Source organism: Sus scrofa, chromosome X (assembly GCF_000003025.6).
Source record: "Sus scrofa isolate TJ Tabasco breed Duroc chromosome X, Sscrofa11.1, whole genome shotgun sequence".
NCBI classification, from domain to species: Eukaryota; Metazoa; Chordata; class Mammalia; order Artiodactyla; family Suidae; genus Sus; species Sus scrofa.
Window position 1 is genome coordinate 112668188 of NC_010461.5, and position 144179 is coordinate 112812366.

At 39.1% G+C, this 144179-nt stretch overlaps 1 long non-coding RNA gene across 1 annotated transcript; it reads left to right on the plus strand.

Annotated features, from left to right (window-relative positions):
* LOC102158351 lies at nt 42732-79406 on the plus strand. The gene is made up of 4 exons (XR_297882.2): nt 42732-42900; nt 54410-54543; nt 66761-66884; nt 77355-79406. It is a non-coding gene; the product is annotated as an uncharacterized LOC102158351 (long non-coding RNA).

The window sequence follows — 144179 nt, forward strand, 5'->3', positions numbered from 1 at the left end:
CCTAGCCTGAGAACTTCCACGTGTCATGGGTACGGCCCTAAAAGGACACACACAAACACACACAAAACCAAACCAAAACAATGTTCTGTCAATTTCTGCTATAGCAAAGTGACCCAGTCGATATACATAGAATCTTTTTCTCACTTTATCCTCCATCATGTTCCATCTCAAGTGACTAAATAGAGTTCCCTGAGCTCTCCAGCAGGATCTTATTGCTTATCCCGTCAGTCTAAAAGCACAGACTAGCTTTACAGAGTAGATGCTCAATACAGGTGGAATTGACTTGAACTCAGTTTCTAAAGCCCAAGATATTGAGTGACTGACTCCCATTCCAGATCGACAGGGCTGCACCAAACTTCTACATAATTGTTCAGGGGGCCGAGGTTGGTTCGCTAGGGCCTGTGAATAGGTTTGGGTGAGTGGAGGGGAACTGCCATGAGTTTTCTAAGTCTTAGGAATGATACAGGAGGGGAACTAAATGTGCACTCTGCCCACCACCTACCTCCTCTAATCTATTCAGTGATACATTTAGTTTATGAAAATCCGCGGTATTTTCTTAAAAGCAGGGGAGGCAAAGGGGAGCTGCATAACTTATACTTTGCCGGTCTCATCGGTGCCTTAACATAGCTCCTGGTTGGGCGGTGAGGGAGAACTGGATACTCTCGCTGGGAGTCGGGACACTTGCCAGTGGTTGCAAAGAGCTCAGCAGCTTTGCCTATATACTTAGGTCTGGGCTGGCCAGTCTAGCATGTGGATCAGATCAGAAACTAGTAAATGCCATTTTGTTTTGACACTGAATTGAAATGAGGGGAAAGAAGGTGCCTGTTTCATGAGATTCAAAGGAAAGGAATTCATTGGAAAAGTTCAAGTTTGATGTACCGCTAACCGAAGACTATGTGACTGATCCAGGCTGGGTTTAAAAACATGTAAAATTGTTTAAAACTAGAACTGTCCCAACAATCCTAGAATTAGAATTGTCCCAAATCTGGCAGAGGTTTAGTTGTGTAGAATTGGAAAGGGACAGAAAACGTACAGGAACCTAATACTAAAAGTACTTCAGTTTCACATGTAGACAGAGTTGTTTTTACACATGGGTACAAATCCACACTGTAGCATGGATTTCTTTATCAAAAAGACTATTTTTGCCCATAATTATAATGCAGTCGCCAATTATGGAGCCTGATTTATTTGCCAAGCTTTTGCTGAGCACTTTGCATGCATTGTCTCATTTAATTCTCACACCACCACTATGAAGTAAGCAATACCGTGTCCTTTAATTCATATGGAACCTGAGGCTCAGTGTGGTTAAGTCAATTGCCCAAGGTCACACAGCTAGTAAGTGGCAGAGCCAGAATGCTGAAGGGAATTCCTGACCTGTGGAGTGATTATTATTATTATTATTATTTTTGCTTTTTAGGCTGCACCCAAAGCATATGAAAGTTCCCAGGGTAGGGGTCAAATCGGAGCTGCAGCGGCCGGCCTACACCACAGCCACGGCAACACCAGATCCGAGCAGCATCTGTGACCTACACCGCAGCTCATAGCAACGCCGGATCCTTGACCCGCTGAAAGAGGCCAGGGATCAAACCTGCGTCCTCCAGGATACTAGTCAGATTCGTTTCCGCTGCACCACAATGGGAACTCCGTAGAAGGATTTTCATAAGGCTACAGCCACCAACTCTGAGGACAAAGACCTGAAGAGTTTCTAAAATGAAGCCCTCTAGAGGCATATACCCCAAGGGCTCCTCTGTAAGTGTGTATGTGCGTGTGTGTATATTTTAAATTCTTCAGCAGAGAAAGTGGGTAATTTTCATTGTGCTTCTTAAATAATGATTGCCTAATTGCTTTTAACACTCACAGCCACTTAGTAGTTAAGTGATGTTTGTTAGGAAATTCTCTTGGCAGTCCCTTTTTGAGAAAGATGATCAAAAGCACATCAAGAATGCCAGTTAATGCCATCATTATTTACTTAGTATAAATTTACAATAACAGGAAAATATGTTCATGGAAATAAAATATCATCTAAAGAATTGAAAGAATTGAAAACGATTCCCATCTTTGTGGTTTGGCCTTACCTTCCTTTAAAAAACAAACAAACCTGTTTATCACTTTGTCGTAGGAAACAATGACTGTGTTGATAAAAAAAAAAGGTAAACTTAGGTAGGAATAATAAATAACTATCATCTTGGATGAAAAGCCTTTGTAAGAAGGTTTTTTTTTTTTTTTTTGAATCCCTTAAATATTCTTTTGAAGAAAGGCATGTGGTTGAAGGGTTAATTGATAAATCAGACACCACGGAACTCCGCCTGTGTCTTGTACCCACTGCCAAAATAACATGAAAACTGTTCGTTAAAGCTGCTCCCAAATTAGGTCAACTCGGTTGCTCCTACTTGCTCCTTTATATACCCCTTGCTCCCACTGATTCAGTTGCTCTGCACTTAGACCCTATGCTTTCCTAACTTGCTGTCTCTGCTCACGCTGGTCCCGCTTCCTAAAAGGGGTCCTTCTCCCTCTGTCCTCATATATCCAAATTCCCACCCATTCTTCCAGGCTCAGTCAGGGGCTGGCTCCTCTAGGAAGGCTTCTCTGATCTCTTCAGAGAAACAGTGTCTCTCTGCTGTCTCTCTAGCCCCACCTGGATTACCTAGCCATCTCAAAGAATTCTGCTTTTATCTTTCTCAAGGCTCACCTTACTTTTCACCTTGAAAGTTAGTTTTTCATGTATTTGTTTTATAGCTTCTATTAGTTTCTACATTTCCTGGAGAGGAAGCAGAATACATTTTCACTCAGTCTTGGGTGATCCTCAAATACCAAACACAGTGCTTTGACTATAAAAGTCACTCAGAAACCTCCATTCAGATTTGCGTGCCTCCATGCGCCAGACTGGTTTGCGGCATGAGCGAAATAGTTCCTGCCCTGAAAGTATTCATGACAGACAGACATGCTCACGGAGAGTTTTAATACGACCTGGCAAATAATAAGATACTGTCATCCAGAGGGAAGTACAGGAGCCCAGAGCTGGAACCTGGCCAGGGAGAAGGTCTAGTCTAGAAGATAAGAGGCTTTGGTCAGAAAGTGGGATATCCAAGTTTGTGACTTAAGGTGAAGCTGTTCTAGAAGACGGCAATACTCGGCATGTGCTGTGAGCACTCAGTAAGGCGATGAATGTGAGTCTAGGATGTGGGGCGGCTTTTCCATTTGGCCAATGGTGCCACGAACTGGGGTAGAGAGGATGCCGGTGAGCCAGATGCCAGAGTCCTCAGTGAATGAAGGGGAATATTCAGGAGAAGGGTAAATAGGCACCCCAGGGATGGGGTGAACCTTATAGGTGGAGGAGGTGCTTCATGAGACTGGAGCGATGGCCTGGAAAGGCGCTACGGAGCAGGAGGGGGTTGATCCTTGGCTCTCTCGCACCCTCTCCTCTCTAGAAGTTGGGATTTTCAGAGATTAAGCAGCTTTAGTTGGTGAGAGTAGCATGTGAGGTTCACTGTCTTTGTAGAGAGCCAAGTCTTTGTCAGGGCGGGAAGTAGAAGGAGTTCTGTGAAAACACTGAGGGTGTATAGGTGCTTAGTTAGACGGTGAATAAATATAAAGCTGATAAAATGGGAGTGCTGGGGGGGGGTCCTCAATGATATAGCCCAGTCCACCTTTATCCTTTTATAGTTGAAGGCTCTGAGGCACAAGGAAAAGAAGTAACTTTTCTCCTTGGGCTTCTATAACTATATTTCCTCTATTTTTCCAGCAGTCATTTTGATACATAGATCAATGTTTCTCAGAGTATTCTTGAAGCACATGAATGGTCTACAAATGTGTTTCTAATATGATCAACCTATGAAAGCATACGGTAAGAATATCCAGAATAGTGCCCTAACGAACTTCAACGCTTAATCGCCAAGTAGAGGAGGGTAAACCTGCAAAGGAGACCCACGAAGTGGCCAAATAAAACCAAGAGACTGGAGTTCCGCTGTGGCTCAGCGGTAATGAACCTGACTAGTATTCATGAGGAGTTCCCAGCTCAGGGGAAACGAATTCGACTAGGAACCATGAGGTTGCAGGTTTGATCCCTGGCCTCTCTCAGTGGGTTAAAGATCCCCGGCGTTGCCTTGAGCTGTGATGTAGGTTGCAGATTCAGCTCGGATCCTGCGTTGCTGTGGCTCTGGCGTAGGCTGGCAGCTGCAGCACCAATGGGACCCCTAGTCTGGGAACTTCCATATGCTATAGATGCGGCCCTAAAAAAAAAGAAAACAAAAATTATTTCAAGGTTCATCCATGTTGTGAAATGTATCAGTACTTCATTCCTTCTAGGGCTGAATAATATTCATTTGTACGGCTATATTGCATTTTATCCATTCATTAGTTGATGGATATTTGAGTTGTTTCCACTTTTTGGCTTTCATGAATGATGCTCCTCTGAACATTTGTATACTAGTTTTTGTGTGAGTTTATGTTTTCATTTTCTCTTGGGAATGAGATTGCTAGGTCAGATGGTAATTTAATGTTTAACTTTTTGAGAAACTGCCAGGCTCTTTTTCTAAACTTGCTGCATCATTTTATATTCCCAAGAGCAGTATACAGTTTCAATTTCTCCACATCCTCACTAAACACTTGTTATCTGACTTTTTTTAAATTGAACTACCGATGATGTACTATATTATAGAAGTCACAGGTATATAATACAGTGATTGCATAGGTTATACTCCATTTATAGTTATTATAAAATATTGTTTATATTCCTTATATTGTACAATATGTCCTTGTAGCTTATTTTATACATAATAGTTTGTACATCTTAATCTCCTCCCCCTCTATTACCCCTCCCTCTTTCCCTCTCCCCACTGGTAACCATTAGTTTGTTCTCTATATCTGTGAGTCTGCTTCTTTTTTGTTATATTCACTAGTTTGCTTTATTTTTTAGATTCCACATGTAAGTGATATCATACAGTATTTGTCTCTCTCTGTCTGACTTGTTTCACTTAGCATAACATCCTCCAGGTCCATCATGTAGCTGCAAATGGCAAAATTTCATTCTTTTTTATGGCTGGATAATATTCCACTGTGTATATATATCAGATCTTCCTTATCTGTTCATCTGCTGATGGACACTTAGGTTGCTTGTATATCTTGGCAATTGTAAATAATGCTGCTAGGAACATTGGAGTGCATGTATCTTTTTGAATTATTAGTGTTTTCGTTTTTTTTGGATATGTTTCCAGGAGTGGACTTTTTTTTTTTTTTTTTTTTTTTTTTTTTTTTGGTCTTTTTGCCATTTCTTGGGCCGCTCCTGCGGCATATGGAGGTTCCCAGGCTAGGGGTCCAATCGGAGCTGTAGCCACCAGCCTATGCCAGAGCCACAGCAACGCAGGATCTGAGCCGCGTCTGCAACCTACACCACAGCTCACGGCAACGCCAGATCGTTAACCCACTGAGCAAGGGCAGGGACCGAACCCGCAACCTCATGGTTCCTAGTCGGATTCATTAACCACTGTGCCACGAAGGGAACTCCCAGGAGTGGACTTTTTGATGCAAGCCATCTTACTTAGTAGATGCGAAGTGATAGCTCATTGTTTTTGTTTGTTTGTTTTTTATGGCCACACCAGTGGCATATGGAGGTTCCCAGGCTAGGGGTCTAATTGAAGCTATAGCTGCTGGCCTACACCATAGTCACAGCAGCATCAGGTCCGAGCTGAAACTGCGACCTACACCACAGCTCACAGCAATGCCAGATCCTTAACCCACTGAGGGAGGCCAGGGATCGAACCTGCAACTTCATGGTTCCTACTTGGATTCGTTTCTGCTGCACCACGGTGGAGACTCTGATAGCTCATTGGTTTTGATTTGCATTTCCTGAAGGACTAATTATGTATTCATGTGCTTATTGGCCAGTTGAGCATAATTTTTTGAAGAAATATCTATACAGTTCCTGTTCGCGTTTAGAAAATCAGCTCATTTGTCTTTTTATTATTGAGTTGTAAGAGTTCTTTATATATTCTGGATACGTATCTCTTACCAGATGAATGACTTGTGAATATTTTTGTCCCATTTTTGTGGATCATCTTTTCACTTTCTTTATAGGGTCTTTCAAAACATAAATCTTTATAATTTTGATGATGTCCAATTTATCTATTTTTTCTTTAAATGTTTGTGCTTTTAGTGTCATATCTAAGAAATTTTGCCTACCCTACAGTCATGAAGGTTTATATCTGTTTTCTTTGAAGCACTGTATATTTTTAGCTCTTATATTTGGATCTTACATTTAGGCCCATTTTGGGTTAATATTTATATGTGATGTTAAGTAGGAATCCAATTATGCTCTTGCACGTTGATGTCCTGTTGTCCCAGACCCATTTTTCAGAGAGACTATCATTTCCCCATTGAATTATCTTGGCACTCTTGTCAAAAATCAATTGACCCAGAGTCCCCGTTGTGGCTCAGTGGGTTGAGAACCCAACTAGTATCCATGAGGATGCAGGTTCAATCCCTGGGTTAAGTGGGTTAAGGATCTGGCATTGCTACAAGCTGCAGTATGGGTCAGATCCTGCATTGCTGTGGTTACAGCTGCAGCTCTGATTCAACCCCAGCCTGGGAACTTCCATATGCTGCAGGTGCAGTTCTAAAAAGACCAAAAAAGAAAAAGAAAAAGAAAAATTAATTGAGGCAAGTGAGAGAGTCACAGTAGAGACTTACTTGTTTTCCCTTAGCCGCTCTAGGCCATTTTCCAATCCATTCTCCCCATTCTCCACCTGGAAGTTAGAGTGTCTTTTCTGAAGGGTGTATCCAATCCTATGGCTTCCTTCTCAACAATACACTTAAAACCCTTCAGTGGGTGCGTTCTCATTATCTTTAGGATAAAGACCAAAATTCTTAAGATATGATTGAAGACCTTGAATGGCATGCTACTAAGATATAGACATTACTTAAGTAATCATACACCTAAATGTAAAGCTTCAACTGTGACAAATACTACAACAAAGTATGTCGTGAGACTCTATAATGGAAGAATTTGGCTTTGCCAAAGGACTCTTGCATGTGCTATTTCTTTACCTGCAGGGAAGCTGACTGTCTGTCTGTTGGTTTTTCCTGCTATATCCTCAATCAAAACTTATTTTAAACTAGATCAAGACTCTGGGATTCAGTTTGGTACCACTCTTGACGTGTTGCTGTGAGGAAAAGGGGAATAAACACCAGTCAACAATATTATGCAAATATATGCCGCTAAAAGTAAGATCGTCCACATCTAACCAATTGGTGTTAAGCATCTTGGAAAAGGATTACAATTATTACAACCAAAATCACAATAGTAAAACTTTGCCAAAAGAAAAAAATGATTTCATCAAAGTTGTAGGCACTCCGAGTCAAATGTTGAAAACAGACCAGAAAAGTAATTGGATTGGCTCTTGTTTAAGACTAGTATGAGAAGCATCCCTTTCTTCTGGGACTCACTGAACCTTGCACAGTCAAACATCACCAGCATATACACTCCAGACTTTGCTTTTTAATAGTCTTGACACATTTTATAATGTCCAAACTTTAAAGAGCGAAATTTCCTAGATAGTAAGTTTCGGTTGGTTTTAGACTGCTGCTACTTACATGTGCAAGAATTAAAATCATAGTGACCAGCCACATTTTGCCTCTTTGATATAGACATACTTTTGTTGTTTAGATTAAGGGGTACTGTTTGGGGGTTACTTTTGTTTTTGTGGAACTTCTTGGCTCTAATCAATTTCTGGTTAGGTCTTCTGGCTATTGTTACCAGACACCGGAGAACTAGAGGTTCACAGCCATGTTGAACGTGCAGAACACAAGAGAACAGATCGAGCAGGATGGAGTTTTACTATAAAATATTTTAAAATCCTAATACTCTGTTTCTTATTTAGTTGAGCTTTTTCTTACATGTACAATTTCTAATGAGAAAGTGCTAGAAAATATTCTGACAAGAAAAAAAGTTTTACATGATAATTTCTGAGCAGAAATCATTGATTTCAATGATAGTCACTTATTTATTTATTTACTTATTTGTCTTTTCTAGGGCCACACCCATGGCATATGGAGGTTCCCAGGCTAGGGGTCTAATCGGAGCTACAGTTGCCGGCCTACGCCACAGCCACAGCCACAGCAGCTCGGGATCTGAGCCACATCTTCGACCTACACCACAGCTCACAGCAGCGTCAGATTCTTACCCCACTGAGCAAGGCCAGGGATTGAACCCGCAACCTCATAGTTCCTAGTCGGATTCGTTAACCACTGAGCCACGACGGGAACTCCATCAATGATATTCACTTTAATTTTACCATTTTAGACAGAGCAAAGTAAAAAGAGTAGAAAAAAATTTTTGACAACTCAAAATTTGTTGATCATGAAACTGAATTATGAAGCTTTTGAGAAATGAAAAAAAATTTTTTTAATTCCTAAATAACAAACAAACCACAACATCAAATATCTTTGTATTTCAAATTAGAGTACATCTGGAAACTTAACATCTAGGGCACAAATTCTCTTTTTTGTACAGAAGTTATTTACTATATATATTTTTTAAAGCTAGAGAAGTCCTTAGAGGCTTTTTATTAGAAGAACAGGAAATTGAGTTTGGAGACCTTAATAAACAAGTCAAAAGTCAAAAAGCTGGTTATAGGTAGACTCTGGATTTGAACGCATGTCTTTTCACTGTCATTTTTGCCTTTTTCAGATAAGATTCTATAATGAGAAAGAGTAACGGGTATACATTTTTTTCTGATTATAAAAGTGACCATTGTAAAAATATTCCACAACAGCCAAGAGCAGAAAGAGTGAATTCCAACCTTCTAATCCCGTCAAAGCCCAGGTATTTCACATAGATCAAAAGGAAGATAAATCACCTTAGTATAGCTTAGAGCTTAAAGCTGGCAAAAGTCTAATTTCTTGAACTTGTACTTCTTTCCCATTTGATGGGAAAGCATTCATTCAAAGTCTGTCATTACTGCAAACCCAAATTTAGAAAGTTATGGCTGTGATATTGCTATTCTTGAAGGAAGACATCACACAGAGCAGTTTTGCGAAATGTTGTGAAATTGAGTGCTATGGAAACAGGACACCACCCGATTCCCCTTTGGAACACATGAGGTAATCATTTGAATTATACCTTTGCAAAGGCATGTTAGAATGCATTTTTAGATCGCTGTTTGAAACAGTGATTAACATGACCCTTTTGGGGGGTGGCTTGACTGCTTGTCAGCTGCGTGGAAACACAACAAGATCTAAAAGAGGGTTTATTATACAAGTAATACAACCCAAACGGCAAGGTACATGCAGAAAGGAAAAGAGAGATTTTGTTCTGTCCTGGTGCGTTTCAGATATTTATTAATCGAGGTGGCATTTGCGGTGGCAAATCCCATTTCTCCTTTCACACCCCCTCTGGCTGGCATATGATGATAGCATTAGAGCTGATGCCACTTGGCTGATCATGCATTGCTGATCACCATTCAAGGCAACAGGAAGAGACAAAAGAGAAGCCCTAGCTGTCCCCAGAGTACTAATGTGAGGGCGAAATTGCTCATTTGAAACGTTTTAAAATTTCATCCCATTTCTAAACAATAACAAAATGTATTAGTTTCCTTTTATTCTTATATGTTGTGAGATGGGATGCAGTCCATTATTTACGAACCACTTGCAAAGCTGCTCCTCCCATCTCTCCACCCCCCTCCCACCGCTATCTTCCAGTCCCCATCCTAAGTACTATGCTGTCTTATTTAGTAATCTTCCCTTTGTTCTACTCTATGCTTCAAGCTTAAATATGATAGGGTTATATGAGATTGGTCACATTAGTAATATCAGGTGCCAGAAAAAAGAGGAAAGAACTAAAATCCTTATTTATAAATAATATTTGCATTCTATGGGTTTCTCAGGGTTTTACTAAACATTCATTGCTTCATGTTTAGAATTCATTTGACTTCATTTAGAATTCATTGCTTGACATAATAAGGTGCTATATAAAGGAAACGATTAGACATTTTCCCTAATTACCAGTTTCACTTTTTAAAGAGACAGATAAAGTATTTACAGGGAAAGATGTGAGTTTATTGACAGTCAGGTTCTAGACGCACTTCCTCACTGATTGGAGCTGCTGTTTAAGGGTCATAAAAGTACCAGGTCTTAAGAAAGTTCTGAAAAGATCTCTGTTACGAAGAGTCTAGAAGTTCATTAGAAAATCTCTAGGGAGTTCCTGTCGTGGCGCAGTGGTTAACGAATCCGACTAGGAACCATGAGGTTGCGGGTTCGGTCCCTGCCCTTGCTCAGTGGGTTAACGATCCGGCGTTGCCGTGAGCTGTGGTGTGGGTCGCAGACGTGGCTCGGATCCCGCGTTGCTGTGGCTCTGGCGTAGGCTGGCAACTGTAGCTCCGATTAGACCCCTAGCCTGGGAACCTCCATATGCCGCAGGAGCGGCCCAAGAAATGGCAAAAAGACAAATAAAATAAAAATAAAAAAAAAGAAAGAAAAAAAGAAAATCTCTAGTATATAGTACCATCTTGTATAGTCAGCTAGTTTTATGCAACAAATACATTATAGCTTCATTTTTAATATTATTGAATTAAGCCATGAGAAGAAGGAAATTTAAATATAAAAATCAGAACTCAGGAAATACCACCTGCTCTTTTCTTAAAAGCCAGGCATTGTTCTAGGCAATGCAGCAGCAAACAAAATGGGCAAAACCCTCTCTTGTCATGGGGCTTGCATTTTAGTGAAAAAAATGCTCATTGAATGGACTCGATAATATAAATGTAGGTAGGTGACTGATAGTACTACTGATTTAATGATAGTACTACTGATTTAATGATGAGGCTGTCTTCATGTTAGTGAATTGGTTCACAACCCTCTAAAGACATTTGATGCCTCACTCTCACATGGATTTGACAGCTAATATAAATGATTTGGGATAGGAGTTCTCCTGTGGCTCAGCGGGTTAAGGATGTGGTGTCACTGCAGCGGCTTGGGTTGTTGTTGTGGCGAGGGTTCAATCCCTGGCCCGGAAACTTCCACATGCCATGGGCCAAACACCAAAAATAAACATAAGAAGTGATTTGGAATAAGTTTCTAACCAGACCTACATACCACGTTCTATAATTCAGATGAGCAAGATGTGGGAGGAGTCACTCAGCTGCAAATAGTTTATACTGATACCAGTTTATTTCCTTCCTGTAGATTTGGTCCAATGACTGACTGCTCATGAGCAAATGGCATCTGGCTAAAGAACTGGGATTTTCTGGGCACGTTCAAGATCCAATTACACATTTAAAGGTTTTCTCCCAAATCTTTTCGTTTATGTCATCTACAGTCTTGAAAAAGGAATGGTATCTTTTGCAGTAAAAAAAATAGTGTGATATAAAGAAGACAGTCTTAACAATCAGGAGACGGGGGATCTAGTTCTTGTCCTTTTCACAAACTGAGTAACTTCATGGCTATTTCTCCTTCCTGGGCCACAATTTTTCCATCCGTAAAATGAGGAGTTTGGCAGATGATCCCCCATAGCTCTTCCAACTGATGCATTCCATGCTTCTATGACTTAATGAGTTAGGATCATAGAGAAGATCTTTCTTAGACTACAAATACAGAGTTTAATTTCTCCCTTTAAATTATATTCTTTCTTGGAGTCAATTTAAACACTTTCTTTAAAGCTAAAAAGACATTTTAAAGCTAAGCAATCCCGAAGAGCTATTTTATTTGACTCTCCAAGTTCCAAGTAAAATAAAACCATCTTTAACAATATCAAGGGTTTTATGTTTAAAGATGGAGTCCATTTCTGATCCCTGTTCCAATCCCATAAATGCTCACAAACTTTAACATGGAAGATTTCTTTTGAATTTAGGGGAAATAAGTCAGTGATACCGTGTGCCCAGTTAGCCACTTTTCCATATCAAATCATTTTATGAATATTAATCATAATCACATGTTCACAGCACTCTGATCACTTTCATAATACCCATCACCTACTGAGTGACATCAATATCTCTGGCAATGTGCTAAGCTCCTCATATACTTCAAGTCACTATATCTCAAGTTGCTATATTTCATACCTCAAGTTGCTATAACACTGATATTATTGTGCCAATACTTGCAAATGAATAGACAGTAACAAACAAGTGAAGCAATTTGATAAAGGCCGCATACCCAGTAGTGGCAGAGCCTGGATTCAAACCTAGGCCTCTCTGATTGCAAAAGTCTAATGCTTTTACGTATATGCTATACTATCTCCTTTGATCCCCACAACAACTATGTGAGATAGGTAAGGCATTATAAGGCTCACTTTGCAGATGAGAAAATCAAATCTAGGAGTTTGCATGATTTACCTCAAATCACAAAACTAGTAAGTGGGGGAGAAAGGGCCAGAGCCTGATGATAAGTATCCAATCAAGTGTAAGCTTCCATTTTGTTCTTTTATATGAACCAAACATTTGTGAGAACAATTAAAATATTGTGCCTATTCGTAATATCAACCATGAGGGTATTTTGGGTTTTGGAGCAGTGGCTAAAATAAATAGATTTAGGCCATAAACTTAATTTATAGAAGACGTCGTTACAATCATTCTATCAATCAAGATATTTTGAGGGGACATCTAAGTTATGTCAGCATTCTTCTGGGGTCTATGTAGGTACAGAAAAAAGTATAACATGGTGTTTAGCCTCAAGGAGTTCATAATTTAGCTAATATCTTCTGGCTGCTATAACGAACTACTATAGACTGGGTAGCGTAAATGACCAAAATTTATTTCTCACAATTATAGGGGCTGGGAAGTTCAAGATCAAGATGCTGGCAGATTTAGTTTAGTGTCTGGTGAGGGCCCTCTTTCTGGTTTGCAGACAGCTGCCTTCTCCCTGTGTGCTCACAGGGCCTTTATCTGGTGGATATTCCTGGAGAGAGATTTCTTGCTCTCTTCCTCTTCTTGTAGGGTTCAACTGTCGTGGCCTAATCTAAATTGAATTACCTACTAAAGGCCCCACTTCTAAATATCATCAAATTGGGAGCTGGGGCTTAAACATATGAATTTCTGTGGGGGGTGGGGCAGGAATATTTAGCCCATAATATTCAGCCCTTCTTACATGCGAAATACATTCATTTCATCCCAAGGATCCCCAAATCGTAACTCATTCCAGCATCAACATTAATGTCTAAAGGCCAGAGTCTCATCTAAATATCATCTTAGTAAGATTCACCCTGAGACAAAATTCCTCTCCAGCTATGAACTTGTGAAATAGGTTATATGCTTCTAAAATACAGTAATGGGACAGGCATGGAGTAAACATTCACATTCTGAAAAGAAGGAAGCAAGTCCAAAACATAGTTAGACAAATTCCTTGAGATCGTAAGCCTTGAGAATTATCCTCTTTGGTCTAACGTTTGGCCCTCTAAGACCACTGCGGTGGCAATGTTACCATCATGACTCAAGAGGACACTGCCCATACTGAGGGTTCCTGCAGGGGTCTTGCTATTGAGGTACTTGGGAAGGCCTGCCATTCTGGAGAGGTGGCCCCACTCTTTGAAACCTAGGAGGAAGTGGATCTGTTCCTTGGCCCATGGAACAGATGATGGGAGGGGCAGCCCTGATGATCTCTGGATTGCCTTTGGGGTCATTCTTCCTTTCTCATAAAGGGAACTGGGGTCTAGGTGGAGCTGGGACTCTCTTGGATTGTATCCTTCTTTTCCATCCTGACAGCTATGACCGCAGTCCAGAACTGCATCACCTCTCCTGGACTCCTGACAAGTGCTGCCAGCTAGTACAGCCTTCCCTCCAGGCCATTCTCCAGGCCACAGCTGGACTATGCTCCCCAAACACCAATCTCTGATACCTGCTCAAAGACCTGCAGTGGCTGCCCAGGATGAAGTACAAACTCCTGAGTGTGAATTTCTAGACCAGCTCTCACTAATAGGAATATAAAGCAAATTGCATCCGTAACAGTAAATTTTCTAGCTGCCGTATTTTAAACAGTAAAAAGAAACAGATGAAACTAATGTTAATGATGTTATTTTACATTCTTTTTTATGCTCTGTCTTCAAAAATCTAGTATATATTTTGCACTCAGAGAATATCTCAATTAGGATTTTTCTTCGCATTTCAAATGCTCAGTAGCCACATAACGCTGGTGATGACAACATTACACAGTGCAGATATAAACATTCAGATTTTGGCAGCTGTCTCACTAACATCTTTTTTCTGGTCCAGAATCTAATTTTGGAACCCAGATTGCTTTTGCTTGTTGAAGGGAATTAGGATATGCTACCCCATATTATGCTACTTTGACATACGGATTATTTTGAGCTGAAGGCAACTGAGAATCAACAAATGTAGGAAGAGTTTTCTTGCCTCCCTTTATCTGCCTAAAAGCAGGGCATAAATTTCTCTTCATGAAAGTGTCCGCCTCTCCTGTATCAGTAAGAGAAGAACAACTTATCACCAGAGGTAGAAAGTCATCACTGAGATGAACCTGTGTAGACAAAGTATACTTAAATAACCCTTATCCTCCATTCGTACCCCCAGATATTTTCTGGGCACTTCTCCACTATTGTTCCTTGAAGGCCAAACCTGCTTTCTGTTAAATGGCATATAATCCCCAGAGTCTAGCCACTTCCTTGTTTAATTTCTTTTCTGTAAACTCCCTTGCATAGAAAATATTAGTAAAAATTGTATGCATTTTCTCTTGTTAATCTGGCTTTTCTTAGTTTAATTCATAGACAACCTCCCCCCACACCGAGAAGTTAACTTAAGAGGATATAGGAAAACTTTTTCCTCCTTGACATTGTACTATGTCCTTAGCTTCCAATCTGGGACAGATAAATTAACTTTTGAGTTAACTAAGGTAGTGCGACTTGGGGCTTCGAGGTAATTATAGATAACACCCTGGAGTGCAGGTGAGAGAAAAGAATTCACATTAATAACCTATAGAATTTGGTATGGTCTAGATGAATAAAAATTAGTTAACTTTGCTATTAATATCAACTTTTTGAACATCTGTAGTACATTTTAAAATGACTTGTGTATGTACATTAGGATTGAATTCAACATGAATAAATTTAGATTTTTTTTTTACTTGAAACCATCATTTGAAATAGTTGAAATGATGAGATTTATGGTTACATATATCATTTTTCCCTCCTCTGCTCTGCCTCTTTTCTACTTTTTCACTTCTTTTTCTTCTTTATGTTGACCATTTGTCCATTTGTTCAAATTTTATTGAGCACCTACTATTGGCCCATTACTTTGTCCTTTAGAAATAATTACAACAGGGAGTGAAAGATTTTTTTTTTTTCTTTTTAGGGCCGCACCGGCAGCATATAGAAGTTCCTGGCTAGGAGTTGAATCAGAGCTACAGCTGCTGGCCTACACCACAGCCAAAGCAACGCAGGATCCAAGCCACGTTGTGACCTACACCACAGCTCACGGGGCAATGTCGGATGCCTAACCCACTGAGTGAAGCCAGGGATCGAACCCACAACCTCATGGTTACTAGTCAGATTTGTTTCCGCTGTGCCCCAAAGGGAATTCCAAGTGAAAGATCTTAATTCTCCCATTATATGGTTAGGTAAATATTTGCTAGGAAGTTAAAGCAAAGTATATGGATATTTCGTTTGTGCAAACTCATGAAAGATGTTGCTGTTATTTGCTGTATATTGCATTCCAAATATTTATAGAAATACTGTTCAGATTCTTGAATACCCATATCTATTTTCCTGAATTATAGATATCTGCGGGTGTGTTAAACCACCTCAGGCACTGGAATTAATTGAAATGGCAGGTCCTAATTGGCAGGGATGATTTAGTGAAATTTCTTTTCTTCTTTTTTCCAGAGGAAGAAGCTTGACTTTACTCTGAACTTTACCCTTGTCTCTTTGAAAAAAAAAATGTAGTGAGAAAGACTTGGTGTCAGTTAACAAAAAATGACTTAAGATTTGCATACTTTTACCAATGGAATAAATGAACAAAGTTTGCAATTGAAAAGGCAGTTTACACCTTTTGTTGTTTTGGCCTGTAGAAATCCTATTATACTTCAAGCACAGCTCTAAGGAATGTGCAAACAAGTATTAATTAGATCAATGACATGTCTTTGTAGTTTCTTTTATCAGGATATTTAAAACTGAATATTCAAACCTTTATTCATATATCACACTTCTGTCGCACCAATACATTTATACCCTAGTATATTTAATTGCTAGAGGTTGTTTTCCAGGTGAAGGGTCCTAAATGCATTGAAACCTAGGCTAAAGTGGGCAGTGTCCTGCCGAGGAGTTTGGGATTTAAGGGGCCACTTACTTTAAGCCCCTGAGTATTCAAAATTTTTGTCTGTTATCTACTGCAAATGGTGACATGCAAAAGAACTCATGGGAAGATAATCCACAAAAGCAGTTTATTTTAGTTAGAAGAGCGAAGATGCACAACCGAGCTTCGTAAAATGTGATCAGATCATGCAGAAATATAAGTTGAGTTTCCAAAAACATACACAATCTAGATGGGAGGTATTCCACGGCCTCTGCAACATACACATACTTTTTGCCGAACTTCCTAATAGAATCCTCTTTTTGATAGGGAGGGAAAGTATTGCATATATATATATATGTAGATCATTTCAAACTGCATTTTACAGGTGGATCTGAGACAATCAGTCTGGTTTGATCCCAATTTACACAGGTAAGGCTTTTTAGGCACAACTATAGAATATTTTAGTAAGCACTGTGTATATGTGATAAAGCATATACTTCAAGGAAATGCATCTGTATCTATCTATCCATCTATCTAATCTGTTCTTATGTCTCTTGACAACAAATACAAGTTTTCTCTTTTTGAGTAAAAAATTAACTATATAATTATACATAAATTAAAGCAAAGTTGGGTAAATCTCATGTATGCTATTGAATAGACCAAAGTTGGGTATGTCTCATGTTTGATTATATCTTTTGGATTTCAAATTAACATTTTCTTTTCCAATGTAGAAAGCAGAATTCTAAGAATTTTTTTAACGGTCATTTCTATTTTTTGCTTCTGTAAAAATCCAGAGTAATAAATCCTACAGTATCTGTAGCATATTTTCTTGCAAAAAGGAACAGAAAAGTATGATTAGTAAAAGTAAAGCAACAGAGAACATAATGCATCTTTAACAGAATCGAAAGGCAGATCTCATTGGCTAATATTATATGCTTGAATGTCACATTGAAAGGCTTTCTCAAGAGTAAACACCAAAATAAAATACTGTGCTATTTGATGAATAAGTTAAATTGAAAAAAGTTAAGATAAAGCATATAAATACATATATTCAAGTATTGCCTATAGAGTTATTTTAGTTAGAATGATTATGGACATTCAATCTGAAATAATAAAATTACATTGCAACAGAATTACATTGAACCATTTTGTAGTTTTTTACTCTGGGAAAGAAATTGCATTCCCAGCTGTTTCTCAACTCCTGTAATTTAAAGAAGTAAACCTTTTGTTCTTAAAACTTACTTAGTTCCTTCTAATTCTGTTGATGGACATCCATTTCTACTGCCTTATTTTATGTTAATATCTAACAAAGGAATGCTGTTAGCCTCCTGCCAGTAAAGGCCCCACCTCCTTTGTTGGGGGGGGTGGAGAGGAGGGGTATTCTTTTTTAGGCTTTTACTTTACAGAAGACTTTAAACTTCCTCTCTCCACATCTAGTCAAGAAGAGAATTTCTGCTTGAGCTAAAAATTCCTAGGAAAAGGCTATAGCCCCCAAGTGTGGAAGGTGGTTCTTGGCTGTCAATTCCCTTTTGTTATTCGCTCAAATGGAATTATGAAATGTTCATGGCTTTGTAGGGCAGAACGCATTTCTCCTGAGCAAATGCAAATGCATTAGGTGTGCCCAGGTAATTTGAAATGCTCATGCTGGCAGCTTTTCTGCATGAGTAAAGCTGTTTAATTAATGCATTTTCCCCTTCCTTCTGATTAGTTGATTCTGATTTTCTTTGAATAAATTAAACTCTCTGTAATATGCTTCCTATAGCTTCTTGGGCTACCCAAGGCCTGATACCTCCCACCGGGAGGGCAGATGCAAAGAAATGAAATGATTCCTCTGCATATTTCTCACAGAGATTTTTCTCCTATACAAAAGACAGATTTTCCTTGTAATATGGCTTGGATGAGTGATGTGTTCAAAGAGGATCTTAGGGTTTCTGTTGACGTTGCTCATTGATAATAGTCCTTCCAACTTGCATCCCGGAAATGGGTGGTGGTTCCATTTAATTTTGTTTTATTGAGATCTGGGGAGTAAACATTCAGTGAGGTAGGAAAGAAGTGGCCTAAACACTTCCTGTAGGAACAGTGCTCATGTTAACTGTCATTGCGTAGTACTTGTGCCAGCTTCCGCACTTGGAAATTTTTTCTTAAGTGCCACAGGTTTCTATTGGAAATCTTTAATTTGTGGAAATAATTTATTTGCATCAGAAAGGCAGAGTGGCAATAGAAAAAAAGCTGGGCCTGGATTTGGGAAGGACTATCTAAAGCCCTAACTCTGCCACTAACCAGTTTCAGCAAAATCAAGTTCTTGTAGCAGACATAATCTCTTAAGTGGGACTCTCCCAGCTGTTACATCCTCAATATCCTTATAGGAGATATTTATATATCAGGCATCTTACCAAGAGTTAATATAAGGTCCCAAACTATTGTCCCATCTTAGGTTTTTGCTTCTATAACCAAAAGAGAAATCCCTAAAGAGAATGTCCTTGTCCTTCTTGCCCCACTCCGCGTGGACACACTGCAGAGGTAATGCAATCATGCCCTTGAGAAAATTATTATTATTACTTTTTCTTTTTTATGGCCACACCTGAGGCGTATGGTAGTTTCTGGGCAAGGGGTCGAATCAGAGCTGCAGCTGAGGCCTACACCACAGCCACAGCAACACCAGATCCTAACTGCCTCTGTGACCTACACCGAAGCTTGCAGCAACGCGGGATCCTTAACCCACTGAGTGAGGCCAGGGATCAAACCCACATCCTCACAAAGACAATGTCAGGTTCTTAACCCATTGAGCCACAACAGGAACTCCTCGAGAAAATGATTAATGAGCATGCTGACAATAGTCACAAGGTCACTAGTTGTTATTTTGTCATTCTTTTCTCCTAGATACTCGAGGCTTGTTGGCAGTCTTTTAGATCAAATTTTATGTATTTAAGTATTTAACAGACTGTTTGACTAAGCCTCTTGTCAATGAACATTGGAAGTGAATGCCAACATTACTGTTACAATCAGATTTTCATTTTTTTATTAATATCCTTTACCCACTGCCATTGTTCACTTAAGAAATCCAATAACTCTAGCTCAGGGTCAGTTGACACAACTTATTTGCAGATATAGGATGGCTCACTTTAAACTCCAGAAGTGTAGGAGAAGTTCTGTGTGAATAAGAATAGGTCAAGGAGTTCCCACTGTGGCTCAGTGGTAACAAACCCCAACTAGTATCCATAACGATGTGGGTTCGATCCCTGGTCTTGCTCAGTGGGTTAAAGATCCAGTGTTGCTGTGAACTGTGGTGTAGGTTGCAGACAGGTTGCTGTGGCTGTGCTGGAAACTTCCACATGCTGTGGGTGTGGCCCTAAAAAGATTCCCCCCCCCAAAAAAAATAAGTCAAGAAGGGAATAATATTTTTACACTGACCCTTATGATTATGTTACGATCAGTTATGTTATGAATGGTTGTCTCTTGAGGTCTCTTACTGCTCAAAGTGGTTAATGAGCTAAATGTAGTAGTGTTTAAAGTAGCAGTTTAAGTAGTTTGATTAAGTAGACAGCCTACTCCTTAATGTAATATTTTGCAATGTGTATCCAGCTGTTTTCTTCTTAAATTTTTATTTTGAAATAATTCCAAACTTTCAGGAAATTTGCAGGCATAGTACAAAGAGTACCATGTACTTTTCATTTAGATTCCCTAATTACTCAATTAGCTTTATCATTATGTCTTGTATTATTTTTTGCTAAATAGCCTTGAGTAAGCTGCAAATGCAATGCCCAGTGCTCCCAAATTTCAGTGCATATTTCCTAAAAGACAAAGATGCCCTCCTAGTCCTACCATCAAAATCAGGAAATTGACTTTTTTTTTGCTTTTTAGGCCTGCACCCTCAGCATATGAAAGTTCCCAGTCTAGGGCTCCAGTTGGAGCTATAGCTGCTGGCCTACACCACAGCCACAGCAACACAGGATCTGAGCGGCCTCTAAGACCTATACCACTGCTCATGGCAATGCCAGATCTCCAACTCACTGAGTGAGGCCAGGGATAGAACCTGCATCCTCATGTATGCTAGTCAGATTCGTTTCTGCTGTGCCACAATGGGAACTCCCCAACAATGTCCTTTATGGCAATCAGTTAGTCAATCAATAAAATATATTTTCTCTTCTGGTCCAGGATCCCATTTAGGATCACATGTTACATTTAGCTGTCATATGCTAATTTTGCTCAACCTGGAATATTTTCTCAGTTTTTCCTTGTCTTTCATGATCTAGACCTTTTTACAGTACAGTTCAGTTGTTTTGTAGACTGTCCTTCAGTTTGGGTCTGTCCGGTGTTTCCTTATGAGTAGATCTGTTTATGGATTTTTTAGCAAAAACATCACAAAAGTAATGTGTTTTTCTCAGTGCATCATTGAATTGTCCCATTACTAGTGATTTAAATTTAACCATTGTTTAAGGTAGTATCTATCAGATTTCTTCACTAAAAAGTTGTATTTTCCCTTTGTTATAAGTAAATATTTTGTGGGGGGATACTTTGAAACTATGTAACCATACTGTTCCAATGGTCATTTTTTAATCCTACCATTTATTAGTTAGCATTCTACTATAAGGAACAACTTCCCTTTCTTGCCTATTAGTTTATAAAAATATAGTATAAAAATATGAATTTCTATTTTACAAACAGAGTTATGTTACCATCATTACTTATTTTGATGTCCATATCATCTCGGATTTTGTCACTGAGAACCATTTCAGTTTGGTTCCTATGTCATTTTGACATGCCATCATCATTTAGGGACGCTTTCTTACTGTCTGGCACAGCAAGCTATCCCAGACTTGTCTTGTGTTTTCCCCTTTCCCAGGCCTGCAATCAGCTATTTTGTCTCCATTTACTGGGGAATGCTATTTAAATCACCAAGATCTGGGTATGATGTGTGCTCATTGCTGCTGAGATGTTAATGTATCTAGGTTCCCTCAGTGGACAGAGAGTGGACAGTGGAAATTTTGTATATACAATAAGCAGTAGCAGTTTTACCATAAAGCAAATTAGGAATAAGCATCAGGATCCATCATTTGCATAGTCTCTCCCAAGGCGATGTGTTCACGTGGTCTTACGTTTTTGCAAAATTTGAAAACAGTTAAGACAATTGTCTTTCCATTTTGACTCCTCTCCATCATACCTGCCACCTTGTGAAGTGGCATCTGAGTGGCTGCAGGTATTTTGGGGATTGGACTAAGGATAAGTTAAAGTAGAAATACATTTTTTTAAAACCACCTTACTGAGTTCTGATTGACATACAAAAAGCTATCCATATTTAGTGTGTACAACTTGATGAGTTTGGAGATAAGTATACACCCATGCGGTGATGACCATCACCACTATCTGTGCCATAAACATATTCATCACCTCCAAAGTTTCCTCCCTTCTTGTTTACTTGGACGATGATGATAAAAAGACTTAACAGAAGATCTACCTTAGCAAATATACAGTATTTCGGTATATGCTATTTGAAATATATAATATTTCAGTATACAATATAAAATATACAATAAATAAATGAAATATATAATAAATAATAATGAAATATATAATAAATAAATATGATAAAAATGTACACTATTCAATTTAATATATATTATATATAATATATATGCGGTACTATAATAATATATAATATATATGCTGTATGATATATAATACGTAAGCTGTGCAATAGATCTCTAGGACTTATCCTATATGATTGAAACTTTGTGGAAGTGGGGAAACACCTAGTTGTGGCTTAATGGAATACATTTGTGCTGTTTGCAGTCACCTGGGGTTATAATTATGTTATTGCTACCTGTAAGGGATAGGAATGGCTTGCATGACCTGTCTCTGTGCCATCTCACCTGACACCATGGCATGGAAGTACAGGCCCCGAGGTCATATCCTGATATGAACGTGTTTCATGGTGCCCATCACTGGAGGTATGTGATTCATGCAGGAGAAATGAGGTTGAAATCTACAGAAACAGAAGCTAGTCTGTAGAAAATTCTTCCAAATCTTACAAGTCATACATGAGAGAAACTCAATAGAGTTTTCCTTCTATTTTCATTAAAAAACTATGTTTGTATGATATTAATAATAAATATTTTGTTGAAAAAGGTATTTTTCTGAACTATCAGTGATAATAAAAACAAAATTTGATCAATCATGCTAGAAGAAAGATTGAATTATCTTCCCGTTTTTCTCTATGGAAATTTATGTTACAAAATCATTATCATAAGGAAAGATAATCCAAGAATATGCAGTTTTAAAATTAGGAAAACATAAGTATGTCAGGCAGTTAGTTAATGTAAATAGTATGTTATTTTTAGGGATTTTGTAATGTTTGTGTTGTTTCAACTTTTAAGAATTTGTGATTTGTTGTGATGTCTGAATTCTAAGTAAATATTTACTTTATTACCTAATTTTGTGTTTACATTTTTGGTACTAGTTTTCTTAAAGATAGCCAACAAATTGTATACATTTTGAAACTCAGAAGGCCTGGATCATGTCCGACAACATGGCAGGTTGTAGGCACTCGGTAGATATTTGCTGAGTGAGTGCATGAATGAATGAGTGAAGAAAGCATATTTTGATGGAGTGTTCCTGGGCACAGAGAGCATTGGGGGAAGTGCCAATCAATTTGCAGCTGGGTAAGGGTGGTGGCAACTAGAGGCAAAGGGAGTCTCAGACTGAGATCTCTGTGGGTGGGGAGTTGTGCCAAAGTCCAAGTCATTGCCTTCTCCTGATCTTGTTAAGCGACTGGAGTGATTTGGTCTGGGGTAAGTGAAAAGTGGGGGATGATTTGTGGGGAGGAATCGGTACTCTGGACGCATTCTCTTATCCTAGATATTATCTCTACCTTTGGTAATAAGGTTTCTGGAAGCAAAATGTGGGTCTGGCACACAAAGTTTCTTTGTTAATAGAAATATTACCATATGACTCTTTCCGAATAGTAAATTACACTAAAAGGACATCCATTTCTAGTTATTTGCAGTCCTAGGAAGAGAAAAATAAAGGCCCCAAATTTTGTGCTATTCTAAGATCACAGAGACAGGAGAAAAGCTAGTGATAATTTGGAAAATGGGACTCATAAATCCTTATCTTTTTTCATTTGCAATTAAACCACACCTCTTGATAACATTGAGAACAAACAATAATTTGATTTGGGTTTTGATCTTTTCAAAGCCAGTCATGTTTGCCTCTATTTTTTCAGACGGATTGTTTAGAGTATTTAAAGTCCTCAAGGGGAAAATAACAACAAAAAATTCAGCAAAAGCCTTGCATCTTAATTTTCAATCACTTAATTTATTTTTCAAATATCCATAAGTGCAAAGTAGTCCACAAACAATCAGCCCTTATTCAGACATAGTGAAGTCAAATGTTGTTTTTCCTAGAAGGTAAAATGGAAAGTTGCGAAGGATAAGGCATTATGGTTCACTAATTACAATTTCTGCGTAAAATGATTCCATAAAATCATCCCATATGTATTATTTAACACTAGGTTATAAATAACTGTGGCATTTTAAAAATTATAAAAAGGTTTCTTTGAGACAATTGGAATAAATATAATAAGCACAGATATCTCCCTTTTACATTCAAAATACGTGTAAGTGAAAAGATGTTTTAAAAATATCCAGGACAATGTGGATAAAAGAAAACCCATCCATAATCCCTGCAACCTATGACTAATATTTTAATTTTCATCTATTATCTTTGAAGACTTTTTATCCATATGTGTAAGTTTCTACATCATTACAATCACTAGGTAACTATTATTTTATAGTTTGAGCTTTTCTCTTGGTATTCTGTATTAAATATACCTGTTACCATGTTTCTGTAGTTTTCAAAATGATCCTATTAATGGCTGCATTACCTCCCAGTGAGTAAAATGGATCCTACTTTATTAAGTCATTCTCCTATTGTGGTGAGTGGTAGGTAATGTGAGTTCTCAGGATAGTGTGTCCCCTTCTTCTGGGGAAGAAGAGGAGGGTGGGAACAGAAAAATTGAACATAGTGAGAAAATTATTATATTATGACTTGAATTGATTTCTCCCTATTATAAAGGTAATATATGGTAATTATAGAAAAACTAGGAAATCCCAGGGTATATTAATAGGAAAATAAAAATCACCTATAATGTGGCTACTTGGTGGCCATCCTAACTCCAACAGAAAAAATGGCCACGTCTTGATTATTCAGGAGCTGATATATTTTGGACCATCACTTTTCAGGTTTTTTCTGCTTCTCAACAACTATAAGCCACGGGAGGGGAAAAAAACAATCTAAATATATCATTTTTAAGACATATTTCATTTGGACCCCAAACAGTGTCCCCCAGCCTTAGCTCCTGGTATTAGGGATGGGGTTTGAATATTTCCAGAAATTACAACACCCTGAAATGTGAGTATTTGCTAATGATTTGGAGGAATGAAAAAGGAAAATGTAAAATCCTAATAATTCTTGGGGGAGATGGGCATTAATTCCAAAAGAAACTTTTTTTAAAGTCTGAAATGAGTTCCAGTTGTGGCTCAGCAGGTTAAGAACCCGACTAATATCCATGAGGATATTAGGCCAATCCTAATTGATTGATATTAGCTCAATCCCTGGCCTTGCTCTGTGGGTTAAGGATCTGGTGTTGCTATGACCTGTGGTGTAGGTCACAGATGTGGCTCAGATCCCACTTTACTGTGGCTGTGGTGTAAGCCGGCAGCTGTAGCTCTGATTCGACCCCTAGCCTGGGAACTTCCCTATGCTACAGGTGCAGTGCCCACCCCCTCCCACCCAAAAAAGAGAAAACAAGTCTAAAACTACTGGATTTTATAAGTTGGAATAAGAGTACACATGTTCAAAGGGACTTCATTGAAGAGGAAGACCTCTTTTTAGATATATCTACCTTGATGGGGAGCTGTAAATTGAGCAAGTTCTAATATTTCCAACAAACAATCTTGTCTTCAGTAGAGGGATCGTGGCAAACCACAATCTGATCATGAGCTAAAAATCTAGTAAGGTCCTGAAAATGTACAGAGCAAAATCAGACAAATCCTAGAACAAGAAGTGGAGATCTAATGCTTATTTTATTTAGCACGGGGAAGACTTTTACCTTAGAGTAATATCTTACTCTGGATAATGCTCTGTAGGTCAGGAAGCCCCTCCAATCCTGTTATTTGTTTTAATCTGGGCTGCATCCCTATAAATTAAGGACATCTATAACCTGAATTTTACAGACAGGAAACTGAGGCTCAGAAATCCCAAGGTCATGCAGGTAGGAAGAGACAAAGCTGAGACTAGAAGCCAGGTCTTCAAATTCCTAAGCTGTGCCTGATCTTATTTATTTATTTATTTATTTATTTATTTATAGTATAGTTGATTTACAATGTTGTGCCAATTTCTGTAGACTGTGCCTGGTTTATGACATGACTCCATACCATACTAGTTGTGGAAAATATGGAGAGAGGGCAGTAAATTAGGTACAAAGATAAAAATAAAGGCAATGAAACATGGCCAGGAGCATGAGGACTATTTAGCCAAGAGAAGAAAAACTTAGGAAGCAAATTCTTAAGGAGATCTAGCAATGAGAAGTGAACGTTAAGTGAATCTTTTCCATTTTGACTAATGGTATACTCAAAAGCAATAAAACAGAACTGAAAAAAAAAAAAAGAGAAAGCAACATACAATAAATTTGATGTTCGTAAAGTCGTTATGGACAGAGAAGAGTGTTCAACACTGGGTAAGTTACCAAAAGAAATTGGAGACGATTCCCCGGATGCTTTTGAGCCCAGCAGGGTGTGTACAGTTCATGACCACAGTTTTTAGCATCTCTCAAAGAACTGCATCATCTGGGAAGTGTGTCTCTCTCCCACTGAAATTTTACTTCTCTTTCCAACTCTGTGATTATAGTAAAGAGGCTGAAAGTGGCAATGTGCTGCTGCAGTACCCAGCTCAACACTCAAGTCCAAGGTCAGTGTGGAACTGTGGTGTTGCCATGACACCCTTGATGGAGGTGAAGAAGGACCTCCAGGCAGTCCCACAGTGTTTGGCCAGGGAAGGGGAAAATTGACCCCCTCTCCTGTGCTCTCCTCTTACACTTCCCTACATGGGGAACTCGACTTGAAAATGCTGAAAGCCCAGTTCTTTCGTAGTATAACTTCCAAGAGAGGGTTCACCTCACAGTGATGGGAAGTAAGTAGCCCGTTGCCTATGCATTGCCGTAACTGTTGGAGCCAAGTGGAACATTCTTTCTTCCTGCCTCATTATGTAAATCTTAACCTGCAAAGTCGTCATGCATTCTTCTACTGTGAGGCATCAGAAGCTTTGATCAGTTTTCTCAAAGAGGTCTGAGACTCAAAAAATGTACTTTCAAAGGCATTTAAAGGTTTGGGAAAGAAGGAAAAGCAAATAAGAAGTGAGAAGAAAAATAGCAAACACAGGGAAACTACAAAATGGCAGGGGTCTCTGACGTGTGGCAGTCCCCACATCTGCCCTTGCCTGTCTTACAGGGTAACTGGTAGGACTGAGCTCTTCTTAGTTTCACCTGCCTTCCTTTGCTGCCCACATTTCTCTAGGAAGTTTCGCCTGTGCTTTTATTTTTTTTACTTTTTTGAAATGTATTCTATTGATGTATAGTTGATTGCAATGTTGTGTTAGTTTCTGGTATAGGGCAAAGTGTATCAGTTATGCATGTATACAATAGTTTGCATCTGCTAATCCCAAACTCCCAATCCATCCCTCCCCCATCTCTTCTCCCCTTCAGCAACCACAAATCTGTGCTCTAAGTCTGTGGGTCTGTTTCTAACCTGTTACTTTTATTTAATTAATTAATTTATTTGTCTTTTTGCCATTTCTTGGGCAGATCCCGCAGCATATGGAGGTTCCCAGGCTAGGGGTCTAATCCGAGCTGTAGCCTCCGGCCTACGCCAGCGCCACAGCAATGCAGGATCCGAGCTGAGTCTGCGACCTACACCATAGCTCACGGCCATGCTGGATCCTTAACCCACTGAGCAAGGCCAGGGACCAAACCCGCAACCTCACGGTTCCTAGTCAGATTCGTTAACCCCTGAGCCACGATGGGAACTCCTAGCCTGTTACTTTTACTTTTAAATTTCATATTTTTATTCCGATTTTTGCTGGTGGCTCCATGAACTTACTCATTAGGTCCTTAAAATGTTATTTATAATTATGAAGCATTTCAAATATTCAAACTAGATATAATATACCAGACACCTATGCATTCCTCAGGATAAAACAGATGTTAACTTTTCTTTTTTTCGGCTGTGCCTGTGGCATGTGGAAGTTCCCAGACCAGGGACTGAACCTGCACCACAGCAGAGACCCCAGCCACTACAGTGACAAGGCGGGATACTTAACCTGCTGTACCACAAGGGAATTCCCAGAACAGATGCTAACATTTTGACATATCCATTTCTGATCCCTTTTTGTAAAGAAACAGAATGGCACTAATATATATTTCCCATTCTTTCTGTCCCCAGAGGTAACCACCAATCAGGAAATTGGCGAGCATCATTTTCCTGTGTTTCCTGCATGTGCAGGTGTCTCCACAAAACAGCAGAGGTCGGCCAACATTTTCTGCAAAGGACCAAAAGGTAAATACTTTAGGCTTTGCGGGTCTCTGCTCAATATTTTGCCTTCTTTTTTTAAACCACCCTTCAAAACTGTAAAAACCATTCTTGGATCCAGACAAAGAAAGACAGGCTGAGGGCCAGAATTGGCCATTGGGGGGCCATTTTCCCACCCCTGGATATTTTCCCACTCCTGTGTATCTTAACATCTTGTATATAAATAGAATCATGCTGTTTGCGTTATTTCACAACTTGGGTTTTTCATTGAGTATTATGTTTTCGAGATGTATATTAGTTGATATAGGTTGATCTGTTTCTTATATTTTAATGGGCTATATTGTATTCCATTGTATGAATAACTACAGTTTCCTTTTCCATTCCTCACCAAGGAACGGTTAGATTGCCTCCCACCTTCCTTCATTATAATAAGTGCTGCTATTTTATTTTATTGGCATAAAATCCTGCATAGTATCCTGTGGTTAGGAATGAAGGCTTTGGAGTTGGAACGCCTGTGTTCAAATTCCAGCATTATTAGCTAGCTATTATTAGCTAATTCAAGTTACTTAACCTCCCTATGGCTGGCTCAGTTTCCCTTTTATAAAACAGAAATTTAATGGTATTTATCTCCCGGAGTCATACAGGGCATTAAATAATTAGAAAAGTTTTTGGCACAAAATGTTTAGATATTTAAATTTTAGGTATTATTATTTGTAAAATCTCAACTATACCTATGGTTATAACTTCTTCACTGTATTTTTTTAAAATATGTGCCTTCTCACCATTTCTCTTAAACAATTTACCAGAGGTTTGTATGCTATTGTTTATTTCAATAACATCTGTTGCTTATTTTCTCCTCTTATTATTATGTCTCAGGTCTGTGCCTTCCACCCCCTAAGGAACCCAATTTCTAGTCTTTTTTTTTTTTTTCTTGTCTTTTTGTCTTTTTCTAGGGCTGCACCCACGGCATATGGAGGTTCCAAGGCTAGGGGTCGAATCGGAGCTACAGCTGCCGGCCTATACCACAGCCACAGCAACGCCAGATCCAGGCTACATCTGTGACCTACACCACAGCTCACGGCAACGATGGATCTTTAACCCACTGAACGAGGCCAGGGATCGAACCTGCAACCTCATGGTTCCTAGTCGGATTTGTTAACCACTGAGTCATGACGAGAACTCCTCAATTTCTAGTCTTTGATTAATGTTGCTCCTGTCTCGATCTATTTGGTGCAGGGGACTGGCAAGGAGGAAGAGTAGAGGGCAGGTAAGGCCAGTGTCAGTTATGATATGAGAAGCTGAGCCAGTTAGTATCATGACAAGTAGCAGGAGTTCAAAAGTAGACACCAAGAACCTCTCAAGAAAGTTCAGTTACGGAACAGCCAGCTGAACTCTACGGAATGACTTCCCATCAGTGTTTGAAAGATGCCTCAGCCCCCAAATCCCCTCTTCTCTGAATTCGAGTCAACTGACTAAATCCCTTCCATTCTTCCCAGACTAGCTCAAGCCCCACATCCTCCTTGGAACCTTTCTGAATCTTCTAGATCTAAATGGTCTCTAATCTGGATCTCTTAGCAGTTAGAATATCACCCAGAGATTTTGTATCAGAGGCCACTTTCAATATGGTAAGCATAAGGTACTCCATTCAGGGAATTAGGTGCTTAGAAAAACTTTACAAGGGTTGGAGGTGTATGTTCAAGTCTGGGCTTCTCCGAATGACTCCAGCAGTGCAGTTACCCTACCTGAGGAGACACTACTTCTGGCACAGTCAAGCAATGAGATCCTGCTATATATCACAGGGAACTATATCTAGTCACTTGCGATGGAACATGATGGAGGATAATGTGAGAAAAGGAATGTGTGTATGTGTATAACTGGGTCACTTTGCTGTACAGCAGAAACTGACAGAACATTATAAATCAACTAATAATTTTTTTAAGTCAGAAATAAGGGAGGCTGCCACTAAAAGGGCTCAGTTCATTGTCACTGTCCTAGTTGTGATATAGAGAACAGAAAGTCCTTTTTTTTTTTGTCTTTTTAGGGCCACACTTGCCACTGGCCTACACCATAGCCACAGCAACGTCAGATCCGAGCCACGTCTGCAACCGCAGCTCATGGCAACACTGGATCCTTAACCCACTGAGCGAGGCCAGGGATCAAACCCACATACTCATGGATACTAGTCGAGTTCATTACCACTGAGCCACAACGGGAACTCCTGTCTCTTACATTTTGGTTGTTGATTCCTTTAATTGTTGTATACAGTGTGAGGTAGGGGTCCAAGCTGATTCTTTTGTATTCATCATCCAAAGGGGGGAAAAACACATATAGTTCATCACTTAGGTTCTAAGTAGAGTTGTGAAGCATATAAATTGGTTTACCATTTAGTATAATTCCTGAATATGTTTTAAAATAGCAGAGGACCCATGATTTTCTTTGTAGAATTCAAAGCCCCAAATAAATTGTTGCTATTGGGCCCCAGGTTGCTGCTGTGGCTTGGGTTCAGTCCCCAGCCTGAGAACTTTCACATGCTGCAGGTGCAGCCAAAAAAATTTTTTTTAATTAAAAAAACATTGCTGCTATTGGAAGTAACTTGAGAATGTGTGAGTCTTCACCAGCCATTTATTACCATTTTTAATGAACAACCGAGAATTCTGTAATTTTTGTGCAAATTGGAAATGGCTTTGCAAACTTGATGAATCCCATTGTGTGGCTGACTGAGTTCTGTAGCTTGTTTGAAGATGATTTAAACCCTATAATTAAGGGTTTTATTTGCCTTAGGTCATAGGTCACATCCCCTTTATTTACTGCTAACGGTGCTATATGGGGAGTTCCTGGTCAGAAGCACTCTGTGAGTAGAAGACCAAGGATTTCTCTGGAGATAAATAGGGATCATCATTCTTCCAATGGACTTTTCAGGGGTATTTACTACATTTAAGACCCTGTGCTAGATTCTGGGAGATACAAAGACAGTGGAAAATTATTTTTATCTTCAAGGAGCTGGTAGGCTGGTTCAGAATATAAAATGAATTTATAAACTACTATAGCACTAAGGTGAAAGTAGTTAAATGATGCAGGAGAGTTACAAAAAAAATGGAAGCAATCTGCATAAGCTCAGCAGGTCTAGTAGCCTATGTCCATGTTTTTGCTGGAAAATCCAAAATACCTATTTCAGTTATGTGATAGTGCCCTTTTCTCTCTAGAAAGCGTCATGGTTAAGCACAATAAAGTATATGATCACTCATAAAAATAGATAAACAACCAAATGAATTAGACTGCTGAACAACTATTTTATGATTTTCTGGTAAAAGAAATAAAGTAGCAACAAAAGGCAATTGTACCAAAAAAAATTGCATTTCTATACAATAGCAAGGAACAATCCAAAAAGGAAGTTAAGAAAAAATTCCGTTTGTAATAGTATCAAAATGAATAAAGTTCTGAGGAATAAATTTAACCAAAGGAATTCCTGACATGACTCAGTGGTTAATGAACCTGACCAGCATCCATGAGGACGTGGGTTTGATCCCTGGCCTTGAGGATCCGATGTTGCCATGAGCTGTGGTGTAGGTCACAGACGCAGCTCATATCCCTGTGGCTGTGGCTGTGGTGTAGGTGGCAGCTACAGCTCCAATTGGACCCCTAGCCTGGGAACCTCCATATACTGCCAGTGAGGTCCTAAAAAGATAAAAAAAAAAAAAATTAACCAAAGAGAAGACTTTCACACTGAGAACTACAAAATATTGCTGAAAATAACTAAAGAAGACCTAGATAAATGGAAAGATATCTTGTATTCTCAGAAGGGAAGACTTATTATTACCATGACAGTACTATGCAAACTATAGATTGAGTAAAATCCCTACCAAAATTCGGAGTTCCTGTTGTGTTGCAGTAGAAACGAATCTGACTAGGAACCATGAGGTCGCAGGTTGGATCCCTGGCCTTGCTCAGTGGGTTAAGGATCTGGCATTGCCGTGAGCTGTGGTGCAGGTCACAGACGCGGCTCGGATCTGGTGTTGCTGTGGCGGTGGTGTAGGCCGGCAGCTATAGCTCCAATTCCACCCCTAGTTTGGGAACCTCCATATGCTGCAGGTGTGGCCCTAAAAAGCAAAGCAAAACAAACAAACAAACAAACTCTACCAAAATTCCAACAGTTTTTTTTTTTTTCCAGAAATAGAAAAACCCTTGGAGTTTCCGTCACGGCTCAGTGGTCAACGAATCCGATTAGGAACTATGAGGTTATGGGTTGAATCCCTGGCCTCACTCAGTGGGTTAAGGATCTGGCGTTGCCGTGAGCTGTGGCATAGGTCACAGACATGGCTCGGATCTGGTATTGCTGTGGCTCTGGTGTAGGCCAGCAGCTACAGCTCCAATTAGACCCCTAGCCCTGGAACCTCCATATACAGTGGGTGTGGTCCTAAAAAGCCAAAACCAAAACACAACACAACAAAAACAACTTTATTTTGGAATAATTTTAGAATTACAGAAAAGTTGCAAAGATAGTACAGACAGCGGCCCTAGAAAAGACAAAAGGACCAAAAGAAAAAGAAAAAAAAAAAAGAAATAGAAAAATCCATCCTAAAATCATAGGGAATTTCAAGGGACCCTGAATAGCTAGGGTCAAAGTACAAAGTTGGAGGACTAACACTTTTTGATTTAAAAGCTTACTACAAAGCAATACCAAACAAAACAGTGTGAAACTGGCATAAGGACAGCAGGTATATAGACCAAATGGAAAAAAATAGCCCAGATATAAGCCCTTACCTGTAAGATAAGTAGAATTTTGACAGGGGTGCCAAGGCCGTTCAATGGAGAAAGGATTGTTTCTTCAACAAAGGATGCTGGAAATGAATTTGGATGCTTACTTTAGACCATATACAAAAATTAACTCAAAGTGCATCAAAGAGGAGTTCCTGCCATGGAGCAGTGGGTTAAGAATCCAACTGCAGTGGCTCTGGTCTCTGTGGAGGTGCGGATTCAATCCCTGGCCCAATGCAGTGGGTTAAAGGATCTGGCATTGCCACAGCTGCATTGTAGGTTATAGCTGTGGCTTGAATTCAGTCGCTGGCCCAGGAACTTCACAAGTGCAGCCATTACATTTTTAAAAATTTAAAAATAAATAAATATTTTAAAAAGTGTATCAAAGACCTAAGCATACGAGCCAAAACTATAAAAACACTTAGAAAAAATCCTATGGTAATTTTTCATGTACTTGGATTTGATGATGGATTCTTAGTTATGACACCAAAAGTATGAGCAACAGAAGAAAAATTAGGTAAATTGGACTTCAGCAAAATTGAAATCTTTTGTTCATCAAATAACATTATCAGCACAGTGAATAAATAACCCACAAAACAGGAGAAACCATTTGCAAATCACATATCTGATAAGAGAGAGACAAAAAATCAACCAACCAAACAAAAAAAAAAAAAAGGAAAAATTCAAAAATGAGCAAAGGACCCGAGTAAACAGTCTCGTAATGAATATATACAAATGACCAATAAGTACCTGAAAAGATTCTCAACATTATTAGTCAGTAAGGAAGTGTAAATCAAAACTAAAATGAGATACCATTTCACATCCATAAGGATAACTACTATAAAAAATGTAAAATAGCAATTGTTGGTTAGATTATAGAGAAATAAGAGCCCTTGGGCACTGCTGACAGGAATGTAAAATATTGCAGTTACTGTGGAAAACAGTTTGGCGGTTCCTTAAAAAGGTAACCATAGGATTACCACATAATCCAGTAATTCTATTCCTAGGTCAATATCCAAAAGAATTGAAAACAGGTACTCAGACAGATACTTGTACACCAGTGTTCATAGTAGCTCTTATTCACAATAGCCAAAAGGTGGAATCAATCTAGGTCTATTAATAGATGAATGGGTATAGTCTGGCTGATAATATATGTTGAATGGGGCAGGTGTGCTCTTAAATTTGCTCATTGTTTGTTGTCTCTTAGTGAAATTCTGGATTGAGCTCATAGAAGTAGTTTGAGAAGTTCCAACATTAAACTAAAACAATTTTGGATAATTTCTTGCTTTGTGTTTTCTTTCCTTCTTTTCCCCATCATCAGTGTGTAGATAATTAAGAAATTGCTGTGAACGCTGAAATTTTTGTCTGTTCTTCAGTTAATGAGAAATATCTTTCCTAAGCTTGATCTAAATCATTTGTGTTATTTCTTTGTGTGTGTGTGTGTGTGTGTCTTTTTGCCTTTTCAAGCGCTGCTCCCTCGGCATATGGAGATTCCCAGGCTAGGGGTCTAATCGGAGCTGTAGCCACCGGCCTACACCACAGCCACAGCGTCTCGGGATCCGAGCCGCGTCTGCAACCTACACCACAGCTCACGGTAATGCCGGATCCTTAACCCACTGAGCACGGCCAGGGATCGAACTCGCAACCTCATGGTTCCTAGTTGGATTCGTTAACCACTGAGCCACAACAGGAACTCCAAATCATTTGTGTTATTTCTTAAGAGCTCATTTTTTGCTGATTCTTCTGCCGGTCAAGCTTGATGTATTTATAGTTTCAAAATGAGGGGGTATTTTGTTTGAGATATACACTTTCTGGAGGACCTAATGAACTTTATAGACTTATACATAAGGCAATGTATATAATAAAATATATAAATAAAATATAAAATAAGGCAATGTGTCTAATAAAATATGATTACGTATTATATTTATGTTGTATAATTTTATAATATATATTGCTATGCATGAGATAAATAAGGGAATTAAGGATTAACAGAATACATGTGTTTTACAGAAATTAGGCAGAGTAGATGCTGACAGGTAAACTGATTGTCCTGTTTCCAAGCAGGAAAGACAAAAAGGGAAAGAGATTGTATTGTACAGTTATTCTTATCTGAGAAGAGTCCTTTTAGAAATTTATATGTACACTGAGGTTTTTTTCCCTGAGATTATGCCCAAGAGGGACTTGACTTTGTCAGATCTTTCATAAGCCACATTGACTAAGAATCAACAATATCTTCAATGAGAGTTTCATAGGAGGTACAGAAACTCTACTTAAATAAACGGATTGTCTATTGATTATATTGAAGGTATAATGTTAAAATGTAAAACAGTGTAGATATTTCTCTAAGGGATTCAAATTATAAAACAGTGTAGATATTTCTCTAAGGGATTCAAATTATATCTAGATATTTTTCTTTCTATTCATCAAACTTTGTAAGGGCTAGAGATTAATAACAATTATTCTGAGCCAGTTTACTAAAGGTGCTGGGGAGTGGCCAGTTCAGAATTGAGCACCCGCAGTAAGCATGACTTTTGTGTTTGATTAGTTTCAGAGTGACATTCACGACATTCCAAATGTGATGAAGATAAAGCCACTATTCTATTGGGAAAGCTTCATAGCAGGTTTTTGTTCCCACTTGGTAAGAAGATCAACTCATTTCTACAGTGGGATGGGCAGGAGTCTTTACAGGAAAGAGCTTTGGATCTTCTCAAACATTTCATATACTGTTCACTGGTTGAGATCCTGATATCCCGTGTCCAATGGGTGGAAAATCTAGGAAGTTTATTGAGTACTTTTCAATGATACTTTAACAAATGGCTAGAATTTATGGATTATAGCCTATACATCTAGACTTTTCGAAAATGTGCAAAAAATGCATATTTCTTCCAATCTAAAATGTGACCCTGAGAGAGATTATAGGAACTTTTGTGTGAGGTATGTGTGTGTAATAAAATATGATTACATATTATATTTATGTTGTATAATTTTATAATATAAAATGATATACATGATAAATATAAAAATAAAAGTATATTTGATCATTGGGCACATAGATAGATTACTCTAGCTCTTACTCTTTCTACCCCTAAAGATATAAGCCCTTAAAATGTAATATTTAGGTAAATTCTGTGTCTCTGTCTCTCTCTCTTTGTCTCCGTCTCTCTCTCTCCCTTTGTTCTCTTGCTGGCAGGACTCTTAATCTCCTGACTATTGATTATTTTTTTAAACAAATTACTTAATTTCCAACTGCTGGTAAGACAAGTTTTTCCTGCTGGAGTCTTCCATTTGTTATTCTTACTGCAGAACAGTGTCTCCACCCCACCCTCTACTGAGTTAGCTTTAGGACCCAGCTTAGAACGATCCTCATCCAGGAAGTCTTCTCTGAGAGTTTCCCTAAGACTGAGGTTAAATCCCTCTCTTATACATTCCTATGACATACCTTCTTTAAAATGTTTGCTATTGAAATCCAGCAATTCCACTTCTGGGTATATACCCAAAGGAAATGAAAACAGGATTATGAAGAGATATCTGCACTTCCATGTTTATTGTAGCCTTATTCACAGTAGCCAAGGTATGAATAGCATTATTCATAGTGGCAATAACCTAAGTATCCTTTGACGGGTAAGGAGGATGTGATATATACCATAGTATAGTACTGTATATTTAACGGAATACTGTTCAGCCATGGAAAGAAGAAAATCCTGCCATTTACAACAACATGACTGGAAATCATTGGCATTATGCTAAGTGAGATATTTCAGAGAAAGACAAATACTAAATGACATCACTTACCTGTAAAATCTGAAAAAGCTAAACTCATAAAAACAGAGAGTAGAATGGTGGTTATCACGGGCTAGAGAAGGGTGGGGGAATTGGGGGGATGTTGCTTAAGGGTATAAATTTGCCACTAGTAGATGAATAAGTTCTGGAGATCTAATGCACAGAATAGTAATTATAGTCAAAGTTGCTAAGACACTAGATCTTTTTTTTCCCCATGTTTTAGGGCTGCATCCGAAGCATATGGGAATTTCCAGGCTAGGGGTTGAATTGGAGCCGCAGCACACAGAGGGATTCAAGCTGTGTCTGCGCCTTACACCAGAGCTCACAGCAACGCTGGATCCCCAACCCACTGAGTGAGGCCAGGATCGAACCTGAATCCTCATGTATACGAGTCAGATTCGTTTTCACTGTGCCACAACAGGAACTCCAAGACACTAGATCTTAATTGTTCTCACCACAAAAAAGAAATGATAATTATGTGGTGTGATAGAGGTGTTAGCTACCACTATGGCAGTAACCAAATTGCAGTATATAAGGGTATCAAATTAACATGTTATACACCTTAAACTTACACAGTATTATTTGTTAATTATATTTCAATTTAAAAAACTTTCGCTATTGTGAAAAACTTAAAATAGTATAATGATGTCTCATTTGTAAATTTCTTGTAAATTTCTTATTCAAAATTTGTCTTTCAGTAAGACTGTGACTTCCTATGAGATCAGGAACTGAGACTGACTTATTTCTTTCTCTCTCCTTTTTTTTTTTTTTTGTTTTTTAGGGCCGCACCTTCGGCATATGGAGGTTCCCAGGCTAGGAGTCTAATCGGAGCTGTAGCTGCTGGCCTATGCCAGAGCCACAGTAATGCAGGATCCAAGCCATGTCTGCGACCTTCACCACAGCTCTCGTCAATGCCGGATCCTTAACCCACTGAGCGAGGCCAGGGATTGAACCTGCAATCTCATGGTTCCTAGTCAGATTCGTTTTCCACTGTGCCACGATGGGAACTCTAATTTGTTTGTTTGTTTCTTTCTTTTTTCTTTTTTTGTCTTTTTGCTATTTCTTGGGCCGCTCCCGCGGCATATGGAGGTTCCCAGGCTAGGGGTCGAATCGGAGCTGCAGCCACCGGCCTCCGCCAGAGCCACAGCAACGCGGGATCCGAGCTGCGTCTGCAACCTACACCACAGCTCACGGCAACACCGGATCGTTAACCCACTGAGCAAGGCCAGGGACCGAACCTGCAACCTCATTGTTCCTAGTCGGATTCGTTAACCACTGCGCCGACGGGAACTCCTGTTTATTTCTTTATCCTTAGTTCCTAGAACAGTGTTGGATACACAATAGCCACTTAATAAAAATATATTCAGTGAATGGATGTGTCAATCAATTAGTGAGAGTGGTAGGTAACAAGGTTTGTTTTATTTTTTATTGTTAACGTTTGAGTGATATAAGCATCTTTAATCCTTATAAGAAAGAGCAGGAGTTCCCGTCGTGGCTCAGTGGTTAACAAATCCGACTAGGAACCATGAGGTTGCGGGTTTGATCTCTGGCCTCGCTCAGTGGGTTAAGGATCTGGCGTTGCCGTGAGCTGTGGTGTAGATTGCAGACGCGGCTCGGATCTCGAGTTGCTGTGGCTGTGGTGTAGGCCGGTGGCTACAGCTCCGATTAGACCTCTAGCCTGGGAACCTCCATATGCTGCGGGATCTGCCCAAGAAATGGCAAAAAGACAAAAAAAAAAAAAAAGAGCAAATAAGGAGGAAGAGGTGAACACACAACAGATGGTAAAATGGGGTTTCTGAAGAGGTTAGGAGTGGGTCCACAGAGATTAATTCTAGAATTGTGTAGCTAATTTCCCTGGCTGTCTCTGCCCAGATCATAGAGGCATCCAAATTCAGTTAATTCAAAACCTATTCCTCATTTTCCTCTCAAAACCTTTTCTCCATTTTTCTAATAGAAAAGGTTCTATTCTCCTTTCACTTCAGAGAAATCAGGAGATCTTGGTTCTAGTCTTGACTGCTTTCTGGACAAATCTCGTACCTCTTTCAGGCTCAGATTTTCTATCTATCTGTGGAGTCAGTGAGCAAGACTACATGACATCAAAGGTATCTTCCAACTTTTAAGATTGAGTCTAATCCTGAGCTATCTTTGATTCCTCCCTTTTCCTCATTTAATAAAACATCCAACCCACTGGCAGATGCATTCAAATTTTGTTCAGAACCTTGTTATCTGTCTGCTAGGCTAGTTATAGATTCCTGTGCAAAGTACACACTGCTGCAACACTGATTGTCCTAAACACAATTCTAATCCAACCCTATCTCCTAAGTATTTAATCTGTAAAGTCCAAACTGCTTAGCCTAGCATTTGTGATGCTCTAAAATCGCCCCCAGCAACTTCTCCAGACTGATTTCATTTCTATGGACCAGACATCCAGCTGGACTGAATTGCCCATTTTTCCTGTAAAAGGCCAATGCGTTCCATCTCTCCGCCTTTGCTCCATCCAGTTCCTCCTCCTGACGTGAACTTTCTTTCCTCTGTTACTGCATGTGTTAGGCCTATTCATTCTTCAGGATCCAACTCAGGGAGTTCCTGTTGTGGTTCAGGGGATTACAAACCCGAGTAGTATCCATGGCCGTGCTTGGTGGTTAAGGATCCGGCATTGCCATGAGCTGTGGTGTAGGTCACAGACACAGCTCTGATCCTGAGTTGCTGTAGCTGTGGTGTAGGCTGGCAGCTGCAGGACCGATTCAACCCCGAGCCTAGAAACTTCCATATGCTGCAAGTGCAGCCCTAAAAAGCAAAAAAAGATCCAGCTCAAATGATATGTCCTCCATGAAGCCTCCCTTGATTCTTTCTAGCCGAAAGTCATCTCTTCGTTGTCCGAATACTCTGAATGTATTTTATGGTGTGTGTGTGTGTGTGCGTGGTGTGTGTGTGTGTATATAATAAAATTTACATGATGTCTGACTAGACTGTAAGTTTCTTGAGGGACAAAGCCAATGTTTTGATCATTCTTACTCATCCCACAGTAATTTGCTCAGTGCCTAGCACATAGCAGACACATGGTAAATAATATTGTGCATCAATCTATTTCTAAAATTTATAAATCTTCTGTAGTTCATATATTTTTCAGGCATACCAAAACTATAGTAGTCAGGGTTCTCCAGAAAAATAGAACTAATAGGATGTGAGTGTGTGTGTGTCTATGTGTGTGTGAGAGAGAGAGAGAGAGAGAGAGAGAGATCAAAGCTTATTATAAGGACTTGTCTCACATGATTATGGAAGCTCATAAGTCTCAAACTCTGCAGTCAACAATCTGGAGACTAAGGAGCGCCAATGTGTAGTGTCTGTCTGAAAGCTGGCAGGCTTAAGACCCAGAAGAGCTGATGTTTCAGTTTGAGTCCCAGTGTAGGGAAAAAAAAAAAAAAACAAACAATGTCCCTGCTCAAAGGCAGTGAGACAGAAGGAATTCTTTCTTAGTTTTTTTTTGGTCTAATCAGGCCTATAACTGATTGGATAAGGGTCACTCATATTAGGGAGGGCAATCTGTTTTACTCAGCCTAGGAGTCAAGCGTTAATCTTATCCAGAATAATGTTTGACCAAATATCTGAGCACCCCCTGGCCCAGCCAAGTTGGCATAAAATAAACCATCACAAAAACCCAATTTTAAATGAATCAATTTTACCTCACTTCAGCCACTGAATACTCAAAAGCGATAGAATGTACCAGAGCCTAAAAAATTAATGGATACAAATCATCAGTGACATGCTTGGGCATCTCCATGCCAAAGCTCTATGACTCTGTTTTACTTGACGTATGGACCTTCTCAGGTTCAATGACAGCAACCAGCGTATTTCCTATAATATCAGGGATAGAACCTAGGGTCTTGTGCTCAACTTTCAAAAGAAGTGGCATTTGAATTACATACCTGTAGGTTCTGGTGATCTATAGAGGTACACCCTGAGGGCAGCCACCTTAGAGTGGCATAGCTGTATCTTAACATTGGGACTATTGAGGACAACTGTCTTTTGTTTATTGTTCCACAGTAAATGCGCCATATTATATGGCCCAGTGCTGTGAGGCCTGAGAATGACTCCCTTGTTACCTAAGTTTTTGCTATTGATCTGTTTAAAGGGTCCACATAAAATTATCCTTTTATGTCAGCCTGGCTCTACTAACACTTGCGCATGCCTTCATAATTATTTCTCTCCACTGAAATAAATACCATCCTGGAAAAATTAAGGATAAGAGCCATAAACAGCACAGTGCAATAGTGTCAAACTTGTATCATTTTGTATGCTCCGACAAGTTTTGATAAGTAAATGCTGATCACATTCTCATTATGATCACTAGGCCTGTGAAACAAATGGGAAGGTTGGAGTCCCCTTCGTGGCTTAGTGGTTAACAAACCCGACTAGGATCCATGAGGAATGGGGTTCGATCCCTGGCCTCGCTCAGTGGGTTAAGGATCCGGCATTGCTGTGAGCTGTGGTGTGGGTTGCAGATGTGGCTCAGATCCAGCATTGCTGTGGCTGTGGTGTAGGCTGACAGCTGCAGCTCTGATTGGACCCCTAGCCTGGGAGCCTCCACATGCCACAGGTGTGATCCTAAAAAGACACACACACAAAAAAAGACAAAAATAAATGGGAAGGTGTCATGGATAACATTTGCCAGCCAAGGGAATCTGCTGATTTATGTAGGCACAGAGATACCATGAGTTATGAATTCTTTCTCAAATTAGAGAACAAGGGTTATCATAAATGTTTCATAGTCAGGCCTGCAAACACCCTCCTTCCCTCGCTATGTCTACTCCATGATGGGTGCAGAGTGCTTTGACAAAGAGTCTCTACAGCATTGGAAGCAAGATGGGGGCAGGGCGACCAGCACTGGGTAGCAGAACGTTTGTATGTATCCACTTTGGTTATTCAGTTATGGCCAGTTTTGAGTCAATAATGTTGTCTCCTTGTAGTGAAGACTTAGTAATCTGTCGATTTGGTGCCTATTTTTGTTGGGTCCATTCCTAGCATTTTGTTGAATGCTCAGGTCTTACTGACAGTCAAACTTGTGTTAAATCATCCTCCTCATCAAAAAGTATTTTAATGACCAAGCAACAGCAAAGCCTACTTTCAAGAGCATATAGCTTACAGAGTTAACAAGGACAAATTGAGATTCTCTAAGTATCCAAACTGCTGCAATCACTGTAGTCACCACAGGAGCCTAGTCTGTAATGTGGCACTTAGGATGTGCTCATAGCCTAAGGGTCTAAATTCATGTGATTTGGGCCTTATTATTTGCTTATATGCTACAAAGAGAAGAAAATGAAGGCAGATTGAGCAATAGAGCCATCTTATTTTTAGCATGAAAGTTTCCAAAATCAAATTCTACACATTTGACAGGAAGCTTGATTTTAAGCCAGGATCTTGAGGGCCTATGGGGACCAGGCCAGTAACATAAATGAGAAAAGTGGACTGAGGGGAGACTAGGGTGAAATGGAAATAATGTGCTAAATCTTCAGAGGACAGAAATTCCTCAGCTGTCGTCATATGATTGCCCTTTGGGAATGCAGGCCCAGTGTGGCTACTATCGTATCGATTTTCAAAAAAAGAGCTGGAAATCTAGATTTTTTTTTTTCTGAAAACCTTTCTGATTTTTAGATGTCAGCCATATATATTTGGAGGCTGTGTTTGGCCTGCAGATTGCCAATCTCTGGTTTAGTAGGAAGGGCAATAGACCAGAAATCAGAAGACCTGGTTCAGATTTGATTATCCTCCATAGCTGTAAGATCTCTGACAACGAATCTTTGGGGGCTTCTGATTCCTCATCTGTAAGACTGAGGTAAAAATGCTTACCATAAATGTGCCACAGAACTGTATGGATGAAATGAACAGTGTATGTGAACGGGCTTTAACCTAGGCCACTTGTTAGACAATTATCCAGATGGTGAAAGCTGGTTTGATACACATCAGGGATGATTATAATCAAATAGGGATGATTATAATAAAGAAACAGATGATTATAAACAGGTTAACTGTTTCTCAACCAGCTTCCTGAGCCTAAGAGAATGATCCAAAAGAATTTTGAAAACTTTAAAGACTTTTAAGTCCGTTCCCAGCAAGGGTTCTCCTGCTTGGTGTCATTCAAGCCAGCAGAAGGATACACTTCGGTTCAGAAGCAAAGGAAAGCTTTATTCTTCCATCAAAGAATGGAGACGTGTGAGCAGGTGCTCTAGAGCACTGGCTCTCCCTGACAGGTCACCATCAGGGCTGCTTTATAGAGTTCTCCACAGGCAGTCGGGGAGGGGGCGGAGTTCTCGGGCGTCTGCGCAGGCGCGTTGCTTGGTGTTCTAGGTCGCCATGTTGGGCGGAGCGCTTCTGCTCACGCCCGGCCGTCGCCATCTTGAGCTGGGGTGTCGTCGCAGCCATTTCTCATCAGGACCTCTGTTCTGAAGTGCTTGGTGCCAGACCTCTGCCACATCCCCAGGCTAAAACTTGCTTGTGCTTTGAAGAGAAGTGGTCTTTTTAAGGTCAATAGCCTTGGGCCAGAAATGAATTCTCAAGCAGAGGTGAGAGCGTGTGGTGGGACGGGGACTTCTGGGCATCTACCCAGGCCACTTCCCAGCTCTGAGGGAGGGACCCGAACTTCTCCAGCCCTCGGAAGGTGGATGGTACTGGTTACATGGTATAAGCCCTGGCCCAAATCTTAAAGTGTACTTTGTGATAGAGTCACCTGTTATGAAGAAGCTCTGGGCAGCCATAGTTTGCAGATTTCTGTTCAGTGATTACATGAATAATTCACCGGTCATTTTGTCAAGTTGCAGCAACTATTTTTCTCTCTCTCTAATGCGTAGACCTAGCTGTGAAGAATTAATTGGCAAGAAAGTGTATTTGCTTGTTTTGCCGTAAGGCTCGGAAGTGGTAGATGGAGAGAGAGATTTTCTTGAAGTCGTTTTTCTAACGAACCTGCTGTTCTATGGTTCCGCCCTATTTGACTGCATTTTCTTAGCCATTGATTACGTGGGCTAGATTTGGATGATTTACTATTTGAATAAGAGGGTCATGTTGATTCTTGGATAATCACATTACTGGGAGTCCCCATTGTGGCGCAGCGGAAATGAGCCTGACGAATATCTATGAGGACACGGGTTCCATCCTTGGTCTTGCTCAGTGGGTCAGGCAGCGTTGCTGTGAGCTGTAGTGTAGGTCGCAGACGCGGCTCCGATCCTGAGTTGCTGTGGCTGTGGTGTAGGCTGGCAGCTGTAGCTCCAATTCCACCCCTAGCCTGGCAATTGCCATATGCTATGGGTACGGCCCTAAAAAGCAAAGCAAAGCAAAAAAAAAAAAAAAAAAAAAAAATCTCATTACTATCCTTGTAAAACTTGCCTTCTCTTACTTTATGAAAACACGACTTCTTCAAAAAGTTGGTATAATCTTGAAAAGTTGCTTATACTCTTCTGTAGTTCCAGATAAAATGTGTAAAGCATGCACAGATAAAATGATATAATGTTATGGATTTGCTGTAACAAATTTAGCTGTGTGTGTGCTTAAGTATTTGAGGGAGTATGAATGAAACAAAATTGGCCAGGAATTAGTAATTGTTGAAGCTGGATGATGAGTACATTGGGATTCATGATATTATTTTCTCTAATATTATGTAAAGGGGGAAAAAGTAATTTATCTTGCATGGTGTTATAAGTGACTTTTTATTAGTTTACTCACTCTCTCCAATCCATGGAAACTTATTTGTCTTTATTTTAAAATTATTAATTATAAAAGTAATTGTATATTCATTGTGAAAAAATTTAGAGAATACAGAATATAAACAGTTAAGTCCCCATTCACATTTCACTGTGACCTGTTTCCCAACTCACATGCCTCCCTAGAACTAATCACAGTAAAAGTTGGTTGTATATTGTTTCAGAGCTTTCTGTATGCATACACAGACATATGTCGAAATATAAAGGGCAGTTTGATTTTATTGAAGGATTGATTTCTCCCCAAGTAAAACATAGCTCCAGTCCTATAATGTAAATCAAGTGGAAGATAGGTATCACTTAATAGAATTGTGTGTATTGGTAGATTTTGCTCTAACTATAAAGAAATATAGTCCCTTTATCAATAGAATGAGCTTTAATGAAATCAGAGAATATAGTGTATGTCTCTGAAATGCTTCCAATGTGTAATGGCTGATTATTTTAAAGTATGACCATTGAAAGCAAGTTACAGCAACTTTTTTTTAATTGATCAATGACATCTTTTAGTTGAATACATTTTCATGTGCACATTGAAGAGGAAAAAGCAAACCCATTTAAGCCGAAGAAATCCACTTGCGGTTTTGGCTAATTTTTAAAGAGAGAAGAGAAAAGGAATCATCTTATAATGTTTAGCATAGTTCATACTGGTGGCAACATAGGAATTCAGATTCATTTACTCTTACTGAATGATGAGTGGTAGAAGCTCTCAATATATTTTGAAAGGATGCTCTGTCTCCTTTCTTATTGTGTAACATCTCTGTCTACCCCTGCCTACCTCCCTCTCCTGTTCAGTTTTATGTAAACTTTTGAATATAGGCTCTGTTTCTCCCAGATGCCTCATATTTACTTCCAGCAATGGCGAGAAACACAGATCTTAAGAGCGACCCTTCTTTGTTTTCTTTCTAATTCGCTTTTAAGGCTCATGAAAGGCACTAGGCTGACAGCTCTGGAGGCTCCAGACCTGTTTATCTGTGCGCCATGTGCAGCATGGCACATCTCTTTCGCATTAGCAGTAGTCCTCCTTTTGCACCTGCAGGAACCAGCATGGGGCAAGGGCCAGGCTGCTCCATCCTTGGTGTTTCTCCTGAAAGGAAGCAATTAGCCAGGATTCAGGGACAAGCCCTTTCTGTTTCTTATAACACTTCTTGTCTACTATCCCCTCCCCCAACACACACACACATTTATTCACAAAGTCTCTAATTGGCTCATATGAGCTGGTGCTTGGATATTGTGCTAAAGAGACTCATTTACTGAGGAAGCACTTAGTGAATATTTGCTGTGTATACAGTCTTAAATACACTAAAATCTATCTAAGTGGTCCACAAATCCATATGCAGATTGAATAATCAATATAGCTCATGTTTATATGTAAGGCACTGTGAATTCATAATAGCTCTTTATTTGCTTTTTAAAATTTGGTAAACTATATAACATGAAATTTATCATTTTAACCATTTTTAAGTGTACAATTCTGTGGCATTAATTATATTCACACTGTTGTGCAGCCATTACCACTGTTTCCAAATTATTTTCATCATCCCAAATGGAAACTGTGTACCCATTAAGCAGTAACTCCCCTCTCTTCTCCCCAGCCCCTGGTAACCTCTTATTTACCTTGCCTTTATGGATTTGCCTATTCTGGATATTTTGTATAGGTCAAATTATACAATTTGTCCTTTTTTAACCTGACGTTTCACTTAGCATAATGTTTTCAAGGATCATCCATGTTGTAGCATGTATCAGAACTTCACTCCTTATTATGGCTGAATAATCTCCCATTGTATGTATATGCCGCATATTGTTTGTTCATTCATCTGTTTATTATAATTATCCACCTTTTTTGCTATTGTGAATAATGCTGCTATGAACATTGGCATACAAGTATGTGTTTGATTCTCTTGGGTATATACTTCAGAGTGGAATTGCCAGGTCATGTTCCATGTTTAATTTTTTCAGGAGCCACCAAGCTGTTTTCCACAGCAGCTACACCATCTTAAATTCCCACCAACAATGTGTAATGGTTCCAATTTCTCTGTATCTTCACCAACACTTATTTTCCTCTTTTTTGGTAAGCCATCCTAGTAGATGTGAAGTACACAGTAGCTTTTTATCACGTATTTTTCTCAATCCACTAGTATCGTGTGTGTGTGTGTGTGTGTGTGTGTAGGAGGGCCTATGAAATATTTGATATTCAAAAGATATTCTCAAATTCAAAAATGTGAGGATCTCTAATTTAGTAAAACATTTTTAGAAATTCTCCACATTGCATATTTTAGAAACATTTCATGTAATCCTCACGGTAATATTCTGAAGTAGGATTATTGTCTCTATATAGAGAAACTGAGACTTTGAGAAGTTAAATGATTTGAGAAACAGTTGTCAAACCCAGTTCGTCCAGTTCCCAGTTCCCAATGAGCTTTCTTCTACATTACCCCAATCTTCATGTATCTATTCTTCATGCCATGGCCTACTTGTCTACAGTGGTGTTTCTCCCTCACTGTATCTCTATACCAAATTCTCTTTTATTTTGATCAAGATTTTCCTATGATAAATAGAAAATAGAAATATGGAGTATTGAAAAATAGAGACAAGAAAAAATCTGAATTCTAATACCACAGTAGAGTTGTATAAATGATGTAGTTGTATAATATATATTCATATGTATATATATATACACACATATATTTTCATGTATAATACACTATATATACATATGTATATTTGCATATATGCATATAATAGTATGTATGAAGATAGGAGAGAAAAATGGAAGGAAAAAAAGAGGAATATGTAAGTCTTTATTTTTTTTTTATTTGGGACTCTCACTGGTGAGGGTAGGCTTAAATGGCAAATAATACAGATCATCTCCTTGGAAAAACTAACAGTTTGTTTCCTCTCTCTTTAGTACTCCATAGTAAGCATAATAATATTCATCTCACTGGGAGACTGGCTCAGAAAGAGTCTGCTCACTTAAGGCCTCAGTCTCTGGGCTGTCCCATGTGTTGTGAGTAGTAGAAGGAGTTTAAAATCTGGATTCGTAAACAAAAATTCCAAAAAGAGCCATCTTGATTTTTGTGAACTGAAAAATAAAATGCTTTCTCTGGTAGGGAAAGACCCTCTTTGCAATTTTTTTTTTTTTGGTCTTTTTGCCTTTTCTAGGGCCGCTCCCACGGCATATGGATCTTCCCAGGCTAGGGGTCTAATCGGAGCTGTGGCCACCAGCCTACGCCAGAGCCACAGCAACACGGTATCCAAACCGCATCTGCAACCTACACCACAGCTCACGGCAATGCTGGATCCTTAACCCACTGAGCCAGGCCAGGGATCGAACCCACAACCTCATGGTTTCTAGTCAGATTCGTTAACCACTGAGCCACGATGGGAACTCCTCCTTTTGCAATGTTTTAATAGCATTTATATCCACCGATGGGGAGTTGGAAATGTGGGGGCTATAAGCCAGAAATATCAGCAATGCTCAGACTGTGATCAAATTAACTGAACAGAATATGCAGTGATTGGGCCTACTATTCATTCATTCTCATTTCTTTTAAATTTATTTATTCATTGAACAAAACCTTTATTATCTCACTTTAGTGCCAGACTTTGAACTGGGGGCTGAGGATACAGAGAGAAGTGAGGATGTGGAGAAGACAGGCAGGAAAACAGATAATATAGTGGGAGGCCTAAGTGATGCAAGAGGCAAGTGCTCTGGGGCCATAGATAGACAATGGAGAGGGTAGGGTAGATGGCTTAGTAGATGACCAGGCCTGCAGCTCAGTACACAGGTCTAAAGGGGAAGAAAGCAACCATGGTGGCAACTATTTATTGAACACCTACCAGGACCCAGGACCTGAGTATATTATAACATAGTAACCATGGTAATAAAATAATAACTGACATTTATTGATTGCTTCCTATATGTCAGTGTACCGAACATTTTAAAATAGACTATTTTTAAAAATTTTATTTTTTTTTTGTCTTTTTGCCATTTCTTGGGCCACTCCCGCGGCGTATGGAGGTTCCCAAGCTAGGGGTCCAATCGGAGCTGTAGCTGCCAGCCTACGCCAAAGCCACAGCAACGCGGGATCCGAGCCGCGTCTGCAACCTACACCACAGCTCACGGCAACGCCGGATCCTTAACCCACTGAGCAAGGCCAGGGACCGAACCCGCAACCTCATGGTTCCTAGTCGGATTCGTTAACCACTGTGCCACGACAGGAACTCCAGACTATTTTTTTTAAAAGCAGCTTAAGGTTCATAGTAAAATTGAGGGGAAGGTACAAAGAGTTCCCATATAGAGAGGTACAGAGATTACCAGAAATTTACCCAACCAAGTATTCTGACTCTGAAACCTAGCACAGCTACTTTCATTTCTGCTTATCACTCCACACATTTTTGTCTACCTACTTGTGGCTTTATGCTGTTGTAGTCATGCTGTATACCTAGATTTATAACCTGCTCCTTTCACTTAATATATTAATAGCATTTTTTACTGTTTCTACATGGAGTACTTAATCCATCTACCTTTTAAAATAGACTTTACTAACTTTATGAAATATAATACACATATAGAAAAGTATATATAAAATAGAAATGAGGGCTATAATGAATAATCATAAAGCAAATACTTAACCACTTAACCACTACCCAAGTCAAGAAATAGAACATTATCACCAGACATTTCCCTTTGTTGTTGCCTAATCACCTCCCTTTCTCCTACACCTGCCCCCCCCACAGAGATAGCCTTTTCTTGACCTTAACTGTAACCTTTACTTCCTCTTCCTTATGCTTTTACCACCTGATTATTCATCCCTAAGCAATAGAGTTTGGTTGGGTCTCTTTTTTAACTGGACATTAATGGAATCTGAGTCTTGTACTTAGTGTTGAGCTTTTTAACTCGACATTGTATTTTAAAAATTCTTCCAAGTTGTGGTATGCAGTTGTAGTTTATTCATTGTTATTGCTGTGTGATACTCCATTGTTTGCTCTGCCATAATTAATATCCTGGCTGGTAGAAATTGGGGTTGTTAACAGCTTTTTGTTTGTTAGTTTGTTTTCCAAAACAGTGCTGCTATGCCTCGTACACATGTGCTCGAGTTTCTGAAGACCAAGAATAAAGTTATGAGGATGATCATCCACACTGAGTGTTTGTACCTTCAGTATTACTAATTAATGCTAAGATGTTTTCCAAAGTAGGGTTGTATCAATTCGTACTCCCTTCAGCAGTGGGTGCGAGTTCCCAGTGCTCCATGTCCTTTTCAATATTTGTCATTGTTGGTCTTTGTTACCATCCTGAGGGGTTTTAGTAGTGTCTTATTGTGGTTTTAATATGCATTTCATGAATTATTAATTAGATGAAGTATATGATCATATATTTGTGGCCATTTGGAATTCCTTTTTTGGAGTACCTTTTCAAGTCTTGCACTCATTTTTTAAAAATTGTGTTCTCTTTCTAATTGATTTGAAGGGTATTACAAATATCTGCTCCTGTTTTTTGGTCTGCTTTTTCAGTCTGTGGTATTCTCAGTGAATCCATCTAACTTCTTCAAATTTATTAGAGGAAAATGTTAGAAGACAAGTGAAACAATAAATAAAATTAAAAATCTCCTGTAATCTTGGTTTTTTTTTTTTTTTTTTTTTGGATGCAGCATGCAGAAGATCCTATGCTAGGGATTGAACCTGAACTACAGCAGTGACAACACTGAATCTTTAAGGTTCAGGCCTATAATCTTGGCTTTTAAATACAACTACAAACACTATTTTAGTGTATTTCTTTTTAGGGTTTTTTCCTCCACTCTCTTTTCGAAAATTTTTGTTTGGTGGATACTACGTTGTTATTATTTAGATCAAATTCATGTAGGTCATGTTTTCATGGAAACCCTGAACCAGATTTTATGCTGTGAAACTTTTTGAAAAACTTGTCTACAATAACAGTCACAGTAGGATTTTTAGGAGAGAGTGTGGAGTCTGTGATTTGGTTGATTTGCTTTGCTGTGTTCTGAACAAGTTATGGAAGCTGGATGAGCCTTGAAAGCCCTATTCAATTTGCACCTTCACTTTTTTGTTCAATTGCAAGCTCCATTGGCCATGCTGGTTTTGCTCACCACTTTATTCCCACAGCACAGTACCTGGTGATCAATAAATATCTGGTCTCCAAGCTTTCCCTCTTATCTCTCCCCAGATCCAGATTTACGCACAGCAACAAGAGCGTTGCCTGTAACATTTAAATCAGATCATAGGCATAGTTTTGATTTTATTCTGACTGTAACATAAGACCTCAGGAAAGGAAGCTGAGGAAGGAATCTCGAAGCATGAATGGCAGGGTTGGCTTTGGACAGGAGAGGCATTTCCTCAGTCATAACTAAAGGAAGAGATGGGGGTAAATGTAGTTGGGTTTATAGGTTAGTAATGGGAAGGGGAGTCATACTTGTTTGATGGCTTCTATTTTCTCAGTGAGCTTAGTGGCAAGGTCACAGCTAAGGAGGGTAGGAGGTAGGAATAGACTTGAAATGGTTGTCTTAGAAAATAGGAGAGATTTCTAAGGAAATATAGTAGGATTTCTTTGCAAGGTTTGAGGATTCATTAGAGGTCTGAAATCAGGAATTTAAGAGAGATCTAGTGTGCCCAGGTGTGGGATTCTCTGTCCTTAGCTACTTATAGTTGTTTTTCCCTCCAGGCCTCCGTCAAGAAAACTTCCCTCTGTTTGAAGCCTAAAGCAAGGACCTAGTGTCCAGGAACTCCCTTGGGGGTGGGGAGGCAGACAACAAGGATCCCTTGAGCTTATATGCAAAATTTGTGCATATGTGCATTTTTGATTTTCAAAGGAGTCTTTGAACCCCAAAAGATTGAGAACCACTGCTGTAATACCCTAATAGTACAGCCCTTTAGAACTGTGTCACAGGAGCCCTCATTGTCTCACTAATTGCCTTATAAGGAGGTCCATTAGGTAACTCACAGCTAAACTGCTGGTAAGAACTTGAACTCCTGCACTTCTCAACTACAGTCCCTCACCACAATGATAATAGGGAGAGGGGACTATGCCTTTTCTTAAAAATGTGACTTACCTTATCACCAGAAGCCTAGATATTGCTACCTTCATTTAACCAGTCTTCTCCTATTGATAGACATTGGTGTTGTTTTCTAGCCTTGAACATACTAGATCAAAGATTGTGCGCATTTAAAAATCTCCAGAGAGTTGTCACCAATCTACACTTCCATCAGTGGTGTGTGAACTTGCTTGTTTAACCACACTGGCAATTGTTGAGCCTTTTACTCATTGCCAATATGATAGTTGAAAATGGTGCAGTGGTATCTTAATTTGTTTTAAATATACCATCATAACCTGGGGTTCTTAGATGGGCAGCAGACTCTTTAAGAAATTTCATGCAAATGGTTTGTGCTTCTGTACATTTTTCAGGGACCAGGGGAAGTGATGGGAGGAGGTTTAATAACCTTCCTCAAATTCTCCTTAGGCTTTCAAAATGTTACAAAATCATGACACAAGGGTTTTACAGAAAATTATTAAAGTAGACGAAACAAACAAAAAGGACAAAAATAGCAAATGGGAAAATTGTGAAATTTCAGCAATCACACAAGATGCCCACAGTCCCCATCTATAGCTCTTAACATATTTTCTTACCTGGCATCCCAAATTCTTGATCCTATCCTAGTTTCCTTCCCTTGGGATGCTTCTGTTCTCTGGCACACAAGAGACTATTTCTGCGTGTCTTAAAACTTTAAAAAAAACTTTTGACTGAAATGTTGGTTAAAAATGGACATTCTGAGAAGTTACTCCATGTTCGTCAGTGGCTTCAAATACTCCTAGGTTGAGTTCAGCTGATTTTCTCTGTGTGTGTTCACTTTAAAAGTGTTAAGTACATAAGAAGTTAAAATATAGCATGTTTACTAGGAATGCTTTTCAATTTCTTTCATTTTGTAGGATATTTTTTCTCCATAGATTGTATTTCAGTTCAAAAGGAGCTATTGAAATGCATTTCCCAGAATTTTCCCACTTTGCAGAAAACTCCTTTAACCTCAAGAAACATCATTAAAGAATGCTGCCATAATCAAAGTTATTTTTTTAAATATCCCAGTTCAACCACCAAATGCTGTTCTGTGTTCAGAAAGGGTTGTTCCTTGCTCTCGCCACCTGCAATGGTAATGTCTCTTTTGTCATCCTGGAGGAAGTGCATGGTTTGCCTTTTGTTTACTATTGCCGTTTTGATTTTGCCTCTAACCATAATGAGGTAGGTGACATGATCCCAGAGTTACAAAGCCTATATGGACTAAGGAAATTGAGGTAGAGGATTTGTCCCAGGAAATCAGTGATAAAGTAGACACTAGAAGCTTAATCTTCTGATACCCGTTATCTTTCAGTGAGGGAGTGTTGTGTAGTAATGAGAATGCATATCTAATGACAGGTTTTGGTTCTACAACTTCCTAGCTGTAGGGGTTGTGGCAAGGTACATAGCCTCTGTGGGCCTCTGTTTCCTCATCTATAAAATGGAGACAATAAGGGCTACTTTGCAGGGTGATCATAAAGATTAAAGGAGATAATATCTGCAGAATGCCTAGCACATAGTAGGTAAAAATATACGTTCATTCACCTCTCTCTCCACACTAGAGGGAAGAGTTCATTTAAGAAAGAAAGAGGTGTGAACATTGATTTTGTTTTGGTAGGGAAGTTATACAATCAGAGATTCTTTGGAGCTGGAAGAGCACTTAGAGATCAAATAGTTTAATAATTTGTTACAGAAGAGGAAATAGATCCAGAGAGGGCTATCATATGCCCAAGGTCTGAGCACAAGACCTGGTAAAGACCTTTGTACTTAAGAGAAGAATCTGCCTTTTTTAAGGAATCTTTGTTTCAAAGGTCATAGTAAGCATGAACTCTTTGAAAGTAAAAATGCACTGTGTGCTAAAATAATCCCCAAGCTTAAAGCTCATCCCATAATTTATTATAAACCAGTTACATTTAAGATGATACCAAAGTAAAGTAAAGCAAGGTGGGATTTTTTTTTCAAATTAAATGGTAATATATATTTAAAAAATACAGTGACGCACAGATAATGAATAAATACATTAGTACATGTAGCTATTACAATATATATCATATTGCTAACCTCCCTCACAACTGATGAAATAAATGGATCAAAATATTTTGGGGAATGTCAGATAAAATTTCACTTAAATTATTTCTTCTAGACTTTTTTCCCCACCCCAGATTAGTTTGGTCTGTCTACCTTAAGAACAAAAATAAGCTTAATACATAGATAAATGCTTGTCTTCCTAACACTACAAAAGAAACATTTGTTCCCCCAGATAACTCTTAAGTAAACTGCTGTCAAAACAATTAGTGTTATTTTTCTATTATCCTCCTATTTGAGAGTAAATAACCAGTTCATGAATATGTTAATTATCTAGTAGGTGAAGAAGATAAGGAGGGCCTTATATCTCCAGATCAGTTGCATACAAAAACATAAGAACTGGCTCTAAACTGGAGAGTGTATGTCCATATTCACCTAGCCAGACTGAAATCAGTTCAGCTGTGACAGTTTAAAGAGAACTAGAAGAGAAGTGACAAATGTTTTGATAGAATTAAGCACGAATAAACCTTCATTTGTGCACAGCTGCTGCGGTGTCTCCTAGCTAACCAAGTATTATATAGTGTTATTTTAATTGCCATCAAGGGTGTTTTATTTTCTCACATTTTTAGAAGACACATTTTAGAATTTTGTAATGGTCATTTTAAATAATTAGGAAAGTGAGATTAAACCATGGAGAATGCTCTTCTCATTAAAAGAATAATAATTTAGGGTATGAGTGCCAGAGAGATACTTTTTCTCTAAAATCATGTTTTAAAAATAAATGATTGTGCTTATTTTAAGCTTAATTTACCTTTAGTAATCATACCCAACTTTTGGCAGCTTTGAATCTGCCTTTTGAAATCTCTGGCACAGAATTCTTCACCATCCACAGTGGTTAAATGTTCTGCTGAAAGGGAACACATTTTGAGGGGGGAGTGAAGGTGGGGGTGGGGAGAAAACACAGAAAAGTGCTTTCCCCTCCTATTTTGATATGCCAAGATATATTTTTCCATATTAAATATTTTGAAAAAGTTGAATGCAGCATTGTGCCAGATAATTAAAATGTAAATTTCAGTATCTATGCTTGCTTTGTGATTTTTTAAAAAAATACATTTAAGTTAGTTGTCTTTTAAAACATGTGGTCAGCTGTTGTATTCACATATGGTCAAATGATCAAAGTCTGAACTCCTCTCTAATTGTCCCCCCGCTGCTCGTCTGCTCTGTCCGTGATCAAGGCCTCAGCAGGTGATGAGAAAGGCATGAGAACAGGCTGGAAGGAGAATGAGGCACCGAGAGGCCCAAGCTGAAAGAAATAAAGACTTCCAGTACATCACCCTGACAGTAAAGAGCGAAGGAAAAGTGACGTCTGGTTAGTAGTGCTTATATATTTTTTTGTTCGCCAATCTGCATACATTTTTTTCCCTAGCTAAATGCAAATGGAACCTAGCCTTCTCCCAGAGATGGAGCCCCACAAATCAGCGCCACCGCTGAAGTGTTGCATTTGTTTACTTGCCTCGGGAGGAAGCTGCTAAGTCCCACAGTTTATAGTATTTCACATGTTTGTGGAAATCATTGCAATTCTTTTCACTTCTGCTTGTCATTGTTTGCCTAGAGTTCACTTTGCCAGATGGCGCTTTATTGTCACTAGTGGTTACACCTCGCTATTGGATCAGTTCAAGACCAAATGGTGTGAAGAGCTTTCATACTTAGAGGATTTAGTCAAACATTCATTCTCTCCTATTCAGGCTGCTTGAGCACTAATTCATAAACGAGCCGGCTGACCTAGGAATGAGGGGAGGAGAAAAGGGCCCAGCTCTTTTTTCCCCTCTAAATTATTAATTTGCCTTCTATTTACAGTCCAAATTGGAATGAATCATAATTAAACAGGAGAATCTTGCATAAACATACATAAGATGTTAAGGCAGGGGCTGGGGTAGGGGGCAGAAAACAAGATACTGCATTATGCGAATTCTGCCAGAGCTTAAGGGGTTTGCAGTCCACACAAACACACAACCCATTTTTTCCCCACAAGTCCTGATTCATGATATTCTCTGGTCTCTTATTTATAAGCTAGTTCTGTCAGCAAATGCCGTGAATGATCTCATCAGTGTTTTTTTCTTTGGCATGTATTTTCTGCGGAAGTTTCTGGATATGAAACATTTTCAAATGTGAATACCTTTCAAATGTGAATAGATTTTCAAGGTTGGGAATTCAAGAGATTCCATTCATCTTATGTGATTTCTAAGGGAGCTTTGGAGAGTCTGAACAAATTTTGGTTGGGTGCACTTTTCTGCTTTAGGAGTTGGGTAGTTTAGGGGCCTAATACAGGCAGCATCATACTGTTTATGTGTTTTTTTTAAAAATTGATATGGTAGTTGCCTTTGTGAAGGGAAACTTCATTAACGAATCTCTTGGCTGCTGCTCCAAGCTCTGGAACTTGTCTTCCTTTCTTCATCAAGTCTATTTAAATTTCTGAAAAAGATGGTTCGAGGTGCAGTGAAACTAAGACAGGGGTAACAGGGAAAGGGTTAAGCAAACAGTGGCTCAATTGCTCTGCCTAATTTTGTTTCTTATTAAATATGAGGCCCTATAGTTGTTGCCCTAGTTTTCTTTTTCCTTGGGATGGGAGTACAGCTTTACCTAACTATTCAAAGTGATGCTGAAAGGACAAAGAAAAGCACCGATGTGAAGAGGGAGGTTCTTTGGCAGAAGGCAGGTGCTGAGGGATTTGGAGGTTATTATAGAAAAAATCCTTGAAGCCCTTGGTGCAATGCCTTGGTGTAGTAAGAAAGGCAAACAGGATAATGGATTGTATCAACAGAGGGAGCAAACCCAAATCAAAAGACGTGATCTTGTTACTGTATGGCCTGATATTGTCCCTCTACAAAGAGCTGGTTGGTGCTAATCAAACACATTGCACTGCTGGCCTAATCACCTTGCCCTCAGAAGCCTATTGTCCTGGGCAAGTCCCAGTTCACAGAACAGCCCGGATGATGATACCCACTTTTCCAGTGAAGGAAATGGAATGAGAGTTGTAGGCTTTTTCCTTCATTACTTTTTTTGCCTTGAGGTACAATGCAAAATTATGTAATAATAGTATCCCAGGGGCCTGAGCCAATCCTGGAGGAAGCCATAGCAGTGGGGATTATAGCTCTGCTGGGGAAGTAAGCACAGCTGGGAGGAACAAAGCTTCAACTGGGGGCCCTCTGGTTTTTCCACACAACATTTCTGGACTGGGGCTCTTTGCTATGCTAAGTGGGCTACCAAGTAATTGGACCTACCCTTATGGAGGGGAGGAGACTGAAAGCTGGAAGGGCATAGTGAGAAAACAGGAACTGTTAAGCTAGGGATTCTGGTGGGGGGTGGGGGTGAGGGGGTGAAGATATTGCTTTTCACGGAGCTCCTGGAAACAAAACTATAAAGTGGGTAGAGAGAGTTAGTTTTAAGATTAAACCAAAATTCTTGGCATTTTCCCTTTGAAAGTGGGACAGAATACTGGCTAAATTGTAAATGTCGAGTTAGGTGAACACTTTTGTGCACTTTGGCAAGTCACCTTTGGGGGGGACTTAGTTTCTTCATCTGAAAAATTGAGAGGAGTGTTTTGACTTGAAATCTAAGTTCCCTTCCAGTTCTGACATTTTGCAAGTTTGCATCCTTATGTTGTCTTGATTTTCATTTTTCTGTAAGAGTCAGTGCATGGGGCTAACTGAGGTGCTGAATAACTTGAATCAGCTCAGATACTGAATTAGATTAAAATGAATCTCTTGTATTGCACAGGAACCTTCTTTTGGTGAACAGACTTATTAGGAGTAAGTAGCTGGCTAAAAACTTGGTCATTTAGCCAACATTTTTAAAAGGGTGGAATCGCTGGGGGTTCAGACCTGCTACATTCTACAGCTGTTTTAGAGGCTATCCCTCACTGTTCTGCTCGCCTTGCAAGGTTTAGAAATTCCTGGCTTTGGGTTCATATGGCTGAGGCCAATCAGATGCTTTCATCAGCTCACCATTGGATGTTGAGTGATATATTGCCACCAGTTAAAATTTGACCTACTCAATGACCCTCTTGCAAACATTAATTGTGCAGAACATCTTTCTCCTCCAATAAGAGTATCTTCTTGAAAAGGCTACTCATTTACTTAAGACAGTCCAACTCATCCAACTTTGTTACAAAGCTTATCTTGTGCTAACTTGGTGCAAGGATTCCTGGAGAAAAGAATTACATAGGTCTAAAATAAAGGTTAGGAAGAGACAGATTTCCTCAGAGACTTTGCAAACACTTACTAGAAAGGACCTTCTGAACTTCTGTGAGATACTTATTTACCATAACAAAAACACAGACCTAATCATCAGAGAATAGGAAGATATATAACTAAGGCTTTACTTTAGCTGTGAAGGATTTTGTATAAAACCTTTGATTTGCCATGGGAAAGGAACGGCAAATTTTTAAGTGTAGGGGAATATCAAAACAGAATAAGCAGTGATGGTCCGTTTTTAAAACTGGTTGATGGCTAAAGATAGGCTCTTTTTGAGAAGAAAACAAACCACATTAAACAAGCATTTCTTATCATAGAGCCAATTGTATGCAATTTTATCCAGATTTTCTAGTTGATCTTGTTGTGTGCCTTTGGAGGTATTAGGAGGGCATCATCTTGAGATATGCAAATATCTAAAAGGAGACTTTTTTTCTTTTAATGAAAGTACAGAAGCTGAAAAACGGGGGAGGGGGGAATGAAAATTGTCTTTGAAATTACCTGAATGAATCCAGCTAACTACAGAGACATTATTTCTACTTTATTTGACTCACTTCACCCACCATTTTAGTAAAATGGTGTTAAATTGATGTGGAAATCATGACACTGTTTGCTGCATCCATGCTATGTTTGTGTGCATATGCCAACACAGCTAATACAGGTGTTTTTTAAAAATTAGCTTTTCCTTCCTGGACTTAAAAGGTAGAGAAGCTTCTTTTTCAGTCTCATTTCTCTCCTTCCTAATTGGTGAGGAGAAAAGAGCACTAAACTTGGAGTCAAATGGGGTTCGAATACCAGCTCTACCACTTTGTAACTGTGTGACCTTGGGTAAGTCACTGAACCCAGAACTTTATCAGAATTCCCTTCTACTTTAGAGTCTGTGAAAGAAAATATCCACAAGCTTTTCTTGGTAATTAAATCAACAATCAGATACAGAATCACTTGGGGAAACTCCGTATCACCTCTTAGGGCAGGGCATAATACTTCCTTCCCTGCTCCACTTTTGCTTTTCCAAGTTGGGAGAAGACCTGGGAACAGCCTTGTAGGGGAAGTTTTATTATCCTTGTTTCATGAGGACAGTGATGCCCAGTGAAGTGATTTTCTTCATGTATCACAGCTGGCAAGTGACCTAGCAAAGACCCAAGTTTTCCAACTTCTCATCCAGTCTTTCTACCATGCTTCTAAACAAATTGGGCCTCCACACAGTTAGCTTTCAGTGAGAAATTAGCTTTGTTTTGAAACGCATTTGCTAAAGATAATTCTTCAAATCCTCTCCTAAAGGACATTTAGTGATTAAAATAAAGTCTCCAGCTAGGCAACTTTTACACATTCATCCAAGTCAGAGAAATACAGAACCAAGGTTCCCATGGCAACCTTTAGCCGTCTCTTGAGGAAGTGCATTACTACAGGGCCCTTCTTCAACCAATCCTTTTTCAAGGAAGCTTGAATATAAAGACCCTGGTAACCTGGTCCTCTCCTTCTCTGAGAACAAGGCAAATACTTTTTTTTTTTTTTTTGTCTTTTGTCTTTGTTGTTGTTGTTGTTGTTGCTATTTCTTGGGCCGCTCCCACGGCATATGGAAGTTCCCAGGCTAGGGGTTGAATCGGAGCTGTAGCCACCGGCCTACGCCAGAGCCACAGCAACGCGGGATCCGAGCCGCGTCTGCACCCTACACCACAGCTCACGGCAACGCCGGATCGTTAACCCACTGAGCAAGGGCAGGGACCGAACCCGCAACCTCATGGTTCCTAGTCGGATTCGTTAACCACTGCGCCACAACGGGAACTCTGGCAAATACTTTTTTGTCCCTTCCATTCTCTCCTTCCCCTTCTCCAAGTTTCCTTTATGTACCATCCCCCTCCTCCACCCCAGCCACAAACTGGCTTGAATTTTTGTGACAATTTTCTTATTTTCCAGAGGGAATTATTTCTAAATTTTTTTTTTTCCTCCAGTGTGGGAAAATAGACTAGAACTAAAAGAAGAGTTTCAGTGCCTTCTTTCACATTTGGATGATGGTGGACAAAGTAATCTTTCTGGGTACCAGGTTTATGTCTTCTTCTATAGGGAGGCTTACAATCAGGATGATAGCATGGACTAAAGTCATAGGCAAAGGATCCAAATTCCTTTCCTCAGAGGTGGATTTGGGTCTTGTCTAGACTTAGGCATGGTTGAAAGAACTGGAATAGGGATGCTATAGCTGTAGCTCAAATTGCACCCCCCCCCAAAGCAAACTTACTTCAAGATAACTCTAAGCCACTTTAGCCCTCAAGCATTTAAGTATGAATCCAATTTTCATTTGCCTTTCTCTCCTTTTCCAATCTAACGATTATGGAAAAAATAGTTCTTTCTACCCTAGTAAACAGGTCACTTGAATGTGAAATAAATCACCAGGCCCACAATCCTTCTGTTAAGGAAGTCAGCAGTGACCTAGAACCTTTTGTTTTCTTTTCTTTTTTCGTGGTATGTGGAGGTTCCCAGACCAGGGGTTGAATTGGAGCTGTAGCTTCCTGCCTACACCACAGCCAAAGCAACACAGGATATGAGCTGCGTCTGCAACCTACACCACAGCTCACGGCAATGCCGGATCCTTAACCCACTGAGCGAGGTCAGGGATCAAACCCGCAACCTTATGGTTCCTAGTCAGATTCATTTCTGCTGCACCATGACAGGAACTCCAAGAACCCTTCCTAAAAAAGTTTGGAGAACAGTTTTTTGTTTGTTTTTGTTCGTGTCATGCAGCAGCTTGATATGAGATCTCAGTTCTCAGACCAGGGATTGAACCTGGGTTGCAGCAGTGAAAGGGCCGAATCCTAACCACTAGCTCACCAGGGAACTCCTGGAGAATAGTTTTTTGTTAATGCAAACTTACTTTAGTAGTATGGAGAAATGTTGTTTGCTATCCACCACCATCCACTCAGTCTTCTAACATAACAAATTGAAATTTAAGGATTCACTTTTTCTTGGTTATAATACTTTTTTTTTTCAGATTTACCTAGATATACTTCAGATCTGGGGAGGGTTTTACTAGATTTACTATTTTCAAACTGGTCTTTAGCAGTGGTACTTAAATTTTTAAATTAAAATTTTTTTTTTGCTGCCCTACAGCTTATGGAGTTTCTGGGCCAGGGATCAGATCTGAGCCAGAGTTGTGACCTACGCTGCAACTGCAGCAATGCTAGATCCTTTTAACTCACTGTACTGGGCTGGGGAATTTGTGTCCTAGGGCTGCAGACACACCTCTGATCCCATTGCACCACAGCAGGAACTCCATTACTTTTAAAAAAATTTTTTAAATAGTGGTAAAATACACATAAATTTACCATCTTAGTCATTTTTAAGTAGTATTAAATACATTAACTTCATGTGCAACCATCACCACGATTCGTCTCTAAAACTCTTTCCATCTTGCAAAACTGAAACTTGGTCCTCATCACATAATGACTCCCATTTCCTGAGTGCTTGGAAATCACTATTCAACTTTCTATCTGTATGAATTTGTCAATTTTAGATTTTTCATGTATGTGAAATCATGTAATATTTGTTCTTTTATGTCTGGCTTATTCCACTTAGTCTAATGTTTGCAAGGTTCATCCATGTTGTAGCACGTGTCAGTACTCTCTTCTTTTTTAAGGCTGAATATTCCATTGTATGTATATGCTATTTTATTTATCCATTCATCCACTGATAGTCACTTAGGTTGTTTCTACGTATTATATATTGTGGATAATGCTGCTATGAACATGGAAGTAGGGAGTTAAATTTTTTTTTTTTTGTCTTTTTAGGGCTGTACCTGCAGCATATGGAGGTTCCCAGGCTAGGGGTCCAATTGGAGCTACAGCTGCCGGCCTACACCACAACCATAGCAATGCCAGATCCAAGCTGTGTCTGTGACCTACACTACAACTTATGGCAATGCTGGATCCTTAACCCACTGACTGAGGCTAGGGATCAAACTTGCAACCTCATGGTTCCTAGCCAGATTCGTTTCTGCTGTGCTACAATGGGAACTCCTAAATTTTTTTTTTCATGCAATCTTGTGATATGATAAAAAATGGTAAGAGGATTCTCACTCGGTGGAAAGTATTTCAGGACAGTATAAAAGGCCACTCATCCATTCAACCCTGTTTTTCTGGGCCAGGAAAGTTTAGTCCAGAGAGGGAAAGAACACAGAGTAGGACACCCAGTAAGTTAAAGGCAGAGCTTCCATAAGAACCATGCCTCCTGACTTCAGTCTGCTGCTATTTCCTTGGCATTACCAGTTTAAGACATGATAGCATTGTTTCCTCATATCTAAATTGGGAACATAGAAAATGTTAGTGGATTCCCAGGGAGGATCTTTGATGGAGAGCATGATTTGTATTAGAAACTTGTACATTGAGATAGTTGTGTGTACCCCCCCGCCCCCGATTATTTCATTTTGCTCCAGTAGCCCTCTAATTACAGTATGTGGTTTCCAGAGTGGAACTTTTGACACCACTAACCATCCACATCATGATATGCTAGCTTAGGAATGTGTTATTTGATTAATGAGATAATGGTTTCAGAGCCCTTTGAGCTGCTCAGAAGAAAGGCACTGGATAAATTCAAGGTATTATTATTGTGGCATTATCTAAAGGTAGACATTTTGCTAAATATTTTCATTTCAGTATTAATCTTCAGATGTCAGCAAACATTTAGATGCCTTTACAGAATGATGCTTTTAAATAAACCTGGGAAAACACTTAGATGTCATAGGATATACTTGACCTCACTGAGTATTTCAAGATAACTGAAAATAGTTGGAAATGATGCTACCATGGCAACAAAATGGAACTTTAAACATTTTGAAATCTCTCTCTCATAGGAAAGATTCTGTATTGGATTTAATCTTTCTTTTCCATCTTTGACATGAGTTTCTTTTTACAATATTAATTTTAATTAGCTAATCCCATCTAGGATCAGCACAATTAAGATCTGAATGGTTATTTGTCACTTATCAAAAAGAAGGGCAACACTAAGCATTTTTCATTACAACATAGTGGATTTTGGATCTTCCTCATTTTTAACAAGAGTCTGATATTTTAAGATTGCATCCACATCTTAAAATTCCATAGCTCTGATATAAGGGCCATTAAAGTGACAGGGAAAGCAAATGAATAAAAGGGAAAAGAAGATCTTTTTGTTCTACCTTGGAGATAGAGAAGTTCTCTTCCCCTAATAGCTAACCAGCAGTTTCCTGGAGGTTGGAAGTAACTATTAAAGAGAGGGTGCTCATACTCGAGATTGGAAAGGCAAGAAATTAAACCAGCATTGGAGTTCCAGCTGTGGTGCTATGGATTAAGAATCCAACTGCAGCAGCTCAGGTCGCTGCTGAGGCATGAGTTCATCCCTGGCCTGGTGCAGTGGGTTAAGGATCTGGCATTGCTACAGCTGTGATGTAGGTCGTAGCTGCAATTCAGATTTGATCCCTGGCCCAGGAGCAGGTGAAGCCTAAAAAGAAGCAAGCAAGCAAGCAAGTAAGCAGGCATTTACTTAGCTGCTGTTAGGTGCCAAGTACTGAGCTTGACTCATTCGTAAATACTATTTTTTATCCTTATGACAGTGCTGTGCAGTTGATAGCATCCTTCTTTTTTATAATTGAGGAAAATGGGACTCAGATTATGCAATTTGCGCCAGTAAATTGACTGAGTCAGAATTTGAACACAGGGTTTTTTTCCTATCCAGCTTTTCTTCATTTGCACCAGGCTTGTTAATTCTGTGCATGGAGAGAAATGGACTGTTTCCAGTTGTCATTATACCCTCATCATTGTGGTCACATATGTATATTTTAATCCCCAAACACAAATGTCCAGGTTTGGGGATAGGGAGAGGATTTTCAACAGCAGGAAGGAGACAGACAATGGGAGATAAGAGAGGAGGGTAGAGCTTAATGTTTAAGACCTAGATTTAAAGCCTTGACTCACCACTTTTAGCTGTGTGCACTTGGGCAAGAAACAACCTTGCTGAGGCTCGGTTTCCTCACTTGAAAAACGAAGATAAACAGTATTCATCTTATAGGGTGGTTGTAAGCTTTGCTGATAGTGCCAGAAATGTGTTCAAGCACAGAGCCTGGCGCTCAGGAAACGTTCTCTGTGGTTACTTTTATTTCCAGAGGACTCTGTGTTCTGACATATCATTGGATGTTTCCAGACAGGAATGTAGATCAGTGATTGGGAAGGCAGCTGAGAGGATTAACCAGCCTAAATCAGAACACACAATACGGAGAGAGAGCATTTACACCCAAGACTCCAAATGCCCCTCCTGAGAATCATTGCAGTTTCTAGAGCTGGACTAAACTGTCAATTGTTCATTGACAGTCATGGAAACCTTTCTCATGTGGCAGATTGTTGATATATGTTTTCAGTTTATAATTTTTCTTCCATAAATATTTATTAAATATTTTGTGCCTGCTACTATTTATTCCTTTATCCAAAATAGTTTCTGAGTGCCTTCTCTATACCAGCTACTATTCTTGGCACTGGGGTAACAGCAGTTAAAAAAAAAAAAAGGGCAGACAAAAGTCCCTACCCTCATGGAGTTTACATTTTGGCAGGGGGTGATGTGGAGGAAGAGGTGAAAAATAAGATAAATAAATAAGAGATGGTACGTCAGTGATGAGACATGAGAAAAAAACTGGGCAAATGGGCAAAGGGCATAGAAAGTGTGGATAGGGTCTGGAATATTTGGTGGGGAAGCCAAGGAAAGCCCTTCTGAGAAGGTGACTTTTGACCTGAAGGAAGTAAAAGGGAGGATAATTCCAGGCACAGAAAACAGCAAGTGCAAATGCCCTGAGGAGGGAGCATGTTAGGAAAGTTTTAGGAAGTCAAAGCCAGAGTGGGTGGCAGAATAAGGAGGACATTGATGATGGGGCGGAAGAGGGGCTGATAATAGGAACAAGGTAAGACCTTGTATAGATGATTTCTTGTAGATGAAAAAATGAGCTTCAGGAACTAGCAAATGAATAAAATAGAAAAATTAGAAATATATTTCTTAAAAATATTTCAGTTACTGATATTGTTTTTGTTGATATTTTTATATAAAGATGTACACATATGATAAAGCCAAAAGTTTTTGCTGGCAAAGTAGTTGTTACTATTTTATGGTGTACTACAGAGGTCCCTATGACTTCCAAGTCCTTTACCATTTTAACAAATTGGACAACCACAGCTAGTAAGTGGCAAAGTTGGGACTAGAACCTCGGTCTCCTGACTTCTAGGTCAGGGTATATATGTCCCTCCTTCATGTCTGAGGCATGTCCTGTAACACAGAGCCTGGGAGGTCATCTAATCCAACTTTCTCCTTGGATGGAAGAACCGAGTGTCATAGAGAGCAAACGTAACCTACCAAAGGTTAAGGCATTTTGTCAATGATATAGCTAGAACTAGACTTCAGATCTTTGCTCCTTATAGGCAGGCTCTGCACCCAGCTGTTGTTTTAGAAGCACCTATGGCCAGGAGAAAATTCATACCCTGACCTGTGACCAGGGATACCTAGGATCTAGTGGGTAGAACTGAGCTGATTTTAGGGTATGAGGTGACTAAAGACTCTGGGCTGATGGATTGTTGCAGCCAAAGCAGGGCCTGGTATTAAAGGGATCCTGTGTCTTTCAGGGAGTGGGAGTGGGAGTGGGAGTGGAATAGACCTGGTGAGTTTATATACTAGAATGTTTTTGAACATCTTAAGAAGGCCACCCATAAAGTTCATATGTTCTATTGTTGATTTGTGTCTTAGGTGCTGTGCAGATGTGTCTGGAATTTGTTTAGCTGAGAAAATACCATGCAGTGGCAAGTGTTCTTGCTGTGTGGGCTGAGCTTGTTGCTTCTTGCTGCCACCAGCCTATTGCTGAGTCTTTTCTTATATTACAACAAGTTGGTCTAATGTGGGCACATAGCAGAAAGAGAGAGAAACTTTGGATAACCATCTAGGGTAGCCTAGCTATAAAGCTACTGTGTGCAGCACAGATTTCACTCAGTATCAGAACTGGAAGTGGCCTTGGAGGTAATCTAATCCTACTTCCTTTTTGTATAGATGGAAAAACTGAGTCACAGAGAGCAAAAATGACCTTCCAGGGGCTAGCCAGTGTGTCATGACATGCTAGGACTAGGCCTCAGATTCCTTTGTCTCCTTACTGGAAAGTGTGCTTACTGTCCAGCTTGCAGTTGTTACCTTGACATTTCAGATAAGTAGTGGGCTCCATTCATTATTATCACTTGCTTATTAGAAACTTTCAATTTATTATCTTAGTCTCATAGACAAAGAAATGGTTCAGGAACTCTCCTAAGCTTTGTTGGGGGTGGGCAGTAATTAGTTCCAAGGTCAAGTTCCTTTATCCACAACTCAGACATTGACCTGGGTTTTGTAAGGGTGGAATAGGCACCAACAGGGGTCAGTCAAAGGCTGCTCTTCTGGAAAACCTGTCTGATGCCTATCGGTGTGGGGGTTAACCTGGCTTGCTTCCTAGATGTCTTTCTACTTGTGAGTGGGCATTGTTGGAACTCATACCCATACCTTCTTTTCTTTTCCTAGCTGTCTTTCTCGTGTAAGCTTCAGAAGCAGACATCACACACTCACAGCCTAAAAAACCCACATCTGCAGTGGAGGTGCTAGGAGCCCACTAGCGAGGCAGCTTTGAGTCCTTAGACATGTGTTAGTACTGATGGCTTGGGGCCAAGTGAAATCCCAGGCTCCAGTCATGTGGCTACCCTCTGTAAAAGTTGGCTCTTTGAAAGAATGCAACAGGAAAATCAGAAACGCCTGCACACTTTTCCCTGTTGCCGTTGGTACCGAGCTAGAGTTCAATCCTACTCAGGTCCCAGTAATGTTAGGGAGATCCTTTAATATCATTTGGAAACTCTGACACCTGGTTTTGCCATTTGTAAGCTCTCATGACTCATCGCCACACTCCACTCACCTCTGAGATGAGAGTGGCTTTCCCAGCTGGAGTTACCTTTATGTGGATTTTTGGTTGGCTGCATTTCCAGAAGAGAGTAAAATGTACATGACTTAGGTGTTATCTTGGACATTAGGACAAAAAAATACAGTATAACACGACATTGCTCTGTGAAAACTGGAGTGTTGTTATCTTGTTTCTGGGAAAATGTCATATTCTGGTCACTGACAGATAAAGTGAAGAGTCCAGAGTGTATGAAGTATGTTTGAGGCACTTTTCAAACCCCTTTTGCATAGGCTGTAAACTAGCTACAAATAGACATACATTCTGTTCTATTGTAGTTTCTTTATGAAAAGTAATGGCACCAAAAAGTGTGAGGGGTTGAAGTGGGGAGGTGCTTGGAGCTGACACTGTTGCATTATTTTCAGAGAACTGCAATGTGCTCTGCTTGAAGAAAAGGAAGTTGGGTTGTGATAATATAATTCTGGATTCCATGGAATGTTGTGGCTCATGGAAGAGGCAAGAGATAAAAGACAGAGAAACAATATAGTGGTAAGTTTCAGGGGTTTTATTTTATATTAAAACATCATTTTGTGACAAATATGGACAGAATGTGCATAAGAGTATTATATTTCTGCGCATCAAAATGGAAACATGCTTACTAGGCTGTACTTTGTATTATCTGAAAAATACCAAGTGCTCTTCATTGTAGCCTTTGTCCTAAAAGGCTTGCAAAAAATAATTCCAGAAAAGGTGCGCTGGCAATCAACAGCTGGTTAGCTAGAGGGAAATAAATAGCCCTCCTGATGAAAATACCTGAGAAGCCTCTTTACCGGCAGAACATATGTCCATGCCCCATTGCTCTGTGTCCAAACATGTTTCTTCAATTACGGATCAGGGTGTGTGAGTTAGAGAGCCATGGATCCATAGGCCAGACATAATTTATGTAGATTTGCCCAAGTTTATATGTTATTCAACACAAAATCAGCCACCATAGCAACCTCAGGATCACAAAATGCTTATGGTACCTCTGAGAGACACATCATCATCTTGCAAAGATGTTGAATTGCATGAATGTTCCCATGGCCACATAGCTCATCTTTGCCCTGTGTGAACTGGAGAGGTGCAAGGCTAAAGTGCTTCTTTTTGGTGTGATCGTAATGTCCCATTAATGTGTCCTGTATGTTAAGTATCGTGGCTAGCTGGAGGATTTTCTCCTCTCTCATGATTTGCTTTTCATTTTCATTTCCTTGATGATTTGAAAATTTGTTTTCTAAGGTTCCTCAGACAAGGCCTAAAGGCACTATACTGGTCCTGGCTTCCTTTGCTGCCAAAGTGCAGACCCTCTGCAGTGTGACAGAACAAGGCTTTTGAGCTGCTAACTGGTGAGGGATATAGTAATGAGCTCCAGCTGTGGAGTGCAGGCTCTGAGGAATTGGAGGGGAGCCCAAAAGGAGAGGCTCTGGTTGATTCTGGGAAGCTTGTCTTTTGGTACCCTGCTTGTCAGCTAGTGTCCCTGCTTCTGAAGATCCATAGGGACTTGGAAATATCCTTCATGTGCTGGACATGGCAGACTCACAGCCCATAGGTCTTGGCTTTTACCTATTTAAGGCACCCAAGTAGAGTGCAGATAACTCCGATCTCTGAAAAACAAATAAAAATCCCTGATGTGTGGGGGCTGCAGATTTGTAGGGTCTGCAAATATTTCCACTGCAGCCCAATTTCAAACTACCAACAGCTTAACAACTGGCCCACAGAACTGCTGGAAATTTAACAAATGGTCCCAGTACACTGATTATCTCATTTGCTATCTATAGCTGACCTCGTGATCTCATGGATAGGTTGGTGTCCTCAACCCCATTTAAAAGAAGAGGAAATAGGCCCAGAGAATTTAATACAGGGCTTCTCAGATTTTACTGTGCATATGAATCACCTGGGGACCTTGTTAAAGGGGGAACCTGTGATTCTGCATTTTTAACAAGCTCCCATGTGACAAATTTCCACAGTTTATTAAAGGTGTAGTCAACTTTCTAGAAAAGAAGGGGAGGAAGCTAAAAGATGGTCTATCACAAGTCACACTCTTCCCCTTTCCTCCAAACCACACATTTTGATTCCTCAATCAATTCCACTACTGGAATGTTCAGGGGTCCTACTGAGACCTCCCAGTGGTCACTTGCAAAGGACTGTAGGAAACAGCATAGTCCACCATTTCAGGCAGAGGGGGAGCTGCTTTTCTCTCTGGGGCTCACAGGTTAGTAACATGCCACAAGGCAGAACTGATTGATTGAGGGCTGCAGGAAGGCCTTTCACAATAGTCAATCCTAATCTTACTAAACAGTCCCTCTCTTTCCTTGATTGGGTTACAGCACCTCTAGGAATTTTCTCAAATCCTGTATTTTCGCTCCTCTCTAAATCTTAGAGGAAAACCTGTTGCAGCCTACTGTAGAGGAGCCAAAAATTGATGCTATTTTCTACTCACCTGACAGTTAACAAACTTAGGTGCTAAAACCAGCAACCCAGAAAACAGTTACAAATGAGCCAATATGGGTACTGTTTTCACTCAAATTTATCACCTAATAATGAAGATTTGGAAGGACTGGAGAGATGACTAAGAAACTCAGGCTAAGGGGACTCTGTGCCTAGAATGGTGCTGGATTCTGAGAAGTACAGAGGACAGTTTTCCTGACCTCAGAAAGCCTGAAATCCAGTCAGGCAATGCACACTCATGGAACAGGTGGGGTATGAGCCATTATATAGTACCAAGTCCAATTGCGCTGTAGGATTTAGATTATGTTTGTTGGACAGAATGCTGAGATGTGTATGGGCAGGGCTGCTGTCTAGACTGCCAGAGTGCAATTTCCAAAGGAATGTTCTCCATCCCTGTTTTAAGGCTTTTCATTCAATTGGGCAATCAAAAGATTCAAATGTTTCCAAGATATTTTCTAGTTAATGGAATGCATGAGCAAAGGATTCTTTTCTTTTCCTTTGGAGATTGTCTCACAATCAAAACCATCTTTCTAGTAAAATGATTTTATCCTGATACTCAGCTCCAATTCTTTTTAAAATTTTCTTCGCCTGCGTCTGGATGAAGCAAGTTATTCATGGTGATCCACTTATTTGCTGCCAAAATGTATGTTTGCTGTTAGAGAGACATAATCTTAACTGTGTCTCTCTTTTTTTCTTTATCACCTTACCAATTCCATTCTGTGTCTGGTACAGGAAAACCTTTGTTTTTATAGTGCATGATCATGCAGAGGCACATATCTTTCCCTTCCTACCTGTGGAAATTCTCCTCATCCTCTCAGGCTCAATTTGAAATGTCATATTTTCTGAGAAGCCTTCCCCTATCCCCACAGTTAATTGGAAATTATTATATTTTCTTCTAGTCTGCAACCTTGTGACCCCCTTCTCAATGGTAGCTTATATTTCACTCTGCCTTGCATTGGAGGTAATTATCTTAATATCTTTCCTCTTTTCCTACCTCTAGCCCAGCTAGGATGTCCAGATTTAAGGCTGTTAGTTCCACAGTAATTATAATTATTGGTTACTTAACAACTGCTAAGTACCAGGCATTTACAAGAGAGTATTTTAAAACTGCAAAATAATGTTTTGTCAGAGGCATTGTTATCCCATTTTACTGAGGCTCAGCAAGGTCAGGCAACAGGTCTGGGATCTTCCAGCAATACTTTTAACCTGACCCAAAGGCCGCATTTTTTTTTTTATTCTACTCCCCAGCCATATGATCTCTTAGAGGTCAGAGACTAAGGTTTCTAACCAGAGAGTGTTCAGTGAGTTGTCAAATGAATATGTACATGAAGAAGTATATGTTACTTTGCTCATGGTAGCAGTAATGCTAGAAAAAGGGCCTGCCTCCAGGACCTCCCCTTGTGGCTTCCTAGGTGGGACACGTTGTTCTCCATTCCTTCAGTCCCTGTATCCTGTACTATGTCCCCAGTTGTCTGTTCCTTTCTTGTCAGTCACATAGATAAATTTATAAATGAACATGCTCTGGATGCTCTTTTGTTAATGGATGCTAACAAGATTTTTAAAACTTTATTCATTGAACATATATATAAAAATATTTAATGTATAGTGCCAGGCACATAGGAGGGACCTGATAAATACCTGTTGAATAAATGCTCTAGAGGTAGAAGAGATTTGTTTGTAGCAAGAAATGAATGGGACACAGACACAGTTAGGTTAGAGCTATTTCCTATCAAACACATCTAGATAGAAAGGACTGTGCCAAATCAGGGACAACAAGATGACTAAGACAGACATGGCCTCTGTTCTCATGGAGCTTACTCTCAAGTAAGAGACACATTTGTATTTTACACTAGGGTCTGTTTGAGTCAGTGTCCTAATTGAAAGGAATAGGCTAGAAAAGGTATTCTAGGGCAACTGTAGGAGAGAGATTAAAATTACCATGTAGGGGGTTCTTGCTATTGTGCTTCATTATGAAGAATGGATTCTAGGCTTGAAGCGTCCATGGGGGTTTCATCTTCATTCTTGTTTTAGCTCAGTTATTCTCAACTGGAGAAGAAAGTGGAGACATACCTCCTGAGGGGGTTATAGCATCATTTGCAGTGAATGCCTATTGTTAAAAAGTTATATAACTACCAAATGAAAATATTCTTACCATAAAAAGCATCTAATGATAACCATTACCTTCAGACTTTGTGTCAAATTCCTTCTTCAGAACTAATCACAATTAACGTTTTTTTTTTTTTTTTTTTTTTTTTAAGGGCCACACTCGTGGCATATGGAGGTTCCCAGGCTATGGGTCGAATTGGAGATGTAGCTGCTGGCCTACACCACAGCCACAGCAACGTGGGATCCTTAACCCACAGAGCAAGGCCGGGGAATGAACGCATGTCCTCATGAATACTAGTTGGGTTCATTAACTGCTGAACAACAATGGGAACTCCCACACAATTACAGTTTCTTGTGTCTCCATCCAAACATTTTTCTCTGCATTTATAAAATCATATGTATGTATACACATATAATAATTATTTTTTTAATATAAAGCAACTGTCTTCTATATATTCTTAAGTAAATAGCTTGTAACTCAATATATCTTGTATATCTTTCCATGTTGCTACATATTCTTCCTTTAAAAAAATGAACCTGTTCCATTTAAACTGTTGTATAGTATTCTATTGTGTGGATGTACCACAGCCTATTTAACCATTTCTATTCTAATGGCTATTTATTTAGGTTGTTTAATCTTATTAACAATGTCACAGTGAATGTCCTGGGCAGCCTGCCTTCTGCACATGTATATCAGTATTTCCCTAGAGTAACTGCAAAAGTGGAATTGTTGGGCCATTAAGTATGTAGGTCTAAAATATTGCCATATTTCCCTCTAAAATGGCTGAATCAATTTACATTGTCACTGATAGTGTAGGGATGCCCTTTCCCTACATTTTCGTCCAATGGATATTATACATTTTTAATTGTTCTCAATTTGATGAATATAAAAATTAGTTTCTCAGTATTCTACTTAAAGATGTTTTGATTGTTAGCGAGTTTTCATATCTTATGTTTATTGGCCATTTGGGTTTCCTTTTTTTGTGAATTGCTTATTCATATCACTCATTTATTTTTTTGTTCCTTATTGATTCATGGGAACTCTTTATATACTCCAGATATCAATTATCTCTTATGTATGTTGCATATGTTTTTGATGGTCTGTCACTTACCTTTTAACTTTGCTTACTGTGTCTTTTTATGTACAGAACTTTTAATGTTTTATGCAGTCATCTTTGCTTATTTTGTGTTTTATGACTTAAGAATTTCTTTCTTGCTTTAGAAGGCCTTTCCCACCTCAAGAATATGAAAACACCCTCCTATATCTTCATATAATATTTTTATTTTTTAACCTTTATATTTAGTAATTTATTTTTGCATATGGTATGAGAAAGGGGTTCTATTTTATTTTCTGAAATGAATAGTCAATTACCCTATTTCCTGAAAAGCCCATGTCCCCCCATTGATTTTAAGTGCTACCTTCACTCCATACTAATATTTTCATACATTCACAGGTCTGCTTTTTCACTCTATTCTGTTTCATGGAGAAGGCTTTAAAGAAATTACCCATTGCCACAACCACTGAATGGAGTATTCTCATGAATACTATCGATCCTTTAATACTTACTCCATTCTTTCAAAGAAAACTAATTCCAGTCAGAAAAAACTTTTAAATTAGGTAGTATACTAATAAAAATACTTTGTTTGAGAAAGTATATCCACATACAGTGACCTCACAGTTACTTTATCCAGTAAGAAATTAATCACTATAACAAAAGGCACTAAAAAAGAAAAGATTACATATTGGTTCATGTAGCCATGTTCTTATTTCCCCCATTAATATGAAAGGATATGCTGAGCACCATTTTACATTAGAAGATAACTGAACTTTATACCTGATAGACAGACCTAAAAGATCCAAGTCTGTCCTATTTTATTCACATCTTGAAAGCAAGTTTCCCTCCAGACATTTTTGATAGACCTCTTTGATAGAGGTCCTTTTTGAGACAGGGTTAAAGAAAAAAAATGTGCAGAATGCAACATAGCACAAAGGGGAGGAAAATGATTTTCAGAGCATCATTTTTTTTGTAAGCACAGAAAAAAAATGTAGAAACATTTTATAGTGATAGTAGAAATTGATTCTCCAAAGTGGTTATCCATCTGTTGAGCAGAAAAGTTATATTTTGCATGTAAGATGTTTGTGGCTTTCCTATAAGAATATGTCAGTTTTGCTTTTGTTTAGGAGACCAGTACCTTATATGGATTTTCTTTATGGAAGATGAACATTATCTCAGGAAAAATAATGCTGTTGTAGCTTTTGTGGTGACTTTTTGGCTTTTGTTGCATAGTGGATGACTTGATGTCTTATTTCAAGTACAGGCGCATTTAGAATCAGACAATCTTGGTTCTAGTTCCAGTTCTGCCATTTACTTGCTATGACTCTGGTTAAGTCATGTACCTCTTTGAGTCTCATTTTTCTTATCTGTTCAATGGCGAATCAAACCACTTGTCTGCCTACTTCACTTCAGTGAATCAAATTATTAGAATCAAATGAGGAAATGAATAGAAAAAAGCTTTAATCACTGTAAACATGAAAAAAAAAAAGAGATTAGTATTAAGGAGCACCTGAAGAATATGCTCTGGTGGTCTTTAAACACCATAAAGTATCAGGAAAGGGGCCAAATGGAGACGGGAAAATAGCCATGAGAGAAAAATGGGAAGAAATCGAAGAGGAAGAAGGTCTGTGGTAGAAAGCACAAGTGCTGAGGAGTACCATAACCTCTCCCTAATTCCACCCCTTGTTACAAACCAAATAACAGGGAGGCTGTGAGTGGTGCACAGTATTTTAGTGCAGTGGTTAAGAGCTTTTATTTTTACTTTATTTGTTTGTTTTTTGCTTTTTAGGGCCCCAGTTGTGGCATATGGAAGTTCCCAGGCTAGCGGTCCAATCAGAGCTGCAGTTGCTGGCCTACACCGAAGCCGCAGCAACGCCAGATCTGAGCTGCATCTGCCACCTATACCACAGCTGACGGCAACGCCAGACCCTTAACCCATTGAGTGGGGCTAGGGATAGAACCCACATCCTCGTGGTTACCAGTCAGGTTTGCTACCACTGAGCCACAATAGGAACTCCAAGAGATTTTATTTTTAAATGTAATATTTTTTTCTTTTTATGGCTGCATCTGCAGCATATGGAAGTTCCCAGGCTAGGGGTCAAATCAGAGCTCCAGCTGCCGGCCTACATCACAGCCATGGTAATGCTGGATCTGAGCTGCACCTGCGACCTACGCTGCAACGGCAATGTAGGATCCTTGACTCACTGAGTGAGGCCAGGGATCTAGGGATCAAACCTACGTCCTCAGGGACACTGTGTGAGATTCTTCACCTTCTGATCCACAGTGGGAACTCCAAGAGCTTTTAAAAAGGAAGTCTGATTCCATTGTACTGGGAATGTCAAGGTATTGGGGGGATTGGGAGAGGGAAGCAAAACTTATTGAGTGTCTACAACAGGCCAAGCTCAGATGTCACACACTTTATGTACATGATCTCATCTAGTCCTAAAAAGAAACTTGGAAGTCTGGATCTTAACCCCATTTTACAGATGAGGAAATTGATTTGTGAATGTTCTGTGCCCCCTACTGGCTAGCACAAAGAACTGACCTATTTCCTCCCCACCAACTCCTTTCTCCCACCTGAGGGGTCTGAATCTTTACCTTTATCTATCAATCTTTCCATCTTTAATTACTTAATTAAACCTCAGGTAATCTCTCCTTCATACATAAACACATCTTTATGCTTTTTTAAGCATCTTTTTTTTTTCTTCACCTTTTTCTTCTAAATGTTGTCCAGTTACCTCAAGAAAAGCTGTCTGTCCTCGATTTCTTTGAGCTTTGGTTTACTCATCCATAAGATGGGACAACTCAAAGGCTAGATTTGAGGTTTAAATTTGATTATATATGTAAAAAAATTATAATCTATAAATCTATAATCTCTAGATGTAAATGTAAGATATTAGTTACCTTCCTCTAGAGAATGTTCATTATTGGAGGAAGATATTAGTGAACTGCCACAGGGTTTTGTCCTTGACCACATTCTATACAAATGTATATCAATAATTGGGAAAATCATAAAAGCATGCTTAGTAAATTTATATATTTGATAAATCTGAAAAGCATTATAGACATTTTGACAGATTGGAAAAATTAGTTGAAAGTAGTGAGATTACATTTAACCAAAATATGTGTTAAGTTTTCATTTAAGTTCAGAGAATTGCAAAAGTACAGATTGGGTTAAGATTGAACCTCTTGGTATTAATGGGAAAACACTGTTTTGGTTGCGTTAGTACTGTCATGCCGCTCTTAAAAAAAACCTAAGAAGCATGTAGTTCACATTAGTAGAGATGTATTGTCCAGGTCAGGAGTGGTGATCCACTAATTCTTCAGAGACAAGCTGAACTAGTGTGTTATGCTAGTTATGGGCATTACATTTTAAAGGACATTCATGTTAAAAGAACTTTCAAACATATAAAAGTAGAGAAAATAATATCATGAATGTCCACATACTCCTTTCTTAAGTTCAACAGTTATTAACAGTTTGCCGCTGCTTCATCCAGCTTCCTTTAGCTGTCTTGCTGGAGTATTTTAAAGCAAATTCCAGACCTTCTGTCATTTCACTCCTAAATACTTCAGTATGCATCGCTAAGAAAACATAGGTTTTTTTTTTGTTGTTGTTGTTTTTGTTTTTTGCTTTTTAGGGCCACACCCGCAGCATATGGAGGTTCCCAGGCTGGGGGTCGAATCAGAGCTGCAGCTGCCACCTACACCACAGCCACAGCAACGCTGGATCCTTAAATCACTGAGCAAGGCCAAGGATCGAACCTGCATCCTCATGGATCCTAGTCAGGTTCGTTAATCGCTGAGCCATGAAGGGAACTCTGCATGGGCATTTTCTTTACGTGTGTGTGTGTGTGTGTGTGTGTGTGTGTGTGTGTGTGTGTGTGTGTGTATGCTGTACCTGCAGCATGTAGAAGTTCCTGGGCCAGAGATCAAACCTATGCCAAAGCAGTAACCAGAGCCACAGCAGTGGCTAAGGTATATACAATTAAACTTTGAACTGTAATGTAATGATGTTCAAACACAAGAGAATTATAGCACTAAACTCAGGATCATTGTGCTGATTATGAAATCTCTTTTGAAGTTTACCATTGCTTTTTCCGACAAAGAAACCCTTTACTTTCAAAAATAAAGATTCCATTCAATATCTTTAGAAGTCGATTTATTCAGTATTTTCTAAAGACTAATGATGGGTAAATTTAGATAGGTAGATATATATATATATATAGAAATATAGATAAAATATATGTAACTACTTCTCAAGAAACTGCAGGTTTATAATTTTGACTATATAAAAATATGAAATTTCTGCATGACAAAGATAACATGAACAATGTTCTTTTCTTTTTTTTTTTTTTTTTTTTGGTCTTTTTGCTTTTTCTAGGGCTGCTCCCACGGCATATGGAGGTTCCCAGGCTAGGGGTGTAATCTGAGCTGTAGCCCTGGCCTATGCCAGAGCCAGAGCAACGTGGGATCCGAGCTGCATCTGCGACCTACACCACAGCTCACGGCAACGCCGGATACTTAACCCACTGAGCAAGGCCAGGTATTGAACCCACAACCTCATGGTTCCTAGTCGGATTTGTTAACCACTGTGCCATGACGGGAACTCCATGAACAATGTTCTTAAAATCCAATAAACGGGAAAAATATTTGCAATGCATACAACAGTGGGTTAACATTGTAAATATACAAAGTGTTCCTAGAAATCAATATGTAAGTAAAATAAATCAATAGAAAACTCTAGGTAAAGTATATGAACAGACATAGAAAAAACAAATATGAATTGTTAGTAGACAAGATGCTCAATCTCATTTATAAATAAAGACATTCACAGAAAACAATATTGAGATAGTATGCGTCTGTGACCTATACCACAGCTCACGGCAACACCAGATACTTAACCCACCGAGTGAGGCCAGGGATTGAACCCGTGTGCTCCTGTGTGCTAGTTGGGTTTGTTAACTGCTGAGCCATGATGGAAACTCTGAAAAAATTTAACAAATTGGAAAAAGGCTAAATGTCTATCAAAATGGAGCTGTTTAAATAAATTATAGTGTATGTATGTAATGGAATACTTACATAGCTATTAAAATGAATACTCTATATTGTTGATATGGAGGAATGTCTAATAAATATTAGGTACAAAATCTTAGGAGTAGAGTGTAATTTATGTAAAAGAATACACATAAATCTAAATACCTGTATATATCTAGTTTATTTCTTGAAGGGTACTCAAGAATATAATACTATATTAATGTATTAAATATGATTACCTCTAAGGAGTGGCACAATTGTTGAGAAGGGATGGAGAGAAGAAGTGAGAAAACTCTGTAGTATTTTAATCTTTCTTCCGTCTCTTTCTCCTTTTATCAAGGTCATGCATTACTATTGTAACAACTAGTCTTAAAATATTATGTCAAGTTCTCATCTTAAAGTTGGATAGTGTGGAAATAATGTATTTCTCAGACTTGAAGTTAAAAACATCACAACTTCCATACTTTGGTAAGTAACTGATGTTGATTTTTGGTGTATATAAACCAACTTTCTGTTGATATGTTTTTTAAGAAAAAATCATCAGAAAGTAGATGGCACGTTCCTAAGACAGAACTTAATCCATGGTAGATGCTCAGTATATATGTTAGCTATTGCTGTTATTATTAATTCTTGATTGTTATCATTCTTCCACCAACTTGCTGCATGACCTTATCTCTGGGCCTCATTTTTTGTGCTTCAACTGCATAAGAAGTGGAGGAGTCAGACTAAATAATATATTCTGTGACCCTTTGGCACAGAGTTTCCTCATCTCCCGCCCTGTTCCACCTGTCTGTTTTATAGTAGAGGGTATGCTATGGATTACCTAGCAGATTTCTGGCTGCTCCTCAAGGAGTCCACCCTGAGTTACAAGAGGCTCAAACATATCACTGGGTAATAAAAGGCCCCCTCTAGCTGGGTGTTATATTGTGATCTGTTCTTGAAGTTAAAATTAAAGATATTTTTCACTTAAAATGATGAGGAAAGACTTGTAAGGTCATATAATCAAGAAGCTTCTTGACTTTGGGGGCAACAGTGAACCTATTTTCTTCTAATGTGAAGGGAAGTGAGGAGGAGGAAGAAGAAATCTCAAAGTAAGAAAAGTGCTGCAAAATACTCAGCAGCCCTTTTGGTACAGTTCAGGCTTGCCTACCAGCTTGACTCCTTTCTTCCTAAAAGTTGTAAACTCAGGAAATTCATTGAGTGTTCCCCCTCCCCATGAAAATTCATCTGCATATTTATAATGAAAGTCATGGAATTTCAAGTTTTAAGGGTACTGAGAGGCCATGAGGAACAGTGGTTTTCATGATGAAACCCTACAACACAGAGGTATTCATGTGAGAAGATGGAATAAATATTACTGACTTATTAAATTAGGTGAAGGAATTCTGTCACTCATGGGGGAGCTGGAGTTCATTTTATTCCTTAGGGAAATTACTCTTCTTGATCCTCTGGAAAGGGAGGGTCCATCTCTCGCCAGTCTTTCTTGGCCCTTCCCTTATACAAAGGGCAAGGGTACAAGAATATTTCCCAATGTATTTAAAAACTACTTTGTCTGCTTCTGTGATTTTGGAGAGTTGCTTTAGGATAAGCGTAGATGAAGGAATCATAGTGGCCATGAGAGTGGGCCAAAGCAAATGGAATGTTTCATTCTTCCTCCAGTTCTGTAGTGATCTGATTATGACTGTTAGTTGATGTCGCCATCAAATTTTAGAAGTCTCTGCCATATCTGCCATGTAAATTAGACAAATACCAATGACCTCAAATGAACTAATGAGCAGCTACCATGCAATGAGGACTTGTAGCATTGCATTATGTATTTCAACTGGGCAAATAAATTAAAGAGACCAAACAAAACTGCAGTTAAAACAAGGAAAATTATTAGGATTAGGACTGACTGGGGAAAAATTCAGGTCTTTCTGCTCTTTTCTTCTCCTTCTGTTTCCTTGTCTTAGATGTTTCTTTCTCCCTTGGCATAAGGCAGGCGAAAGATGTTTGTGAAGTTAAATAAAATCATCAGGATCTTGACATTTATGACGATAAGAACAAGCCCTTCAATCAGTGATACTAAACACCGTAAGCACCCAGGCACTCTGTCATTAAATGGAGATGATTTTCTGCTGCAGTGAGTCAGGATGCTGGCCACACATTACTTAAGCAGTAAAGATAAGGTGTTTCATTTAATGTCAAATCATCTTTTCTATCATTTGCCCTCTGCCTCAAATTATTCCAAACACGGGCAGTTGCTCTTCTCAAGTTCTGAGCTTTCTCCAAGCTTTATCTGAAAGGTATTTCTTTTTTGTTTGTCTGTTTGCTTTTTAGGGCTAAACCCACAGCATATGGAAGTTCCCAGTCTGAGGGCTAAATCAGATCTGAAGCTGCCGGCCTATCTACACTATAGCCACAACAACACAAGATCCAAGCCACATCTTCGACCTACACCATAGCTCATGGCAACACTGGATCCTTAACCCACTGAGGAAGGCCAGGGATTGAACCTGCGTCCTCATGTATACTGGTCAGGTTCATTACCACTGAGCCATGATGAGAACTCCTTTTTTTTTGAAAGGTATTTCCATATAACAAAAAGAATGAAAAGATTAAAACTACTTATCAATAGGAATAGCTTCCATGTGCTATATGGCAAGTGGTATATTAGAAGCTTTCTAATACTTCATTTATTCCTCATATCAACCCTAGGAGATTAGCTTACTTGTTCCTATTTTATGCTTAGGAAAATTTAGATACAGAGAAGTAAAATATTTTAACTGAGGTCACTCAGCTAGTAAGTTGGAATCTACATTCAGGTCTATGTTAAATCTAGATATGCTCTTCTAATGATACAGACTGCTGCTCCATAATCGCCACTGTGTGTATGTGTGTGTGTGAGACAGGAAGATGGAAAGAAAATAGTTTTATTGGGCTTAATACAGATATCCTCTGAGACAGAAACTAAAGTGGTTTCATGTATGACATGCAAAATGAATACTGAATGCCCTAAATCTCCCCAGAAGAGATGAGAGCTGGCTGGTCTTGCCTGCTGCCCATCTATTATAAATAATCCCCTGAGTTACAGACCCCAACTAAACCTAGACATCTGGTCCATGAAAACTGTAAGATAATACATGGGTGTTGTTTTAAGCCACTGTTTGCGGCAATAGAAAATTAACATAGTAAATTTGCCTTTTCTCTCATTCTTTTCAGGATTATGTGCACATGATGGTAAAGGAGTATGTGCAAGTAGGCAGAATAACATGGTCCACAGCATTATTCAGACTTGTGCTAGGGCAACGGTATTCACTTTAAAGAGTAGATTTTTAGCTACAGAGTAAAATCAATAAAATGTCAAAGATCACTTGCTAAAGTGATGTCTGGAGGAATTTAGTAATATCTGGCCTACAGCTTTGCTTTAAATCAGGGACTTATAATGTCTCAGCACTATACTACTCCTGAACTCCATCTTATTCATCAGCTCACTATTCATTTTAAAAACCAATTTACAAACATGACTCCAACTTTTAAGTATTCATTTCTATTTGACATTGTGGCTGCCCCTCACAAAATCACCATTTCCCCCTTTTAATCATCTCTCTTTCTGTTCTATCTGTCCCAAAGAGGAGCATTTTCCTTTCAGGTGTGTATCCGTATCTCAAATTCAATTTCATGCCTGGGGCATCTTGTCACTTCCTCTCTTGGAGTAGTAAAACTTATCTTTCTGCAAAGGAATTATGGGGGGAAGTATTTGTATATGTCATACTCCAAAAAATGTTTTAGACTATCAGCCTTAGTTTTGCAGTTATTGACTCTGAATAAAATTAGTGAACTTGCATTTTCTCAAATTTCCGTCTTCCTTGATTTTCCCTAGATTGTGGTTTTTTTGACTGCCATCTCTTATATTTTCTATGTAGAAAAGAACTCTGTGAAATGTGTAATTAGGTCCTTCACGAGAAGTCCATCTGGCCAATTCAGTCTCCTTGCCAAAGAAAGCCCATAGTAGTGAACTCTGGGTGTTTTTGCAAGGTTGTTCTTTGATTTGTACTCCAAAGACAGAAGATAATCCTATTCGGATGTGGTGAGTCTTTAAAAAGTAAGCTTCCATGGAAAAGTTATGCTGTTTTTATATGTTTCTGGTTAATGTAATTCTTTAAAACTATTTTATTTTAAAAATTTAGGAGAAAAACTCAAGTGCAACAAGATCAATGGTTTTGTTCAAGGGCAATCTTTTTTTTTTTTTTTAAAGGATTTAAGACTAGTGAAAAAAATGTTGTGTCAGAACACAGTCACTGGGTTGCTAAGGAGTATAGAATAATATAAGACATCTATGCATTGAAATCAAGATTGTCATCTAGAAAGACAATGAGATCCATCCCATTAATGGAAATATGTAATTAAGAAGCTGCTGGATGTCAGTCTGTAGCAAGAAACATGGCTTGGGCTCTTGACTCCTATAGACTGGCAGTCTTGTCACTGCCTCCTGGCCCATGGTGGGGGTGGTACAGATACAAATACAAGAGGAAATCAGTCTCCTGCCCTCATGGAATATTTGATGCTTGAGACTTCAGTCCAAGTTATATGAATAAGTAGATAAGAATGGTACTTTCCTCCTGGACTATAATCTTTTTCAGTTTCAGTAAATGAGTTTTTGCTGGCCCTATTAACTAAAGCAATAATTACAAATTAAGGGGAAAATGGTCTGACTTTATTGCTAATTCTGCTGCTATCTAGTCTGAATATATGATGAATGCTTCCTCTATCACTTGTATAGTTTTGTGCAGTTTATATATCACATGTATTATCTAATTTTAATTTTCGTTCTTAAAACAATACTGGAAAGTCAATATAATATGCAGGGGGAGTGTTATCCTATTTTTTACCAATGAGGAAACTGATGGTCAGAGACAGTTTAGTACCTCACACAAGGTCACACAACTATCAAAATGGAGGGAAGATAGACTTTAACGAGTCTTAATGAAGAATCCCAGTAATATGTGTATACACAGAGACTGACATACTTGTGTTTATGTGCACACAGACACACATAATTTTCTTTTTACTTGGCAACCTAAACATATTTCCTTTGGGGCTAGACAAATACAGATGATGACTGGGCTAGCTGCCCTCCTAAAAATGCATTGCCTATGATCCAGGGAAAGAAAATGCCATTTTTCTCTGCTACGTGGTGGTGCGAACATTAGGAACAGTCTAATGGCCTGACATAAGATCTTGATTTTTCTGCTTTGAGGAGCACATTGTTGGGATGGGATAGGGTGAGATTTGGGCATGGATACCCATCCTTTTTTTTTTTCCTAGCCCCAGATGCTCAGGTTGACTATAGTGTCAGGTCCAAATTAGAGTTTCCCTATTTAGTTGAATGTTAACGTGAATCAATTTAAGACTATTACTGAGACTCTAGATACAAGAAAGAAATAAAAACATATATCATGCCAGTTTTCCATCCTTCTCAATCATACACCCACCCATTTTCTTTTTCTTTTAACTTAATTTAATTTTTAAAATTATTTCCCCAATACAATTTTTTTTCTACTGTACAGCATGGTGACCCAGTTACACATACATGTACACATTCTATTTTCTCATATTATCATGCTCCATCATAAGTGACTAGACATAGTTCCCAGTGCTACACAGCAGGATTTCATTGCTAATCCATTCCAAAGGCAATAGTTTGCATCTATTAACCCCAAGCTCCCAATCCACCCCACTCCCTCCCCCTTGGCAACCATAAGTATATTCTCTAAGTCCATGATTTTCTTTTCTATGGAGAGGTTCATTTGTGCTGTATATTAGATTCCAGATATAAGTGACATCATATGGTATTTATCTTTCTCTTTCTGACTTACTTCACTCAGGATGAGAGTCTCTAGTTCCATCCATGTTGCTGCAAATGGCATCATTTCATTCTTTTTTATGGCTGAGTAGTATTCTATTGTGTATATATACCACATCTTCCTAATCTGATCGTCTGTCAGTGGACTTTTGGGTTGTTTCCATGTCTTGGCTATTGTGAATAGTGCTGCAATGAACATGCGGATGCATGTGTCTTCTTCTTCTTCTTCTTCTTCTTTTTTTTTTTTTTTACTATTTCTTGAGCTTTTTCTTTCTTTTTTTTTTTTTTGTCTTTTCTATGGCTGCACTCATGGCATATGGAGGTTCCCAGGCTAGGGGTCTAATCGGAGCTGTAGACACCAGCCTACACTATAGCCACAGCAACGCAGGATCCAAGCCGCATCTGCGACCTACACCACAGCTCATGGCAACGCCGGATCCTTATCCCACCGAGCGAGGCCAGAGATAGAACCGGCAACCTCATGGTTCCTAGTCGGATTCGTTAACCACTGCACCACGACGGGAACTCCACATGTGTCTTTTTTAAGGAACGTTTTGTCTGGATATATGCCCAGGAGTGGGATTACTGGGTCATATGGTAGTTCTATGTATAGATTTCTAAGGTACCTCCATACTGTTCTCCATAGTGGTTGTACCAGCTTACATTCCCATCAACAGTGCAGGTGGGTTCCCATTTCTCCACACCCCTTCCAGCAATTGTTATTTGTGGACTCATTAATGATGGCCATTCTGACTGGTGTGAGGTGGTATCTCATGGTAGTTTTGATTTGCATTTCTCTAATAATCAGGGATGTTGAGCATTTTTTCAAGTGCTAGTTGGCCATCTGTATATCTTCCTTGGAAAAATGTCTTCTTCAGGCCTTCTGCCCATTTTTCAAGTGGGTTGTTGGCTTTTTGGCTGTTGAGTTGTACAAGTTGCTTGCATATTTTAGAGATTAAGCTCTTTTCAGTTGCATCATTTGAAACTATTTTCTCCCATTCTGTAAGTTGTCTTTTTGGTTTCTTTTTGGTTTCCTTTGCTGTGCACAAGCTTGTCAGTTTGATTAGGTCCCATTGGTTTATTTTTGCTTTGATTTCTGGTGCTTTGGGAGACTGACCTGAGAAACTATTCATAAAGTTGATGTCAGAGAATGTTTTGCCTATGTTCTCTTTGAGGAGTTTGATGGTGTCTTGTCTTACATTTAAGCCTTTTTTTTTTTTTGTCTTTTTTGCTATTTCTAGGGCCGCTCCCGCGGCATATGGAGGTTCCCAGGCTAGGGGTCGAATCGGAGCTGTAGCCGCCGGCCTATGCCAGAGGCACAGCAACGCGGGATCCGAGCCGCGTCTGCAACCCACACCACAGCTCACGGCAATGCCGGATTGTTAACCCACTGATCAAGGGCAGGGATGGAACCCACAACCTCATGGTTCCTAGTGGGATTCGTAACCACTGCGCCATGACGGGAACTCCTACATTTAAGTCTTAAAGCATTTTGAGTTTAGTTTCATGCATGATGTGAGGGTATGTTCTAGTTTTATTGATTTGCATGCAGCTGTCCAGGTTTCCCAGCAATACTTGCTGAATAGACTTTCTTTTCCCCATTTTATGTTCTTGCCTCCTTTGTCAAAGATTAATTGACCATAGGTGTCTGGGTTTATTTCTGGGTTCCCTATTCGGTTCCATTGGTCTGTCTGTCTGTTTTGGTACCAATACCACACTGTCTTGATGACTGTGGCTTTGTAATATTGCCTGAAGCCTGGGAGAGTTATGCCTCCTGCTTGGTTTTTGCTCCTCAGAATTGCTTTGACAATTCTGGGTCTTTTGTTGTTCCATATGAAATTTTGGATTGTTTGTTCTAGTTCTGTGAAAAATCTCCTGGGTAATTTGATAGGGATTGCATTGAATCTGTAGATTGCTTTGGGTAGTACGTCCATTTTTACAATATTAATTTTTCCAACCCAGGAGCATGGAATATCTTTCCATTTTCTTTACATCTTCTTTAATTTCCTTGATTAATGTTTTAATAGTTCTTGGCATATAAGTCCTTTACCTCCTTGGTCAGGTGTATTCCCAGGTATTTGATTTTTTGGGGTGCAATTTTAAAAGGTATTTTTGTATTCCTTTGCTAATATTTCATTGTTAGCATTCAGAAATGTGACTGATTTCTGAATGTTAATCTTATATTCTGCTGCTTTGCTGAATTCGTTGATGAGTTCAAGTAATTTTTGAGTTGAGGCCTTAGGGTTTTGTATATATAGTATCATGTCATCTGCATAGAGTGACAGTTTTACCTCTTCTCTTCCTGTTTGGATGCCTTTAATTTCTTTTGTTTGTCTGATTGCTGTGGCTAGGACTTCCAATACTATGTTGAATAACAGTGGTGCGAGTGGGCATCCCTGTCTTGTTCCGGATTTTAATGGAAAGGCTTTCAGCTTTTCTCCATTGAGTATTATATTTGCTGTGGGTTTGTCATAAATGGCTTTGATTATGTTAAGGAATGTTCACTCTATACCCACTTTGGTAAGAGTTTTGATCATGAATGGATGTTGGACTTTGTCAAATGCTTTTTCTGCATCTATTGAGATGATCATGTGGTTTTTGACTTTTCTTTTGTTAATGTGGTGTATGACGTTGATTGATTTGCATATGTTGAACCATCTTTGTCCACCTGGGATGAATCCCACCTGGTCATGGTGTATGATCTTTTTGATATGTTGCTGGATTCGGTTAGCTAAAATTTTGTTGAGAATTTTTGCATGTATATTCATCAAAGATATTGGTGGATAGTTTTCTTTTTTGGTGGTATCTTTGTCTGCTTTTGGAATGAGGGTGATGGTGGCATAGAATGTCTTTGGGAGTGTTCCTTCTTCTTTAACTTTTTGAAAAAGTTTAAGGAGGATGGGTATAAGTTCCTCTTTGAATGTTTGGTAGAATTTTGCCTGTGAAGTCATCTGGTCCTGGACTTTTATTTGTAGGGAGTGTTTTTATGACATACTCAATTTCATTTCTAGTTCAGTTGATCTATTTCTTCTTGATCCAGTTTTGGCAGGCTGTGTGTCTCTACAAAGTTGTCCATTTCTTCGAGATTGTCAAATTTATTGGCATATGATTGTTCATAGTATTCTCTTGTGGTTTTTTGTATTTCTATAGTATCCATTGTGATTTGTCCTTTTTCATTTCTTATTCTGTTTATTTGGGTTTTATCTCTCTTCTTCTTGGTGAGTCCAGCCACCCACCAATTTTCAACCATTCCACTGAACTAAGTGCTGAGAACATAATTTGAAATAAGAAAGATTTATGCTTCAGGGTTGAGGGATTTCCTCTGAATGAGGCCTACAAGAAAGAACAATGACAAGTAATGGGTTTGTGAATGGTCTTCAGTGCATTTCCTGTTTTCCAGTGAAGTATCCCTAACAGCCAAATAATGTAAACTCAAATCCCAGAGGAAGGGTTGAGCCATTTCTTTGAAGACTCATGTTTTACCTTAAAGATTCATATAAAAATCTGTATTGTGTGCTATAATATATGTGCATTTACTTTTGTAACCACTCCCTCTCTGTCAATATCTAGTAAAATTGCTGGTCCAAAGAGTGCTCCATGTTTATGCTGTGGTTTCAAGTAGCTCCCAGTACATTGCAAGGGGTACATGTGTCTCAGCTTAAGTAGCTTTGTAACTGAAGTACAAGGTCACACTTTTTGCTGTAAACTTGTATGGACCTTGTATGAATAAAGTCCCAGGTACTGGTCACTATCTGCTCCTGTTATATCATCAGTAAATCTCCACTTCCCACCTCCATCCAGCTTATTCTTCACAAGTGGCAAACACAATAGCTTTTTCCTTGCTATTATAAATAAAAATATTTCCTCGTTTTTTTTTTTTTCTGTCTTTTTAGGGCTGCACCGCCGCATATGGAGGTTCCCAGGCTGGGGGTCAAATTGGAGCAGTATCTGCTGGCCTACACCACAGCTACAGCAATGCAGGATTCGAACCGAGTCTTCGACCTACACCACAGCTCATGGCAACACCAGATCCTTAACCCACTGAGCAAGGCCAGGGATCAAACCTGCATCCTCATGGATGCTAGTCAGATTCGTTTCTGCTGAACCACAATGGGAACTCCCCAAATATTTACTCTTAATTGAGCCCTTACTATGTGTTAGGCAGTATGCTCAGTTTTTCTTTTCTTTTTTCTTATTGCTTTTTTAGGGCCACACCCACAGCATATGAAAGTTCCCAGGCTACGGGTTGAATGGGAGCTATAGCTGCTGGCCTGTGCCACAGCCATGGCAACACCAGGTCCGAGCCGTGTCTGTGACCTACACCACAGCTCACAGCAACTTCAGATCCTTAACCCACTGAGTGAGGCCAGGGAAGAACCTGCAACCTCATGGTTCCTAGTTGGATTTGTTTCTGCTGTGCCAGTATGGGAACCCCTCAGTTTTTCATAGATAAGTCTCATTTAATCTTAAAATCCAGTTCATAGAGGAAACATTATGGAAAAAAATTATTGACTTATAGTTACCATACAATATTATATTAGTTTAAGTTTACAACATACTGATTCAATATTGTTATACATTTTGAAATGATAACCAAAGTAAGACCAGTTATCACTTGTCAGCATGCAAATTTGTTATAATATTATTTTGTTTGGTTTCTTTTTTTTATTGAAGAATAGTTGATTTACAGGGTCATGTTAATTATAGGTATACAGCAAAGTAATTCGCTTATACATTGTCTTTTTCAGATTCTTTTCCCTTATAGGTTATTATAAAATATTGAGTAGAGTTCCCTGTGGTATAAGTAGGTCCTTGTTGATTATTTATTTTATTTATTTATTGTCTTTTTAGGGCCCCACCTGTGTCATATGGAAGGTCCCAGGCAAGGGGTCAAATTGGAGCTGCAACTGCTGACCTACACCACAGCCACAGCAATCCAGGATCTGAGCTGTGTCTGCGACCTACACCACAGCTCATAGCAATGCCAGATCCTTAACCCACTGATTGAGGCCAAGGATCGAACCCACATCCTTATAGTTAATAGTCGGGTTCATTACTGCTGAGCCAGATGGGACCTCCTGGTTATATATTTTATAGTAGTGTCTATTTGTTAATACCATCCTATTTATTTATTTATTTATTTTTTGCTTTTTAGGGCTACACTTGCGGCATGTGGAGGTTCCCAGACTAGGGGTTGAATTGGAGCTGCATCTGCCAGCCTGTGCCACAGCCACAGCCGCCAGAGATCTGAGACATGTCTGTGCCCTCACCACAGTTCACAGCAACGCCAGATCCTTAACGTACTGAGCAAGACTAAGGATTGAACCTGCATCCTCATGGATACTAGTCGGGTTCATTACCACTGAGCCACAATGGGAACTCCCTTCCACTGCAATTTTTTGGAAGAGTTTCTGAAGGATAGGTGTTAACTCTTCTCTAAAGAGAAGAATTTGTGAAGCTGTCTGTTCCTGGATTTGGTAGAATTTGTGAAGCTGTCTGTTCCTGGATTTTGTTTGTTGAGAGTTTTTTTGTTTTTGTTTTGCTTTTTAGGGCCAAACCTGTGGCACAGGGAAGTTCCCAGGCTAGGGGTCGAGTCAGAGCTACAGCTGCTGACCTACACCACGGCCACAGCAATGCAGGATCCATGCTGCAGCCTACACCACAGCTCATGGCAACATGGCAACGCCACGTCCTTATCCAGTGAGTGAGGTCAGGGATCGAACCTGCATCCTCATTGATCCTAGTTAGGTTCGTTACCACTGAGCCATGATGGGAACTCCCTGTTGGGAATTTTTAAGTCAACAAATCAATTTCAGTACTGGGAATTTGTCTGTTCACATTTCCTATTTCTTTCTGGTTTGGTCTTGGAAGATTGTACTGTTCTAAGATTTTATCCTTTTATTTTTTTTTTCTGTGTTGTCCATTTCATTGGCACATAGTTGCTTGTAGTAATTGCTTATGATCCTTTGTATTTCCGTGGAGTCAGTTGTAACTTCTCCTTTTTCATTTTTTTCTTTTTAGGGCTGCCTCTGTGGCATATGGAAGTCCCCAGGCTAGGGGTTGAATTGGAACTGCAGCTGCTGGCTACAGCCCCAGCCCCAGCCGCACTAGAGCCGAGCTGCATCTGCAACCTATGCCACAGGTTTTGGCAACATCAGATCCTTTACCTGTTGAGAGAGGCCAGAGATTGAATCTGCGTCCTCATGGATACTAGTCAGGATCTTAACCTGCTGAGCCACAACTGGAACTCCCTCCTTTTTCAGTTTTTTTTTTAATTGATTTGGGGTCACTCCCCTTTTTTCTTTTTTTTTGTTTATAATGATTTTCATTTTTTCCCATTATGGCTGGTTTACAGTGTTCTGTCAGTTTTCTACTGTACAGCAAGGTGACCCAGTTACACATACATGTACACATTCTTTTTTTCTCACATTATCATGCTCCATCATAAGTGACTCACTCGCCTTTTTTCTTGATGAATCTGGCTAAAGGCTTGTCAATTTTGTTGACCTTTTCAAAGAACCAGCTTTTAGTTTCATTGATCTCTTCTATTGTTTTTTCATTTCTATTTCATTTATTTCTGCTCTGATCTTTATGATTTCTTTCCTTCTACTAACTTTAGGTTTTTTTTATTCTTCTTTCTCTAGTTGCTTTAGGTGTAAGGTTGGGTTGTTTATTTGAGATTTCTCTTGTTTCCTGAGGTAAGATTGTATTGCTATAAACTTCCCTCTTAGAACTGCTTTTGCTGCCCCCCATAGGTTTTGGATCATCATGATTTTCTTTTTTTTTTTTTTTTTTTCCCCTTGGTTTTTTAGGGCCACCACATATGGAGGTTCCCAGGCTAGGGGTCTAATTGGAGCTGTAGCCACTGGCCTACGCCAGAGCCACAGCAACGTGGGATCCGAGCTGCGTCTGCAACCTACACCACAGCTCACGGCAATGCCGGATCCTTAACCCACTGAGCAAAGCCAGGGATTGAACCCGTGTCCTCATGGATGCTAGTCGGGTTTGCTAACTGCTAAGCCATGATGGGAACTCCCATTATTTCATTTTCATTTGTCTTTAGGTATTTTTTGATTTTCTATTTGATTTCTTCAGTGACCCATTGGTTGGTTAGTACCATATTGTTTAGTCTTCATGTGTTTGTGTTTTTTTTGGCAGCTTTTTTTCCCTTGTAGTTGATTTCTAGTCTAAGGGCATTGTGGTTGGAGGAGATGCTTGATATCATTTCAATTTTATTCAATTTCCTGAGCCTTGTTTTGAAGCTCAGGATGTGATCTGTCTTGGAGAATGTTCCATAGGCACTTGAAAAGAATGTGTATTCTGCTGCTTTTGGATGGGTTGCTCTATAAATATCAATTAAGTCCATGTGGTCTAATTTGTCATTTAGGACCTATGTTTGTGTTGATTTTCTGTCTGGATGACCTTTACATTGATGTTTATGGTATTAAAGCCTCCCATTATTATTGTGTTACTGTCAGTTTTTCCTTTTATGTCTGTTAACACTTGCTGTATATATTGAGGTGCCTCTATGCTGGGTGCATATATATATATTTACAGTTGTTATGTCTTCTTGGATTGATCTCTTGACCATTATGTAATGTCCTTCTTTGTCTATTGTATCAGTCTTTATTTTGTCTAAGTATTGATACTCTAGCTTTCTTTTGATTTCCATTTTCATGGAATACTTTTTTCAATCCCCTCGCTTTCAGTATATATGCATCCTTAAATCTGAAGTGGGCCTCTTGTAGACAACATATTTATGGGTCATGTTTTTGTTGTGAGCCTCATGGGAAGTCCAATTTATGGGTCATGTTTTTATATCCATTCAGCCACTCTATGTCTTTAGGTTGGAACATTTAATCCACTTATATTTAAGGTAATTGTTGATATGTATGTTCTTATTGCCATTTTCTTAATTGTTTTGGGTTTAGTTTTTGTAGTTCTTTTTTCCCCTTCCTCTTATGTTTTTGTCTCCTGTGATTTGATGACTACCTTTAGTGTTGTGTTTGGATTCCTTTTTCTTTTTTGTTTGTATATCTGTTACTGATTTTTGGTTTGCAATTACCGTGAGGTTTTTGTATAGCAGTCTCTATATATATATGGTTGTTTTAAGTTGCTGATTTCTTTTTTTAAATAAATTTTACTGAAGTCGTTGACTTAAAAAGTTCTATTAGTTTCAAATATATATCAAAAATAAATCAGTTACACATATACATATATCCATTTCTTTTCAGGTTTTTTTCTTCCATATAGGTTATTACACAATATTGAGTAGATTACCCTATGCTATATGGTAGATTCTTGTTACCTATCTATTTTATATATGGTGGTGTGTATATGTCAGTCCAAATCCCCTAATTTGTCCCTTGTCCACCCCCACATTTCCCCTTTGGTAATTGTAAATTTGGTTTCAGAATTTTAAGTTGCACATTTCTTTTTTTTTTTTTTTTTTTTTTTTGTCTTTTTGCCTTTTCTAGGGCCACTCCCAAGGCATATGGAGGTTCCCAGGCTAGGGGTCTAACTGGAGCTGTAGCCTCTGGCCTACGCCAGAGCCACAGCAATGCAGGATCCGAGCCGCGTCTGCAACCTACACCACAGCTCACGGCAATGCCAGATCCTTAACCCACTGAGCAAGGCCAGGGATGGAACCTGCAACCTCATGGTTCCTAGTCAGATTCGTTAACCACTGAGCCACAACAGGAACTCCAAGTTGCACATTTCTTAATTTAAAAAGCATTTTAAATATCTAGCATTTGTACTCTCCTTATGATTACTGGTTTTGATATCATATCTGTGTGTGGATGATTTCCTGACTTTACCATATGTTTGCTTTCACTGGTGAGCTTTTCCATTTGTAATTTTTTTTCACTTTTGGCTGCACCTGCGTTATAGGGGGGTTCCTGGCATAGGGGTCAAATCAGAGCTGTAGCCACTGGCCTATGCCGCAGCCACAGTAACGTTGGATCCAAGCCACATCTGCAGCCTACACCATAGCTCACGGCAATGCTGGATTCTTAACCCACTGAGCAAGGCCAGGGATTGAACCTGTGTCCTCATGGATACTAGTCAGATTTGTTTCCTCTGAGCCATGATGGAAACTCCCCATTTGTAATATTCTTGTTTCTAGTTGTGGTCTTTTCTTTTCCTCTTTAGAGAAGTTCCTTTTTGTTGTAAAGTTGATTTTTTTGTGCTTAATTCTTTTTGTCTTTTGCTTGTTTTGATTTTTTCATCAAATCTAAACAAGAGCCTTGCTGGATAGAGTATTCTTGGTTGTGGGTTTTTCCTTCTCACTCTCAGTCTATCATCCCACTCCCTTCTGACTTACAGAATTTTTGCTGAAAAATCAGCTGATAGTCTTATGGGGTTTCCCTGGTATGTTATTTGTTATTTTCCCTTGTTGCTTTTAATATTTTCTCTTTTGTCTTTAGTTTTTGATTGCTATGTTTCTTGGCATGCACCTCCTTGGGTTAATTCTGTATGGGACGCTATACTTCCTGGACTTGAGTGACTGTTTCCTTTTCCATGTTAGGGAAGCTTTCAGCTATTATCTCTTCAAATATTTTCTCAGGCCCCTTTCTCCCTCTTCTCCCTCTGGGATTCCTATAATGTGAAATTCAATGCTTTTAACATTGTTCCACAGGTCTCTTAAACTATCCTCATTTCTTTTAATTCTTTTTTCTTTATTCTGTTCCATGGAAGTGATTTCTACCACTTTGTCTTCCAGCTTACTTATTCATTCTTCTGCCTCAGTTATTTTGGTATTGATTCCTTTTAGTGTATTTTTCATTTCAGTTATTTTACTCTTCAACTCTATTTTGTTTTCCTTTATATTTTCTAATTCTTTGTTTAAAACTTCTTATAACTTCTTGTTCTGTGCATCCATTCTTTTCCTGAGTTCTTTGATCATCTTTATAATCATTACTCTGAAACTTTTCTCAAGTAGATTACCTGTCTCCACTTCATTGTTCTCTGGGTTTTTATCTTGTTCCTTCTTTCAGAACATATTCCTTTGCTGTCTCATTTTGTTTAAATTTCTCTTTGTATGTATATGTGTGTAGTATGTTAGTTACATTTCTTGACCTTGGAGAAGCTGCCCTCTGGTACGGGATGTCTTATGTGCCCTAGCAGTACTCTCCCCTCTTATCACTCAAGGGCCAGAGACCAGCTGATCCCTGGGTAGGTTCTGACCTATGTTTGTGGACTAAGTTCTGCAAGCTGACGGATATAATTTTCTTGCTTCTAGTGTCTGCTCCCTGGTAGATGAGGCATGTGCAGGCTTCCTGGCAGGAGGGAGTAGAGGTGGGTCTTGGGCCTGTGTTGGAGAGGGTCATGTCAAGGGTGTGTGTAGAGGTGGCTGATGGCTCAGGATGACTTTAAGCAGCCTATCTGCTGATGGGTGGGGTCATGTTCCCACCTTATTGGTTGTTTGGCCTGATGTGTCCCAACATTGGAGCCTGTAGGCTGATGGGTGGGGCCATGTCTTGGTGCTAATGACCCAAGCAAGATTTCTGCCTCCAGGAAGAGTTCACATAGATAAACACTCCCCAGTGTCCGCCACCAGCTTTTATTACCAGAGAGAGCCACATCCTTTCCCTGCCTCCCCTGGAGACCCTCCAAGACCAGAAGGTAGGTCTAGGCCAGCCTCTTATGAAGTCACTGCTTTTGCCCTGTATCCCAGTGCATGTGAGACATTGTGTGCATCCTTTAAGAGTGGAGTCTCTGTTTCTGCCAGTCATGTGGAACTCCTGCAGTCAAGTCTCACTGGCTTTCAAAATCAAATGCTCTGGGTGCTCCTCCTCCCAATGCCAGTGGAGAGCCTGATGTGGAACTCAGAACTCTTACTCTTGTGAGGTAGCTTTTATGATATAATGATTTTCCAGTTTGTGGGTCTCCCAGAGATTTGGTTATCTTATGAGTGTGCCTCTCCTTCTGTCTCATTGTGTTTTTTTTTTTTTCTTTATGTCTTTGGTTGTAGACTGTCTTTTTTTGGTAGATTCCAGTCTTTTTAATCAATAGCTTTTCAGTAGTTAGTTGTGATTTTGGTGTTCTCGTGAGGGGAGGTGAGCCCAAGGTACTTCCACTCTGCCATCTTGTCTTAATTCTGGCAATTACAATATTATTGACAATATTCTGTATTTGTACATTACATACCCATGACTTATTTATCTCATGACTGGAAGTTTGTATCTTTTTAATCCCTTTCACCTATTTCATCTGCCCTCCAACCTTTCCCCTCTGGGAACCACCAATTTTTTCTCTATGAGTCTGTTTCTGTTTGTTGTTGTTGTTGCTCATTTGTTTTTTTGGATTCCACATATAAGTGAAATTGTAAAATATTTATTTTTCTCTGATTTATTTTAGTTAACCTTATACACTCTGGGTCTGTCCATATTGCTGCAAATAACAAGATTTCATTCTTTTTTTATGGCTAAGTACTATTTCATTGTATGTGTATATGTGTATATCTATGTCTCTGTCTGTCTGTCTATCTATATATCTATCTACCTATCACATCTTCTCAATTCATTTATTTATGGAAGGACATTTATGTTTCATCTGTACCTTGAGTATTATAAATAATGCTGCAATCAACACGGTATACATATATCTTTTCAAATTAGTGTTTTCATTTCCTTCAGATAAATACCCCAAAGTGGAATTTCTGGATCATATGGTAGTTCTATTTTTAGTTTTTTGATGAAAATTAATACTGTTTTTCAGAGTGGCTGCACCAATTTACATCCCTACCAACAGTGTGTGAAGATTCCCTTTTCTCCCTGACTTTGCCAACACTTGTTTCTTGTCTTTTTGATAGATAGCACTCATATTAACGGGTGTGAGGTGATATGTCACTATGGTTTTTAAGTGCATTTCCCTGATGATTAGTAATTTGAGCACATTTTTGTGCCTTTTGTCCATCTGTATGTCCTTTTTGGAAGAATGTCTGTTCAGATCCTCTACCCATTTTTAATTTTTTTTTTAATATTGAGTTGTATGAGTTCTTTATATATTTTGGATATTAACCTCTTATCAGACACATTGTTTGCAAATATGTTCTCCCATTCTGTAGGTTGACTCTTTGTTTTGTTTATGGTTTCCTTCACTGCATAAAAACTTTTCTCGTTTGGTATAGTTCTATTTCTTTTTGTCTATTTTTGCTTTTGTTTCTCTTTCTTGGGGAGACATTTAACAAGGATGTGAAAAACCTGTACTGTGAAAACTATAAGACATTGAGGGAAAAAGATTGAAGATGACACAAATAAATGGAAAGATATACTGTGCTCGTGGGTTTGAAGAATCAATATTGTTAAAATATCTATACTACCCATGCAATCTACAGTTTCACTGCAATTGCCAGCAAAATATCAGTGGCATTTTTCACAGAACTAGAACAAATAATCCTAAAATTTGTGTGGAAATACAAAAGACCCAAAGTAGCCACAGAATCTTGAAAAAGAACAAAGCTGAAAAGTGTCATTCTTTCAGACTTGAAACTGTGCTATAGAGCTACAGTAATCAAGACAATATGATGGTACCAACACAAAAACAGATACGTAGATCAATGGAGCAGAATAAAGAGCCCAGAAATAAACCCACATATATATGGCCAATTAATCTATGACAAAGGAGGCAAAAATATACAATTGGGAAAAGACAGTCTTTTTAATAATTGGTGCTGGGAAAACTGGGCAGCTACATGGAAACAAATGAAACTGGACCACTTTCTTATGCCATATGAAAAATAAACTCAAAATGGTTAGGACTTGAAGTCATAAAATGCCTAGAAGAAAACATAAGCAATATGCTCTTTAACTTCAGCCTTAGCAATTTTTTTGGATATGCCTGTAAAGGCAAGTGCAATAAAAACAAAATTAAATAAATGGGACTAAACACTGTTATAATCACTATTTTCCAAATTAGGAAATGGAATCCGACGTACAAGTAAAGTTAAATTTTATGATAAAACAGGAAGTTTCAAAAAATGTTTCAAATATGCTCCTGGTCTCTGAGGGCTTCACTCCCAGGCTGCTGGGGTTGCATAATACCTTTTCTTTACCATAGGAGCATTGGGTTAAAATAATTGCAGAAACAGTAGACTAGGTGATATTTGAGGTTCTCTTCAGCTCTAACATTCTATAATTTCATTGACCTTCTTTGCATTTAATTATGTTGATTTTTCTTCCTATTCTTTGCTCAGCTGAAAAATACACCCCTCTTTTGTCCATGCACAGGAGATGGAGTATTGAATAGAGAGCACCATAACAAATCCTTGTGATTATTCAGATGTCACTCTAAAATATTTATCATCTTGGTAAATCTTAAGCTATCACAACAGCTCATAGTGCAACAATGAATATCATGCTCACACCACTAAAATAGATATAACTGAGAATGATGCTTGTTAATCTCATAATGATTCTGTTCTCAAGGGACTTGCAATTCTTTTCCTTTATGCTGCTTGATTGCCTACCACATCCTGCAGGTTTGGGTAGCCTCTTCTTTGGTCTCATGTAATATATGATAGTCACAAACTGTGATGTAGCTGTCATCATGCCAATCAAGAATGCAAATAGAGAGCTAACTGACTGTGTGATCTGAATTTTCTGCTTGTTTAGAAGGATATAAACATGGGGAGAATATGGAGCTGTTGTGTAATGGCTTAAAAGTAATCAGACTTTTCATTCAAATTAAGTCAGAAAAGGTTATTTCAACATTTCACTATCCCTTTCATTTAACAAGATTTTTCTTCAATTACTAAGCTACTTACTGAATAATACCTATAATTTTTTAAATGGAAAAAATCAGTAATTAGAACCATTTCATTTGAAAAACCTGAACATAAGATTTTAATATTCAGACATTATCCTGATCTTCAATAATATACATTCTGCAGAATGGTCCTGGGTACCTGTTCTTTTGCTAATGCTGGATTGGCATGTATTGCACTCCTAGATTATCAATTGGCATTGATTTAGAAGAAGTGAGAGTGACAAAATCTAAACTAGAGAGTTATTTCTCTTTGGTGATTTAAAAGACAGATCAGTTTCTTATGTTTATCATTATAAATCTATAGTCTCTTCATGTAGCAGATGTAAGAGGTTAGCTTGAGGATGTACTGACCTGATGACATGCCCAAAAGTTGCTTTTTAGAACAAGCCCTGAGAATCAGTGTGTTTATGTATTATTTGTCTTTCTCAAAAACAGAATGTCTGATATACAAAATCATGACCTCCAGGGCCACAGAATGTGAATTCCTTTCTGCAGATTTAATTATTGCCTCAAGGGCTGAAGCAGGACATTGTCAAGTTATTTGCTTTCTTATCTTCACAGTCTTCCCCTACATAGACATAGCTTCCTTTGACTTTTTAGTGTTCAGAAACCATTTTTTTGCTGTTGTTTTTGCCCCAGAATATGTTCAAGTTAAGACTGCTCTATTATCTGTTTCTTTTACCTTCATCAAATTTTTTAATTGGACATTTTCAAGAATTTACCTCTTGTGGTTTAGAATACGACTCTATAACACTACATTGCAACTGCTGAAGTCATCTCTGTCACCTAATATTATATGGTGCCTTTGTTTGAATTGGAAATGGGCCCCCTCCTCATAGACACAGTTCCCTGCCAAGGTGCATGGCTTGGTGAATGGAGGAAGGACTGTGAATTTCAGCCTCCACTTACTCTTTCTGTTCAGTCTTAGTGCACTGAACAACCTACACAGCCATATGGGGCATCTTGTGCTTTGTATACCTAATACCAATCCCAAACTTTCCCTAAACCCTCATTAAATGTTTGACTTTGAATAGAGTTTTAGGTACAAGTCACTTTGGTTTCCTATCTGCTCTTCTAGGATTGACTATTGAACACTTCAACTTTCTCATTGGATCTTTTCTGCTAATTATTTCATGTTCTAAATAAAGCCCTGGTCCAAAGATTGAAACCATTACTAATCCTGCAGGGAGGGAGATGATTCGTTCTGATAAGAAATATTCCCATGCTCTAGCAATGGAATAGCTCTCTTATAAACCTTTCTTTTTTACAGCCTTTTCTCTAAATATATTAAACATGTTGAAACAATTATGGAGGAAAAACCTATGGATCTATTTATTGAATTATATTATTTGTTGTAGACAATAGGTAAATGTGTGATGCCTCAAAATGTTCTGAAATTACTATATGTTATAGTCACCAAAGATTTTATCCTTTGTGGGTCTGTAGCAGGAAGTACAATAAACATAAACTTGTTTTTTTCCTACATAAAATCATCAGCAGTGGAATCCCCTGTATCTGCATAGTAGCAGTAGGCAAGGATAGTCCATTTTCATCAGTCTTGTAGTGTAGCGTAATTATTTTCAAGACTGACCATGTTTGGAATTACCTAAGTAAATCACCAAAAAAAGGTTCCTACCCTTTGTTTTAGTTTATTCCCAATTAATAAAATCACAGATTCATATCTGCTAAAGGTAGAATGAGCCTTAGAAATGATGCAACCAAGTTTCCTAAGTTTATACTGGATGCAGCTGGAACCCAGTGAGGGAAAAGTGACTTGCCCAAAGTCATACAAAAGAAGAGTGATACTAGAACACAGGTCTTCAGGTTCCCTATCCAGGGCTTGCTCTCTTCCTCCTCTTCCCCAGTAATCATAGGAATTAATCCAAGTTGATAACTAATTTAATTTTCTGGTTCAGGAATGCTACAAAAATGGTGGGATTCGGTGGAACTCTAGGGCTCTGTCCCACTCTTTGGTGTGTACAACTAATATTTACACAATTTAACAAAAATTTGAAGCAGACTGAACTCTTAAGTTTTTACTTCCAGTGAGAATGCCACCTGTGATGCTATCACTGTCCTGGCTTCATAGTCCCTAGACTATTTTATCTTTTTTATTTTTATAATTTTTTTATTTTCCCACTGTACAGCAAGTGGGTCAGGTTATCCTTACATGTATACATTACAATTACATTTTTTCCCCCACCTAGACTATTTTATCTTAATTACTCCCTATTTACTTTAGTTCAGTCACTAATCAGTGTAGCTATACACAGACTTTCTCAGTCATGGCACTATTGATATTTGGGGCTGGATAATTCTTTGTGGTAGGGGGCTGCCCTGTGCCTTTTCGGATGTTTAGCAGCATCCCTCACTTCTACCCAATAGTTACCAGTAGCAACCTCCTCCATCCTCAGACATTGCAAAATATCCCTTGTAGGACCAAATTGTCCTTGATTGAGAACTAGTGGACTATATCTTATACTTCGCTCTTGTGGGTCCATCTGAAATTCAGCTGGCATGCTTTTTACATCCCAGTTATGAGTATGGATGTGTGTGCAGGCTCATCTTTGTATGTGTGTATATGGTATGGCTTAAGATTGTTTGGATTCCTGCTAATTTTTAAAAATGAGCTTGCCTAGGGTCTTCATAGTGACCAAAAGACAGGAACTATTTTATATGTAGATGCCAGTACCTATAGATGACCTCAGGTAAAGAATGGAGCTATGTTTATTGACAAACTATGTACCAGGTTGCCGCACACACATTACTATTTTTCCAAGTTTATTGGGCTATAATTGAAATGTAACATTGTGTAAATTTAAGGGGTACAGTGTGTTGCTTTGATACTTATATACTGCAGAATGATTATCATCATCATAGTTAGATGACATCTTCATCATATCACATAACTGCCGTTTATTTTTTGTCGTGACAAGGCTTTCAGCTTTCTGCCCTCACAAAAGAAGCTCTAGGGAGCTCCCTAGCTCCTTCTGCCATGTAAAGACACAGAGAGAAAATGATCATCTGTAAATCATAAGTGGGTCCTCACTGAATCTGCTAGTGCTTTGATCTCAGACTTCTAGCCTCCAGGACTGTGAGGAATACTGAAGCTACGTAATCTATGGTATTTTATTATAACAGTCCAAGTGGACTAAGACAAATATGTTCAGTGACTAGAAATAATATGACCATGAATAAGATCACTGCATGAAAATGTCTTAAGTAATCGTTATTAGATGGTGATTTGATTTTAAGTTTCCCAGAAGTCAGCGGAAAGGAGGAAAAGCTAACCAAATAAATTTTATAGTCAAATTATCTCATAATATACAAACAAATTCCTTTTTTAAGGGAAGTCTAGCTTTTTAGATTTATGGCATCTCTGAGTTTTATTCTTTGGATACTTGTGAAAAAAATAATTTCTTGGTACTAATGAAATGCAATTTTCTCTTCTTATCCTTTATTATGGCCAATGTCTTAATTCCATCAAGTATTCTAGTAAAAGCAATTACAAATACTGACATCCAAAGATAAAATCCAGAATATGGTTCCCAAACCCCTGTTTGTAACAGCTTCAAAAGAATCCTCTAGGCCTTTAATTGGAGGTATGTGTGTGTGAAGGCATTGAGTATTAATTTTTTGTCATTTGCTTAAAAGTGATGACAGTGATGTAATGGGCACCATGAAAGTTCACAGTGCACATATCTCAATGGGTTGCCATCTAGAGTCTCTGGTATCTGAATCTAAATTAGGATAAAACTGTGATTATGAGGTTGGGCTCTGGGATCAAAGTCTGGCTCTACTACTTCCTAGATGTATGATTTTGTACAAATCTTTAATATTTTTGGACCTTGGTTTTTTTCTTCTATAAAATGGGGATAATAGTAGTACCTACTTTAAGAAAGTTGTTGAAGAGTCAATGAGAAAATCCATATAAAAGAGGCTGGGAGTTCCCGTCGTGGCGCAGTGGTTAATGAATCCGACTAGGAACCATGAAGTTGCAGGTTCGGTCCCTGCCCTTGCTCAGTGGGTTAAGGATCCGGTGTTGCTGTGAGCTGTGGTGTAGGTTGCAGATGCGGCTCGGGTCCCGCGTTGCTGTGGCTCTGGCGTAGGCCGATGGCTACAGCTCCAATTCGACCCCTAGCCTGGGAACCTCCATATGCTGCGGGAGCGGCCCAAAGAAATAGCAAAAAGACAAAATAAATAAATAAATAAATAAATAAATAAATAAAAGAGGCTGACACATCATGCATGCTCACTAAGTATTAGACATTGTTTTGTTTTAAGCCTTCAAATCTTAAAACAGTCAGCTCCAGTGACTGTCACTCTGTAGTTCCTGCCCATGACTGGACAATCTTCTTAAACATTAAGTTCTAGCTTCCTGGGAGTTCCTGTCATGGCTCAGTGGTTAATGAACCCGACTAATATCTATGAGGGACGCAGGTTCGATCCCTGGCCTTGCTTAATGGGTTAAGGATCCAGTGTTGCCGTGAGCTGTGGTATAGGTCGCAGATGCAGCTTAGATCTGGTGTTGCTGTGGCTGTGGTGTAGGCCAGCATCTACAGCTCCAACTCGACCCCTAGCCTGGGAACCTCCATATGCTGCGGGTGTGGCCACTAAAAAGACAAAAAAAAAAAAAAAGTTCTAACTTCCTTTGCATTGTGTGCTCTAGTATCAGGGCTTTGAAGGATAACAAAGGTACTACCTTTGAAGGTAAGATTTATAAAGTTCTCTTTGGTTTTTTTTTTTTTTTGAACATGCCCATGGTATGCGGAAGTTCCCGGGCCAGAGATCAAACCAATGCCACAGCAGTGACAACACCAGATCCTTAACTACTAGGCCACCAGGGAACTCCCCTTTGGTGTATTTTAATTTCTGAAATTTTAGGAATAAACTTGCTTCATTTATTATAAATACAAAGATGGTAATTTGTCATTAACTGTAAATCTACAGTACAGAAACTAAAAAACAAAAACATTTTTATAAAAATGGAAAATCAAAACCATGTGGTCTCATATTCAGGGACTTCCAAGAACACATGCTGATCTGTAAATAAAGATATGTAGAAACAAGAATGTCCTCATACATAGAAAAATACACAAACTCAAAAGCAAAACAGATAGCTATTCTCTTTCTGATCTAAATCTGATGGACTCAAAGTGAGATACAGATTAGCAGACAGAATGTTTAAAGTAGACATCTGCTAAGAAATCATGCAAAAGAAACATTCTTGAAAATTGATTGAGGCAGGATGACACCATGCTAACCCTAACTCCACCAGTTTTAGAGCCAAATTGAGAGGACTAAGAAAGAAAACACTCCAAGTGATTTTGTGGATGAGGGCTTTATTTAAAACTTTTAAAATAGATTACTACTTATAGAGTATTATATAAATTATTATGGAACCATAATCATCTCTCTTTTAATATAGGTAAAAGCTAAAGTAGTACTTAATTATAATGCATTACTAGATTAAACTTTTTTTTATTTCTTTCTTTAGAAGCTATTAACACAATCTTGCTTTTGAAGGCTAACTCTACCACTTATTGCTACGAGGCCTTGAGTAAAAGTATATTTTAAATGTGTTTTAAAACCTTTACTTTTACTTTTTTCATTAAATTAAAGCATGTGCATAGTTTTAAAAATCAAATATTATTCAAAGGCTTATAATGAAAAACAGCAGTCCCCTGCCCTTTGCCTTCTCATTAGCTAGTTTTATTTAGTGTTTAAAATTTTATTATGTTTAAAAGTTACACAGGTAATATATGAATACATTTCCATTGGGAATGATTCAGGTCATTCATAATTACAGAAAGTAAACTGTTTAAATACTCCTTTCACTTTCCACCACCCCACTCCACCCTCCCTCCTAAAGTAAACATTGTCATCAGTTTGCTGTGAATCCTTTTTTTTGGCCAAGCTCACTGCATGCAGAAGTTCCCAGGCCAGAGATCAACACCCCCCACCTAGCAGTGACCCAAGCTGCTGCAGTGACAATGCTAGATCCTTATGGATTTACATATATATGTACTTAACAAATTTGTTTGGTTTCATTATTGAGATCATACTATAAAAACTGATCATACTATAGCAACTTTTTTTCCTCAATGAACAATATGCCTTGAAGACCTTTCCATGTCAGTGCATACAGACCTACTTTATTTCTTTTAACCACTGCACAATATAGATCTATGGTTATTTAATAGCTGATGAACATTTCAGTTGTTTCCCACTTTTTACAACTAAAAATAATGCAGCAGTAAACATCTTTGGTCTTTGTATGCATGCATATACTGGGTCCAAAAGTATGCACATGTTATATTTTGATAGCAACTGAGATATTTCTTTCTGAAGAAGTCATTATTCTACAGGCTTCTAGCAAAAGTGGAAAATTTTACCAGTCCAAATAACAAAAAATATTGTTTTAATATTGCTTTCTTTGATAGCTTGTGAGACTGTATATATTTTTATATTTGTAATTGCCGTTTAAATTTCTTGTTCTCTGAATGGTATAATAACATCATTTCTAACCCCCTCTTCAAAAGAGATTCTTTGCTTTTTCCTTAGATTTTTTTCCCAAATATCCTGGATATGAATGCTTTGACATATATGTTGCATATTTCTCCCACTTTGTCATTTCTTAACTTAGTTCACAGCATCTACTAATTAGTAATATAATTAAATTATATAGTATATTGCTGGATTTATTGATTGTGTAATTAAAATGTTCATTCCTCTTCTTTATGTATATTTCATTTGAATCTTGCTAAATGATCTCCTTCACCCTATAATAAAAATATCCTTATCCTTCTATGTTTTTTTCTTAAAACTTACTATAGTATTCAATTACATTATTGACATTGAGTTCTTCAGTTCATCTGAATTTTTTGTGTGTACGCTATCAGAACATGAACTTAATTGTTTTCAAATGTATAGTAGATTATTCTACTCTCACAGTGCATAATTTCTTGTTTTCTTTATAATTTGAAATGCCACTTTTTTTAATCTACTAAATGTTCTGGCTTTCTATTCTATCTCATTAATTTGGTTGTCCATTTAAATTATGGTAGCCTATTTTTTTGCCTTATAGCATATTTTAATATCTGATAAAGCAAACTTTCATTGTTCTTTTTTTTCTGTTCATCTTTTTCTTTATTCGGCTGCGCCTGCAGCATGTGGAAATTCCCAGGCCAGGGATCTAACCTGTGCCACAGCAGTGACCTGAGCCACAGCAGTGACAATGCTGGATCTTTAATCCACTGTGTCACAGTGGGAACTCCTTTTGTTCATCTTTTAAAAATAATTCTTACGTATTTTCATTTTCCAAGATGAATATAAAATCAGCTTGCCAAGTTCTGTAAAATATGCCTTGGAGAAATGTATGTGATTACACTGAATTTATAGATTAATTTAGAGAGAAATGGTCATCTTTAAAATATTAAGGAGTTCCTGTTGTGGCTCAACTGATGAACCCAACTAGTATACATGAGGACGTGGGTTCGATCCCTGGCCTTGCTCAGTAGGTTAAGGATCCAGTGTTGCTGTGAACTGTGGTGTAGGTTGCAGACTTGGCTCGGATCCTGCATTGCTGTGGCTGTGGCATAGGCCAGCAGATACAGCTCTGATTCAACCCCTAGCCTGGGAACTTCCATATGCTGTGGGTGCAGCCCTAAAAAAAAAAAGGACAAAAATAAAATAAAATATTAAGCTTCTCCAGCCTGGGTCATGGTATATCTCTCCTTTGAGGTTTTTTTTTTGTTTGTTTATAATCTTTTTTTTTTTTTTTTTTTTTTTTTGGTCTTTTTGTCTTTTCTAGGGCTGCACCTGCGCGGCACATGGAGGTTCCCAGGATAGGGGTCGAATCCAAGCTGTAGCCGCCGGCCTACACCAGAGCCACAGCAACTCGGGATCTGAGCCACGTCTGTGACCTACACCACAGCTTACAACAACACCGGATCCTTAACCCACTGAGCAAGGCCAGGGATCGAACCTGCAACCTCATGGTTCCTAGTTGGATTCGTAACCACTGAGCCACAACGGGAACTCCATAATCTTTATTTAAATATTATAGTTTTCTTCATATAGATCTTGTACCTTTCACAGAACTTCTCTCATACCTGGGTAAAAGGTGCTCTGCTTTTGGCCCTATGCTTTAGTAAGCTCAGCTGCTCCCCTTCCCATGGAATGAGAAGGTTGCTGTACCATGAGGATGTTCCCATCTGGATCCCCCTCTACCAGCTTTTTAGATCGTAGCTTAGGTATTATCAGGATGCTGGAATCCCCTGCTCAAACAGCCTTAACTACTTTCTCAAGATTTGCATAGGCATTTTCCCCAGGTCTTTCCTCATGAGCGCTGATCACACTACTGTTGTACACAGTCTTAGCCTGAGATATGACCAAGGGATGGCTACTTGATTAGGTTGCAGACAGTGCTTGGGCATTCAGGCTGACGTACATGAATGTGTATGAGGTCCCTAATGATGATAGGGTTAGGGAGTGAGAGAGAAAGGAGATAGCTTGGGAGTTGGGAAGTAGTTCTCTCTATGAAGCTAATTTCTGGCACAGAACCTTAAGGAGTAAATTAATTCACAACGACTTCTCAGTGTCATTTGAAAGTTTATCAATCTCTAGTCTCCTTTCTTTGGTAATATCTTTGTCGGGTTTTGGTTTCAGAATTATGCTGGCATCATAAAACAAGTTTCTTCTTCCTCTATTTTCTGAAATAGTTTGTCTAAATTTGGTATGATAACATTCAGACCATTGGGTCTAGGATTTTATTTGTGGGAAGATTTTTGATATTAAAGTCAATTTCTTAAAAAATATAGGGATATTCGTATTGTTTCACCTCATGTCAGTTTTGATAAGTTGAATTTTTCAAAGATTTTGTCTATTTATGTTTTCAATCATATTTCTCCATGATCTTCATGTTGGATAATTCCTATTGATCTGCTTTCAATTTCATTGACTATCTCCACTATCATTTCCAATCTACTATTAAACCCACCAAATGATTTTGAAAATTTCATTTTTTTTTAATTTATTTTTTTTTGTCTTTTTGCTATTTCTTGGGCCGCTCCCGCGGCATATGGAGGTTCCCAGGCTAGGGGTCCAATTGGAGCTGTAGCCACCGCCTACGCCAGAGCCACAGCAACGCGGGATCCGAGCCGCGTCTGCAACCTACACCACAGCTCACGGCAACGCCGGATCGTTAACCCACTGAGCAAGGGCAGGGACCGAACCCGAAACCTCATGGTTCCTAGTCGGATTCGTTAACCACTGTGCCACGGCGGGAACTCCTGATTTTGAAAATTTTAGGTACTATATTTCTTGTTAAAAGTTTATACTTGTTTCTCTTTTAGAATTTACATTACTTTTCTGATATTTTCTATGCTCTCACTGATTGAAAACAAATTTTCCTTTAGTTCATTGAGCATATAGTTAGCATAGTAGCTTTACAATCCTCTTTTTGTGTGGTTAATTCCAATATCTGAATCATCTTGGGATGGTTTCCATTAATTGTCTATTTCCAAGCATAGGTGATGTTTTCATATTTATTTATATGTAGAATAAGTTTCTCTTGTATTCTAGACATTTTTTTTTTGTCTTTTTAGGGCCACACCCACAGCTCATGGAAGTTCCTAGGCTAAGGGTTCTAATCGGAGCTACGGCTGCCGGCCTACGCCACAGCCACAGACAGCAACATGGGATCCGAGCCACATCTGTGACCTACCCCACAGCTCACGGCAACGCTGGATCGCTGATCCACTGAGTGAGGCCAGGGATCAAACCTGCATCCTTATGGATACTAGTCAGATTCATTTCCGCTGAGCCACAACGGAAACTCTGTATTCTAGACATTTTGAGTGGTCTATTGTTAGAGACTCTCAGTTCTGTTTTGTTTCTCTGAAGTATATATTTTTTTAATCAGTAGTTAGCTTGGCCAAACTCAAACTATAAATTCATTCTCTCCTGTAGAAGTAATCAACTGAAATTTCAGTTCAGTTCTCTCAGCCTTATCTAGGCTGCTTGGAGTATGCCCTTTTATATTAATTTCTTGAGGATATTGTAACAAATACTTTGAGGCTTAAAACAACATAAATTTATTATTTTATAGTTCTGGAGGCCAGAGTTCCAAAATCCAGTAGGGCTATGCTTCCTCCAGAGACTCCAGAAGAAAATTTATTTTTCGCTTCTTCTAGCTGCTGGTAGCTGCCAACATTCTTCAGCTTGTGGCCACATCACTCTGATCTCTGCTTCTGTGGTCACAGTTCCTCCTCCTCATATGTCAAGTCTCGCTCTGCCTCCTGCTTATAAGGACACATGTCACTGGATTTAGGGCTCATCTGGAGATCTAAGATTATCTCCTCATTTCAAGATCCTTAGTCACATCTGCAAATTTAAATTTTCGAAATTAGTTGCCATTCACTGGTTTCAGGGATTTGCAATGTATCTCCCCAGGGTCCATTTTTTTTTCAGCCAGCAAAACTGTGTGTGGTTTAGGACTCATCTATAGATTTGGGCAGAGTTTACGGACAGAATTTGGTGTTCTGTATTCTAGATCTTTCTCCTTAAATACCCAAGTTCTCTGGTTGTGCTGAATCTTGTCCTCAGGTTATATAGGTTGCCTGAAACCCGTTGGTTCCTATATGAATTTTAGCCATCCTGCAAGGTGCAAACTGACTCCTGCCCTCAGGCTGAAAGCCAAGCATCAGGAATTCATCCAGTGCTTTGCCCTGTTTCCAAGTGTTAACTCCTCTACAAAAGTAACACTTTTGTTTGCTCCTCATTGCCTTCAAGTATTTTATTAAAAAATATTTTGTCAGGGAGTTCCCATTGTGGCTCAGCAGAAACAAACCTGACTAGTATCCATGAGGATGTGGGTTCCATCCCTGGCCTCGCTCAGTGGGTTAAAGGATCCAGCATTGCTCTGAGCTGCAGTGTAGGTCACAGATGCAGCTTGGCTCCAGCATTGCTGTGGCTGTGGCTGGCAGCTGTAGCTCCACTTCAACCTGGGAACTTCCATGTGCCACAAGTGCAGCCCTAAAAAGCAAAAGCAAAAAAAAAAAATATGTATATATATTGTCAAAGAGGCAGATGCACAGAAATAGAGAACATACTAGTAGTTACCAGTGGGGAGAGGGTCAACATAGGAGTAGGGGAGTAAGAGATACAAGCTATTGTATATAAAATAAGCTACCAGGATGTATTGTGCAACATGGTGAATATAGCCAATATTTTATAATAATATAAATGGAGTATAACGCTTAAAAATTGTGAATCACTGTATTGTACACCTGTAACTTATATTGTAAAGCAACTAGATTTCAATACAAAATGTTATCTAGCATTTATAATTCTTTTTTTTTGGCTGCGCCCATGGCATCTAAAAATTCCACAACCAGGGATCGAACCCAAGCCACAACAGCGACCTAGGCCACAGCAGTGACAACACCAGATCCTTAACCACTAGGCCACCAGGGAACCCCATATAATTCATATTTATGGGGTGGTTGGTCCAATAAGAGCTAATAAGCTCTGACTATTATTAGAACTATATATATTTATCAAAGTAGGAGGATCAACAATATTTTAAGTTATTATATGTATATATAACTTTTTAGCACAAGCATTTATTACTTCTGCATTTATGTTCATATATGAGGTTGCCTAATATTTTTTATTTTATATTATTCCTAATTGTGTTTGACATTGGATCATGTTAGGGTGGTTGACTAATTTGGATAACAGGCCATCTTTTTCAATGTTATGGAATAATTTACTATGTTTTATTAATTCAATAAATAGCATTATATTATGTAATTAGGAAGAAGAATGGGGTAACTAAACCATGACATAAAACTAAGATTACTTAAATGTTTATTTTTATTTTTAAATTTTATTAGCATATAGTTGACTTACAGTGTTGTATTAGTTTCAGTTGTGCAGCAAAGTAAATCAGTTATATAAATACATATATCAATTCCTTTTCCCATTTAGATTACTACAGAACATTGAATAGATTTCCCTCTGCTATACAGTAGGTCCTTGTTAGTTATCTATTTTACATGTAGTAATGTGTATACGTTAACCCCATTCTCCTAATTTATCACTCCCCTGCCATGTTTCCCCTTTGGTAACCCTAAGTTTGATTTCAAGATCTGTGAGTCTGTTTCTGTTTTACAAATAAGTTCGTTTGTATAATTTTTATTACATTCCACACACAAGTGATATCATATGATATTTGTCTTTGTCTGACTTAATTCACTTAGTATGATAATCTCTAGATCCATCCAAGTTGCTACAAATGACGTTAATTCTTTTTAGGGCTGAGTAATATTCCATCGTATATATGTACCACATCTTCTGTATCCACTCAGCTATCCATGGACATCTAGGTTGCTTCCATGTCTTGGCTATTGTAAATAGTGCTACTATGAACATTGGGGTGCATGTATCTTTTCAAATTAGAGTTTGTCATTTTGAGATAAATGCCCAGGAGTGGGATTGCTGGATCATATGGTAACTTTATTTTTAGTCTTTTTAAAGGAATCTCCATGCAGTTGTCCATAGTGCCTGTATCAGTTTACATTCCCACCAACAGTGTAGGAGGGTTCCCTTTTTCCACACCCTCTCCAGCATTTATTGTTTGTAGACTTTCTGGTGATGGCCATTCTGACTGGTGTGAGATGGTACCTCATTGTAGTTTTGATTTGCATTTCTTTAATAATTAGTGATGTTGAGCATTTTTTCATGTGTTTTTTTGGCCATCCATATGTCTTTTTTGTAGAAATGTCTCTGCCCATTTTTCATTTTTTTTTTAATATATAGAGCTACATGAGATGTTTGTTTATTTTGGAGATTAATCCCTTGTTGGTTACCTCATTTGCAAATATTTTCTCCCATTCTGTGGGTTGTCTTTTGGTTTTCTTTATGGTTTCCTTTGCTGTGCCTAAGTTTAATTATGTCCCATTTGTTTATTTTTGTTTTTATTTTCATTACCCTAGGAGGTGGATCAAAAAAGATAATTGCTGTGATTTATGTCAAATTACATATGCCTGTGTTTTCCTCTAAGAATTTTATAGTATCCAGCCTTACATTTAGGTCTTTAATCCATTTTGAGTTTATTTTTTGTCTATGGTGTTAGAGAATATTCTCTTTTCATTCTTTTACACGTAGATGTCCAGTTTTGCCAGCACCACTTATTGAAGAGACTATCTTTTCTTCATTGTATATTCTTGCCTCCTTTGTCATAAACTAGTTTACCATAGGTGCATGGGATTATCTCTGGGCTTTCTTTTTTTTTGTCTTTTGTCTTTTTGTTGTTGTTGTTGCTGTCTCTTGGGCCGCTTCCGCGGCATATGGAGGTTCCCAGGCTAGGGGTTGAATCGGAGCTGTAGCCACCGGCCTACGCCAGAGCCACAGCAACGCGGGATCCAAGCCGCGTCTGCAACCTACACCACAGCTCACGGCAACGCCGGATCGTTAACCCACTGAGCAAGGGCAGGGACCGAACCCGCAACCTCATGGTTCCTAGTCGGATTCGTTAACCACTGCGCCACGACGGGAACTCCTGGGCTTTCTATCCTGTTCCACTGATCTCTATTTCTGTTTTTGTGCCAGTGCCATACTGTTTTGATGACTGTACCTTTGTAGTATGGTCCAAAGCCAGGAAGCATGGTTCCTCCAGTTCTGTCTTTTTAAAATTTTGTTTATTTATTTTTGTATTTATAATGATATTTATTTCCAATATAGCTGGTTTACAGTGTTCTGTCAATTTTCAACTGTACAGCAAGGTGACCCAGTCACACATACATGTATACATTCTTTTTCCTCACATTTTACTCCATCATGCTCCATCACAAGTGACTAGATATAGGTCCCAGTGCTATACAGTAGGATCTGATTGCTTATCCATTCCAAATGCAATAGTTTGCATCTATTAACTCCAAATTCTCAGTCCACGCTACTCCCTCCCCCTTCCCCTTGGCAACCACAAGTCTGTTTTCCAAGTCCATGAGTTTCTTTTCTGTGGAAAGGTTCATTTGTGCCATATATTAGATTCCAGATATAAGTGATATCATATGGTATTTGTCTTTCTCTTTCTGACTTACTTCACTCAGGATGAGAGTCTCTTGTACCACCCATGTTGCTGCAAATGGCATTATTTTGTCCTTTTTTTATGGCTGAGTAGTATTCCATTGTGTATATATATCACATCTTCCTAATCTAATCATCTGTCGATGGACATTTGGGTTGTTTCCATGTCTTGGCTATTGTGAATAGTGCTACAATGAACATGCCGGGTACATGTGTCTTTTTAAGGAAAGTTTTGCCCAAGAGTGGGATTGCTGGGTCGTATTGTAGTTCTATGTATAGTTTTCTAAGGTACCTCCATCTGTTCTTCATAGCGGTTGTACCAGCTTACATTCCCACCAACAGTGCAGGAGGGTTCCCTTTTCTCCACACCCTCTCCAGCATTTGTTGTTTGTGAACTTATTAATGATGGCCACTCTGACTGGTGTGAGGTGGTACCTCATAGTAGTTTTGATTTGCGTTTCTCTAATAATCAGGGATGTTGAGCATTGTTTCATGTGCTTGTTGGCCATCTGTATATCTTCCTTGGAAAAATGTGTATTCAGGTCTTTTGCCCATTTTTCCATTGGGTTGTTGGCTTTTTTGCTGTTGAGTTGTATAAGTTATTTGTATATTTTAGAGATTAAGCCCTTGTCAGTTGCATCATTTGAAACTGTTTTCTCCCATTCTGTAAGTTGTCTTTTTGGTTTCCTTTGCTGTGCACAAGCTTGTCAGTTTGATTAGGTCCCACTGGTTTATTTTTGCTTTGATTTCTGGTGCTTTGGGAGACTGACCTGAGAAACTATTCATAAAGTTGATGTCAGAGAATGTTTTGCCTATGTTCTCTTTGAGGAGTTTGATGGTGTCTTGTCTTACATTTAAGTCTTTAAGTCATTTTGAGTTTATTTCTGTGCCTGGTGTGAGGGTGTTTTCCAGTTTCATTGATTTGCATGCGGCTGTCCAGTTTTCCTAGCACCATTTGCTGAAAAGACTTGTCTTTTTCCCATTTTATATTCTTGCCTCCTTTGTTGAAGATTAATTGACCGTAGGTGTCTGGGTTCCCTATTCTGTTCCATTGGTCTCCCTGTTTTGGTACCAGTACCACCCTGTCTTGATTCTTGTGGCTTTGTAATACTGCCTGAAGCCTGGGAGAGTTATGCTTCCTTCTTGGTTTTGTTCTTCAGGATTGCTTTGGCAGTCTGGGTCTTTTCAGTTCTGTTTTTCTTTTTCAAGATTGCTTTGGCTATTTGGGGTTTTCTCTGTTTCCATACAAATTTAAAATTTTTTTGTTCTAGATCTATGAATAAAGCCATTGGTATTTTGACAGGGATAGAGTTGAATCTATAGATTGCCTTAGGTAGTATACTGATTTTGATAACATTGATTCTTCCAGTTCAAAAGCATGATATGTCTTTCCATCTGTTTTTGTCATCTTTGATTTCCTTAATCAGTGTCTTACAGTTTTCAGAGTAAAGGTCTTTTCCCTCTCTAGTTAGGTTTATTCTTAGGTATTTTATTCTTTTTGATGTGATAGTATATGGGACCGTTTCCTTAATTTGTCTTTCTGATCTTTTGTTGTAAGTGCATAGAAATGTAAGAGATTTCTGTGTATTAATTTTGTATCCTGCAACTTTACCAAATTTATTGATGAACTCTAGTAGTTTTCTGGTAGCATCTTCAGGGTTTTCTATGTATAGTATCATGTCATCTGCAAACAATGATAGTTTTACTTCTTTTCCCATTTGGATTCCTTTTATTTCCTTTTCTTCTCTGATTACCATGGCTGGGAGTTCCAAAACTATGTCAAATAAAAGTGGTGAGAGTAGACATCCTTGTCTTGTTCGTGATCTTAGTGTAACAGTTTTCAGCTTTTCACCATTGAGAATGATGTTAGCTGTAGGTTTGTCATATATAGCCTTTATTATGTTGCAGTAGGTTTCCTCTATGCCCACTTTCTGGACAGTTTTTTTTTTTTAAGTCATAAATGGGTGCTGAATTTTGTCAAAAGCTTTTTCTGCATCTATTGGGATGACCATATGTTTGTTTGTTTGTTTTTTGGCTTTTTAGGGCTTCATCCACAGCATATGGAGGTTCCCAGGTTAGGGGTTGAATCAGAGCTGTAGCCACTGGCCTATGCCACAACCACAGCAATGCCAGATCCTAACCCACTGAGTAAGGCTAGGGATCAAACCTGCGTCCTCATTGATGCTAGTCAGATTCATTTCTGCTGAGCCACGATGGGAACTCCCATATATTGTTTTTGTTGGTTTGTTTTAAATTCTTTTTTTGGCTGCACCCACAGCATCCAAGTTCCCAGGCCTTGGATTGAACTTGAGCCACAGCAGTGACAACATTTAATCCTTAATTGCTAGGCCACCAGGGAACTCTGACCACATGGTTTTTATTCTTCAGTTTGTTAGTGTGCTATATCACATTGATCTGCAGATATTGAAGAATCCTTGCATCCCTGGGATAAATCCCACTTGGTCATGGTGTATGATCCTTTTAATGTATTGTTGGATTTGGTTTGCAAGGATTTTGTTGGGGATTTTTGCACCTACATTTATCAGAGATAGTGGTTTGTAATTTTCTTTTATTGGTGGTATCTTTGTCTAGAGTTGGTATCAGGGTGATGGTGGCCTCTAGAATGAGCTTGTTGAGTGTTCCTTCCTCTCCAATTTCTTGAAAGAATTTCAGAAGGATAGGTGTTAACTCATCTCTAAATGTTTGATAGAATTCACCTGTGAAGCCATCTGGTCCTGGACTTGTGTTTTTTGGGAATTTTGAAATTACTGATTCAATTTCAGTACTAGTAATTGGTCTGATCATTATTTTCTACTTTTCCTGCTTCAGTCTTGGGAGGTTGTATCTTTCCAACAATGTGTTTCTTCTAGGTTATCCATTTTATTAGAGTATTGTTGCTTATAGCAATCCCTTATGATCCTTTGTATTTCTGTGATGTCAGTTGTAACTTCTCCTTTTTCACTACTAATTTTATTGATTTGGGCTATCTCCTTTTTTTGATGAATCTGGCTAAAGGCTTATTAATTTTGTTGATTTTTCAAAGAACCAGCCTTAATTTCATTGATCTTTTCTATTGTTTTCATCTCAGTTTATTTTTGCTCTGTTCTTTATGATTTCTTCTACTCATTTTAGGTTTTGTTCTTCTTTCTCTAGTTGCTTTAGGTGTAAGATTGGGTTGTTTATTTGATATTTTTCTTGTTTCCTGAGGTAATATCATGTTGTGATAAACTTCCCTTTTAGAACTGCTTTTGCTGCATCCCATTTTTGGATCATTGTGATTTTATTTTCATTTGTCTCTAGGTATTTTTTTGATTTCCCATTTGATTTCTTCAGTGATCCAGTGGTTGTTTAGTAGCATATTGTTTAACCTCCAAGAGTTTGTGTTTTTTGCAGTTTTTTTCTTGTAGGTGATTACTAGTTTTATCATGTTGTGGTTGGAAAAGATACTTGATGATTTCTGTTTTCTAACATTTACTGAGGCTTGATTTGTGGACCAGGATGTGATCTGTCTTAGAGAATATTCTATGTGCGCTTGAGAAGAATGCATACTCTCCTGCTTCTGGATGGAATGTTCTGTAAATATTAAGTCTTTCTGATCTAATACATCATTTAAGGCATGTGTTTCCTTGTTGATTTTCTGTCTGGATGATCTGTTCATTCCTGTAAGCAGGGTGTTAAAGTCTCCCACTATTATTGTTTTATTGTTGATTTCCCCTTTTATGGCTGTTAGCAGTTGCCTTATATTTGAGGTGTTCCTGTGTTGGGTGCATAGATATTTACAGTGTATATCAGTCTGTGTGCTGATGGGAGGCACTGTGTTCCTATTCTGCCTGAGGAACATTCCAGCAGTGTTCCTCTTGTTTGGCTTGAGGCCCTCCAGCAGTGGAGGCTGCACGCTATTGGGTGAGGCCAGGTATTGGTGCTGAAATGTCAACTTCCAGGAGAGCTCACACCAGTGAATGAATGTGACAATGCCAAGGGCACAGCCACAGTGTCCTTGCTCCTGCAGTGAGTCACAACTGACTTCTGCCCTCCCCAGGAGACCCTCCAAGACCTGCAGGTAAGTTTAGGATGGGCTCCTATGGAGTTACTTCTTTGTTCTGGGTTTCAGTGCAAATGAAACCTTGTATACATCCTCCAAGTGTGGAGTCTCTGTGTCTCCTAGTTCTGCAGATATGCTGTACTCAAGCCCTACTGGCCTTCAGAGCCAAATGCTCTGGGGGTTCCTCCTCCAGAAGCTAGACACCCAGACTGTCTTGGAGGGCTTTTTTTTTTTCTTTTTCAGCTGTACCGACAGTATATGGAAGTTCCTGGGCCAGTGATCAAATCTGAACCACCGCTGTGACCTACACTATAAGCTATGGCAAAACCAGATCCATAACCCGCTGCTTTGGGTCAGGGGTTGAATCTGCACCTCAGTTTTAACCTGAGCTGCTGCAGTTGGATTCTTGACCCTCTACATCACAACTGGAACTTGTTGGAGGGCTATTTTTATGTGGGAATGTCCCCATGTAGCCTCAGTGGGTTTAATATTTTTGGTGTGAGGGCTGTTTTTATTATGGATGCCTGCCACCTTTTTCCTCAGTATATGCTGATCGTTTTCCCCTTGATAGGAGATGTGACTGATGTTGTGGTGACCAGAGTCTGCATTGGATGTTGAGTATGACCTCCTCTTTGCTCTGTGGTTGTCACTGCCCTATGAAGGGCAGAGTCTGATCCCTGGTTGTTGGAGTAGAAGCCCCCAGGTTTGCTTCTGAGCTGTGTTTCTGATCTGTGGTGAGAGGTAGGGAGGATTACCGCACTCCCACTGGGAGAGGAGTCACTGAGTATTCCTCCACTGGGGCTGTTCACCTATGAGTATGCTCTGTCATGTCACCTTTTACCCATAGTGTGGGCTTCCAAGGTACAATGTTGTTGGCACTGCCCTTGACCCCTACTCAACTGTGGGGATGCCAGAAATTGGCCCTTGTGTCTCTTAGGTGTCTCTTTCACCAGGCCATCAGCACAGATCCACTGAAATCAGGTCCCAGGACTGTAGTAGTTGTGCTCCTAGGCCTGCTGTGGGAGCTATGGGGGCAGGTTAGTCCTTGACATGGTCCAGCCTTGACATGAATGTGCCCATAAAGCCCACAGCTGCTAAAGCTAGAGCTGTCCCAGTTGTAGGAACACTTATTGTCTGTTCAGATGGTCTGCAGGTGCTGATCCAAGCTGGCAGTGAAAGTGTAAATCCTCAGTTACACATAGCCACAAAGAGAGGTTTTCAGTCTTCTTTCTAAGTTACACAGCCCTTAGGACTCAGCTGTGATTTTAGTCCCACCTCTGTGTGGACAACCTACTGGCATCTGCTCCCAAGTTGGCTAGAGCATATGAGCCATCCAGGCAGGAGGGAGTGGGTGATGTTGTGTGCTGGCCTGCCAGGTGGGAGTCAGGCTGGGGCTGTAGTTGGAGGGAATTCACAGCCCCACCCAGGCAGGAGTGGGGCTGAGGTGCAGACAGGGGTGGGGGAGCATGAACAGGCCCATCGAGGCAAGAGGGAGCAGGGGTGTTGCCTTGGGCATGCGTGCAGCACTGCTCAGGAGGAAGGGGGCCAAGTTGTGGCTAGTTCATGCCTAGGTAGGAGCCTCTCCTAGAGCCTGTGGAGGCAGGGGAAGGAACATGGGAAAAGAGGCTGCACTGGTGTCCCCCCCACTCCTCAGAAATGGTGCCTCACTTCTATGGTGACCTTGGCTTCCTCCACGAGCATTCCTTGCTACAGCACTTCACACTCTGGCCTCCTCAAGCTGTCTTCATGCAACCAAGAGCAGTCCTCTTTCTAGGTTTGTTATCTAAACTGCATGATCCAACCTTTACCAGTGGACATGCATCTTAGGCTGGAGCACATGGGTGGTGGCATGGACCCTCTGTGTAGGTCTCACTCTGTCCTGCCTGCCACAAACCACTATTTGCTCTTTCCTGTGAGCCTCTGAAGCTCCTTTTCTGTCCCAGCTGATCTCTCTGCCATGAGGGGACCTCCCTAGGTATGGGAACCTCTCCTCTCCTTCAGCTCCCTCCCAGGGGCACAGGTTCCATCCCACTTCCTCTCTTCCTCTTCTTTTCTTCTGTCCTGTCCAGTCACGTGGAGATCATTCTTGTCCTTTCAGGTGTTTGAAGTCTTCTGCTAGTGTTTACTAGGTGTCCTGTGAGAATTGCTCCATTTATAGATTTATTTATTTATGTATTTATTTTTTGTCTTTTTGCTATTTCTTGGGCCACTCCCGCGGCATATGGAGGTTCCCAGGCTAGGGGTCGAATCGGAGCTGTAGACACCAGCCTACGCCAGAGCCACAGCAACGCGGGATCCAAGCCGCGTCTGCAACCTACACCACAGCTCACGGCAACGCCGGATTGTTAACCCACTGAGCAAGGGCAGGGACCGAACCCGCAACCTCATGGTTCCTAGTCGGATTCATTAACCACTGCGCCACGATGGGAACTCCTATAGATTTATTTTTGATATATTTGTGTGAAAGGGTGAGCTCCATGTCCTGCTACTCCACCATCTTGATTTCTCCTAGTTTTCTTCTTCTTCTTCTTCTTTTTTTTTATAAGGCTGATATAAAAGTTCCCTGGCTAGGGGGTCAAGTCGGAGCTTCAGCTGCAGGCCTACACTACAGCCATGGCAACATCAGATCTGAGCCACATCTGGGAACTGCACTACAGCCTGCAGCAACGCCAGATCCTTAACCCGCTGAGTGAGGCCAGGGATGGAACCTGCATCCCCATGGACACTGTGCCGGGTTCTTAACCTGCTGAGCCACTATGGGAACTCCCCTAAATTTATTCTTAATAAGAATGTTTCTTTTAGGCTTTTTTAGACATAGATTTTAAAAATCGTATTTCGCTATCGTTTATATATAAAATGGAAAATTTGACTACATTTTCAGCATCTTCTATGTTTCAGGGGCTATTCAGGTTTTCTCTCTCAATGTCAAATTTCATAGCTGATATGCTGTCTAGAAATTTGTCATTTTCTTTTATGTTCTCAAATCTATTTGTACAAGGTTTTACACAATATCCTCATGTTTTGACTATTTCCTTTGTGTTAGTTATCTTGTACATATTCTGATTTTTTTTTGGATGTGGTGTTACATTATTACATTGGTTATATATCAAAGCAAGAATCAAATGCTACTCTCCTTGGCATTTCCAGATGCCATTCATTAATGAGTTCTTCTTACGCAACTCCCCAAAATTATTTTTTGCATGGAAATTGTACTTTACCAAGGAAAATATTAATGTGTTTTAAAATTCAATAGTAATATAAGACTTATACTATGTGATAGTGTTTGGAGGTAGGATATTTGGAAAGTGATTAGGTCCCTAGGGCAGAGTCCTCATGAATGGGATTAGTGTCCTTATAAAAGTGACCTCAGACAGTTCCCTTGCTCCTTCCACCATGTGAAGACACAGAGAGAAGATGGCTGAATGGAAAAACTCCATTTCTTGGAGTTCTCTTGTGGCACAGTGGGTTAAAGATCCAGCATTGTTACTGCAGCAGCTGGCATTGCTGTTGTCATCTGGCATGGCCATAAAAGAAAAGATGAGAAAGAAAAATTCTATTCCTTCAGTCTCTACTACTACCATACTCACACGTCTGGCCAAAAAACATGTGGGATTTTTTTCCTACACCAAGCAATTCTCCAGTTGTCTGTAGACACCAGCTGGGTATTCTCTAATTCAATTCATTTCTGATACTATCTACCTGGAGTCAGTGTCAGATCCCACAGGATAAGGGCTCAGTTAAACAAGACTTGCCCCGCCTTCAGATGCCAATTGAAAATCTGGGCCTCTGGTGTTTCTAGCCATCCAGTTATAAATTTAGGTTTCTTATGACCCCTGCTTGGGTTTGATAATTTGTTAGACTGGCTCACAGAACTCTGGAAAACAGTTTATTTACTACATTACCAGTTTATTATAAATGAATACAACTCAAGAACAACCAGATGGAAGATATGCACATGTGTTTACCAACCCGGAAGCTCTCTGAACTCAGTACTTTCAGGATTTTTATGGAGGCTTCATCAGGTAGACATAATTGATTATTAACTCAATCTCTAGTCTCAGTCCTCTCCCTGGAGGGTGAGGGTTGGAGTGGAAAGTCCCAAGCTTCTAATCATGGCTTGGTCTTTCTAGTGACCCACTCCCACAGAGGAGGTCTCTAGGAGCCCATCAAGAGTAATGTCATTAGAAATGTTGGAGTTCCCATCGTGGCGCAGTGGTTAACGAATCCGACTAGGAACCATGAGGTTTCGGGTTCGGTCCCTGCCCCTGCTCAGTGGGTTAACAATCCGGCGTTGCCGTGAGCTGTGGTGTAGGTTGCAGACGCGGCTCGGATCCCACGTTGCTGTGGCTCTGGCGTAGGCCAGTGGCTACAGCTCCGATTCGACCCCTAGCCTGGGAACCTCCATATGCCGTGGGAGCGGCCCAAAGAAATAGCAAAAAGACAAAAAAAAAAAAAAAAAAAAAAAAAAAGAAATGTTCCTGTCACTCAGGAAATTCCAAGGGATTTAGGATCTCTGTGTCAGGAACTGAAGTCAAAGACCAAATATGAGAACAAAAGATTCTCCTAGCATTTTTCTTGCTTAGAAAATCACAAAAAATTCAGGAGCTCTAGTCAGAGGCTGGGGATGATGACCAAAATATATATTTCTTATTATATCACAAGGGTTTTCTTATTATATCACAAAAGAATCAGGCCCTTACCAAATACTGAATCTGCCAGCACCTTTATCTTTTTTTTTTTTTTTTTGTCTTTTGTCTTTTTTGTTGTTGTTGTTGTTGTTGCTATTTCTTGGGCCGCTCCCGCGGCATATGGAGGTTCCCAGGCTAGGGGTCCAATTGGAGCTGTAGCCACCGGCCTACGCCAGAGCCACAGCAACGCAGGATCTGAGCCGCGTCTGCAACCTATACCACAGCTCACGGCAACGCCGGATCGTTAACCCACTGAGCAAGGGCAGGGACCGAACCCGCAACCTCATGGTTCCTAATCGGATTCGTTAACCACTGTGCCATGACGGGAACTCCCTGTCCATTTTTTAATTGGATTGTTTGGTCTATTGATATCAAGTTGTATGAGTTGTTTATATAGTCTATATGTTAACCTCTTTTGAATATATGATCTATAATTACCTTGTCCCATTCAGTAGATTGCTTTTCTGTTTTGTTGCTAGTTTTCTTCACTGTGCAAAAGCTTTTAAATTTAATGTAGTAGTGTCATTTGCTTATTTTTGTTTTTGTTCCCCTTGCTTGAGGAGACAGATCCAAAAAAAATATTGCTAAGACCAGTGTCAAAGAACATATTGCCTATGCTATATTCTAGGAGTTTTAGCATTTAAGGTCTTAATTTAAGTCTTAAATCCATTTTGACGTTATTTTTGTATATGATGTGAGAAAATGTTGGTCTAGATTCATTCTCTTGCAGGTAGCTGTTCTGTTTTCCCAACACCATTTATTGAAGAAGCTGTCTTTACCCCATTGCATATTTTCTTTTTCTTCCTTCCTTCCTTCCGTCTGTCCGTCCTTCCGTCCGTTCTTTCTTTCTTTCTTTTTTTCTTTCTTTCTTTCTTTCTTTCTTTCTTTCTTTCTTTCTTTCTTTCTTTCTTTCTTTCTTTCTTTCTCCTTCCTTCCTTCCTTCCTTCCTTCCTTCCTTCCTTCCTTCCATCCTTCTTTCCTTTCTTTCTTTGTCCTTTCTAGGGCCACACCCATGGCATATGGAGATTCCCAGGCTAGGGGTCCAACCGGAGCTGTAGCCACTGGCCTACACCACAGCCACAGCAATGCCAGATCCAAGTTGTGTCTGCGATGTACACCACAGCTCACAGCAATGCCAGATCCTTAACCCACTGAGTGATGCCAGGGATTGAACCCACAACCTCATGGTTCCTAGTCAGATTTGCTAACCACCAAGCCATGACGGGAACTCCCTATTCTTGCCTTCTTTGTCATAGACTTAATTGGCCATATTTGTGAGGGTTTATTTCTGGACTCTATTCTCTTACATTGATCTGTGTCTGTTTTCGTGCCAGTACCATGCTGTTTTGATGGCTGTAGCTTTGCAGTATAGTTTTTAAACCAGGGAGTTTAATACCTTCAGCTTTGTTCTTCTTTCTCAAGATTTTTTTGGCTATTTTAATTCTTGTCTTGACATTTTAGCTATATCTCTTTGAAATGCTTTTAAATTGTTGCTCTAGGGCTTACAATATGCATCTTAAACTTAATGCAATCTACTTAGATTTAATATTGAATTAATTCAGATAAAATACAAGAATCTTACAGTAGTATATTTTCATTCCTCCCTTTCTTAGTGTTATTATTGATAAACACACATGCATGCATTTCGTGAACATACATTATAAACTTATCAATACAGTGTTATAATCTTCACTTTAAACAATCATGTGTCTGTTAAAGAAATTAAAAGGAGAAAAATACTCATTTCTATTTACTCACGTATTTACTATTTCTGGGAGCTGGAATCTAGTGTTATTTCCTTTCAGATGGAAGAAATTTCTCCAGCGTTTCATGTAGTGTAGGTCTGCTACAGCTCACTTATTTGCTATTTTTTTTTTAATGTCTGGTTTTCTCCTTCTTTTATTGAAAGTTATCTTTCTGGGATATAGAATTCTTGGTTGGCACTTTTTATTATTTCCTTGAGCACTTTGAATATGTTGTTCCAGTGGCTTCTGTAATCTCCCATGAGAAGTAAGCTATTAATCTTAAGTTTGTACGCCTGTATGAAATATATCTGCTGTGGACTTAATATTTTCCCCTAAAATTCATGTGTTAAAGCTCGAATCTCCAATGCAATAGTATTAGGAATTAGGGCCTTTTGGTAGCTAATTAAGATTAGATGAGGTCATAAGAGTGCCCCCCTCCAATGTGATTAGTGTCCTTATAGGAAGAGGAAGAGACCAGTGTCCATTTTTTCTCTGCCATGTGAAGATACAGGAAGAAGGCAGTTTTCTGCAAACTAGGAATAAGGCTCTCATCAGAAATGAATTAGCTGGCACCTTGATCATTGAGTTCTCAGCCTCCAGAACTGATGTTTGTTGTTTAAGCTACCCAGTCTATGGTATTCTGTTATAGCAACCAGAGCTAAGTTAGTAGCTTTTTTTTTTTTTTTTTTGCTGCTTTCAAAACTTCCTTATCTTAGGCCTTTAACTGATTGACCATGATATGCCTAGGAATGGTTTTCTTTTTTTTTGTAACTTTTGTTTATTACTCAGATGAATTTATCACATCTGTAGTTGTATAATGATCATCACAATCCAGTTTTACAGGATTTCCATCCTAAAACCCAAGCACATCCTCCCACCCCCCCCAAACTGTCTCCTCTGGAGACCATAAGTTTCTCAATGTCTGTGAGTGAGCATCTGTTCTGCAAAGAAGTTCCGTCTGTCCTTTTTTCAGATTCCACATGTCAGTGAAAGCATTTGATGTTGGTGTCTCATTGTATGGCTGACTTCACTTAGCATGATAGTTTCTAGGTCCATCCATGTTGCTAAAAATGTCAGTATTTCGTTCCTTTTAATGGCTGAGTAACATTCCATTGTGTATATGTACCACGTCTTCTGGATCCACACTCCTCTGTCGATGGACATTTAGGTTGTTTCCATGTCTTGGCTATTGCACATAGTGCTGCAGTGAACGTCGGAGTACATGTGTCTTTTCGAGTCATGGTTTTCTCTGGATAGATGCCCAGGAGTGGGATTGCTGGATCAAATGGTAGTTCTCTGTGTAGTTTTCTGAGACATCTCCATCCTGTTTTCCACAGTGGTTGCATCAATTTACAATCCCACCAACAGTGTACTAGGGTTCCTTTTTCTCCACACCCTCACCAGCACTTGTTGTTTGTAGACTTTTGGATGATGGCCATTCTGGCTGGTGTAAGGTGGTACCTCAGAGTGGTTTTGATTTGCATTTCTCTAATAATGAGTGACGTTGAACATCTTTTCATGTGTTTCTCGGCCATCTGCATGTCTTCTTTGGAGAACTGTCTGTTTAGATCTTCTGCGCATTGTTTGATGGGGTTGTTTGTTTTTTTGGTATGGAGTGGTAGGAGGTGTTTATAAATTTTGGAGATTAACCTCTTGTCAGTTGATTCACTTGCAAAGATTTTCTCCCATTCTGTGGGTTTTCTTTTCGTTTTGTTTAGGGTTTCCTTTGCTGTGCAGAAACTTTGAAGTTTGAGTAGGTCCCATTTGTTTATTTTAGTTATTATTGTCAATACTCTAAGAGGTGGATCTGAGAAGATGTTGCTGTCGTTTATGTCAGAGAGTGTTTGGCCCATGTTTTCCTCTAGGAGTGTGATAGTGTCTGGTCTTATATCTAGGTCTTTAATCCATTTGGAGTTTATTTTTGTGTATGGTGTTAGGGAGTGTTCTAATTTCATTCTTTTCCATGTGGCTGTCCAGTTTTCCCAGTACCACTTATTGAACAGGCTGTCTTTTCTCCATTGTATATTCTTGCCTCCTTTGTTATATAGATTAGTTGGCTGTAGGTGCGTGGGTTTAATTCTGGGCTTTCTATCCTGTTCCACTGATCTATATGTCTGTCTTTGTGCCGGTACCATACGGTTTTGATGACAGTTGCTTTGTGATATAGTCTGAAGTCCAGGAGCCTGATTCCTTCAGCTCCATTTTTCTTTTTCAGGATGTCTTTGGCTGTTCTGGGTCTTTTGTGCTTCCAAACAAACTTTAAAATATTTTGTTCGAGTTCTGTGAAAAACGTCCTTGGTAATTTGATAGGGATTGTATTGAATCTGTAGATTGCCTTAGGGAGTATAGTCATTTTGATAATATTGATTCTTCCAATCCAAGAGCGTGGTACGTCTTTCCATCTATTTGTGTCATCTTTGATTTCTTTCATCAGCGTCTTATAGTTTTAGAGTACAGGTCTTTTGTCTCTTTAGGTAGTTTTACTCCTAGGTATTTTATTCTTTTGGATGCAATAGTAAACGGGATTGCTTCCCTAATTTCTCTTTCTGATCTTTCATTGTTAGTATATAGAAATGCTGTCGATTTCTGTGTATTAGTTTTGTGTCCTGCGACTTCACCAAATTCATGGATGAGTTCTAACAGTTTTCTGGTAGCGTCTTTAGGATTCTCTAGGTATAGTATCACGTAGTCTGCAAATAGTGGTAGTTTTCCTTCTTCCTTTCCAATTTGGATTCCTTTTATCTCTTTTACTTCTTCTCTGATTGCTGTGGCTAGGACTTCCAAAACTTTGTTGAAGAGTAGTGGCGAGAGCGGACGTCCTTGTCTTGTTCCTGATCTCAGCGGGAATTCCTTCAGCTTTTCACCATTGAGAATGATGTTTGCTGTGGGTTTGTCATATATATGGCCTTTATGATGTTGAGGTAGGTTCCCGCTATGCCCACTTTCTGAAGGTTTTTTTTTTTTTTATCAGAAATGGGTGTTGGATTTTTCAAAGGCTTTTCCCGCGTCTATTGAGAGGAACATATGGTTTTTATTCTTCAGTTTGTTAATGTGGTGTATCACACTGATGGATTTGCGGATATTGAAGAACCCTTGCATCCCTGGGATAAATCCCACTCGATCATGATGTACAATCCTTGCAATGCATTGTTGGATGTGGTTTGCTAGTATATTGTTGAGGAATTTTGCATCGATGTTTATCAGTGAAATTGACCTGTAGTTTTATTTTTTTGTGTGGAATCTTTGTCTGGTTTTGGTACCAGGGTGCTGGTGGCCTCATAGAATGAGTTTGGGAGTATCCCTTCCTCTGCGATTTTTTTGAAATAGTTTCAGAAGCAGAGGTGTTAGCTCTTCTCTAAGTGTTTGATAGAATTTGCCTGTGAAGCCATCTGGTCCTGGACTTTTGTTTGTTGGAAGTTTTTAAATCACAGCTTCACTTTCGGTTCTTGTGATGGGTCCATCTATCTTTTCTATTTCATCTTGGTTTAGTCTTGGAAGATTGTACTTTTCTACGAATTTGTCCATTTCTTCTGTGTTTTCTGTTTTATTGGCGTATAGTTGCATATAGTAGTCTGTTATGATCCTTTGTATTTCTGTGATGTCCGTTGTTACTTCTCCTTTTTCATGTCTAATCTTATTGATTTGAGTCCTCTCTCTTTTTTGCTTGATAAGTCTGGCTAAGGGTTTATCAATTTTGTTGATCTTTTCAAAGAACCAGCTTTTCGTTTCATTGATCTTTTCTATGGTTTTCTTTGTTTCTATTTCATTGATTTCGGCTCTGATCTTTAAGATTTCTTTTCTTCTGCTAACTTTAGGTCTTGTCTGTTCTTCTCTCTCGAGCTGCTTTAGATGTAAAGTTAGCTTGTTTATTTGAGCTTCTTCTTGTTTCCTGAGGTGGGCTTGTATTGCTATAAACTTTCCTCTTAGAACGGCTTTTGCTGCATCCCATAGGTTTTGGAGTGTAGAATCTTTGTTGTCATTTGCTTCTAGGTATTTTTTAATTTCCTCTTTGATATCTTCAGTGATCCATTGGTTGTTTAGTAGCATGTTGTTTAGTCGCCACGTGTTTGTGTTTTTTGCCATTTTTTCCTTGTTGATTTCCAGTCATGTAGTGCTGTGGTCAGAAAAGATGCTTGATATGATGTCAATTTTCTTAACGTTACCGAGGTTGGATTTGTAGCCCAGGATGTGATCCGTCTTAGAGAATGTTCCATGTGCACTTGAGAAGAATGTGTATTCTGTTGCTTTTGGATGGAATGTCCTGTAAATATCTATTAAGCCCATCTGGTCTAATGCTTCATTCAGGGCCTGTGTTTCCTTATGGATTTTCGTCTGGATGATCTGTCCATTGCTGTAAGTGGGGTGTTAAAGTCCCCCACTATGATTGTGTTACTGTTGATTTGTCCTTTTAAGGTTGTTAGCAGTTGCCTTATGTATTGTGGTGAACCTATGTTGGGTGTGTAGATATTTAAAATTGTTATATCTTCCTCTTGGATTGATCCTTTGATCATTATGTAGTGACCTTCCTTGTCCCTTAAAATAGTCTTCATTTTAAAGTCTATTTTGTCTGTTATGAGTATTGCTACTCCAGCTTTCTTTTGATCCCTGTTTGCATGAAATATTTTCTTCCATCCTCTCACTTTCAATTTGTATGTGTTCCTAGAAGTGAAGTGGGTCTCTTGAAGTCAGCATATATATGGATCTTGGTTTTCTATCCATTCAGCCAGTCTGTGTCTTTTGGTTGGGGCGTTTAGGCCATTAACATTTAAGGTAATTATTGATGTGTATGTTCTTATTGCCATTTTATTAATTGCTTTGGATTTGTTTTTGTTGCTCTTTTTCCTTCCCTTCTTCTCTTGTTCTCGCCTCTTCTGGTTTCATGACTATCTTTAGTATTGTATTTGAGTTGATTTTTCTTACTTGTTTTGTGTATCAATTGTAGATTTTTGGTTTGCAGTTATTCTGAAGTTTTGATGTAAGAGTCTATATATATGAGATTGTTTTAAGTTGTTGGTCTCTTAATTGCAAGTGCACCTCCAGTGTCCTGCATTTGTACCCACCTCTTCTCACGATTTCTGATTTTGGTGGCATAATTGTGCGTGGCTGATTTCGTATCTTTACTGTATGTATACCTTTACTGGTGAGCCTTGTCATTTGTGGAATTTTTGTTCCCTGTTGCTGATCTTTTCTTTCCTGCCTAGAGAAGTTCCTTTAGTATTTGTTGTAAAGCTGGTTGAGTGTTGCTGAATTCTCTCAGCTTTTGCTTATCTGTGAAGGTTTTGATTTCTCCTTCAAATCTGAATGAGAGCCTTGCTGGGTAGAGTATTCTTGGTTGGAGGTTTTTTCCTTTCATCACGTTAAGTATATCATGCCACTCCCTTCTGGCCTGCAGAGTTTCTGCTGAAAAATCTGCCATTCCCCTTATTGGGGTTCCCTTGCATGTTACTTGTTTCTTTTCCCTAGCTGCTTTCAAGATGTTCTCTTTGTCTTTAATTTTGGTCAGTTTGATTAATATGTGTCTCAGTGTATTCCTCCTTGGGTTTATTTTGTATGGTACTCGTTGTGCTTCCCGGATTTGAGTGAGCGGTTTTTTCCCCATGTTAGGGAAGTTTTTGGCTATTATCTCTTGGAATATTTTTTCTGTCCCCTTTGCTCTCTCTCTTCTCCATCTGGCACCCGTATAATATGGATGTTGGTGCGTTTTACATTGTCCCAGAGTTCTCTGAGACTCTCTTCATTTGTTTTCAATCTTTTTTCTCTTTTCTGTTCTGCATCCATAATTTCCACTCATCTGTCCTCCACCTCGCTTATTCGTTCTTCTGCCTCCTGTCTTCGGCTGTTAGCTGCTTCTTGTGAATTTTTTATTTCAGTTATTGTCTTTTGCATCTCTTCTTGTTTAAGTTTTATATCTTGCATCTCTTTGGTCAGTGTTTCCTGTGAGTTATCCATCTTTGCCTGCAGTTTATGTCCAATGTCTTGCATCATCTTCAGCATCAACAGTCTGAAGTCTTTTTCCTGGATGCTGAGGATCTCCTCATTGCTTAGCTGATTTTCTGGGGTTTTTCCTTTCTCCGTCATCTGAGTTATAGTTCTGTGTCTTTTCATGTTTATAGGTTTTTGGTGTGGTGACCTTTTGACAGATAATAGAGTTGTAGCCTCTCTTACTTCTGGCGTCTGCCCCCCTTGTGGCTGAAATCAGTATGGGGGGCTTGCTGTAGGCTTCCTAATGGGAGGGGCTGATGCCTGCCCCCTGGTGGGTGGAGCCGATTCTAATCTTTCTGGTGGGTGGGGCTTAGTCTCTGGATGGGATTAGAGGCAGCTGTGTGCCTGAGGGGGTCTTTAGGTAGCCTGTTTCCTGAGGGGTGGGGCTGTGATCCCACCTGGATTGTTGTTTGCCCTAGGGCTTCTCAGCCTGACTGATGGGTGGGGCCAGATTTTCCCAAAAGGGCCACCTCCAGAGACAGGCAAGCTGCTGAATATTCCCGAGAGCTTTGCTTTCAATGTCCTTCTCTCACAATATGCCACATTCGCCCCTGTTTTCCCAGGATGTACTCCAAGAACTGCAGTCAGGTTTGACCCAGATTCCTATGGAGACTTTGCTTTGCCCTGGGACCCAGCACACATGAAAGTCTGTGTGCGCCTTTTAAGAATGGGGTCTCCGGGAGTTCCTGTCGTGGCTCAGTGGTTAAGGAATCAGACTAGGCAGCATGAGGTTGCAGGTTCGATCCCTGGCCTTGCTCAGTGGCTTACGGATCTGGCGTTGCTGTGAGCTGTGGTTTAGGTTGCAGACATGACTCGGATCTCACGTTGCTGTGAGCTGTGGTTTAGGTCGCAGACATGACTCGGATCTCACGTTGTAGGCTGGTGGCTATCGCTCCAATTGGACCCCTGGCCTGGGAACTTCCATATGCCGTAGGACGTGGCCGTAGAAAAGGCAAAAAGACCAAAAAAAAAAAATAAAAGGGTTCTCCATTTCCCCCAGTCCCATGGAGCTGCTGCACACAAACCCCACTGGCCTTCAATGCCGGATGCTCCAGGGGCTCTTTCTCCCAGTGCCAGATCCCCACATGTGGGAGTTTGATGTGTGGCTCAGAACTCTCCCTCCTGTAGGTGAGTCTCTCTGAACCAGTTGTTTCCAGTCTGTGGGGCTTCCCACCCGGGAAGTATGGGGTTGTTTATATCACGAAATCGCCCCTCCTACCTCTTGATGTGGCCTCCTCTTTGTCTTCTAGAGTTGGATATCTTTTTTAAGGTTTCCAGTCAATTTGGTTGAAGATTGCTCGGCCTTTAGTTGTGAATTTTGTTGTTTTTAGGAGAGAAGTTGAGCTCCAGTTCTTCTATTCCCCCATCTTAATCCCATCTGTTAGGAATGGTTTTCTTTGTGTTATTTTCCTGCTTAGAGTTTGTTGAATTTCTCGGTTCAGTAAATTATGTTTTACTGCAAATCTGGGAAATAAAGTTTTGGCCATTGTTTCTTTAAATAAGTTTAATTCTTTTTTGAGCTTTAATGGGATTATGATTATACTTTTGTTGAACTGGTTCATATTGTCCACAGTTCTCTGATGTTCTCTTTATTATTCTTCAGTTTTTTGTCTCCCTGTTCTTTGGATTCAGTGATTTATTTAGAAATGTATGTCTTCTTTCTTCTGGTATCTCCAGTGCAATAATTGATTTCATCTAGCCGTTTTTAATTTTAGCTATAGAGTTTCCTCCGTAAAATTTTTCATTTCTCTATTGAGATTCCTTACCTCTTCACTGATACGTATTTTTCTTCAATTTCAACATATTTTTAAAGTCTTGCAACATGTTTATATTATCTGATTTGGAATCTTTGGACTCTCTTGGAGTCAGTTTCTACTGGCTACTTTTTTCTCTGAGTGTAAGTCACACTTTCTTTTCCCTTTGCATGTTTAGTGATTTTTGGTTGAAAACTGACTATCATAGAAAATATGATATAGCAACTTTATCTCATGTTCTTCTGAAGTTATTTTTTCTAGTGTAAAGTTAACCGAATTCAATTTGTAAACCTTTTCTCTGTAAGGTATATAGATGCTGATGGCTATACTCGGTGCTAATGTGTTCCCACTATTTTTTAGGATGGCCCCCAGTGACTCTCCCTTTTGCCTGTGAAATTTATCAATTGGTGAAGGCTTTAGGTGGAAATGGAGCTACTTTCCCTGTGGTTTTTTTGATTATAGGAATTTTCGTGCAATTTTCTAATTTTTAGTTGCTTTTTTAGCTTTGGAGTCTATATTCTTATACTTCTAGCCCATCATCCTTCAGCTTTATGCTGCCCAACAATGCATTCAGTTATCAGTTTCACAGAGAAAAATATCAGTCTCACAGATTTTGCTTCACATATCTCTATATTTACTTTTGATTGTTTTGTTATTATTTTTAAAATGAAGTATAGTTGGTTTTAGTTTCAGGTGTACAGCATAGTATTCTTTTTTTGAAGATTATATTCCATTATAGACTATTAGAATGTATTGCATATAATTACCTGTGCTATACAGTAAATCCTTGTTGCTTATTGATTTTATGTATAGTAGGTTGTATCTGTTAATCCCATATTCCTAATATATCACTCCCCCTCCCTTTCTCTTTGGGTAACCATAGTTTGTTTTCTATATCTGTGAATTTGTTTCTGGTTTTTATATAGAATTATTTTTATTATTTGTGGGATTTCACATATAAGTGATATCATGTAGTGTTTGTCTTTCTTCATCTGACTTATTTCACTAAGCATAATATTCCATAGGTCCATCATCCCTGTTGCAGCAAATGGTATTATTTCATTCTTTTTCATACCTGAGTAATATTCCTTACATATATGTGTGTGTGTGTACACGTGTGTGTATATTTATTTATTTATGCCACATCTTCTTAAGACAGTTGTCTGTTGATGGGCATTTGGGTTGCTTGCATGTCTTAGCTATTGCAAATAGTGCAACTCTGAACATTGGGGTGCATTTATCTTTTCTAAATTAGAGTTTTCATTTTTTTCCAGATATATACCCAGGAGTAGATTTTCTGTATTATTTGGTAGTTTCACTTAGTTTTTTAAGGAATTTACATATTGTTCTCCGTAGTGTCTGTACCAGTTTACATTCCCACCAACAATGTAGAGGGTTCCTTTCCTCCATACCCTCTCCAGCATTTATTATTTGTAGATTTTTTGATGATAGCCATACTAACCAGTGTGAAGTGATACCTCATTGTGGTTTTGATTTACATTTCTTTAATAATTAGCAGTGTTGACTATCTTTTCGTGTACCTGTTGGCCATTTGTATATCTTTGGAAAAATGTCTTTTCAGGTCTTCTGCCAATTTTTCAAAAAATTTTTTGGCTACCCCATGTTATATGGAATTTCCAGGCCAGGGATCAGATTTGAGCTGCAGCTGTGACCTACACCACAGCTGTGGCAATGCTGGATCCTTTAACCCTCTGTGCCAGTCTGGGGATTGAACCGATACCTCCACAGTGACCTGAACCACTGCAGTCAGATTCTTAACCTACTGCACCACAGCAGGAACTCCTGTTTGTATATTTTGGATATTAACCCCTTATCAGTCACATCATTTGCAGATATTTTTTTTTACCATTTTCTGTAGGTTGTCTTTTCATTTTGTTGATGGTTTCCTTTGCTGTGCAAAAAATTTTGCTTGATCAAGTCAGATTTGTTTAATTTTTTTTTTGCTTTTATTTCTCTTGCCTTGTAAGACTGATCTAAAAAAAATATTGTTACAATTTATGTCTGAAAATGTTTTGCCTATGTACTCTTCTAGGAGTTTTATGGTATTCTGTCTTATATTTAAATCTTCAAGCCATTTGGGGTTTATTTTCATGTATGGTGTGAAGATACGTTCTAATTTCACTGATGAATATGTAGATGTCCAGCTTTCCCAACACCACTTGTTGAAGAAAATGTCTTTTCTCTATTGTGTATTCTTGACTACTTTGTCTTAGATGCACATCTCTATATTTCAAGTGTACATCTCTATGTTTTCTTTCCATGTTTTTCTCCAGGCCTTTTGGGATCTTCTCCAAGTATGTGCAATTTAGCTATTAGCCAGGAATTTGGACAATTTATGTTTTAAATTTGAGTCTCATTCCTTTTTTAGTTCTTACACTGCCAGGCTGTGTTTTCTCCTTTTAATTTCTAGGTGCTTCCTGAACTCTGATCTCAGACACATTTAGCTAGCTACTAAGGAAACAGTTTTTCCCTCTGCTTTTTTCAAATGTCTATGCTATAGGGTTTGAGCAGCATCCTTGTGCCAGTGTATTATTTGTCCATTGCTAGATAAAAAATTATCTCCCAAATAAAGAGATTAAAACAACAAACGTTATTGTACACAGTTTTTGTGGTCTAGTAATTTTTTTTTTTTTTGTCTTTTTAGCTATTTCTTGGGCCGCTCCCGCGGCATATGGAGGTTCCCAGGCTAGGGGTCGAATTGGAGCTGCAGCCATCGGCCTACGCCAGAGCCACAGCAACGTGGGATCCGAGCCGCGTCTGCAACCTACACCACAGCTCACGGCAACGCCGGATCGTTAACCCACTGAGCAAGGGCAGGGACGGAACCCGCAACCTCATGGTTCCTAGTCGGATTCATTAACCGCTGCGCCACGATGGGAACTCCTGGTCTAGTAATTTAAAAATGGCGTAGTTGGGTGCCTCAAGCTCAGTATTGCTAACAGAGTTCCTGTCAAGCTATTAGCAGCAGCCGCAGTCATCTGAAGGCTTGACTGGGGCTGGAAAATCCACTTCCGAGATGGCTCATTCACACAGCTATCAGCAGGAAGCTTCAGTTCCCTGATGGATATTGGTAAAAAGTTTTAGTTTCTTACCACTTGAGTCTCTTAATAGTCTGTTGGCTTCCTCTAGAGTGAGTGTTTCAATAAGAGAGTGCAAAAAGGAAGTTGGAGTGCTTTTTTTGACCTACCTTTCCAAAAGCCACAGCTTTATTCTTTTATTTAGATGTGAGTCATTAAGTTCAGACCACACTCAAAGGGAAAGGATTTGAACTAACCCCTTGAGGGAAAGAATATCAAAGAATTTGTGGACATATTATTATTATTATTATTATTATTTTTTTTTTTTTTGTCTTTTTGCCATTTCTTGGGCCGCTCCCATGGCATATGGAGGTTCCCAGGCTAGGGGTCCAACTGGAGCTGTAGCCACCAGCCTATGCCAGAGCCACAGCAATGCAGGGATCTGAGCTGTGTCTGCGACCTACACCACAGCTCACGGCAACGCTGGATCCCTAACCCACTGAGCAAGGCCAGGGATTGAACCCGCAACTTCATGGTTCTTAGTCGGGTTCGTTAACCACTGAGCCACGACGGGAACTCCATATTCTAAAACTACTATAGGACAGTAAGACTCGAACCTCCAATTCTTACTATTTCCAGTTAATTTTTTTTTTGTCTTTTTGTTGTTGTTGTTGTTGTTGCTATTTCTTGGGCCGCTCCCGTGGCATATGGAGGTTCCCAGGCTAGGGTTCGAATTGGAGCTGCAGCCATCGGCCTACGCCAGAGCCACAGCAACGTGGGATCCGAGCCGCGTCTGCAACCTACACCACAGCTCACGGCAACGCCGGATCGTTAACCCACTGAGCAAGGGCAGGGACCGAACCCGCAACCTCATGGTTCCTAGTCGGATTCGTTAACCACTGCGCCACAACGGGAACTCCTAATTTTTTTTTTTTAATTTAACTCTTCTGGATTCTGTCTGTTTTTGAGTACTTTACTGTCTTTAAATAGTTGTTTTTAAAAATTATCCAGCTTTTATAATTATTATCTGTGGGGCATTTCTGTGGCCTCTTCACTCCTCTGCCATACTCCAGTATAGGAAGTTCTCCTATATTGAATTATTTTACTATAAAAAAGAGACAATATAAGGAGTGAACTGAAATTTTCCACCTCAAGACAAAGGAGTCCAGATCCTTCCTGTTGATATGTGGTGCCAAGGTTAATCAGAGTCAAAGTACAGCTCAGGACTGAGAAAAGAGCAGAATATAGCTCAAATATGTAGACAATAGTAGCATTAGAAAATCAGATTAAACTACAAAAATATAATTAGATTACAAGAGTTTAAGTAACCAGATCAGAAACATGGTAAGTTAGAGTTAATACATCAAGACAAAGATAAGAAGCCAAAAAACATGTAGTAAGACCCAGCCTGGGAAATAAGTCCTCCTTACTAGCTCTGATTCCCAGACCAGACCAGAATCACTGAGCTATAGAGGCAGACACCTGGAAAACAGCAAGAAAATGCCTGTGGGCCTTAGTACCAGGCCTAGCCTGGTAGCATCTTATTTTCTTCCTGGCCCTATGCTGCAAGTTACCCTTCATTGGCTGCTTCCTTTAAGGGTCTTGGTGCCAGCATTTTTTTTTTTTTAGGCTGCATCTGTGGCATATGGAAGTTCCCAGGCTAGGGGAGCTGCAGCTAGGGGAGCTTCATTGTCGAATTGAAGCTGTAGCCGCCGGCCTACACCACAGCTATAGCAACGCTGGGTCTGAGCCTCGTCTACAACCTACACCACAGCTCAAGGCAACGCTGGAACATTAACCCACTGAGTGAGACCAGGGATCAAACCTGCATCCTCCTGGATACTAGTCGGATTCGTTACCACTGAGACACCACAGAAACTCCATTGCCAGCATTTTGAATCTCAACACAGATCAGTCATTTGCATCTATTTACTTTGGGGAGTATTGGGCCAAAGATAAGGCTTCTTTTAGAATTTGCATTGATAGTTAAATGAAATATTACTCAGTGACCTGATATTTTCAGAATATAGCCATGCTCAACAGCTTTAACAGAGTAATAATAGCTACTATGAAGATCCGGGTATCGTTTGAGGCATTTTCTTCTGTCTGCCAAACTATACATACTTAACTTCCACTGAAAGGACAGCTGAATGCCATAAATCCTGAAGTATGGACCTCAGGTTCACAGCAGAGACAACTGTATACACAATATAGAGACACAGCAAGGACTCCAAAGTGTATACAATTGTGATATTGTGATTGTAACAAGATATAAATAAATATAATTATCAAAACAAATATGTATATTTGTTCTTTGACCATTCCTAGTAGAGAGCTCCTAAAACCTTTGTAATTTCCTGTGATAAGAGCTATAAAGTTGTCTTTTGGTATGTTAATAAGGTGACTTTTGGGAGCTGGTTGTCAGGGAAACTGACTATATCATTTATAATAGGGTTGGCAACTTCACTCCCACCCCTACTCAACCACCACATGTGGGAAGGGGAGAGAGGCTGGAGGTTCAATCAGTCACCAATGGCCAATGATTTAGTCAACGTGCCTGTATAGTAAAGCCTCCACTAAAACCTAGAAAGACAGGGTTCAGAGAGCTTCCAGGTTGATGAACATGTGGAGATTTGGGGAGAGTGGCATCTGGAGAGGGCATGAAAGTTCCGTGTCCTTTCCCCATGCTTTGCCTTATGCATTTCTTCCATCTGCTTGTAGTCTAGTAAGTGAAATAAATAAGGAAATAAGTAAGTTTGTCTGAGTTTTGTGAAGCACCCAAATTAACTGAACCCAAGGAAGGAATCATGGAAAAATGATTTATAGCCTTCTGTCAGAAGTACAGGTAACAACCTGGATTTGGGATTTGTGTCTGAAACTTCCAATATGTAGCCGGTGGGTCAGAAGGATAGGTGATAACATGGGCTTGTGACTGGCATCTGAATTTGGTCAGGAGCAGTCTTGTAGTAAGACTGAGCCATTTACCTATGGAATCTGATTCTATCTACAAGTAGATAATGTCAGAATTGAGTTGAATTATAAGTCACCCAGCTGTGTAAGAGAATTGCTTGTTGGTGTGGGGAATCCCCTTTCCCCTACCCACATATGCATATAAGAATTGGTTCCAGAACACTAAATAACAGTACTAACTGATTTGCCCAGATACTTATAATCCATAAGCAGTAGAACTTGTTTTCCTAATAAATTATTGAGATGTGTAGTTTTGGTTCTGAAATATTCAATATATTATTGAAATATGTAGTTTTGGCTCTGAAAACCCTATCTCTGGACTTATACATTATCATACTAAGTGAAATAAGTCAGAGAAAGACTGATATCATATGATATTTATATGTGAAATCATAAAAAATGATAAGAAGAACTTATTTACGAAACAGAAACAGACTCACAGACATAGAAAACAAATTTATGGTTACCAAAGGGGAAGGTGAGAAGGGACAAATTAAGAGGTTAGGATTAACAGATACACACTACTATATATAAAATAGATAACCAACAAGGGCCTACTGTATAGCACAGGTCAAATCTTTTTTTTTCATTTTTTAAAGTTTTATTGAAGTAGAGTTGATATACAGTGTTGTGATAATTTCTGCTGTACAATGTAGTGGTTCAGTTATAAATGTACGCACATCAATTCTCTTTCAGATTCTTTTCCCACACATATTTTCCTAATATCGCAGGATATTAGGTAGAATTCCTGGTACAGGTCCCCGGTGGCCAGTCATTCCATATACCTCAGTGTGCATATTCTAGTCCTAAACCTCCAATCCATCCCCCCCCGACAACCTATCCCCTTTGGTAACCATAAGTTTGTCTTCAAAGTCTGTTTCTGTTCTGTAAATAAGTTAATTTGTGTTCTTTTTTTAGATTCCACATATAAGTGATATCATATAATGTTTGTCTTTCACTGACTTACTTCACTTAGTATGATAATCTCTGGGTACATCCGTGTTGCTGCAAATGACATTATTTCATTCTTTTTTATGGCTGAGTAGTATTCCATTGTATATGTGAACCACATCTTCTTTATCCATTTCTCTGTTGATGGACATTTAGTTTGTTTCCATGTCTTGGCTATTGTAACTAGTGCTGCAGTGAACACTGGGGTACATGTATCTTTTCAAATTCTGGTTTTCTCTGGATAGATGCCCAGGAGTGGGATTGCTGGATAATATGGTAGTTCTATTTTTAGTTTTTTGAGGAACCTCCATATGGTTTTCCATAATGGCTGCACCAACTTACATTTCCGCCAGCCTTGTAGGAGGGCTCCCTTTACTCCACAGCCTCTCCAGCATTTATTGCTTGTGGACTTTTTGATGATGGCCATTCTGACTGGTGTGAGGTAATACCCCATTGTAGTTTTGATTTGTATTTCTCTAATAATTAGTACTGTTGAACATGTTTACCTCAGAGTAGTTTTTTTTTGTCTCTTCTTCTAATTTTAATTTATTAATTAAATTTAAATGTAATTTACATTCATGACCAGTTGTCATTGATGGCCTCTGTTTAAAATGTTGACACAATTTTCAGTCTTACAGAAAAGTTGCAGGATGAGCACAGGCCCTTCGCCCTGAGGCCTCAGGTATTAACCATATTACCTTCATCTTATTCTTTCCCTTCTCTGTTTTCTCTGTCTTTATAATGTCCACTGGACTGTAAGTTGTAGACATGAAGCTGTGGCATTTAAAAAAATCGCCAGAAAGATGTTCAAAGTAGGCTTTGTTTTGAGGACAGTTGCAGATTTACAGAAATATTGAGAAGAGGCAGGTTCCCACTTACCTGGCATGCAGTTTCCTCTATGTTTTTTTATTTTTTTTCATTTTTTTTATTACTCAAATGAATTTATCACATCTGTAGTTGTATAATAATCATAACAATCTGATTTCACAGGATTTCCATCCCACAGCCCAAGCACATCCCCCCCCCAAACTGTCTCCTCCGGAGACCATAAGTTTCTCAATGTCTGTGAGTGAGCATCTGTTCTGCAAAGAAGTTCCGTCTGTCCTTTTTTCAGATTCCACATGTCAGTGAAAGCATTTGATGTTGGTGTCTCATTGTATGGCTGACTTCACTTAGCATGATAGTTTCTAGGTCCATCCATGTTGCTAAAAATGCTGGTATTTCGTTCTTTTTGATGGCTTAGTAATATTCCATTGTGTATATGTACCACATCTTCTGGATCTACTCCTCTGTCGATGGACATTTAGGTTGTTTCCATGTCTTGGCTATTGCACATAGTGCTGCAGTGAACGTCGGAGTACATGTGTCTTTTCGAGTCATGGTTTTCTCTGGATAGATGCCCAGGAGTGGGATTGCTGGATCAAATGGTAGTTCTCTGTGTAGTTTTCTGAGACATCTCCATCCTGTTTTCCACAGTGGTTGCATCAATTTACAATCCCACCAACAGTGTACTAGGGTTCCTTTTTCTCCACACCCTCACCAGCACTTGTTGTTTGTAGACTTTTTGGATGATGGCCATTCTGGCTGGTGTAAGGTGGTACCTCAGAGTGGTTTTGATTTGCATTTCTCTAATAAGAGGGACGCTGAACATCTTTTCATGTGTTTCTCGGCCATCTGCATGTCTTCTTTGGAGAACTGTCTGTTTAGATCTTCTGCGCATTGTTTGATGGGGTTGTTTGTTTTTTTGGTATGGAGCTGCAGAAGTTGTTCATAAATTTTGGAGATTAATCCCTTGTCGGTCGATTCATTTGCAAAGATTTTCTCCCATTCTGTGGGTTTTCTTTTCGTTTTGTTTAGGGTTTCCTTTGCTGTGCAGAAACTTTGAAGTTTGAGTAGGTCCCATTTGTTTATTTTAGTTATTATTGTCAATACTCTAAGAGGTGGATCTGAGAAGATGTTGCTGTCGTTTATGTCAGAGAGTGTTTGGCCCATGTTTTCCTCTAGGAGTGTGATAGTGTCTGGTCTTATATCTAGGTCTTTAATCCATTTGGAGTTATTTTTGTGTATGGTGTTAGGGAGTGTTCTAATTTCATTCTTTTCCATGTGGCTGTCCAGTTTTCCCAGTACCACTTATTGAACAGGCTGTCTTTTCTCCATTGTATATTCTTGCCTCCTTTGTTATATAGATTAGTTGGCTGTAGGTGCGTGGGTTTAATTCTGGGCTTTCTATCCTACCTCAGAGTAGTTTTGATTTACATTTCTCTGATAATTAGCGATTTGAGCACCTTGCTTCTACTTTAGTTTATAGGAAAAGCCACCTAGCTCTCTTTATGACATATGACTTACACTACAAAGATCTTATTTTACTCCATTCTCTCTGGCAGAGTCCCTCTCCCTCAAAGTCATAAGTAGATATGGCAGTAGCTAATGTCTGTCTGGGCCAAGGAACTGACTTGTAATTGAGTTGTGGATTGTTATTGTTGTATTGTTCATATTATCTAGGATAGACCTCTTCTAGAAGGGTTTGAGAGTTTGTGAGTTTCAGGTGGTGCAAAAGGGCTGGGAAAAGGGAAAGAGTTGTCCAAGGGATAGGGGCCTGAAGAAAATAATTATTAGATCTAGAAGTCGCTCAGGGATTGAGTGGATTGTGGGACTGAAGTAGCTGGTAGAGTTGAGAGGTGAAAGAGACTGGCTTCTGGTTACTGGGTAGAAGAGGTCTAGTTCAGAAAATTTCTGCAGGCATAGTCCACAGATGCTTATTTAGGATTGCAATTCGCAAAGCTTCAAGGAGGGTAGTGTTAGCTTGAAGGTGAGGGTGATCTGGGCCCAGAACAGACAAAAGCCTTTGCTTTTCTAACATTTATATATAAGAGGACTACCTCAACCCTCTGGAGGCGGGAAGAGTATTAAATGAACAATAAAGGCAAGTACTCCAAAGGGTCGGAGGATGAGGAGAAAGAGACTGGCTTCTGGTAACTGGGTAGAGGAGGGTCTAAAAAGTAGTGCTAGTTCCAGGTGTACAGCACAGTGATTCAGTTTATATACATTCTTTTTAAGATTCTTCTCCCTTATAGGTTATTACAAAATATTAAGTATTGTTCCCTGTGTTATGCAGTAGGTCTGTGTTAGTTGTCTACTTTATATATATGTTTTATCATTTGACTTTTGATAAAAACATGACCTAATATTTGTGTATGCTTATATTTTTTATTATGACCTTTCATTTAGTCCCGCAGATAACCTGTGGCTGAGGGTTCAGTTATGATGCCAATAGGAATAGCATGCTCAATTGGAATAACTTAGGAGGGTTTAATATTGGTACTGTTTATGGAGGTGTGCCCATATGTTAAAGGGAAAACAACAAGTAATGTTGAAGCACTCATAGGTGGAAGCCCTTATCACTCCTAAGCTTCTAGGGCCATAGGCCTGAGGGATAGAGGGCAAGAGAAGAGAGTAAAGAGTCTAACTATTTGATGAAGGTCATCAGGCACAGGTAAAGGGACCCTTACTCTGAGCAAAAGAATACAGCCAACTCAGGATAAGCCAGCAGGGAAGGAGCTCAGGAGGAAAAAGCTCTGACTTCATTCTCCTAGTGACCTCTGTCATTCTGTCAGTACCTCCCACAGAATGAACCAACTTGAAGTCAGAAATCAAGGAAGCCCATTGATAGAGCCCATACAAGGTTAGCTTCCTATCCAAAAAGCTGGGTACAGAAACAGGAAGAATGTATCTGGAGGGACAAATGAAAGCTTATTTAGCACATCTATGTTATTAGCTCTATTTTGCTGTTTCAGATGAGTAAATGTATACTTGGTGAGGTTAAGTGGCTCACCAAAATGCTTCATATTTTATCCAAAGACTTAGCTCTTCTTATAAAAGTATCTCCTATAAAGTTTCAAAAAGTCTGTTGTCTCTTTGGCCATTGAAGAAACTTAGGCTCTCTAAGGTGAACAATGATCGATAAATTTCTGTAGATTGACTAAATAGAATGAGCCCTAAATATAGAAAATAATTAATTTGTACTAACTTTTTATCAAAGAACTAGATGAAATATTAATTTTTATTTAAAAAATTGATCTTTGCAACACACATTTTTGGCTATTACACCAGCAACCATACTTTTATTCACAATGGCAGCATGAAATTACAAACCAAAATTTTATTTGTGACTTAACTGGTAACTGGACAATTAGAATACAATTTTCTGATGTTTATACTTGCCATAAATCACTATTGTCCCTTCCTTCAGGACTCACTTAATGATGTGGAAAAAAAAATTCTATTAGTTGAACTAATAAGTACTGCATTGTGGAGTTCCCGTCATGGCACAGGGGAAATGAATCTGACTAGTATCCATGAGAACTCAGGTTTGATCCCTGGCCTTGCTCAGTGGGTTAAGAATCCGGCATTGCTGTGAGCTGTGGTGTTGGTCTGAGACGTGGCTTGGATCTGGCATTGCTGTAGCTGTGGTGTAGGCTGGCAGCTACAGCTCCAATTCCCTAGCCTGGGAACCTCCATATGTCACAGGTGCAGACCTAAAAAAAAAAAAAGTACTACATTGTAAGCCAGAACATACACCATCCGACTGTTTTAAAATCATTTTCTCTCCTGTTCCAGAAATATCATTAAAGGTAATGTTGGTCTTCTTCTAGCTAATTAGAAAATCTGAGAAATCTGAGTATTCATTTCATCAATGAGATCTAGAAATAGGTTTTAGAAGATTCAGGAAGTCCTTTGGTATCATCCCTTGGAGGAATGGTGTAATAGAAATAATCATTCGTAATGAAAACAATCATGATCAAAGTCATGCTTCTTTAATATTGAAAAGACAGCATGTTCCATTATTTAAAAAATCTGCTTTAGGGACTTCAGGTCTCTTCCTCAGATCCCTGAGGCATTTTTCCTTAACAGGAGTTTCTCATATACAAACTATTTACATTGTTATGTAAAAGATGGCTTCAGCATATATGTATCCTCTGGACAGGCCTCAAACATCTATTACACATGTAAATATTATACATGTAAATAATTATTATAGTATCTTCCTATATATAGATGTTTTCTAAGTCACTTAGACACGTTCTTTTTTATTCATTTTTCAACTTTTATTCAAGTATAGTTGATTTACAGTGTTGTGTTAATTTCTGCTGTATAGTAAAGTGATTCAATTATACATATACATATATCCATTCTTTATCAGATTCTTTTCCCATATAGATTATCACAGAATATTGGGTAGAGTTTTCTGCGCTATACAGTAGGTCCCTTTCGGCCAGTCATTCCATATACCTCACTGTGCATGTGCCAATCCCAAAACCCCAGTCTATCCCTCCCCTCACCTGTCTCTTTTGGTAACCATAAGTTTGTTTTCAAAATCTGTAAGTCTGTTTCTGTTCTGCAAATAAGTTCATTGTATCATTTTTAAAGATCCCACATATAAGTGATATCACATGATGTTTGTCTTTCTCTGTCTGACTAACTTCACTTAATATGATAATTGCTAGGTCCATCCATGTTGCTGCAAATGGCATTATTTCATTCGTTTTATGGCTGAGTAATGTGTCATTGTATGTATGTACCACATTTCTTTATGCATTCCTCTCTCAGTGGACATTTAGGTTACTTCCATGTCTTGACTATCGTAAATAATGCTACAGTGAACATTGGGGTGCATGTATCTTTTTGAATTATAGTTTTCTCCAGATAGAAGCCCAGGAGCAGGATTGCTGGATCATATGGTAGTTATATTTATAGTTTTTTGAGGAACTTCCATGCTGTTCTCCATAGTGGTTGTACCAAGTTACATTCCCACCAACAGTGTGGAAGGGTTCCCTTTTCCCCACACCCTCCCTAGCATTTATTGTTTGTAGACTTTTGATGATGGCCATTCTGGATGGTGTGAAGTGATATTGTAGTTTTGATTTGCATTTCTCTAATAATTAGTAATGCTGAGAATCTTTTTTTTTTTTTTTTTTTTGTCTTTTGTCTTTGTTGTTGTTGTTGCTATCTCTTGGGCCGCTTCCGCGGCATATGGAGGTTCCCAGGCTAGGGGTCGAATCGGAGCTGTAGACACCGGCCTACGCCAGAGCCACAGCAACGCGGGATCCGAGCCGCGTCTGCAACCTACACCACAGCTCACGGCAACGCCAGATCGTTAACCCACTGAGCAAGGGCAGGGACCGAACCCGCGACCTCATGGTTCCTAGTCGGATTCGTTAACCACTGCGCCACGACGGGAACTCCTGAGAATCTTTTAATATTCCTTTTGGCCATCTGTATTGTCTTCTTTGGAGAAATGTCAACAAAGGCCTTCTGGCCATTTTTTTTTTTCTTTTCTTTTTTTTTTTTTTTTTTTTTTTTTTTACTTTTTAGAGCTGCACCTGTGGCATATGGAAGTTCCCAGGCTAGGGTCAAATCGGAACTGCAGCTGCCGGCCTATGCCACAGCCACAGTAACAGGGGATCTGAGCTGCCTCTGCGACCTACACCACAGCTCACGGCAATGCCGGATCCTTAACCCACTGAGCAAGGACAGGGATTGAACCCACAACCTCATGGTTCCTAGTCAGATTTGTTAATCACTGAGCCACGATGGGAACTCCCTCTATCCATTTTTTGGATTAGGTTGTTTTTTTGATGTTGCGCTTTATGAGTTGTTTGTATGTTTTGGAGATTAATACTTCTTGGTCACTTCATTTTAAATATTTTCTCTCATTCTTTGGGTTGTCTTTTTTTTTCTAACAGTTTCCTTTGCTGTGCAAAAGCTTTTAAGTTTAATTAGGTCCCATTGGTTTATTTTTGTTTCATTTTCATTACTCTAGGAGGTGGATTCAAAAGATAATCCTGGAGTTCCCATCATGGCTCAGTAGTTAACGAATTCGACTAGGAACATGAAGCGGTGGGTTCAATCCCTGACCTTGCTCAGTGGGTTAAGGATCCAGCGTTGCCGTGAGCTATGGTGTAGGTTGCAGATGCGGCTCGGATCCCACGTTGCTGTGGCTATGGCATAGGCCAGTGGCTACAGCTCCAATTGGACCCCTAGCCTGGGAACCTCCATATGCCGCAGTTGCGGCCCTAAAGACAAAAAATGCAAACAAACAAACAAACAAAAAAACCCCAAAAAACCCCCACAAAAGATAATCCTGTGATTTATGTCAGAGTGTTGTCTCATGCATGTTCTTAAAGATATACTCTCCATAGCAGGGTAGGTTTCTACTATTTAACCCACATATTCTCCCTTTGTTCTCCCTGTGATCAATAGAGACAGGGACAAGTGGCTCAAAATAAGATTAACCATCTGACCTTGTCATTATTGATACGATGCTTTAACTAAGCTAACTTGGTCCAGTATAATTTATCTCTGAAGAATTTCCAACAAGTTTTGGAATACAGGGAATAAGATAGAGGAATGACTTAATGTTTTATTTGAAAAGTAGAGTTCTGAGATACGAGTTTGCATTTGGGGAAGAGGGTCACTTAGGACTCTAGCCCAGGAAAAATGACATAAATGCCTAAATTTCTCTGACCATACTCACTTGACTTTTGCACTGAGATTTAGAGCTTAAATTCCTGGGTAATAATAAACCATTACTTTGTTTTTTTTTTTTTTTGCTTTGGCTTGCATATAGATACCTCTCATAGACCTTATGAAGAGAAAGGATGGCTAGAGCAGGGTTTTTATAGTTTATTTGGTTCTCTAACTGTATACCTTCATAATAATATGCTAATGTTAATGCAACACTCTACACTCAGAGTCTATAACAGAGTTGTCAAATCAAAACTACAATTAGATACCACCTCACACTGGTCAGAATGTCCATCATTAATAAGTCTACAAGTAACAAATATTGGGAAGGGTGTAGAGAAAAGGGAACCCTCCTACACTGTTGGTGGGAGTGTCAGTTGGTACAACCACCATGGAAAACAGTATGGAGGTCCCTCAGAAAACTAAATATAGAACTACCATATGATCCATCAATCCTACTCCTAGGCATATATCCAGACAAAACTACAGTTCAAAAAGATATATGCACCTGTATGTTCATTGCAGCACTATTTGCAATATTCAAGATAGAGAAACAACTTAAGTGTCCATCAACAATGAATGGATTAAGAAGGTTGAAACATAAAGAATACTAAGATATAAAAAGAAAAAATAATGCCACAAAAAGGGAACTAAATTACATACAATGAATAATCAAAAAGAAAAGAAAATAATAGACACTTATGTGATCTAAGGACAAAAATACAAACAGAGATCACAACTAAGTGTCCAACAATAGAGATG